Source organism: Leopardus geoffroyi, chromosome C3 (assembly GCF_018350155.1).
Source record: "Leopardus geoffroyi isolate Oge1 chromosome C3, O.geoffroyi_Oge1_pat1.0, whole genome shotgun sequence".
Lineage (NCBI taxonomy): Eukaryota > Metazoa > Chordata > Mammalia > Carnivora > Felidae > Leopardus > Leopardus geoffroyi.
Genome location: NC_059338.1, coordinates 104,985,502 through 105,128,827, shown reverse-complemented (window position 1 = coordinate 105,128,827; position 143,326 = coordinate 104,985,502). Strand labels below are relative to the sequence as shown.

Sequence of the window (143,326 nt, the reverse complement as noted above, 5' to 3'; positions counted from 1 at the left end):
GATGCTGACATTGCAGTTTTTCCAGAATGTTCTCTTATTGTGAGTTCTCCTTAGTGTCATCCTGTCTATCTCATGGATTCTGGTGTCATTTATTTTCTGAAACTCAGTCTCTCATTTCCACATCTCTCTAGTCTGGCAGGGAGATGTCCTTGGGGATTATCTTCAGTGGCATTTGGGTTGTGACAGTTCTGTGCTGAGTGGGGCAGTCCTGTGTCTTGCAGGATATTTGGTCCCACCCAAGCACTGGAACAACCAAGACACCCCCCACTTTCCCATCCCCCCGCTCCCGCACATTTCCAAATGCCCCCGGGGGTGTGGTGCCGTCCCAGCTGAGAAGCACCGGACTCCCCCATCCTGCACCTCCTGTGTCCTAGCACACACCCCATCAATCAAGCAGAGACCTCTCCCTTCTCCCTCAACCTCCCTCCCTTTTAATCAGTCACCAATTCCATCCATTTAGTTCTAAAACAGCTCTTAATCCTTGATTTTAAGTACTTCTGTAGTTAAAAGCGCAGGTTTTAACATCTGGCTCCTTGGCAGGAGTTCAATTAAAATCCTCATTTGGCCATTTAGTAGCTGTGTGACGTTAGGAAAGCTAACTAACCTCTCTGAGTCTCAGCGTCTTCATAAAGAGAAGATAAGAATTCCTTCACAGGGTTATTGCGAGGATTAGCAGTGAGGTCCAAGCACTTTTCTCTGACACAGACGGGCCCTCAGCAAATAACGGCTGTCCCTAGGGGCCTGATGGTTTCTGCCTTAGACCACTGCAGCTGCCCCCTGCCAGCCTCCCCAATCTCTGTGCCCCAATCCTTGCCCCTTGCTTTTTAAAACGCAGCCTGGCCCGGCTACTCTCTGCGTAGGATCTTCATGGATCCCTGTCGCACATACAGTTAAACTCCTTAGTGTGGCCTATAAGGCTCTTTTGATTCCAACCCAGTTTTGCAGCCTTAACTCTTGTCTTCCGGTCAACCTGCTTCCTCTGCTCACCACCAACCGCCAGCTTGCCCTCTCTCTCTCTCTCTCTCTCTCTCAAAGATTCACTGTCCCCACTCCCTCACATCTCCATGTTTCTCCTTTGCCTAGAAAGTGCCTGCTCCTTCCGGGCCAGCTCAAATGCCTTTCTCTTTCTCCTTCTCTTTCTCTTTCTCTTTCTCCTCCTCTTTCTCTTTCTCTTTCTCTTTCTCTTTTCTCTGGAGTCTTTCCCCTGCACCTCCTTCCGTCCTTGTTCCCACTGTGAGATGCGTGTCTCTCTTCTGGTGTGTGTTTTGTCTACCTGATTTCCAGTTTCTCCTTCACTTGCTGAGCGTGATGTGGTGGAAAGGGCACGGGCTTTTTCCCATGACACCTTTTCCCTCAGGCTGCATGGTGACTCAGCCACCCCTGAGGGGGAGCACGTTGGCACACGCCCCGCTGTGGATGAGTAGTGTTTGGGTTCCCCTATGTGCCTCATGGACTCGGATGAGATCATATCATTAAGGCACCTGATAGAGTTCTCAGTGGGGAATAGTTGGGCAGAATACCACTGGGGGCTCTCCACTTCCCTTCCCCTTCCCCTTCCCCTCTGAGCATCACTCACCAGCACCATTCCGATTGTTCCAGTGTTCTGTTGCTGCCTGAACCAGTTACCACAAACGCAGTAGCTTGGATGACACGTTTCCCATCCTACGGTCTGGTAGGTCAGCAGTTTGCCCCCGATCTCACTTGGTAAAATCAACGTGTTGGCAGGTTCCTTCCTAGAGCCTCCAGGGGAAGATCCGTCTGGTCACTCAGTTTGGGTTGTTGGCAGAATTCACTTCATAAGGTTGTAAGACTGAGGTTCCCATTTTCTTGCTGGCTATTGGCTGGAGGCCATGCTTAGTGAGTAGCCGTCTGTCGCTGGTTCTTGCACGGAGCTCCCTAGAGCTTAGAGCCAGCCACAGGGCACCAAATCTTCTCACTCGGCCACCTCTCAACACCCGTTTCTGCTCCTTCCGTGTGATTGTAACGGGCTCACCTGGATAATCCAGGATAATTTCCCCATCTCAAGGTCCATAACCTTAATCACATCCATAAAGTCCCTTTTGCCATGTGAGGTAATACATTCACAGGTTCCAGGGACCACAGCGTAGACATCTTGAGGGGCCCTTATTCTGTCTGCTACACCTATCCTCTCTCTGAACTCTGAAATATCACAAATGTTTTTCCCTTTCTTGATGATCCTGTGGTCATTTTCTTCCAAAGAATCCTTTGTCTCTGCAATAGCAGGCACCTCTTCTTGGGCATGGTGAGCGACGTGGTTATTGGTGGTTTTTGGCAGCCCAGAACTGGTCCTCCTCCCCTGAGTGATGGGACCCCAGTCCTCCAGCCCCTGTTCTCAGGGTAAGTGGGGTGGTGCTGAATCAGTCGGCCAGCTCGTTGGTGGGCCGTGACCACACAGCTTAAGAGTGATTGGGCCAGGAATGGGGACCCGACAGACATCAGGCTACTGAGACATTGACCGGGGACTTTTCCTGGAATTGTTGGACAAGAGGCCTTTCTCCTCTCAGTGGGACAGACTGCTGGATAGAATGGCAGCCCGGAGATGGAGGTGGCTTTCTTGACCTCACCAGGCTAAGAAAGAGCCTGCCAGAGAATGAGGCCAACCTGAAAAATCAAAGCAGACCTAAAAAATGGAGACCAGTAGATTTGTGCTGACCTAGTTTGAGCCCCTGGATTTAGAATTTTCTGAAGCCTGATGTGTACCTGAACTTTTAAGTTATAATGTAGCAATAAATTCCCTTCCTTGCCTTAGCGGGGTCAGGTTGGGTTTGTGATGACCGTGTGTCGTGACTCGGGCAGTGAGTGAAGGTGGAATCACAGGGTTTATGTGTTCCGATAATGTAGCTCTGTCTTCTGGGTCTTCATGGAGATTTTGTTGAAAGACCTTATACTACTTGTGGGACCTGTTATTGTTTCTCTGGAATTTATGTGAAGGTCAACTGCTCCCACAAATTCGTGGAAGAAGCTCTCTTTAGTTACACATCTAGTGTCAGTAGCTGCTTATTCGTTTAAAAAATTATAAGTAGTTCTGTGCCTATATAGCTGCAGTAGGAAGGCATGTCTGCTTCTAGGGAGATGTTGGCAAGACTGTGAATACTTGTACCCATGAGGCCAGCCAGGCTTTGAGGGGCTGTAACACCCAGCCAGGGAAGGAAGGAGCCCTGTCTGCTCTGCTCCCCTCTGGCCTGTCCCTGAGGCAGTCTGCTCAACAGACGCAGTGCTCACAGACAGACCTAGAAGGCCACTCAAGCACTAACAACACACGTACGTCCAGGAATCTCCCAGTATTTGAGGAAAACCCAACATGCTGAACGGGGAGGCACTAAACCCAGCAAATGAAAAAAATAACATGGAAGAAAACATGAATCTGACAAGTAGAGTAAGGCTTTTTGAAAAAAATAATACGAAGATTCATGTTTATAGACAAAAAGCTAGGTATCTTAGGTATGGTTAAACACTAAAAGGTGTTGGTTGGTTTCTAAGAAATGATTTACCTGAATCTAATTTAGCATTTTAATAAATCCTCCAAGGGGAAGGAAAAAAAAAAAAAAATGAGGTTAGAGTGGGAGAGAGCCAAAGCATAAGAGACTCTTAAAAACTGAGAACAAACGGAGGGTTGATGGGGGGTGGGATGGAGTGGGGGGTAGGTGATGGGCATTGAAGAGGGCATCTTTTGGGATGAGCACTGGGTGTTGTATGGAAACCAATTTGACGATAAATTTCATATATTAAAAAAATAAATAAAAATAAAATAAATCCTCCAAAAGCATCTTAATATAATGTGCCTAGCATGGTAGTTTGCACACACATGCAATAGATATTAGCTATTCTAATGAGAAAAAAAGCAAGTTGAAGAACAGTATTATAATATGTGACTATATTATTAAAACAGAAAGCAAAACTCCACCTTTTTATATAGACCTATATAGTAAATGCTTAGGAAAGGCCTGGAAAGAGTTACTGCTGGGGAGGCTCAGGGTGGGGAGTGAGGAATGGTCTGCAAAGATTTTTACTTTATTTTTTATTATTTTTAAAAAATATTTTTGAGAGAGAGAGAGAGAGAGCGTGCGAGCCAGGAAGGGGCGGAGAGAGAAGGAGACACAGAATCTGAAACAGGCTCCAGGCTCCAAGCTGTCAGCAGAGGGCCCGACGCGGGGCTCGAACCCACAAACCACGAGATCATGACCTGAGCCAAAGTTGGGTGCTCAAACCGATTGAGCCACCCAGGGGCCCCACAAAGATTTTTACTTTAGCTATATGTTGTGCAAATTTTACAGTGAGACTGTATTCAAGCCTAGTATTATTTTTTTTTTTTTTATTTTTTTTTTAAATTTTTTTTTTTTTTCAACGTTTATTTATTTTTGGGACAGAGAGAGACAGAGCATGAACGGGGGAGGGGCAGAGAGAGAGGGAGACACAGAATCAGAAACAGGCTCCAGGCTCTGAGCCATCAGCCCAGAGCCTGACGCGGGGCTCGAACTCACGGACCGCGAGATCGTGACCTGGCTGAAGTCGGACGCTTAACCGACTGCGCCACCCAGGCGCCCCAAGCCTAGTATTATTTTAATTAACACAGATTTTTTTCTTTTTTGGGGGGAGGGGGCTTAAGTAGAAGAAGAAGTAATAAAATCCCACAAAAGCCTGCTATTATAGTCTGGTCTGTAACATGGGGATTTGTTTTATTCCCTCAGCACCGGTATTATACGTGACTTTTAAAATATCCTTTGTATTAATCCTTGTTAATTTATAATCACCATTTAATCCAGTGTTTTCAAGATGTGGGCCAGGATTCATCCAAGGGTGGTGAACCCCAGGTAGAGGATTTCCATCAGCACTTTCTTTTAAAAAAAAAAAAAAAAAAGGGGAGAGAAAAAAAAAAATAGACAACAGAGCAGAACAGAATCGAATAAAATAAAACTGTGCTTCACAAGCTTTAAGGTTAAATACTGTTTTGTGAAGCTTTGTCACGTGAAATGTATTTCTCGCTGTGGCCTGTGGCCTCAAAAGTTAGAAAAATCACTAATCTAACCGATTTTCTTCCTGGGAGGCTGCTAAACAAACCTGAATATTTTTGTTCTCCCTTTGGTGTATTTGCAGAGTATGTTGTCTTGAATTATTAAACACTAAAGAGAAAGAGAAGCAGACACGGCAGATTCATTCTTGCCATTTTCTCACTAAGTTCAGTTTTTGGAAGAGCAGAACCAAGAGCAGTTGTAAGTGACAGAGAAACGTAGTCTGCTTCTGCTCCTTCTAAATGCTCATTAGCACCGGCAAAGAGCCTCTCCAAATGAGGTTCAAGAGGCTTCTGGGTTTCCAATCGCAGCATTCCTTTGTAACTTAACGAGGAAACTAACCAGCAGCTACATAACTGCTCTGTCAGCCTGGATTTCCTGTTACCAAACATCAAAAAGAGACATTTAGAATCATGAGTATTTCAGATTTGTGAATAAAGGATCAAAAAGTCCTATCACACACATGGAAGAATTTGGAAGGTGAATTTTCTGAAGTCACGGGTCTAGGATAGATACACGATTTGTCTTTGCTGTGCAACAGTATAGTTGTATTTGTTCTTATAAACCTAACACGTGGTATTAAGCACACACACACAATATGTTTAATAAGAGAAATTTCTGAACTCAACACACATGACCTACATTTATACATGGAGACTTAACTATCCCCTCTCGCTTCTTTCCCTGATCCCAACCAGCTCATTTTACTCATCCTCTTTTGGAGCTAAGGTAGCTCTTTTTTTTTTTTTTTTTTTTTTTAAGTTTTATTTATTTATTTGTTTTTTTGAGAGAGAGAGTGCATGTGGGTGAGGGGCCGGGAGAGAGAGGGAGGGAGAGAGAATCCCAAGCAGGTTCTGTACCATCAGTGCAGAGCCCTGTACGGGGCTCGAACCCATGAACTGTGAGATCATGACCTGAGCCAAAGTCACAGTTAACTGACTGAGCCACCCGGGCACCCCGAGTTAGGCTTTGATGCATCCACTGCACTGTGTGACTTATAACTGGGGTGTGGGAGAGCCTCAGTGTGAGGGAGGGAACAAGATCTTGCTCCATTATGTCGAAAGCCAAATTAATTCAGTTATCTTTCATATCTGTTTTCTAAAAAGAGAAGATCTTAAATAATTCATGATACCACATAACTGTGTTATTTTTGTAACACATTACTCTGCGTGTGTGTGTGTGCACGTGTGTGCATGCGCGTGCACCCGCATGTGGTGTAATACAATAATTTTTAATGTCCTGTTTGGTATTCTGTTTTCACTTACCTATTGCATTCTTACTTAGTGTGCCTAATTATCTACTATTGATTTTGCTGCAAGTGTTTGGGGTATTTCCCTTTAATAGAAAAGGAAATAGAGCTAGATATAGATGATCACGTTATTTGTTTCTATTTTTACTCAACGAAGCAGTGCTTCTGCTGTTTGGCTTTAAGAAGCGGTGACTCCTAAATAGAAAAACAGCAGCCAGTCTTGCCTTATTCACTACTGAAAGAAATCCCACCTGCCAGCATGCTCAGACCCAAGTTCTGTTTCCAATCCATATTATTCCTTGGAATATTCCACTTAGACTGGTGATTGGAAAAACTGTGGGTTTGAATTCACACTTCTCATGGTATCTTGCTAGTGACCATTCTGAGAGCAGGGCCTGGTGTGGCTAAAAGCCTTCGTGTTCTAATATAATGGGGGGGGGGTGGCTAGGGAGTGCCCTTGTGTCTTGGCTTGAAGGGGTAGCAAGGAGTGGAATCCCAAGCAAACCCTCCAGTTAGCCCTGCCTATGTACAATGTCAAATATTTCCTTCCCCCAATGCCATCACCTCGAGGTGTCTAGGGACCTCCTCTCCTTGAAGAGGCTTTATGTATGTTTGGAACATTAAAACGTAAGTCGGAAACAGACTGACTCCCGGGCACAGACAGGTGCCCCCTGTCTCATGGTGGGTGGAAGATGGTTAATGGATGATGGGCATCCTGGTATTAGAGAGACAGGGTTGTGGCATACACTGTTGGTTGTCTCTCAGCGTAGTCCAGATTCCTTTTCCTTTCATACCCTGTTAGAAGGGCTCACCACCCACAGTAGAGACTAAATATGTCAGATATTTCTGGCCTCCACTGTAGCTAGGGGATGGTATATGACCCAGTCTAACCAATGGGAAAATCTGCTGAAGAGCATGTAGGAAAGATTTTCCTCCCTACTAAAAAGAAATATGCACAAGAGCCCTTCTTCCCTGTCTCCTTTCATTGTGTGTTTGGATGCAGTTGCATGAGGATGTGATGCTTGGAGCTGTGGCAGCCATCCTGCATCAATGAGATGAGAAGCCTAGAAAAAACCCAGTCCTCTGAGATAGCAGAAGAGAGAGCCTGGGTTCTTAATGACAAATTTGCATTTTAAAAACTTGGGAAAATAATATTTCATCAAGACCATACATTTATTATTAGGGGTGCCTGGGTGGCTTAGTCGGTGAACGTCTGACTCTTGATTTCAGCTTGGGTCATGATCTCATGGTGTGTGAGATCAGGCCCCGTGTTGGGCTCTGTGCAACAGAGTAGTAGGACCTGCTTGGGATTCTCTCTCTCCCTCTGTCTCTCTGCCCCCTTCCCCATGCACGTGCTCTCTCTCTCTCTCAAAATAAACAACTTTAAAAGTAAAAACTTAAAAAACTACCCATCGATCATCAGTTATTTTAAAAGTGCACCGCATTCGCTTGACGTCTCCAGCAACTTCCACTCTCTGGGCAGTGATATGGCTGCTCTGTTACCCACAAGAATTTCCCTTTGGGTGACTCTCCCCCCTCCCTCTCAGAGGAGCAGATTTAACGGAGCCCTGGTGCTTTTCTCCCTTGGCATTTGTCTCCTTGGGCCTTTCTCTTGGGCATGTGGGCGGCAGCTGCGGGCTCCGACTGAGGAGACGGGCGCTTATTCTGGGGAATCACTTCGGTTTTACAGCACCCAGAGCAGCTCGAGCATTTCTTTACCCATTAGCTGTTACTGACCCATTGTGGAGTCTCTGAAGTTTTGACCTGGTGTGAAATCCTCGAACTGACAGGGCCTCTGAAGCACAGCTCGTTTCTGCCCTTATCACGAAACTCTTCTGCCTTCAAACTGTCTTGGCAGATGGACAAAGGGTTTTATGATTCCGCCACACTCTCTCAGCTTGGTTACTGGTATGGTGCTCTGGTTAGAAGTGCCCACCGGTTGCTCACCAACTACATGCTGAATCTGGATATTCCTGAAGGGAGGTCTGAGTGTGCCGGGCAAGTATATCATTCATTCTTTTCCTAAGTGGACATTTATTGAGTGCCTGCCGTGTGTAGTCACAAGAGCTGCAGGAGATAAAAAGCGAAAGAAAAAATTCCAGCCCTGGAGAAGTTCATGGGTTTGTTTCTTTAGCAGTAGTGGAAGGATTCAAAATGTCATTTGCTCTCCAGCTCAGGGGTCCCTCTTGGACCTTTCCTTGTGGACCGAGGATCTTTATGTCCTGCTGGGGCCAGAGGATGTGAAGGCAGCTGCCTAGGCTAGAGATGCTGGTGATGATCTAGAAACCTGAGTGGGGCCCAGAGAAGGTAAGTGCAGCCCCAGAGCCACCTGGTGGGTGGTCTGCTGATGGTGTTGGGGAAGGAGACCAGCCATTGCAGGGGTGGGGAGCGTTTGGGGATGCCCGAATTCCAAAACAGAAGAAAGGCTGAATTTCTGTGAAACAGGAACATCTCAGAGGAGATGGGGAGGGAGGGGTTCCAAGTTGGCAGACTTTCCAGAAAAGAGAAAGCTCTCTTTTTTCCTACACCTCTCACCTGGCATTCTTCCTCACCCCAGGACCTGGAGGGAGTTCAGACTCTTTCCATTCTGGGGCCTAAGGACAGAACTGAAGAGTTAATATAAGTAGCATGCTGAGAACGATGCCTGGCACAGAGCGAGGGCTATTTAAGTGTCTGTCTTTTGTTGTTATGCTGCTATTTTCGTTCCCAAATGATCAGACAGATGGACCTGGACCTTCCATTGGAAAAGCCACTCACTAGCGGTGGTCTGAATTCTGTGCAGACAACTTGTGGGCAGAGGGCCCATCTCTACACCCCGCCCCCCAGCCCTTACTGATGTCATGTGGCTAAATCCCTCTGCTGCCTGTTTTAGGAGGCTGGGGGAAGCTCCCAGACCCCATCCGTTCCTCAGAGCTGGGCCAAGTGGGGGCAATGAGGTGTCTGCCATGAGTAGTTCTGGTTGGCATCCATGTAGCAAAGAACCCCAAAGACACCTCAAGGTCCAGAGGTGCAGTGAAAGGAGGCTTGACTCTGCGAGGAGGTGAGGAGGATGGAGAGGGGCTCTGGAGTATTCGAGAAGCATCGAGGGGTGCCTGGGTGGCTTGGTCGGTTAAGTGTCTGACTTTGGCTCAGGTTGTGATCTCGCAGTTGGCGAGTTCAAGCCCCACGTCGGGCTCGCTGCTGTCAGCGCAGAGCCCTCTTTGGATCCTCTGTCCCCCTCCCTCTACCTTTGCCCTGCTTGTGCTCTTTCTCTCTCTCTCTCTCAAAAATAAATAAACATTAAAAAAAAAAGAAGCAGCAGCATTGAGAAGTCCCAGCTCGCCTCACTCTTGGAGAGCGTGCCCTGTTACTATGCAGAGGGAAGCTTTCTTTTCTCACCTTCTTAGTGGTGTGGGACCTGTTCTCATGGGTTAACCAATCCTCCTGAGCCTTAACCAGGACTTCTCGAAAAGGCTCCGAAGAGTTTGGAAATTGGATGGAAAATCCTCTAAACCAAGTACTTGAGGGCTCCCCTGACAGTAGGGGGCTCCAGTCACCCACATGACAAATGAAAAGTAAATGTTTCCATTAGAGGAGCTTTGTTTTGGTAGCTTGTGGAACGTAGAGTTTAGGACACATGCTTAAACCTCTTTTACTGAGGAAATCTTAAGGGACTGTCATTATAGAAAGTGCTTAAAAAGTAAAACAAGAGCGATTAGAGTGTCCAGATAGGTAGCATGAGATAATTATTGAACATTTTATAATTTTATCTTCAGCATTTATAGGGGGCTTAATAAGTGTCAGACTCTGTGCTTAGTGTTTTGCATCTGTTATCTCTTTTAACCTTCATAGTAACCCTGTGATGAAAAAATCATGAGTAACTAGATGCAGGGTCACGGTCGCTTGCCCAAAGTCACCAAAGTTTGCCTCGGCTCCAAAGCTGTGTTCTTAGAACCGTTAGAACTCACCGCTTGGGAAATCATTGGTTTCCCTGTGAATAGTCACAAGTGTTCTGGAAACCAGTCAAGGCTTTTATAGGAAGCCTCTTGTTTGGGACTTTGAGGGGCAGGGAGAGAATATTGACCATAGTCTGAAGAATAAGAAAAAAAAAAAAAAAAGGAAATGGTCTCATTTCTTCTGAAATCTAATGTCAGGTGGTCGGGTCATTTCAGCCAAAGTGGATTTTTGTTTCTGTTGACTTGGCCGGCCACATGTGCACTTTTGGGGTCCATGTTTTCGGACGCAAAGCCCCTTTCTCCTCCCTTACTGGTTCGGGACTAGGCCAGGAGGAAGGGAATGCCGATTCTGGGCCAGGCTGCTCTCCGGCTGCCTTGGGGCAGCGCCCCCGCCTCATCCACTCTCAGCCTGTGGGCCAGATGGGGGAACAAGCCCTGCCTCCCTCCGAGCTCCGATCAGAGACAAACGTGCCACATCACTGCTTTCGAGGTGCGCGGGGAACCCCAGGCCCTGAGCAGAGAGGTAGCTGTGTGCAGGACTGCAGACCCACTCAGCCTTCCTTTCAAGGAGGCCTTGTAAGAGGCATATTTTTGAGACTGATGCAAAATCCCAGGCAGCGACGTTCCTTCCAGTGACTCAGCCCAGTAGGTGGAAGTGACTTTAAATAATGACAGTATCGACCATCTTCCCCCTCCCGCAGTGTCACACAGCACCAAACACAAACTCTCAGCCCTGCACCCGCTGTGTCAGCTGCTCTACGCGAGAGCAGAGTGGCTGGGGTAAAGTAACGCATCTGTTGGACAATGTCCTTCTCCTCCCCAGAAACAAGCCCAGATAACAAGAGTGACAAAAGGGTCACTCTGTACACCCCCCTCTCGGAGTGAAGCGAGCCATAATTCTAGCTGCCACCATCAGGGAAGAGGCCGCTTGAGTTCATTGGGAAGGGAAGCCACCCAGTCTCAGTTCAAAACATTTAGAAACTGGTAACGTCTTAGAAAGAGACTGCGGTAATTGGATCGGCAGCGTCACACGTCTCTGTAGACAGAACGAAAGGGACGTTGGCTCAGGAAAGGGGGCGCAGGTCATGCTGGGTTTGGATCCAACAAGCTTCTCTGTGTTCCGCGTAGACGTTGATTCACTGAGCCCAAACAGTGCCCAGCCACGGCCCCTGCCTCGAGGTGTCCTTGACCCTAGGTGCCTCCAGAGGTGAGGGGTCAATCGGGGACTTTACTGGGGCCTCTGGAGGATTGCAAGGACCAAATAAGAGTCAAGGTCCTCAAGCTGGCAGTGGGAGGAGAGGAGGATGGTTTCTTAGCAGCCATAAGAATGAGATGGGAAGGGTCGGAGAGAAGACTCCAGAATAGCGTCCTGTATCAAAGCCCCTTGCTCCATATCCCTCAACCTTACTCACTCCAAAGCCGGAGGCCCCGGATTGGGCGCTGGGCCAAAACGGATTTATTTTGTGTGCATCATTTTAAGGAATATCCAGTGTGTACTGTCAGAACAAATACAAACTAAAAGCAGATTCAATTCCTTCTGCTGAAAATAAAGGAAGAGATTTCCCTTCTCTTTCTCTCTCTCTTTTTTTTTCCAAGCATTGATTTTAGGAAACTTGCCATTATAAGTGCCTTCTCCCATCTTTGAAAGATGCACATATCATTTAAGAAAAAATTTTTTAAAAATATTTATTTATTTTTGATAGAGACAGAGCGCAAGTGGGGGAGGGCCAGAGAGAGAGGGAGACACAGAATCCAAAGCAGGCTCCAGGCTCTGAGCTGTCAGCACAGAGCCCAATGCGAGGCTCAAACTTGTGAGCCACGAGATCATGACCTGAGCCGAAACCAAGAGTCAGATGCTTCACCGACTGAGCCACCCAGGTGCCCCGAAAGATACACAAATCGTTTTGAAGACTAGATTGGCATTTTGCCAACGCTGTGGCCCAGGAATGTCTCTGTCGGGGACCTAGGCCCCATGTTTTTGAAATGTGAACATCAAGGGAGACAGTGCTCTGTCTTAGGCGGGAGGGTAGGAGCCTAACTTCGGTGAGCACCTCCCTCTAAGCCTCAAGATAACCTCCTATCATGAAGTCGGAAGGTCGTTTCTCCTCTGGATAAAGCCTGTTAGCTAGCACACAAGGTCCTCAACTACCAGGTAGAGTTAGAATGCACTATGTGTGACCAATGGTGCCATCACTTCCCCGTACTCGAGGACTAGTGATGGTTTGTCTTCAGAACACGTATGGAACGGGTCGTGTCTGCCTGGCTCTATAAAAGAGTGAGACTTTGTTCTTTCTCTGCAATTCGCAGCACATTGTGCTGCACATCACATTCTGGCTTAATGCTTATTCAGTAATAAAACTGATCTTATTCTGTACTACCTTTTGGAGAGAATTTCTGGGTTAAATACCTTATGCCTGTTCTGTGTCTGGCCTCCCGCACTCAGTCCATATTTATAAGTACAGCATACATCACCTTGGCCTTTTATAGCTAACGTTCTCCGAAAGGACCCAAACATTTGCCAAGAGATGACCTTAGAGCTCTGTGAAGTAAGGATCAGATATATCTACTTTCATTTTGTGGTGGTTCCGGAAGGTGTGGGGCTAGTCTGAGACTGGAGAAAGGTCAGGGAACTGTTTTACGAGGGAACTGTTAAATCCCTCAACTCCAGGACATTCCATATCTGCTGCCGTCTTACCTATCCCACAGGAACCCACACCATTTGATTTTCACTGTATTATAATCTTACTATTTTCTTTCTTTCTTTCTTTCTTTCTTTCTTTCTTTCTTTCTTTTAATTTTTTTTTTCAACGTTTATTTATTTTTGGGACAGAGAGAGACAGAGCAGGAACGGGGGAGGGGCAGGGAGAGAGGGAGACACAGAATCGGAAACAGGCTCCAGGCTCTGAGCCATCAGCCCAGAGCCCGACGCGGGGCTCGAACTCACGGACCGCGAGATCGTAACCTGGCTGAAGTCAGACGCTTCACCGACTGCGCCACCCAGGCGCCCCTCTTTTTTTTCTTTTCTTTTTAGAGGAGGGCTCTTTATATTTCTTTGAAGTTCTTAAATTCTATTTATAATTTTCTTATCTGATCACCTGCAGTATTCACATTTCTCCCCAATTCCTGGTCACGATCTGCACCATCACCTTTGGCGAATTCTTAACAATGCAGCTTGCTCTCCTTCTAGACATATGTGCAAGAGAAAGACTTGTACAGTAATGTTCATAGCAGTTTTGTTCATGGTAGCCAAAACCTGGAAACAACCGAACACGTCTCAACAGGGGAATGGGTAAACTAGCTGTGAAGTATCCATACTGCGGAATACCACTCAGCCACTGAAATAGACTATGGATACATGCAGTCACATCAGCGAATTTCAGAAACATGACACTGGGCTAAAGAAACCAGACGGAACAAGAGAAATCACACATACTGTGTGATTCCACTTACATAATGTTCTATAATAAGCAAAACGAATCCGTTGTGACAGAAAGCAGCTCAGTGCTTGCCTAAGGTGGGAGAGGGGGAGGTTGATGTTAAATGGGCGTGGGGAACTTTTTGGGACGGCGGAAATGTTCTTTATCTTGATTGGGGTGGAGGTTGCACAGATCTATCCATTTGTCAAAACTCTCTCTCTCTCTCTCTCTCTCTATATATATATATGAAATGGGTGCAGTCAGCTGTATGTAAATTTTCAGGAAGGTTTACTGAAATAATAATTGGGGCGCCTGGTGTCTCAGTTGGTTAAGCGGCCGACTCTTCATTTCTGCTCAGGTCATGATCTGATGGTTCGTGGGTTCAAGCCCCGAGTTGAGCTCTGCACTGACAGGGAGGTGCCTGCTTGGGATTCTTTCTCTCTGTCTCTCTCTCTATCTCTCTCTCTCTCTCAATAAATAAATAAATAAATAATGAAAAATGTTTTTAATTAAAAAAATCTAAAACATAATCAATGTTTCTTTATGCACAAAATCTGAAATTAACAGAAGACACACAAACTGCGGCTCACTTTCTCGGCCTTGGCGGCCTGGTTTGCACGACACTGGGAGCACAGCCCGTCCGCACAGCTCGTCCACAGACTCTGGAAACGTGTCACAAGCTCAGAGCTGGTGTCGAGGTTACCCTGGCCCATCTCCGGTCTCTGAAAGGACGCGAACAGAGGCTGGCTGACAATAACACGCAGCTGGGAGTGGCGGGTCCCCAGAGCTCTTCCTCGGGGAAAGTCTGCCCTGTCAGAACAATAACACCCAACCCACAGCTGGCAGGCAGGGTTCGCGATGAATCATGCCGCTTCTGTAAGAACGAAAGGCGTGTGATTCACACGTGTCACGGTTGATGGGAATATTAAGGGCTCCTTTCCCCAAGCGAGGGGGAAGCGGAAAACTCTCTTTAAATATTACACTTCTTTTCTTAAACAACTGCCATTTCAGCTCCTCCCCACTGACTCATTTGGGAGAAGAAATACGTGGCAGGTTTTGTATCGGTGAAATCAAATCCTTCCTCGGAACAGGACAGTGTAGGGTGCAGGGAAATCACCCAGATCTGGTCCCCGTTCACCAAAGGTGGGGGGAGGGGAACCTGCTCTCTCTCTGTGACGTGAGCCATGCCAGGTGAGGGCGGTGACATTGTCCTTCTCTGACTGGTCTTCCCACCCTCAAGGGTCGGGGGGTGGGGGGGAAGATGGGCCTCAGTTGTAACTTGGTGTTTTAACGTAGACATCATGAGCCGGCAGATGCCAGAATGAGATCCTAGGGAGATTGTTAAAAAGGCTTTTGCAAATCCATCAGAGACGTCCATCCATCTTAGGAAAACTTGGGAGAAGAAAGAGATGAAGCAGCGATGGGAGTGATGTGTGTGCAAGCCACGGGACACCCAGACTCCTGGCCTCCGGAACTGTGGGAGAACACGTCCCAGTGGCTGGAGCCCCCAGCGGGTGCTACCTTTTTCTGGAAGCCCCAGCAAGCTGGTGGGAGAAAGAGCCCGTGTGTGTGAAGAAGGGTGGTGAGTCCCACGTAGCTGGAGGTGATGTGTGAGGAGAGGGCCTCCACGATCCCTCCGGCTGGGCTATGGGCGGCTGTGACCAGCAGGCTGTGGGAGGTGGGGGGACTTCCATGGGGGAGCCTCCCAGCCCCGTGCTGGCCTTTTGCCATGGAAAGAGCATTCAAGAGTCAACCAAGAGATGAAGTGAGAGCACCAGGTCCCTCTCCTCTGTCTGCCTGGAGCTCCGGAGCTCCCATTTCCACTCTCCTGGTAACATGGAGGGCGAGCGTGACCGTGCCTGGCCCTGTGCGTCTCTCGGGGTGCTGGCAGGGAACAGAGGAAACTGTGTTTGGAAACTGTATCTTGGGGCACCCGGGTGGTCCAGTGGGTGAGCGTCCGACTTCGGCTGTGGTCATGATCTCACGGTTTGGGAGTTGGAGCCCCGTGTCGGACGGGCTGCTGTCCACGCAGAGCGCACCTCAGATTCTCTGTCTCGCTCTCTCTCACTGCCCTCCCCAGCTCGTGCTCTTTCTCTTTCAAAAATAAACAATTAAAAAAAAAAAAAGCCATCTTGTGGGGGTACCTGGCTGGCACCCAAGCACTTGACTCCTGATCTCGGGCTTGTGAGTTCGAGCCCTACATTGGGTGTAGAGATTACTTAAATGAATAAAACTTAAAAAAAAAAAAAAAAAAAACCAAAACATCTTGTGAATCATGCACCAGGGTGTTAGACGCACCTTCTGTTGTCTCAGAGTTTCGGCAGAGACCCCCCAAAGGGAAAGAGAAATAATGCTTATGTGTGCAGGACTCTCTAAGCCATTATGAAATCAGCTTGTCACAGCCCTGGGGACCCCAGAAGAAGAGGCTCGGGGTGCAGCGTGAGATGGCGGAGAGCAGCTCTCTAGGGCGGGAGCCGTTGCACTGTGAGGTGCCGCTTCTGCCCCTTTGCCTGTGAACGGTCCCCAGCCCCTTCCCCACAGTGAGCCTGGTGAGACTCTGAGGCTTGAGAGCGCCCACAGAAACCAGTCAGGTGCCCTCTGGAGTTGGAGGGACAAAGGGACTGACCCTGAGCCACATTTCAAACCATGAATGCAGAGCCTGGATGGAGTGGCCCATGGTGGCAGGACGAGGAGAGAGCTCGGGGGGGGGGGGGGGGGAATTCTTATAGCTGCATGAGGACCCCATGGAAGGGAGCTGGCGCTAAGGTACCTTTATTAGTTTTTTTAATGTCTATTTATTTTCAAAAGAGTGAGAGAGAGGCAGAGCGCTAGCAGGGAGAGGGGCAGAGAGAGAGAGGGAGACACAGAATCCAAAGCGGGCTCCGGGCTCCAGCACAGAGCCCGGTGCGGGGCTCGAACTCACAAACCGCGAGATCACGACTTGAGCCGAAGGCTGACGCTTAACCGAAAGATCCCCCCAGGAGCTCCTTGAGTTACCTTTAAAGGGACTCTGCCTTGAAGGACCATCTGCAAGGCAAAGTGACCCCAGCAGAGTGACTCAGGATGGGGCAGAAGTCAGGGGCCAGGGGGGTAGTTATGAGTGGTCAGGTCAAGGAGCAAGCCCTGTGTCTAGTATTCCCTCACAGAGAGACCTCCGAGGAATCTGCAAAAGCTCCAGGTGGGAGAGAGTCAGCCTTGGGGCAGGTTGCACCCCTGAGTCCTCGTTCCTGACACGGCCTGTGCTGGTCAAGTACCGTCCTGGGGCTTGCCGCCCTTACTGCTCTCCCCTCCCTGCTCCGAGTCTGGGGGAGGGGCAGGACAGTATTTGATGGAGGTGAGGAGTGGGGGAGAAGCCCACCATGCTCTTCCTCTTCTGTTTTGAGTTTTGTTTTTTTTTTTAATTTTTGTTTTTAATGTTTATTTATTTTTTGAGACAGAGGGAGACAGAGCGTGTTTCGGGGAGGGGCAGAGAGAGAGGGAGACACAGAATCTGAAACAGGCTCCAGACTCTGAGCTGTCAGCACAGAACCCAATGCGGGGCTCGAACCCACGAACCGTGAGATCATGATCTGAGCCGAAGTCAGACGCTCAACCGACTGAGCCACGCACGCGCCCCTGTTTTGAGTCTCTTAGCCTGAGTTGGTCCTGAACTTTAAATTGGTTGTGGGATTATAGCTTTGATAGTAGACTGAACTGGACTTCCAATAGCTGAAGAAGGAGCCTATTCACTAACCAACAGAATGACTGGAAATGCTGTGGGACTTTGCTTAGAATTCATCCAGGGACAGGGAGGAACAACTGGTCAGCAGTTGCTTAAAGAAGCAGTGGTCAGGAAGAATCGAGATCTTTTTCTGTTTGTACCATATTCCCTCTTACTCTTTTAACAGAAGTTGTAGTTAGATCAATGTTAACCTTGGAACCTCCTCTGCTGGAAATAAAACAGAGGCCACTCTCCTTATTGTAGCTAAGGGGCTATCTACATAAAGGGCATGTCATTAACTTTATTTAGGTTGAATCTCAAGTTAGCAATAAAAACATAGATTTCCGTTAAGGATTTCTTTTTGTTTGTTTTTTTTTTTAAATTTTTTTTTAACGTTTTATTTATTTTTGAGACCGGGAGAGACAGAGCATGAACAGGGGAGGGTCAGAGAGAGGGAGACACAGAATCCAAAGCAGGCTCCAGGCTCTGAGCTGTCAGCACAGAGCCCGACGCGGGGCTCGAACCCACGGACCGCAAGATCATGACCTGAGCCGAAGTTGGTCGCTCAATCAACTGAGCCACCCAGGCGCCCCGAGGATTTCTTTTTGCATTGAAAGAAGAAAAGATGACTGTTCCTTCAACTGTACTTTGCATGATGTTTGTGAGATGACTGGATAAGACTACAAATAAATGAGATAAGTTTTTAGGAATCTTGAAATGGGTAGGAATGCATTAAACCACAAAATAGCGTTACAACAGCCATATAGTTTACAAAGAATCTGTTGTATCTTGAGTACCACAAATGCTGGAATCTGATGATGTTTTACTGCTGGTGTTAGTCAAGACTTCTTTGGTGGGGAGTGACAGAAACCCAACTCCGACGAGCTTAGCTGAAGGAGAATGCCTTGGTTCATATAGCTGGGCAGTCCAGGGGTGGATCTGGCGTCACACATAGCTGGTGTAGGGCTGCTTCTCTCTCCCAGCTCTGCTAGTGACGCTTCACTTCATTCAACAAACTCTCCCCCGTATGACGGGCACAATGTCTCCCGGCCCCCTCCATCTCTCATGCTCAGCAACCACAGTAGAAAGTGCACTCGTGTCAGCCGTGTCCGCATAGCCATAAGCCCCAGAGACAACCCAGGTCACATCCTCCCGTGAATCGACCTCTTTGGCTAAGAGACGGGAAGCTCTGATTGGCCGGCTTGGGTCGTGTGGCCATCTCTATAGAGAGAGGCTGCTGTATAGAAAGAGGTGGACAGTCCATTAGGACCTCCCAGAAAGGTCAAGAAAGTACTAGCAGAAGGGGATGGAATAGCATGCTGTCTTGGCATATGGCAAGCTCCATTTTCTTCCTTATCCACAGAGACTATTCAGTTGGCATTTTCTAGGTCTGGAGTTGAAGTGACATGACTTCACCCTGTGCCCCTATTCTCTGACTCCACTCGGAGTCAGCCGACCCATCTGAGCCCAAGTCCTGGAAGTACTGGCCTGGGGAGAGGACCTATTTGGAATACGTATCAGACTTTCTCCTTCAAGTATCAGACTTTATTTTTTAAATCCACCTATCATTTATTTATACATTATTTGTACTCGTTTTGAGTTTTCTGTGAGAGCAACTCATGTAGTTTCTGTTTTCCTCATTGATGCCCAGTTGGTTGATACACGTCCCTTTGGGGCTGATTTCTATGTGTAGGGCTGGCTGTGAATGATGAGGTTTGTTCTTGGATCCGGGACACCTCCTTTCGGGGCTCTGACTCCCAGATGCTCCCTGCGACTATGCAATACCCCAGGCTGCACACCACCCTGCCAGCCTTCCATTCTTTCCTCTCGATCACCCATACCCTTGGGGTTGCATTCCGATAGGTAGCAGGACCTGGTCACGGGTGTTGGGAAGATGACCCAATCCCCTAGTATACTAGCTAGTTGAAGTGTTTCCCTCCCAGATAACCTGCTTCCTTGGTTTATATAAATATGCTTCTTAAGGTCTTTGGTGGGGGTGCCTGGGTGTCTCAGGAGGTTAAATGTCAGACTCATGGCTCGTGGGAGCTGACAGCATGGAGCCTACTTGGGATTCGGTCTCTCGCTTTCTCCTCCCCTCCCCCACTCTCATGCACGCTCTCTCTCTCTCTCTCTCTCTCTCTCTCAAAATAAACAAACTTAAAAAAATAAAAAAAAGAAGCCCTTTAGGGGATGTTAGAAGTGGAGGAAATCATAGTCCCAGGGGCTCACCAGTCATTTCCATGCACACAGGCACAGACATCTCCTCTGCCCATGTGTGAGGCAACATGAGGGTGCTCGTGCGTCCCTTCTTCCTTCGACACCTTCCCATTTAGGCCCGTGGGAAGGCTGGAGCACAATCAGGCTAATGCATTCTAGCATTGGTTACTATGACAAAGCAAGGCTGCCAGAGCCTCAAAGACATTATGTGTTAGAAATAGAACAAATCATTTTTAGCTGGTGCAGATAAATTAGTTTAATTTTCTCCAGCAGTCAGTTTAAACAAAATTTGGTAAGCTTTGTTTTGAGTAATTGAATGCAATTTGAGCTGTGAGTTGTGTGTAACTGTTGTACATTTGATAATGAGCAACTATCCCCATGTCCCCTTTCTGCGGAAAAGGATTTTATGTTCTGTGATTCTTGCAGATCCCCCATATCATGTCTATTTTCAGGCTCAGCTCCTAAATCTACAATTTATTCAACCAATCCAGTGCTTTAAAATATTCCTAGAGGGGCTCCTGACTGGCTCAGTCAGTTAAGCGTCCGACTTTTGATTTCTTAGTCTCATGTCATGATCTCACAGTTCATGAGTTTGCGCTGCACATTGGGCTCTACGTTAGCAGTGTGGAGCCTGCTTCGGATTCCCTCTCTCTCCCTCCCTCTCTGTCCCTCACCTGCTCACACACTCTCTCTCTCTCTCTCAAAATAAATAAATAAACTTAAAAAAAAAATCTTTCAAGAGGGTGCCTGGTGGTTCAGTCAGTTGAGCGTCTGACTTCTGCTTGGGTCATGATCTCATGATTCATGAGTTCAAGCCGCATGCTGGGCTCTGTGCCGACAGCTCCGAGCCTGGAGCCTGCTTTGGAATCTGTGTCTCCCTCTCTCTCTGCCCCTCCACTGCTCACGCTCTGTCTCTCTTTCTTAAAAATAAATAAACGTTAAAAAAAAATTTTTTTTAATCTTTCTAGATAGTATATGGAAGTCACAAAACACACAGCAGGTGCTCAATATACAGTAACTGTGATAATACTGTGTCAGACTGTTTTTTCCAAAAATGGTCATAACAATCTTTCCCACACCACATATTCTTTTAGAACCTTGCCACCCCCCTATCAAAAGGTGAGGACTGTGCTCCCTCCCCTTGAACCTGGATGAGCTTGTGTGACTGCCTTGACCAAAAAAGTATGGAGGAAGTGATGGCTTGAGACTTCTGATGCTAGGTCAGGAAAGGTCAGGTCTCTGTGTCTGTGTCTCTGCCCACTTTCCCTGGAGCCCTGAGCCTCCATGTGAGAAGTCTGGCTACTTGAAGCCACCATGCTGGAGAGTCCATAGAGCAAACATGTATATATCTCCTATAGAGACAGAGTATGACGGTTGGGGAGCCATTCAACCATCAGTTATTTGAGTCTTCTCGGCCCCAGGTGCCAGACATGTGGGAGAACCTTTGGGGCGGTTCTAGCCCCCTCACCATCTGACTGTTAGTACATGAGGGACCCTAAGGGAGAGTCCCCAGATCTGCGAGGAAATAATAAGTTATTGTTGTTTTAAGCCCCTAACTTTTGGGGCGCTTTGTCCTGTCACAATGACAGGATATTTAACATTTGGCAAGTACTGACTGAGTCAAGTACTGTGCTAGGTGCTTTGCAGGGATTACCTCATTTAATCTTGACTGTCCCTATGAGATGAGCATTTTTTACTCACCCTCAGAGAAGTTGAGTGACCAAGGTCACACAACAGTGGATGACAGTCTGTTCTAGGGTCCAAACGCCCAACCGCTAAGAACTGCACATTCCTTTTACTCACGACTTTTCTGCTGGGTAGCAGCATCTCCTCTGACCTCGCACACACGTTGCTCTGTCACCCAGTAGCAGAGCAGATGAGTGTTAGCAGAGGAGGGGCCAGTGGGGCCTCAGAGACCCGAGATGATCCCTTCCAGCCAATGCCTAAACCCCAGTGTCACAGTTTTATTCCTTTAGCTTTAAGACCGTGCGTGGGGTTTTAAAAAATCCCCACTGGTGGTGGCAGTGGTGGGTGGAGATGTAATATGTCCTCTTAGTCATTTATGTTTAGGCTGAGTTTATTGGAAGCTTTCTTGTTGGAAGATTTTAATGGCAGCTGGGGGTAAGGGAGGGAAAGCAAAAGAAGGGAGGAAGGGAGAAAGGGAGAGGGGAGAGAAGAAGGAAGGGAAGAAAGGAAGGAAAGAAATACAACCGTGAAAATGTGGGACAGATACCCAGAAGGGAAAGGGTTCAGGGGCTGGAATGCCAGGGACCAAGATTCATTCCTGTATGAATGTATTCGTTGTCATTAAAAAATTGTGTTGAATATCCACAACATACCAGGCTGTACATTAAATGCGAGGCATCGGTATCTCCTACCCTCATCTCAGAGGAATAGAAATGCTTACAACGTATTACTGGAAGCTTACAATGATTACAACGCGTACAATGCTTACTTCTCGATAGGCAGAAAGATCAGGGAAGTCTTCCTGGAGGAGGTGACAGCCGAGGCTTAAAAGACAGCGGTTAACCGGGCCAACAGGAGGTGGAAGGCATCAGGTAGAGGGAAGAGCGTGAGCAAGGGCATGGAATAGTAGATGTGGGGGCCATGTGCGGTTCTGAGGTGCTGGAAGGTCAAGCACAAGTCAGGTTGTGCTGAGGGATGAGCCTGGTTTGAAGGTCACTTACAGAGTTTGAATTTGGTCCTTGGAAGGTGTGGAGCCAGCGAAGTGTCTTCAGGGGGCTTCACGAAATCACTCTTGGCCAGCTCTCCCTCCTCACTTCTGACAAGCTCTGCCCAGCAGGATTAGTTGTTCAAATCCTACAAATTGAAGACGCCCCCTTAAAACCAAACTTGTTCAAATGCTAGTGGCAAAATCAGTGGGGAAAATGACCTAGCAGGGTGAGGAAAATGTCCCCACAGTGCCTGCAAGTCTTCATACGTGGGATCAGCCCTCCTGGCTGGGTGTTCTCCTGGAACAGACGGTGTTTTTACTACCACCAGCATGCGTCTCAGGGCAGGACTTAATTCACTTTCACAGCATTCAAACACTTAGTTAGAAAACCAGCAGCAACAGTGAGATGAGGAAGGAAAAGTTGGCCCATGTCGCGCTGGGTCCAGAGAATCAGCCACACACTGACCCTGGGAGGGCTGGGTAGAGGGAGGTAAGGCCCCAGCAGCGGGCCCTACGTGGTCGGGGCAGGGCGGGGGGCGGAGGGGGGGGGTACGAGAGCTTTTCTCCTCCCAACTTCCGAGGCGGCCCCCATGGTCTAGGCCACATTCCTGCACTCATTTCCTCGTCTACAGTGATCAGACATGTGACCAATGGGATGGGCCTGCTGAAGAGGCAGGTGCCTGCCCTCCAGTGAACTTGAACCTGGGAGAGAGTAAGGCAGGAGCTGCTCTAGCAGCAAGCTTCCAGTGCCAGAGCCCGTAATTCTATTTCAACTGTAGTCAGTCCGAGCTGGATTTTCCAGAAAAACCAATAGAAGGGGCACCTGGGTGGCTCAGTCGGTTAAACGTCTGACTCTCGGTTTCGGCTCAGGTCTTGATCTCACGGTTTCATGAGTTTGAGCCCCGCATCGGGCTCAGTGCTGACAGTGTGGAGCCTGCTTGGGATTCTGTCTCTCTCTTTCTCTGCCCCTCTCCCACTCGTGCTGTCTCTCTCTCTCTCAAAATAATTTAAAACAATAGAAAATGTGAGAGAGAGGTGTTATGAGATTATGTACAATTTGCATGTCACAAACGTGTGTGTGTGTATATGTGTGAAAACGAGAGAGAGCGATGGCTTCTGGGAAAAAGTGGTACCTGAACTGAATCTCGAAACACCGGTGGGAATCCACCCAAGCTGTTCAAGGCAGAGTGGCAATCTGCAATTACATCCCGCCTTCAGAGTAGGTGAAATTCCAGAAGGCTTTAGAGACTCTGCCCTGGATTACAGTGCTTCCCCAAACATCTGTGGACAGGAAACATCTCTAGAAGATGTTACTAGATAGATGTGCAGAGAGACAACTGTGAACAACATCGCTCTACTTCCCACACTGCTGGATTTCTCTGGGGCTTTAATATGCTAATGAGCATCAAACAGCCAGATCCTTCTTCTGCTGAGCACAAATTATGCTCTCTGCGTTGAATAGTTTTGGAAAATGCATAAAGTGCACTTTTCTATGAGGTGTGGAGCGATAAATCATTCAGTAACACATCCTGCCATCCTGGGTGTAATTGGTGACCCTGTTGTAAGACCAGATTACATTGTGCCGAAGACAATATGAATGTGACCGAGTGGGTAAACGACAGCATGTTAGATTACTGGACACTTGTCAGTAGTTCGTGCACAATTCAGTCTTTCTCTGTGTTGCATCTGAACGCCTCTCACCCAGGCTTTATTCCGTGTCACTGGACTGCAGTATAGACGACCTGGCTTAGCAGCATGTGCCATGGACAGAGCATACATATTGGCTCCATTCGTGGAAACCTCCAAGAGCTGAGCCTATTTTTTATTCATTATGCTACGGGCTGTTGCAGAGACCCAGCAAGAGGTGGCACGGAGGGACAGGCAGTGGCAGTCTCGGGGACTTGAGATTTCATCCTCAAGGTAGTAGGAAGCCTTCGGAGACTCTTAACCAGTGGCATGTGATGATCAGGTATATTTCATTTTTACTTTTATTTCATTTATTTATTTATTTATTTATTTATTTATTTATTTAGAGTGAGAGGGGGAGAGAGAGAGAGAGCGCACGAGGGACGGGCAGAGAGAGGGAGAGAGAGAATCCCAAGCAGGCTCCACACTCGGTGTATAGCCGAACCCGTGAGATCATGACCTGAGCCGGAACCAAGAGTCGGACGCTTACCTGACTGAGCCCCCCAGCCCCCCTCCCCGCTCGGGTATATTTTAGAAGGCTTATTCCCAGAGAGAGAGGATCTGAAGTGGGGGCTGATGCCGGAGACAGAGAAACTAGTTAGGAGGCTTTTTCAGTATTGGGGGAAGCCGTCATTTAGGGGCTGAACTGAGTGAGTGGTGATGGGAATGGAGAGAAGGCACGACCTGACAGACCCTCAGGAGGCAGAATGGACTGACTTGGCTCTGGAGCAGCTGTGGGGCGGGGGCGGGGCGGGGGAGAGGGAAGCACGAGTAAGAGGGCGCCCCACGACTTCTGGCTCGTTCGTTCAACAGGGTGGACAACCGTGGCCTGCAGTTCCCGGACAGCCTAATGTGGGAGCAATGCGCCACAGAGCTCAGTTTGAATCCCGGCTGTCAACGACTTAGAGCTATGGCCCTGTGCCAGTAAGTTAGCATCTCTGTGCCTTGGCTTCTTCATCTGTAAAATGGGATGACGGTACCCCTGTCTTGCCAACATACAATGGCACATGGTGTGCTTGAGCAAGGGAAGCTACTGCTACTGAGAAAGCACAGAGGAAGAGGGGACGCGGTTTAGGGAAAAAGACCTTGAGGTGACTTGGGCGGCTACGTGGGGGCGTCCAGTAGGATAGTAGATAGACGAGCATGGAACTCAGGAGGAAGGCCTGGGCTGGGCAGAGAAACCGGGGGCCATCGACCTTTTGGAATGAGACTAAGGCAAGGCAGTGAATGAGAACAACCTGCCCGAGCACAGAGAGGGAGGGGAGTGGGGGGCCTCCCAGAGAGAGCTGGGAGCACTGCCATTGGGGAATGGCAGAAACTCAAGTACAAGAGCCCCCCTTATCCGTGGTTTCAGTTCCCGCAGCCCACCGTGTCCAGCTGCAGACCACCCTCCTCACGCATCAACACAAGGTCAATGGTAGCCTAAGACGGCGTCCCAAAGCTATGTCATTCCCGTGCCTTCATCTCGTCACGTGCGCGTTTTATCATCTCACGTCACCACAAGAAGCGTACGTACCGTAAGATATTCTGAGAGGGAGACTGTGACTTTTATTACAGCGTATTGTTTTTTTTTTTTTTAATTTTTTTTTTTTAACGTTTATTTATTTTTGAGACAGAGACAGAGCATGAACCGGGGAGGGTCAGAGAGAGGGAGACACAGAATCCGAAACAGGCTCCAGGCTCTGAGCTGTCAGCACAGAGCCTGACGCGGGGCTTGAACTCACGGACCGCGGGATCATTACCTGAGCCGAAGTCGGCCGCTTAACCGACTGAGCCACCCAGGCGCCCCTATTACAGCGTATTGTTATAATTGCTCTATTTTACTATTGTTGTTAATCTCTTACTGTGCTTCATTTACAGGTCACATAGGTATGTCCGTCTAGGAAACAACGCGGTGTATGTAGGGGTCGGCACTATCTGTGGTTTCAGGTGGCATTGGGGGGCTTGCAGCGCGGGCCCCACTCATAAGCGAGGGGCTACTGTATCGACGTGAGGAATCACAAGGAAGCACCAAATCCAGGGCCTGTATTTGAGTCTCAGCTCCATTGCTGACTGGCTGTGTGATCCCAGGTAACTCATACAACCTCTTGAGCCTCAGTTTTCCTCATCCATAAAATGGGAACGCTACTGATAATAGGCGCTTCAGGAGACTGTGGTGAACTAAGGTACGTGAGCTTGTTTTTTAAGCTAGAAAGCCTCACCAGTGGTTCCCTGGGATCATTTTTCCCCCCAGACTGAAACAGCCTGGTTCTAAAAACCAGGTAACATTAAGAGAGCCTCTGACTCCGGCCTCACTTGCTTGGCTGGAGTTCAGCTCACTTAAATTCCTCCCCGGCGGTTCTGAAATCGCTGGGCCAGAGGTACCGGCAGAGAGTCTGTTTTGCTCTGAGCAAGGAACTCCAAGCCTTTTCTGGGGACATGGCCCTTTATGCACAGGCTCTCCCATTTTCACCCACTTGACCCCACTACCTTTTCTACACCTGGTGGGACTAGGGGTGGACTCTGCTCCCAGGGTATCTGACGGGCCAACAGCTCCCCAAGCCTCCCCAGGCATCCACGTGCCGGAGACCCTGCCCCTCTCCTGTGTCGAAGTTTGGACTCCGGGCACAAGATGGGAGAGGGAGGCTTGGGAGCAGAGTGAGGGTAGCTGATGGCACACCTCACCCCTGCCGGGGGCAGAGGTGCCCGGTGCCTGGGAGAAGCTATTCTGCCTCCTGCTGTTCTCCAGCTGTGTTCAGTTCCCCTTCTTTCCGGCCTTCCCTGTAAACCCCCACTGGTTAGGGCAACCCGAAGTGTCGCTGTGTCTCTCAGCTTAGAGGAGCCTGATTGCCATGGGAGGATCTCAAGGTCCCCCCAGAGGGAGTGGAGTTTGCTCAGAGTAAAGTGCATCAGCTACTCTATTCGGAAAATGGAAACACCCGTTAAGTCTACTGACCAGGGACTGGTAAACAGGACCTTGGCATCTCACCACAGTGAGATCCTACAGCTGGAAAATAGCACAAGGAGGCCCGTTAGGTACTGATACGGGGTGCTTGCTCCACAGGACATTTTCCTCTGCAAAAAAGTGTGAGATTCAGAACAGTGTGTGTAATCTGCTGTCACTTGTGCAGCAGATCAAAGACTAAAATATCTCTGGAATATCACACATAATCTAACGGCACTAGCTGTCCGTGAGGAACGGAGCCGGGTGGCGGTGGTGAGGGAAGGAATTTTCACTGAACATCCTGCAGTGACTTTTCTAAATCGAGAACACTGAAATTTAATCACCTGCTTAAACAGTCAAATCAGAAAAAAAAGCTTAGAACTGTGGCTTGTGAGGTTGAGCAGTCCTGAGTTCAACTTTGGCTCCACGATATATTGCCGTGCATTAGCGAGCGAGTGGCTCAACCTCTCTGAACTCGGCTTTCTTATCTGTAAAATAATAACAGTAATGCCTGCCTGATAGGACTGTCATAATGCTCTACCCTTGTTGACCCACAGTAGCCATTCAACTTTGATTGGCTATTGTTGTCATTGCCAATTTCCTCACAAGGCACTTAACATTTCCCCTTAGCTTGTCCCCTGCTCCTTAAGATACACGATTTCAAGGCAGTGGTATGTTTTGTTTGCATTCTTTGTCCTTTTTGTTGGTTCGTTTTTGTCCAATACTTTCCCCAGGATAAGGGCCATGGGGGTGGGGCCAAGTAAATTAGAATCAGCTTCTGTTGTACTCAAAATTAGTCCTCTATTTGAAATGAGCGCATTATTTGGACCCAGCCTATGCCTATCTTCCTTTGGAGTGAGTTCTCCCAGTCCCTCCTGTAGTCTCCTGACAGCCCACCATGGATCTTTTAAGCACTTCTAAATGCCTGGTGAACACAGTCTACGTTTTTGTTTTTTTTTTTGTTTTTTGTTTTTTTTTAACGTTTATTTATTTTTGAGACAGAGAGAGACAGAGCATGAACAGGGGAGGGGCAGAGAGAGAGGGAGACAGAATCAGAAGCAGGCTCCAGGCTCTGAGCCATCAGCCCAGAGCCCGACGCAGGGCTCGAACTCACGGACCGCGAGATGGTGACCCAGGCTGAGGTCGGACGCTTAACCGACTGAGCCACCCAGGCGCCCCAACACAGTCTACGTTAAGCTATGACATTGGTGGTTATTATGGTCCCCAGTTCCCATCGTCTTCAATCACAGTATTGTATGCACTACAGTCACGGACATGTGACCAGGATTCCAGCACAGTGACGGCTCCAAGGGCTCAGGGGCTGGATAGACGAGGTCCCTGCTGCTTCTAACAGGAGAGAAACAGCATCCAGGCCAACTTGGTCCCTGTGCTGGCACTAGGGGGTGCTCTTTTGTTTAGCTATTTTCTTAAGTTTCCCTTTAGCTTTTTGAATGGATGGGCCTGCTGTGATCATTTCTTGATGAATGAGTGAACAATAAAAGCTGTAGGAATGTGATTGTGGAAAGGAAAGCCAGGTCTGCGTGTCTGGTTTTCTTTCTGTGGGGAATGAGGGTTAATGCAGATTCCCAGGCTCAAGTGCCAGAGGCCCGGCTCTGTGAGCCTGGAATGGGGCCCAGGAATGTGCACTGTAGTAAGAACTCAGACGATTGTGGTATGTGTTCCGAAGGCCAATGCGGGTAAGCAAGACAGGGTTTTGTTGTTTTTGTTGTTGTTGTTTGTTTTAATCTCCTTTTCCTGTCTTTTCATGAAGATGTGCCTGCTGACTGTCACTCATGCTCATTGTTGCCCCTCCTTGGCCTGCCTATCTCTGCGCGTGCGTGTGTGTGTGTGTGTGTGTGTGTGCGTGCTCACATTTGTTAGATCTTCATCTGTGGGAATCTTCCAGGTTTAAACAGGGCGGGGGCGGGGGTGCTCTCTTCTGGAAGGATTTGCTTCTGTTTCTGCCGAGCGCTGCTAACTTGGAACCACTCAGACCTCTTCCACAGTTGTGGCCTAATGGAAGAGTCCAAGGTTCGGCTCCCCCTCCTGGCTGCTGGCTCAAGGGTATCTGCATCGTGCCTCGGCTGCCACCATTTGCTCCGAGGACAGTTCTGTTCTTCCCTGCCTGATCCCTGCTTGCAGCTCTAAGTTCCACTTATGGTTTGCTCCTTTTTTTTGCGGGGAGGGGGTCCCTCAGCAATTTCCCCGATTTCCTACAAGCCCAGTGTTGCATCAGTAAGTATGCTTTTACCTGGGATGTAGTCGTTTTGCAGCAGGAGGGTTTCCCCAGCCCCCCCCCCCCACTCCCCGCCCCGGAAAATTGAATCCAGCACCTTACCAGTGGACATCTTTATTTTCAAAGGTAGACGTGCTTATTCCTGTGAGATGAAAGGTTAATACATCCATTGTGGGAGAGTTACTCATCGAGCAGAGGCAGTTTGGCATCCCACACCGTGGGAGGGTTGAAAGAACCAGGAACACGCCTGGAGATGCTGTGTGTGTTACTCCTCGGATAACTGCCAGTGTCTTGCATTGGGTTCCACTCTGGGTATCTTGTTGAGGCCTGACAAGGCAAGAGGCAGGGTCGCGACAAATTCTGCAATGTTATTTGTGTCTGCGTCTATCTTTTTGTTCCCTCTTATTCCAGGGAAGGAGGTGTTCCTCCCATATCAACACCTATCCCCACCCTGTGGGCTTTGGATCCCATCCCTCTGATCTTCCCAGGGACTTCACTCCTTCTGGAATCCTCCCTCTGCTGCACCACCAGTCTCTCTTTTGGTAAACAAGTCTCATGCCAAATGTGCTCCCTGTCCCATCTTTAAAAAACCCACCCTTGAGCCAAGCTACCCTACCTCACTTTTCTGTTCCCCTTTAGAACCAGATATCTCAAAACACTTGTCTACACATGCCACCATCACTTCTGCACTTTCTGTTTACCTTCATTTCTCTTTGGTTTCTGTTTTTGGTGGGATGATCCACACACGTTTTTTTTAAAGAATCAAGTAGTTCCATAAGGCTTGTGATGAAAAATAGTCCCCTGGTCTGCTTCCCGCATCAAAGACAGCTACCTATAACTCCTTTTGCTGACTTTCTTTCTTTCTTTCTTTCTTTCTTTCTTTCTTTCTTTCTTTCTTTCTTTCTTTCTTTCTTTCTTTCTTTCTTTCTTTCTTTCTTTTTCTTTCTTTCTTTCTTTCTTTCTTTCTTTCTTTCTTTCTTCTTTTTTAAGTTTATTTATTTATTTTGAGAATGAGAGATGGAGAGAGAGCAAGCACAACTGAGGGAGGGGCAGAGACGGAGAGAATCCCAAGCAGACGCCATGTTGTTGTTGTGGAGCCCGATGCAGGGCTCAGTCCCATGAACCGTGAGATCATGACGTGAGCTGAAATCGGAGTCAGACACTTAACCAGCGGAGCCACCCAGGGGCCCTGCTGATTTTCTTTTTGGCATTTAACTCTCTGGTTTTTAAATAAAATGCTAGTATCATGCTACTTCTTGATCCCGCAATTTTAGGCACTTTTATCTACTTCCCTTAGAGAGAGTGAAGATTTGACTCTCATTTTTTCCATCATTCCTTCCTCTTCCCTGCAGCACTCACATATACACTTACATCAGGGTGAGGGCATGGTGACGTTATAGTTTTGCTTCGTTAAAAAATCAGTGTTTGTTTTATTATGATATTGAGAGCTGAGGCATGTCTCAAATGTAGATGACTTTTTCTTTTTTATACAACCTTTAATTTTCCTGGGAATGCCTTTTTTCATTTACTTAGTTTTCCATGTACTCACCACCAGTTCCACTAAAGGCTGTCACTATTTAACTCCTCTCAAGATGTTTAGATTCAGCTATCAAATTTGTTTATCCTCTTGAGGAAATCTCTTCCACAGCCTTCTGACCATGTAGATCGTCTCCAGTCTGTCTTCTGACCTTCCCCATGTAGATCGTCTCCAGTCTGTCTTCCTGAGCTGTTGTAGGTGGCACTGTCTCTTAGGAGGTTCCTTCACTATCAGCCCGGGATTCTCTGCATCTTTTTCTTCGATCCCAAGTCCAAACTCTTCTCCTTTCCTATTTTTGTGGGACACATCTTTCAGTCACTTCTTGAGAAAAGTGGATGGGTGCTAAATTGGGGGGAACCTTGCAAGTGAAACTGTCTGTATTCTAAGCTTTTACTTAATAGATGGTTGGGCTAGGTATAAAAAGAATCTAGGTTGAAAATAACTCCTTCAGAATTTTGAAAGCAACATTGCCTTGTGATCTAGCCTCCAGGGTTATGATTGAAAAGTCCAAAGACATTCTTTTTTTTTTTTAATGTATGTATTTATTTTGAGAGAGAGAGAGCAAGCACAAGTGAGGGAGAGGCAGAGAGAGAGGGAGAATCCCAAGCAGGCTCCATATTGTTAGTGTAGAGCCCGATGCAGGGCTTGATCCCATGAGCTGTGAGACCGTGACCTGATTCAAAATCAAGAGCCAGGCGCTCAACTGACTGAGTCACCCAGGTGCCCCAACATATTCTGATTCTTAATCCTCTGAATGTCATCTATTTTCTCTAGGGAAGCCTGCAGTCTCCCCTCTTCGTCCCTAGTGTTCTGAAATTTTACAATGATGTGCTTGGGGATAGGTTTACCTTCATCCATTTTGACAGTTCAACTCTAGAAAATTTTCTTAAATTATTTCATTGACGATTTCCTCCCCTCTGTGTTTTCTTATCTCTTTCTGGCACTCCTATTATTTGGGTACTGGAACTCCTAGACAGATCCTCTAATTTCCATATTTTTTTTCCTATACTCCATTTTATTGTTTTTTTTGTTTTTGTTTTTGTTTTTGTTTTTGTTTTTGTTTTTGTTTTGCCAAAGTTTTATTTTTGTAGCCCTTCTACTGAGGCTTTCATTTCTGCCATCATAAATTTAATTTCCAAGGTCTTTAGGTTGTTGTTTGTTCTCTGAGGGTCCTATTTTTACTTGCAATCTGTTCTTCTTTCCTGGTTGCACTATCTCTTCTAAAAGCTGTGAGGATACTAAATATATCATTTTCTGGAAGTTTTCTTCCTCTTGTATAGTCTTTATTTTCTCCAAGTGGCTTTCTTCAGATATCTTTTAATAGCTGCCTGCTTATGCTTGGTAGTGGGGGCAAAAAAGCTGATTTGAAGCTTTGTTAACATGAATGGAGCTTGTCAACTGTGAGCTTCAGAGGAGGGCAGTCTGCCCTGGCTATTTCCTTGGGTAACCCTGATGCAGGTATCTTGCCTCTGGACTGGGCAGTTTCCCAAGAGAATCTTCCCTGTCTGAGTTCTGGAAGGTGAGGAGGGGAGGAGTCTTGAGGAGTCTCAGCACACAAAAGCATACAGTCTCTTAATCTTCCTGCTTGGTACCCCAGTCTGGAGACTCATGGTCATATCTTTCCAGAGAATGAACCTGTCTTCTGCCAGGTCTGGGGAGAACAGTAAAAAAGACCATTCAGGACATGGTTGGGGGGGGGGGGTGGGGGTGGTTGCAAATATGATTACTTTTCAGACTGCTTTCAACCAGTTTCCATTGCTCAAATGCCAATTCCCAGTCCTCTGACCTTACCTCTACTTTTAAAGTTTCCTGGTGCCACCATTCCCTGAGACTTTGAAAATGTAAATTGTGTTAGTTTGAGGCTTCCTCACTACTGACTCAGGATCTGGCTTCCTTCAGCCTGCTTAATCGGTTACAGCTCATCTGTGTGATTTCTAGCTTGCAAAACATTGTGGTTGTTGTGTGTTCGTCCCTTCTCACCATCCTTTTGGGTTTATGGTAAAGACGATCACATTATTGTTGTTTTTGTGGTGTTTCAAGAGGCAGTAAAGTTGAATGTGCATGTTCACTTGCTCATTAACCCACCCACTCTGGCTCCGCCTCCGCTGACATCTCTCTCACCAAGGTCACCAGTGACTCCATGTTCCGAAACCCAACGCAATGTTCTTCATCCTTGACCTGCACAACTTCTCAGCAGCTTTTGTCAAAACTGACTGCTCTCTTGGCTGGTCCTCTTCTCTTGGCTTCGGGATGCCACCTCCCACTTCTCTGATTTCCCCTTCTCCGTCCTCTTCTCAAGTTCATTTTCCTTTACCTGTCCTCTGAAGAGTGGTTTCTTCAGGGTGGATCCCAGGCCACCCCTTCCCCTCTCCCTCTGCACTCACTTCTCTCTCCTTGCGGAATCTCACACTTTTGTTCGTGGCTGCAGCACTGACCTTCCTTTGATGTTCTGTCTTCTCTTAACTCCCAGACATGCTTAACTTCAAAGTGTCTAAAACAGAACTCCTGATTTTCTTCCTCTAAATTAATTTCTCAGCAAGTCTTCCTTACCCACCCTGCTAAGCAAGCAGAAATCAGAGTCATTCTTGTTTTCTCCCTCTTCCTTACCCTTGACATCCAAAACATCAGCCAGCCTTCCTGACTCTGCCTCCGAAATGTGCCTCCAGTCTATCCGTTTTTCCTCATCCTCCCTGCCACCTTCCTTTGTCTGTAAGCTGCTGTCATCTATCTCTTGCCTTGATCATTGCAACAGGCTCAAAACTGGTCTCCCTACTTTTTCTCTTGGTTCCCTAAAGTCAGTTCTCTACACAAGTGCTCTTTAAAAAAAAAAAAAAAACAACCCAAAAAGCAGATTAGTGTCTCTTCTGAGAAAAATACTTTGTGTTGCTCTTATAACAAAGTCCCACTTGTTACCATGTCTCCACCAGATGTCTGGCTTTTCTACTGGGCGCCCTTGTTATCTCCCTGGGGGTCTCCACGTCTCTTCTGGGTGCTGCAGTCTCCTGATAGACATGCCAGAACACATATCTCTCCTATTTTTCTATATGTTTCATTGCTGAGGGGCGTGCCAAAGGGGTGACATCTATGCCCTAATATCAGACAGCTTTAAAAATTTTTTAATCTTATTTATTGAGGTATAACTGACACGTAATATCACATTAGCTTCCGATGGACAGCACAGTGATTCTGTAATTGTACGCATCGTGAAATGCTCACCACCATAAGTCCACTTCACATCCATCTACTCTCTTAGCAATGTCCAAATATGCAATACAGTGTCCTTACCTGTAGTCACCACGCTGTCCCTGACACCCCCAGGACTTATTTATATTCTAACTGCAAGTTATACCTTTTGACCATCTTCACTCATTTCGCCTACTCTCCACCCCAACCTCTGGCAAGCACCACAAACAGCTCTGAGTGGGAGTATTTTCTAGTTTTGCTTACAGCCTCCTCCTCTCTACAGGCTTTGGGTCCAACGGGTTCATAGAGGAGGAGGGTTTGGAGGACCAGGGGCATCGGCAGGGCAGGCGGTGAACTGAGTAACCGCCATGAGGCTGCACTGAGAACCTTCTTTCTTTCTGACCGCTCAGACCTTGCTTTTTGAGCAAGCTTGATTTCCCCAAATCTTCTTCCCAGGAGGTTTCTCAGTCTCCGGGGCAAGTAGAGCTCCCCGGAGCTTTGACCAGAGAGGTTTAGATATTTAGCTTTAACTTGTTCCTCACCATGACCACTGACTTTTCTTTCGTTCTCTAATCACCCCCCACGCCTTGTCCCCCTAAAATGTCCCCATACATTTTTGAGGACCCAAAAGAGATTCACTGTTCTTTCTGTATAGGGCTTATCCAGTAAGGTGGGGTTTGTCCTCTTTTCTTCCCCCCCACAGTCCTAATGCTATTCTTATTTGAGATGCTTTGATAAGAATGAAACTGCCTGCTCTCTGGCCTGTGGTGGCAGCAATTCCCTGAGATTCCTCAGTGCGTTGCTTGCTGTTAGCTGAGAACTTGAAAGGCGCATCAGTTAATTCAACCTAATGAAAGAATCTGTCAGGAGGTAAAATCAACAATGCGGATAATCAAAACATTCCACCGGCCCACACATAATTTTTACTAGCTCGTTTCCTCCCAGCGCTGCCAGGGTAACACCCTATGCAATGTGGATAATAAACAAAAATCAAATCATTGTTCTTATATTCATGGCTTGTTCCTGGATTTGGTCACATGACTGTTTATGAGGGAGTTCTAAAGTGTGGATGGAGTAATTTTTCACCCTATTTCCAGTAACTGTTCTATTTTTCTCAATTCCGAATAGGACTACTGACAGCATACACACGGCGTGGACCTGGAACATTTCTCCAGGCCCTTAATCTTCCCTTTCCCCTTGTGAATAGTAGGAACACAGTGTAGCTTTTCCACAACGGGGTTGCCCTCGGAGAAGACCCCTCCCTAGATGTTTGCCCGGCCCCATGTGAACAGCTCTCAAACGGAAGACAGGCAACGTGACCAATGCGTGCACTTTGGTGTCACGTGAACCTGCATTGAAATCTTGGCTTTGGTGTCACGGTTGACGTCAGACGAGTCGCTTAACCTCTGTAAGTCTTAGTGTCTCATTATGAAAATGGGGCTTTTAATAGCACCTACCTCCTCATGCTGCTGAGGACTAAATGAGCTAATCCATATGCAAAGTGCTTTTTACACCGAGGCTGGGGCATAAAAGAGCTCCATAAAGTTAGCTACAATTAGTCATAGGAGCTGGGTGGAGGACCGCTGTCTCCCCTGCGCCCCCCCCCCCCCGGCCCCCCGGCCTCCGGCCCCCGAGTGGACCTGTTCCAGTCTGGGAGGCCTGTCTGTGTGCACCGAAGGTCCATCTGTTCCCCTGTTTATCAGAAAGGGCGTCTTGCAGGGATGGCCACCCTCCAGAGTCCCCAGTGGTTTCCATGGTCGCCTCTGGGTACAAAACTCAGCTGCACCTTTGCAGAAAGCTCGTCCTGCCTGTGAGCTCAGTCTCTCTGGCCAGAGGTGGAGACCCAAAGGGAGAGGGGCCTCCACACTTTTGGAGCCCCATTAAGGTTAACATAGCTTGTTCTCACTCTGCCTTGCTCTGAGGATTCCAGGGCTTTAAGGATATGGTAGGAGAACATGTAAAGTCAGCCCAGCAATGTCAAAAGCAGGATAGAAAGATGGGGCGCCTAGGTGGCTCAGTCAGATGAGTGTTCAACTTCGGCTCAGGTCATGATCTCACAGTTTGTGAATTCGAGCCCCGTGTTGGGCTCTGTGCGGACAGCTTGGAGCCTGGAGCCTGCTTCTGATTCTGTGTCTCTTTCTTTCTCTGCTTTTCCCTTGCTTGTGCTCTCTCCCTCTGTCTCTCAAAAATAAGTAAACGTTGAAAAAAAAAAAAAAGGAGGATAGAAAGAAGTCCCGGCTGTCCCAGTCAGTCAAGGAATAACAATAACAAGAATAAATCATTTCTATTTTTTTATTTTATAAATGTTTATTTTTATTTTTGAGAGAGCGTGAGTGGGAGAGGATCGGTTTCGGGGGGGTGTGGTGGGAGACAGAGGATCTGAAGTGGGCTCTGTGTTGACAGAGGCCGGGACTCGAACTCATGAACCCTGAGATCATGAGCTGAGCCGCAGTTGGACGCTCAATCCACTGAGCCACCCAGGTGCCCCAAGAATAAACATTTTTAAAGCTTGAAACAATAGCCTCTGTTGAACACTAGCCTCTGTTGTAAAGACTTGTGTTCAGAACCTTCCATGCACTGTCCCCTCTTCTTGACAACCCTGTGAAGCAGGTACTGTGTTTACTTCCAACAGTGCCTCTGGTCTCACAATGAGTAAGCATTGGAGTCTGAATTTGAACACAGGTTTTTTTGGAGGGGGCGGGGAATGCGACGAACATTCTAAATCCTCGATTTCATGACCCTCAAATTCAGGCAGAGTCAGATCAACCCCCTCGAATGGGTGGTGTATTGGGAGCTTCATGCAAACGGACAACTTCTGTCTTCAAAATGCCCCATGGGCTGCCTCAGCTCCTTTTCCACCATCTTCTGAGCTGCCGGCTCTCTCAGGAGGCAACATTTTCGCCCGGTTCTTACAAATGAAAGGCCTGTGTCTGCCCTGCTCTTTTTTTCCCTTTCCTCTCTTTACTATAATCAGGAAGTCACGTTTTTCAGTTAGGATAAGGCAATTACTTTTCTGCTGACTGAAGACTAAGCAGAAGGTAAACCAAACCTCCTTTTCACGTTAATTTTACGGGGACAGGATTGGGAGATGGCCTGACTACCCTGCGTCTCACCCCTCTCTTATATCTACACCTCATCTGATGAAGGCATCAGTCACAACAGCGACAACCAAAGTGGCATCGACAGTGTAGCTGACTGTGGTCCTTTTCGCTCTCCTCTGGGAAAGGATGAATAAAAGTCACCATCTGTTTCCCAGAGCTTTGCTGTGCTGGGGTCTAACTTTATACATAAGTACAGTTAACAGCCTGCCCCACCCTAAGGAACAATAGAATAAACATGAAAATTAATTTGTAATTTTTCACTTGCCTGGGACTCATTTTTATTGACTCTGACTGGGGCGCCTGGGTGGCTCAGTCGGTTGAGCGTCCGACTTCGGCTCAGGTCACGATCTCGCGGTTTGTGAGTTTGAGCCCCGCGTCAGGCTCTGTGCTGACAGCTCGGAGCCTGGAGCCTGCTTCAGATTCTGTGTCTCCCTCTCTCTCTGACCCTCCTCAACTCACACCCTGTCTCTCTCTCCTTCAAAAATAAATAAACATTAAAAAAAAAATTATTGACTCTGACTAAGTAGGCAATGCACCTTTGGTAAAGGGAATTGAGTAAGATACCCCACGTTTCTTTAATGATTGGAGGTCTAGATTAACTGTTGCCATTAAGCAAACAGCAAACAAAAAATTGTCTGTACGTGCCTTCTTTTCTTTCAGAGAAAGAATCTCAATTATCTGGGCTACTCTGAGCTACGTGAACATTGCTGAGAACAGTCAAGAGCCCCAAGAAACAGTTTGCCCCCCTGCTCCAGCCCACAGTCAGGGGTGAGGAGAACATTCTGTTCTTGTCCGTGAGCTTTGCCCTAAAAACCCGAACCCTGCACTCCTGGACTCCTGGCCTTGTGAACTAGCCATCCTCTGCCAGCAGCATCGGGCACAATCTATTCCATCTAGTTGAGTCCTCTTTTCGTCCGATTATATTCTGACAGGTGCCTGCTGATTCTCAAACTACTTTTCAGATTCCCATGCTGTCAAAATCTTCCTGGGTTCAAGGTGAAGTTTCGATCAGGGAGACCTGATGCTTGGTCAGGTCTTAGTAAACACTGTAGATGGCACCATGCAAACCCATAGAAAATGCTCGTTCTCCAAACTCTGCCCTTCCTTTGCTGTAGAGTGAAGTAAGACTCCGTGTGTAGGGACTAAGATCTAGGCTCCAATCTTCCTCTTCCTGACATTTAGACCAACCTTTGGCAAATGTCTCAACCTTTCTTTGTTTCAGGTGAAGAGGAATTACAGAAACATTATTAATTCATCCAGTGTGACGCTAAAGGACATGGAGGGCTCTAAACAGCCTTAAGAACACGCAGTGCTGGGGCGCCTGGGTGGCTCAGTAGATTAGGCGTCTGACTTCGGCTCAGGTCAGGATCTTACAGTTGGTGGGTTTGAGCCCCGCATCAGGCTCTGTGCTGGCAGCTCAGAGCCTGGAGCCTGCTTCAGATTCTGTGTCTCCCTCACTCTGCTCCTCCCCCTCTCATGCTCTGTTTCTGTCTCTGCCTCTCTCTCTCTCTCAAAGGAAAAAGGAAAAGAATATGTAGTACTATGTGGATGTTTTACCAAAACCTTCTCTGGGTTTTTGGAATTCTCTTTGGAATTAGTCCTGTGGGAATATGCCTCTGTGGATCTCTTCTCGCCTCTAATTCAGTCCCCTTTTCTTCAAGCTGTTACAGTCTACAATCTGAAGTTCTGCCATTTTAAAAAATCACACAGCAGCCACCTCATCATCACCAGACTTTCCTCTCCAGGCCATTTTCTGGAGAATGTGGCTCATATTCCCTGGTGAGAGAACAAATCGGTTATTCATTACATCTTATCAATGAGCTAGGGCTACACAGAAAGGAAGTCTAATGAAATCAGAAACTTGGAAATACCAGCAACTGCTTTGTCCTGGGTTTTCATCTGGGGTGTAACAAAGTCCCACAGGACATTCCTCCAGGCTCGGAGATGAACGCTGAAGGCATTGAAAGCATTTGCTGAATCTCTTTAGAATTAACTCCGAGGAGCTGACCTGTCTTCTCCTGAGAATTATTTGGTTTAAATATTAATGGGGGAGAATTTACAATGTTTAGGTTCACACTTCTATATAAATGTTTTGTGGTAACATACGCAATTAATTATTTTCTTTTTTCCACATGCGCAAAATTTTCTCTTTCACTCTCTCTAACCTCTTAATCCAAGTCAAAAACTCATTTATCTTCTTGCTGTTTTAATATTTCACTTTCTCTTTCTTGTTTTCACTCTGGTTGTCATGTTTACCTGGCGTCTGTGTATCACCTCAACGCCAGGACCACAGATCTCCCCCGGGATGCATTCTTCAAAGGTGAGAGGTGAGTGAATGGGCCCATGTTCAATGACACCTGCTGACTACCCCCCCCCCCCATCTGTGAAGAATGGAATTAGATTTTGTGCTTTGGGGTGCTAACTTTGAGCTCTTTTCCTTTACAACAAAATTACAATTTGTAGGTCAATGAGGATGTGTCAGCTAGTCAAGATTGGGGAACCGGAGGGTTGCTCAGTGGAAACTACTTTAGAATCTTCCAGATGGAGGGCATGGGGGAGCCTATAGCTCTGGTTTGCTCGCTGAATCTGGACTCAGGGGATCCTAGCTGAAGTTTGGCATTCAGGACTAAAGAGATTTACCTGGAATCTGCATCCTGTTGGCCAGAATTATTGCTGCTTTCGTTCCTCATTTGTATGACTTTTTCACTTGGCAAATTCAAAACGTATAAAGCAGTGACTCTGTCTGTATTCTTCTTTCAGATGACTGATCCTGAAGGCTTAGGGTCCTGCACAGCTTCTGTTCTGTCCTAGACTGTGACTGTCTCACTCAAGGTCTCCTTTCTTCAGCTCACTACACTTGGGCAGAGCCCTGTGATGCTTGGCCAGATAAATAAGATCTATAGGTAGAAGGGCTTTGGTCCCTAAAGCCCTCTGCTCCAGTTTCCATAGAAACAAGGCAAGGGTGATACTCACCACAAGGGCTCTTAAAGCCACACATACTTTATTCTGAGAATCCCATCGCATTACAAATACGACTCAGCAATAGTTTTTATTTTTTATTATTTTTTTTTCAGCAATAGTTTTTAAAGGCATAATCTACTTCATTGCTCTGGATGGCTTTGACTAAGGCTTTCAATTCCCTGTTGCAACCCTCCCTCCTTTAAAATAATTATTTTTTGTTGTTGCTTTTAAACTTGATGGGAAAAAAAAATGACCAATTCATGCTAGTTGAGTTATAGATCCTGAACAGATAGTTTAAGATAATTTATTACATGTTACATATTTACATTTAATTAATTAGATTTCTTCCTAAAGTTTGGGGAGAAAATTTAGTACGAACTAAAGAGTTATAATTAAAAGAGCACAGAGACAGGGTGCCTGGGTGGCTTGGTTGGTTAAGCATCCGACTCTCGATCTCAGTTCAGATCTTGATCTTAGGGTCTTGATCTCAGGGTCGTGAGTTCAAGCCCTATGTTAAAAGAGCACAGAGACAGCAGTCAGAGACCCCAAGCACTGATTGAAACTTTAGCTCTCTCAGAGATAACACTTTACTTTGTGACTTTGGGTGATACCACAAACCTCTCTGGCCATGATTTCCAGTTGGTAAAATCAAAGGACTGGAACAGCTGATCTCTAACTTTTTCTGGGTTCAAGAATTCTTTGAATTTGTGGTGTTACATAGTAGCAGAAGAGATTCCATGAAAAAAATAGAATGTTGCTCTGTCGACAATTCTGTCAGAGTGATAAGCACTTTGTAGGAAGGTTGCTACTAACATCATAAAGGAAGGAAAAGGGAAGGAGGGAAAAGAAAAAATACCACTTACCAAACTTCTGTTGTGTGCTAAGAAATTCAGAGACATTATCTCATGTGAAAACACATCATTTCAGAGATTTCCTCCTTAAGGGACAGAGATGCCATTTCTGCTCCTGGCCCCAAATGTGCGGGATAGCTAACACTGAGTGAATGCTTTCCGTGTGCCAGGCACTTTTCCAGGCACTTCATGCATACTTACACAATTTATTATCCCCATTCACAGATGAGGAAATCGAGGCACAGAGACGTTAGGTAACTTGCCCAAGGTAATGGTTGGTAAATGGCAGAGCCAAGCTCCAAAGTCAGAGAGTTGGGCTCTAAATCTGTGCTCGTAACCATATCCCCATATTGTCTCTTTTCATTCATTCATTGAAGAAATATTTGATGAACACTGACTATTGGAAGGTAATGCCCTAGACATGGTCTTATGTACTGGATGCTACATATTATAGACAATGGAGTCTACATTCTATACGTTATGTAGGATATAATGAATAACATGCCTATATTCTATATACTTTATAAGATGCATTAAGCTGTATACACTACTGTCTATATACAATGGGTAATATACACGATTTATTATATGTACCAGCAGTGTTTTGCCATAATAGGTATTTAATAAATATATGTTGAATTAATGAATACAATACTCATTCCACATCATGTTCTATTTTGGCAGAGCTGGGTCACTGAGGGTTTATTCTTCCAGTTCTTCCCCTATCCTAGCCCTCTCCTTTAAGGGCAGTTTCCGTCTTTCACCAGGTGTTCTGGCTTTTTGGGGACAGGTAAATTCATTGGCCCACCCAAGTCTGAGCTCTAGTGTGCAACAAGGAGTCGAGAGTACCATAGGAAATGAAGGAAGGGCTGACGGCTGGGCGATGGACAAAGGAATGGCAGGGCTGCAGGCGGGCTTGGAGGGAAGCCAGGCATGCCTCCCAGCCCCATCCAGAGAGGGTTTCCCTCATGCTCTGAGGTTCCTGGCCCTCTTTTGCTTCCTTGAAAACAAAGTTCAAAGTCGCAGAACTGGGAAGGTGTTAGTGATAAGCCTAGCCCAAGTCTCTCAGAAATCACAGGCCCCATTCGCTACTCCCCAAACAAGGGAACAACCAGGCAAGGCCTCTGACTGTTCCTTAGCCACTAATTTTTAGTGGCACTACTTTCTCCCCATTTTGGGGGTGGGGGGAGCGGGTTGCCCTCAGCTCTGCTGCTTTTGAAACAAGCGGACAGACCGCTTGGGATCCCTTCCAAGTGCTTCAGTTCTCCCCAGGATGGATGGATGGATGGATGGATGGATGGATGGATGGAAGGAAGGGAGGGAGGGAGGAAAAGAGGGAAAGAAAGGAGGGAGGGTGGGAGGGAAAGCAGGGTGAACGGATAAATGCATGAATAGATGAATGGATGAACAGAGGAGTGTGTGCATAGATGGATGCGCAGGACCCTGAGAGCTATAACGCCAGCCGGCCGGGCCGAAGCCCTCCTGAGACCCCCGCCCTCCTCCATTACTCTGGCCGCGGCTCCTGAGACCCCGGCCGGCCCCGGCCCTCCGAGGGAGGGAGTGGAGGACCAGGGCGAGGGGAGGGGAGCGGGGGAGGGGAGGGCCTTGGAGACCGAGAGGAGGGGCGCACGGGGAGAAGGCGCGGCGCGGGGGGCGGCGGGCGCCGCGGGGGCCGGGCGCCTGGCTGCGGCGCGGGCGGGCGCAGGCGAGCCCGGGGACGCGATGTCGCCGCCGCCGCCTCCTCGCCGGCCCGGGCTGCGCCGCCGGGGCTGAGCCACCGCCGGAGCCGCGAGCCGAGCGGCCGCCGGGCGCGCCCGCCCCGCGGGAGGATGGGCTGTGGCGGGAGCCGGGCCGATGCCATCGAGCCGCGCTACTACGAGAGCTGGACCCGGGAGACCGAGTCCACCTGGCTCACCTACACCGACTCGGACGCGCCGCCCAGCGCCGCCGCCACCGACAGCGGCCCCGAGGCGGGCGGCCTGCACGCGGGTGAGCGAGCCGGAGCGCGCCGGCCCCAGGCGCCGGGAGGCCGGGGCCGACAGGGAAGCGGGAGGGATGCGGGGCGCCGGGGGAGGGGGGACGGGCGGGCAGCCAGCCAGAGATTTCTGTGCGGCAGGTGGGGGGCTGGGAGGTGGTGGTGAGGAGGACAGACCGACAGGACCTGCGTGCTGACAGACCCACGGACCCAGGCCCAGGGAGCGGGGGGAGGGGGGCAACGCGAGCCCCTTGGAGAGGCTGAGCCCAGTCCCCGGGGCCACGGGGAACCCCGCGCCCTGCCTCCGCCCGCGCACACTCAGTGCGGGGACCGAAGCGTGGGGCTGGGAGGACACCCACCCGGCACGCACACCTGCACGTCAGCCCACCCGCGCGCGGCGCGCCCCCCAGCCCCGCTCCCCGTGGACCCTCTCGGGCCGCGTCTGCCACCGCGGGCCGCCTGCCCCTCTCTGCCGTAATTTATAGACGAGGCGCTTGACCCAGATTGCCTGGGTGGAGTCTTCCTCGTCGCTTTCCCTTCGCTCCCGCAGGGCTTCGAAAACCAGAATCCCAGAACCCACCCCCCCCCCCCCGCCCCCCTCGCCTCATCACTAGTTATGCACTGAAGCTGACTTCTCAAGCAGCTGTTCCAGAGCGAGGACTTCCCTCCCTACCCCAAGGTGCCTCGGTGCTTTATGTGGATTAGAACTATAAATTAAATACGCTTACCATTTCCCCTCCGGCAGAAATCTAATAGAAGGATCTGCAAAGAAGTTTCTGGTCCAGTCGCAGATCAGATTTTTTTTTTTTTTTTTTTTAAAGCAGACACTAATAATTGTAGAGTAGAGATGAACATTGACTCTTGCCAGAGACTGAACCTTTAGTCATCAATGTGTTGGTGTAAAAGGAAGAAAACCTCACTACTTATTAAATGAATGTTGTCAAAAGCCAGATCGTTAGTGGCATAAAAATGTTTTAACTATTTACTGACTCCTTTAGGTTGTTGGCATTTTTGAATAATGAACTCTAAGATAGGAAATGAGGTTAATTTGAAGCATAATACCTATTGTAAGGAGGAAAAAATGTGAAATGCTCTTAAAAATTCAATAATACTAAACTCCTGCTTCCTACATAAGAGCTGCCCCTTTAATCTTGAGAATCAGTCTCTCCATCTTTTAGGACCAGAACTGTCTCCTTTTTCACATGAACTTCGTGATTCCCCCTTTTTTTTTTTTTTAATTTTACTTTTTAATGTTTATTTATTTTTGAGAGAGGTGGGGGGAAGGGCAGAGGGGAGAGGACAGAGGATCTGAAGCAGGATCCAAGAGCAGAGAGCCCGATGGGGGGTGTGGGGGGCTTGAACTCATGAAGTATGAGGTCATGACCTGAGCTGAAGTCAGACACTTAACCAACTGCGCCACCCAGGCACCCCAGTGATTCCCTTCTTTAAAAGGGAACAAGACTTAAGGGCAGTATTTGTCTCTAATGTTTCTGACTCATTGTAGCAATCATAATGGTTACTTTGTGTTGCTGGTGCTTTCAGCAAGTTTCCAAATGATGTGTTGGCTAAATTCAGGGTCAGAATGAGGATAAGACATAAACTTTCAGAGGGACCTGGTAAATGTTGGATTTAATAGCATTTCCCAAGGAGGAGTGGTACTTCTCAGCAGAGTCAAAGGCCAGAGTTGCACTCCAAGGAAGAATGGTTTTCAAAGATCTAGTGTGAAAAAGAACAAAGTACAGTTTCAGGGAATGGTTGCCTTGGTGACTGGGAGTATGTGGTGCATGTGTGTGCATGCATATGGGTATGAGATGGTTATTATGGGATGGCTAAATATTCATTTCCAGTGCTTATTCCTTTATTAGTCTGCCATCCTGACTCATATCCCATTGTGCCTCATGAGATCAGGTCCCTGCAACAGGTGGGACCTAGGACAAGCAAGTTTATTTATGGTGCCTTGCCAAATGTGGGACAGCCTTGCCCGACGGTGGTCCTGAAGACCTCCATCATTCCAGGACAGGACCCTAAAATTGGCAAGACTCTTAAATGGGAAGGATCACTTCGATTCACTAGAAATTTCCATCAGCCTCAGGGGAAAGGGATGGTTCTGAAGATCAAGATGAAATCAAGGCTTCCTTTGCAGTGCATTGGCATTCCCTAGGGCCTTTAGAAAAGTGGCTTGTTTCCTGTGAATTTTTCAGACTGGAAACTGGGCATCTGTAGTCAGAGTGGGTCATCCAAGGAAGCTACAAATCTCCTAAGCTTCAGCCACCCTGGGAGATTAGCCAGGACCCTTTATTCTTTTCATCATCCCTGCTCCCCCTGCCTCACTCACCCCCTGCCGGTGTTCCACCTGTGAATTCAGTCCTAGGCTTCTGGAGGGCACCTTAATGCCCCACGGCGACTGTATTGTGATAGGAAGCCAGAGGGTACCGTTTCCTGTTTCCATCAATCTTTGTCTGATGAGGGACAAAAGGAAAGACTGGATTTAAGACAGTCCAGATTGTAAAATCAGAAAAATGTCTTCATTACTAGCATTCCGGAGCTGAAAAGGGTCTCTGGAGGCTGGCTACCTATTCATGGCAGATAGGATTCAATTAAATTGCCCCAGTTTGGACATTCTCTCAACCACTTCACAGCAATTATTTACCCCTTAGTCCTCAAGAGTCTTTTCTTTCTGTGCCCCTGGTCACTCTCCTTTAGCGTCAAGTTGAAGCCACCTTTCTTCTGGCCACCCCAACCTCAGGAGCCATGCGGGTGGGGAGTGGACTAATTCATCTTTATACCTTCGTGCTAGCACACTGTGGAGCACATGTGTGACCTCAGGTTGGGATATCACGCAGGTTTTCTGAATGAATAGGCACTTTGTCTAAAGGTACCCTGCATTCCTATCAGCTCTTTCTAGATTCCCTCCCTCCTCCTCCTCTCTTCTTTCAGCCCTTGCTACTGAAGTTTGCCCACTTGGATCCACTTAACCTAGATTCTTCAAAGTGACTTTGTCATCCCACAGCTGCTCTTGAAAACAGCACCCTATTCCATGGAAACACCCAGCCCAGTTCAAAGATTCCATTTCTTCCGTAGCACCCCTCCCCCCCCCCCCAACTCTACACCCATGTCTACTGAAAAGTCCCATTTAAGCATGTCTGCTTGTACATCTCACTTCAGTTTCTCTTAGTCTAATCCAGACTGAGGCCATATCACATGATAGTGTTCAATAAATATTTGTTGGATCGATTCTGCATTTTACTGCAGAAAGGGGGGGGGGGGGTGTTTTTCTGCCAGTCCTACAAAGGAAAGTTTCTTGCCTCCTCATTACTCAAAAAGTGGATCCGGAGCCTCTGGTTCCTATTTTTGGAGATCATCTCCAACAGCCAGCAAATTCAATTAGGTTTTTAGATTCTGCTATTAAATAGCCTGGAATCGAAGACTTAGCCAAAACCACAGTATCTGATACCCATTGCTTCCCTGTGTCGCAGAAGCCTGTCTGTCTGTCACAGGAGGAAATTAAATTTATCTGACATGATTTAGTCTTCATAAAATCAGTTTGCTGGATTGATTTTTACTTCTGTTGTCTGAGAGGGTCTCTCAGAAAGGGAGTCTCTGAGATTGCCTTGTCCCAGCCTGCTCAGCCATTCCATACATAACGTCCTAGATTTACCTCCATCTGATCATAAGTCCCTTAATTGCCCCCCTTTTTGTACGGTTAGGTATTTTCCTGGTTTCTCTAGGGAGTAAAACATTTCAAATGTCTCAAAAGCCCTTCTACTTTCCAGTTTTAAATTACTATAATACTATAATAATTTAAATTACTATAATAATTACTTTAGTAAATGCAAGTAAATGGAGGATTACAAAATTAGAGACTCACAGCAAAACGGTTTACCTAAGTAAATTGATATATGTAAAATAAAGTGAAGAGCACTTAATGCTACCATCAGCTAATGTCTATTGATGACTCACCAAGGGCCAGGTGCTGTACTTAATGTAAATCATCTCACTTAATCCTAACGGCCAAGAAGAGGTAGGAACTGTGACCCTGTTTCTTTTACTAGCAAAGGCATGTGGCATAGAGTGTGTGAATGACCTTTCCCGGTCCAGTACTGGGATCCAGCTCTGCTGAATCCACAGTCCGTGCTCCTAAATACCGCTTTCTTGATTAATGGGAGATTCACTGCAGACTCGTTGCTTTTCCAGTTGATGGGACTCAAAGTCTAGTGTGATCTCTGGATATTCTAGTCTGGTCTCAGCACGGTTTTCTTCTGCAGCGTCCTTCAGGATGGGGTATGTCTTCCCTGGGGAAGGAGCCCTCCCCATGCTTTTGTGGAGCAGTTCCCCTTGCAAGAAACTCTTCCTGCTGCCTTGTAAGTTCTACCTGGTGAGCTCCAGGCCCTTGTAACCAAGTCTTGTACAGGCAACTCGCAACATTTGAAGAAACCTGTTGCATCTCCTGTCGCCACTGATTCTGCGGCCCCCAAACACATGCATATCCGTCAGTCATTTCTCAGACTTGTGGGGACCTGACCACATACCTCCAAAGACGTTGTCTGGCTTGTCAAAGTCCCTCCTGATATAAGAGACCTGTTGTTAGCTCCAAGCTTGTGGTGTTAGCTGAGCAGCGTGGGGCAACATGTGGACACTGAACCTCTCCTGATGCAGGTAAAATCAGGTTAGGATTTGTTTTCCTGCGGCTGTTGTTGCCTATTACCTTGATGACTCACATTAAACGTGTGATGAGTGAAAACCCTTAGGGCTTTCTTTCTAGTTAAATTTAAGTCCTGTGGCATCAGAGATGTCTGTGCCATATATCCAGCACCAACACCTGGAACAACGATTGGAACATAGGTGGCACTCAGTAAATGCTTGCTGAATGAATGGTTTATTTCTTCCATAAATCCTGCATTCATACTATTGATTTCAGGAACCCAAAGTTGGGATTTTTAAATTTATTCCTATTAAAGTATATCTCGTTAGTTTCAGTTTAATGCTTAAATGTGGTGACCTTGATTCATCTTGATAGTGCCATTAAGACAATATTCTAGGGGCACGGGGTGGCTCAGTCAGTTGAGTGACTCTTGATTTCGGCTTAGGTCATGATCTTAGGGTTGTGGGATCGAGGCCCACATGGGGCTCTGTTCTGACAGTGGAGTCTTCTTAAGATTCTGTTTCTTTCTCCCTCTGTCCCCCCCCCCCCCCCCCCGCCGCTTGTGCACGCTCCCCGTTCCCCCCGCCCGCTTTTCTCTCTCTCTCTCAAATAAAATTTTTTTTAATTTTTTAATGTTTTATTATTTATTTTTGAGAGTGAGAGAGACAGAACACAAGTGGGAAAGGGACAGAGAGAGAGAGGGAGACACAGAATCCAAAGCAGGCTCCAGGCTCTTGAGTTGTCAGCACAGAGCCCAACGTGGGGCTCAAACTCACCAACTGTGAGATCATAACCTGAGCCGAAGTCAGACTCCCAACCGACTGAGCCACCCAGACACCCCTCTCTCAAATAAATTTTAAAAAGAAGACAGTATCTTAGGTCTTTGTTTCCCTGTGTTGACAGACGAAAGATAAAAGACATTTATTTGCTCTCTCATTCGTTCAATATACATTAGGCACAAAGTAGATTAAGATTTGTTCCTTGAACCATAAGAAATAATATAGTGGAGACAGACACAGAGGTTACACACTTCAAGGCAGCATGGTCCATACTGGAACAGCATGGGGGAAAGATGCTGGAGGAGTACTGGGGGCTGAGTAGGTCGATCTGGGTGTGTGGTGGGGGGTGTACAGTGTGTGGACAGAGCCCTAAGGGAGTGTGCGTGGCAGACGAGGCAGGACTGTCCCTGCAGGCCCTCACCACCAGGGAGGTGAAGGGAGCTTACCCTGCTTCCTCTGTCCAGAGCAGTACCAGTGGAGAGCCCATCTGGGGCTTTCTGATGGCTACGGCTCCTCCTTGCCCCCCAACTCCCTCTGTCTACCTGTTACGCCTGTGGTTATATTATTAATTAAAAAAATTTTTTTTAATGTTCATTTATTTTTAAGAGAAAGAGACAGAGTGCAAGCAGGGGAGGGACAGAGAGAGAGAGGGAGACACAGAATCCGAAGCACGTTCCAGGGTCTGAGCTGTCAGCACAGAGCCCCAATGCGGGGCTCGAACCCAGGAACCACGAGATCATGACCTGAGCTGAAGTCGGATGCTTATCGACTGAGCCGTCCAGACACCCCACTTGTGGTTATATTTTTGAATAATTTATTGATAAATGTCTGCCCCCTCAAGCATGACGAGCTTTACTAGTTAGGTAAGGGGTCTTTTTGCTGACCCCTGGATTCCTGTGCCTAACACCGTGCCTGGCTATAGTAGGGCCTCAAGTGATCTCTCTTTAATGACTGAATCTCCTAAAATGACTATGCGTTCATTTCTTTCTTCCGGTAGTACCCACAGATGATGTTTTCATTCCTCAGAAGTTCCATCCGCTCATCCTTCTTGGGTTCTCATCTACCTGATGAGTTGTATAGTAGGAAAACACGCCCACCCTTTTCTGCCCCCTTTGCCAAACACCAGCCTCTTTGTTACAAGGGTTGTTTTGCAACAATCGCTACGAAAACAGGTGGGAGCAAACGCAAGCGGTTCATAAAGTTTAGGAAGTCTCACGTGCCCTGTCTCTTGGGCGGAGTTATATACATCCTGCCACAGGCTCTCCAGGGACCTTGTCCAGCCCCGTGATGGCACCAGCCACACTGCATTGCTGGAGCTTACTCATGCCTCTGTCGCTCCAGTCAGCCTGTGAGCTCTGCCAGGTTGGGCACTGCGTGATTGGTGGTTGCATGCCTGGCTCTAACAGTGAATAAAATGAATAGTTGGATGAATGATCCAGCTAAGCAAATGAAGTTTTGTCTTCCATCCTCTTTCCTGAGTCTGATCTTAGATGATTTTGTCTTAGAAATCAGTTACTGAACTGTGTCTGTGTTAGATACTAGACAGTCAATTCTGACTCTAACCCGAGATGAATTTAAGGTTCTAGACGTGGGCCCCACTTGGAGGAAGATAGTCCCCTTTCAGCTGGCAAGGAGTCTTTTCCTGGCTTATCCTGTAACACAGCAGTCGACTCCTCAGGCTTAGACCACTAGTGGTCCTGCCTTTGCCTTGGGATCTATGTACCTGCAACACCTTCCTGCTGATAAGGCCTTTCTGTCCTTTAGTGCTGTTGGATGTCTGAGCCTGTTCGTGGCTGACGGTACCTGGCCTTGCATCCCAGGAGCCTTTCTATATCAGCTTCTACCACTCTCAGAAGACCACTGACTTCTACTGCAAAATCCTATCCCTGCAGGGACTCCTACCGAGATTCTCCGGCTAGTCCGAACACCTCCTTGGCTTCCGCCTGGAGAGGAGACTAGATGGGTGTATCCCCAGCCTACATTATGATCTAGTCCCTTCCAGCTTAGCTGCCGCCAACATTCACCTCCTTACATGCTGTCCTCCCTCTTTGCCCCCCAACCACCTCCATCTCTCTGTTATGGGCTCAACTATCTGTCCCCCAAATTTCTATGCTGAAGTCTGAACCCCCGGTATATCAAATGTGACCTTATATGGAGATAAGGTCTTTACAGAGGTTAAAGTGAGGTCATTAGGGGAGCCTGGGTGGCTCAGTTGGTTAAGCATCGAACTTTGGCTCAGGTCATGATCTCACGGTTTGTGAGTTCGAGCCTCACGTTGGGCTCTGTGCTGGCAGCTCAGAGCCTGGAGCCCACCTTGGATTCTGTGTCTCCCTTTCTTTCTGCTCCTCCCCTGTTCACGCTCTGTCTCCCTCTCCTTCAAAAGTAAATAAACATTAAAAAAAAAATTAAAAATGAGGTCGTTAATATGGGCCCTAATCCAATGTGATTGATGTCCTTATACAAAGGGAAATTTGGACACACTGACACACAGGGAGAATACCATGTGAAGATAAAGGCAGAGGTTAGGGTGATGCTTCTATAAACCAAGGAACACCCAAAATTGCCAGCAAGCCACCAGGAGCTAGGAGAGAGGCACGGAACAGATTCTCCCTCCCAGAAGGAGAAAGAAGCTTCCTGATCTCAGATTTCTAGTCTCAGACTCGTGAGACAATAAATTCCTGCTGCTTAAGCCACCAGTTTGTGGTACTTTCTTACAGCAGCCCTAGAAAACTAACATAAATGTATTGGTGAGCTCTACCATTGTGAACACTTGGAAATAAGGAGAGAGAGGGTTTCTGTTGTCACTACCTCACTCTCCCTTCCGCGATTGGTCGATTGGGTCAATTACCTGGTCATTTAAATTCAAATAATTCCTGAGCATCTAACACACGTGAGAATTTTGCTTTGGGACGTTAGTTTACATAACTCTCTAAAATAACCTCCTAAACCATTGTCATCCCCATTTACCAGATGAGGAACCTGGGGGTTCAGTGAGGTTGAGCAAGGTCACCCACTGGGAAGTAGGAAAGCCCACATCGGAATTCAGGGGTCCTGTTTTTAAATCCAGGGCCGTGTCTGTTATGCCATAGCTGCTCAGCATGGATTTAGTGTCCTCCTCCACCCCCTCTGCCTTGAGCTGTTTCGAAAAACTTCTTGGAGTGCCGGCCTCCTGCCAGCATTTACAAGGCTGAGGACACAAGTCCTTGAGGAGGGCTCCATTGCCCCCTCCCTGGGCTGAGCTCCCTGAGCAGGGCTGCAGAGAGGGCTCAGAAAAGCATCCGTCATCTGATGGGCTCCTTAAAGATGAATGGTCTTTGGGTAGAATAATATACATGTTTTCAGCTTTCAAATGCAACGGATATTCCTTAAGAAACTTTAGGAAGTACAGAGAAGCACACAAGGAAATAGCGCCTCCGTCAGCATCTGGGTTTCACCCTCAGGTCCTGTATCTGGGTTATGCAGGGCATCTTTGATCTTCTGTGCAGACCATGTTTAAAGTTTGGGGGTATAGGAACAATTCCTCAAATTTCTTGAAAGCTCAGAGGCCAAGAAAAAAAAAAGTTGTTTTGTTTTTCTTTGTGTTCAGGAAAATATTTGGAGGTAGTGGCAGCCAAAGTCTAGTTTGAATGGAGGGAGAGGTGAGGGTGGGGAAGGCCATGGGTAAGTGAGGGGATTTTTCTCCCTTTTTTTCTTTTAATACTAAGCAAATACAGTTGAATTCAGGTAAATTACATACGAGGCAAATGCATACTGTGACTCCACTGTTTGCCATTTTCCTATATCCCTCTGCCATCCCCCACAATTGGCTCGGGCAGAGTTTTATTTTTTTTTAATGTTTTATGATTTGCTTTTGAGAGTGAGAGAGACAGAGCACACGTGGGGGAGGAGCAGAGAGAGAGGGAGACACAGAATCGGAAGCAGGCTCCAGGCTCTGAGCTGTCAACACAGACCTCGATGTGGAGCTTGAACTCATGAACCGTGAGATCATGAGTCAGATGCTTAACCAACTGAGCCACCCATGCGCCCCCCTTAGATTTTTTTTTTTTTTAATTTAGCTGCATCTTGTTTACAAATAGTACCAATTTCTCCAAGATTCTGGGATTAGGTTGTCTATTAGTCTTAATTTCGGGTGATTGTAAGTCTTGCTCTTTTGCTGTCTTCATAGGCATTTCAGTGGGCAGTTGGGCAAGATGGAGTGGGTAGCTCGTAGCCAGATGCCCTTCAGCCCCAAAGTCCAACCCAGACCCTGTTGGCCTTCTCCTCTATGCCACTGCTCCAGCCTGTGATCCATTCTCACCCACGGGACTACCCAGCCTGATCTGCTGTCCATTGACCATTGCACATGCTTCCTCCTCTTCAGTGAGCCCACTTCTGACACCCATCATGACCTCCAGTCCCTGGACCTTTCTGGGCTCTCTTCTCTATCATCATCTTCCTTCCTATTTTGCTTGAAGGTTATAGTTCACTGGTTAAGGAATTCGACTTTGACAGCAGATATTTACCAGCTTTGTGACCTTGAGCAAGTTTCTTAGCTTGTCCAGATTGCAGTTTCCACGTTAGGGTAGGGATCATTGTTGAATGAATGTGTTCACAAACGTGAAGTGTGAAGTCTTTCAGTGCTGCCATTCTCGTACCCAGGTTCTCCCACCTCTTCAGTATTGCCCTGGGCTCGCCATGCCAGTTTCAAACCTGGGGTTTGCTCTTCCCCTGTGCTCCTTACATGCCTGTGTCTGAGCTGCCTGGCATCGCTGGAGCAAGTCATGGGTACTGGTGATCGCACCCAAGGGCCATTCATTCTCTAGAGCCTCAGTGTTCTTACCACTTCTTGGCAATTCTGTTAATTCCTTATTAACATGCTGTGACAGTCCCCGTGTGATAGCTCCTGACACAGTCCTATTCTTTCCCTCTGAACACTAAAAGAAAAAAAAAAAAAAATCAAAGACTTGCTGTGAATTCCGTCTTTCCCTCGAATCACCTGCTGTATGTCCTTCCGGGCACCTCAGTATTTTAAAACCATCTTTAGCCCCCTGTCCTCATCTCTGCCTGTTTGGATTCTAAAGTGCACTGACGAGGTTGTTCCTTGTCACTGTAGGTGAGGACATCACAGGCCATCCCGTTCCGCAGGGTGAAGGTCTACTGTGTGGTCCCTCGGCCGTCCCTGAGTCCAGCCACTATCCTGTTTTACTTGTACCTCAGCAATAGCCTGCTTCTGTTCTCACCCTGGGCAAGTCATTATTCATGTTAGAGGGAGAAAAATCTTCCAAAAACATGTATCAGGTCTTGTCACTCACTTGTGAGTGACCGCTCTGGTAGCTTCCCAATCTGTCATATGTAGAATAAAACCCCACCCCTTTCCTCAGCTTCCATGCCCCCGTCCCAAACAGCTTCTCCAGCTTTGCCTACCCTGCTCTCTCTCTCTCTCTCTCTCTCTCTCTCTCTCTCTCTCTGTGTGTGTGTCTCACCGTGTTCCAGCCATGCTGGCTTCCTCTTTGTTCTTTGAACACCCTCACCGCTTTCCTGGGGCGCTTGCTGGAATGTGCCCCCCCCACCCCCTCTTTCCCCGGTTGACTCCACCTCACCCTTCAGCTCTCAGTTCAGATGTCACCTCCTCAGAGACACCAGCCTTCCTCAGTTACATCTGATTATTTGTTTCTTTTGATCACCAAGCCTGCCATTGTCTTGTTCATTTACTGTCTGTTTCTTCTTTACTCCGTCACTCCAGGAGGTAAAGGGACTGCAGATCACATTCACTGCTGTAGCCCAAGTACTTAGCACCCTGCCCAGCACAGAGTGGGGACTTAATGAATATTTGTTGAAGGGAGCCCTCCTCATCTTTTGTGTCAGTAAGGAATTGCATGTGGTGGCGCAAATAGAATCCAGTTTAGCAAGGAGAGGCTTTATTTTTTGCCCTTCACAGAAGTCGTGGGCAGCTGCACTGCTCAGGAATGCTCTCAAGGACCTGGGCTCTGTAAGTTTACTGCTTTGCCATCTGCGGTGTGTGTGGATTTCTTTCTCACAGTTGCCAGGGGTTGTAGCATCTTACTTTAGATAGGAAGAAGGGGGAAAAGCAGAAAGGCATGTTCTACCTGAGTCTGCTTCTTTTTATCTGAAAAATGATAGCTTTCCCAGAACCCAGTAAGTTTTGCTTGAGTCTCATTGGCCAGAACTGGCTGTCCCTGGCTGTAAGACAGTCTAGGAGATCGGGACTTTCAGTTGGGCACGTACACCCTAAAGATATATCATGGTCCTTTTGGCAAAGAGAAAAAGGGGGGGAATGGATGTTGGGTAGGCTGCCTACAGGGCAACTATGCCTTTCATCCTAAGGCTATGTGAGAGAGGAGAGAAGATTAGAAGGAGAAAGGGGAGGAGGAAAGAAAGGAAGGGGAAAGGGGTAAAGGGAAGTGAGGAGGGGGAGGTCTGCTAGAAACCAAAGGAGCATAATACTGGTATTAATATTTTGCCATACTGCTACTACAACTAAATGGTGTTTTTAGCATGTTTTACCATGTGCCAGGTGAGTTCACAAAGGTTGATACTTGCTGAGAAAATCACATGTGCTAATAATGAACTAATTCTAGAGCTAATACAAGAACTTAAACTTAAAGCTTCCAGAATAGTCTTTTAACATCAAACTCTGTGTGGTGTACCTGAGATGTGCATTGGGCTTTCCTTTGTTTTCTGCTTCATTTTCCAGCAAAGTTAATGCCAGCCGGAAACTGATGTGCCAGCTGATGTTCTGTGGCACCAATTTCCAATCAGCGGGACCATTTGTGGAGGCTCGCTGTGCAGGGTCACACTGATGCTCAGGCTGGGGGCTTCTGTTAGAGAAGCAATAGACGGCCGGTTGGCTAATACAAAGACTTGACGGTAAATCCTGCAGAAATCTAGAAAACCCACCCCACTATTGTCTCCAGGGCTTGTGGACTTTAGGGCATGAGGAAACTGAAAGGATTTGAAGAAAACAGCAGGGCTGTTTGGGAAATTGGTCGTCATAACAACAGGGCACAGGCTACAGTGAAAGCGGCAATTGCTCGCACGCCCTTCATAAGGGGGGCGATTCAAGTTGAAGCACGAAACCAACGCCTCATTAAATGACTACATGCAAGGATTGCTTTTCAGGGATAGTCTTCGGAGCAGCCAGGCTCAGATTTGCTTGGCTGTGGTGATAAGTGATGTGTGTGCAAACACAAATGAACACAGCCACTGCCTCATGAGCATGGCTCCCATTAAGTGCGTGCCCAGCATGTGCCAGGCACTGCATATTTATTACCCAATTCTCTTATCCCTATTTTACAGATGGGAGAAGTCAGATTGGCGAGGGGACTTGCCCAAGGGCTTGAAGACTGTAAGTGGCCGAGTGAGGTTTGGAACCCAGCTCTGTCTCATTCTGAGCCCTGCGCTCTTCCTCTGGGCCAACCCCCTTACTGATCACTAGCTCTGGTCCTCCTTGCCTTTCAGCTGGACATTTGCAACAGCCTTCTGACCTGTCCCCCGAGCCCCAGTCATTGCCACTCCAGTATCTTTCACATCATTGACGGGTGAATATTCCCGAAGCATAACTGGGATCATTATGGGGTTATTCTCCTGCTCAGAGCCTTTCATGATTTTTCTTTGCCAAATGAGATTGCACATGTCTTAGCCTGGCATTTAAGGCTTTCTCTCCAGCCTGGTCTTCCACCAGCTGTTTGCAGGTCCTCTACACTTATCACGACTCAGGGCTGCCTTTTGCCTGCAGCACCTTATCCTGTTGCCCCCCCCCCCACCACCCCAGAAAGCCCCACAGCCCCTGTGTGCCTGCCTCAGTCGTGTTCCCTTCTAGTGCACACGCAGTGCACTTACTCTTGTTTTGCATCTTCTTATTTATGGCTATGACCCCTGTCTGATGTCATACCGTGTACTCTTACAGACTGTCGGGAAGTAGACTGAGATGGACTTTTACTGGGGAGAGCTTTAGGGAGGAACACCTGTGAGGGGTGAGGGAGGAGGGACTGGGCTAAGGGCGAACTTGAATTGCTGGGGGCTCTGGAGATACTGTAAGGAGAGGTGCTGTCACCCTATACCAGCCAAGTATCAGCTGCAGTCTGCCCCCAGCAAGGGGAAGTGATCTTGGGTGGGGCCACTTCCTTCCACAGAGGGCAATTCCTCCAGAGGTGCTCAGCTGTGAGCCTTCAGTGGTCGCCTCTCCCCGCCGGCCACTTGAGGATCTGGTGTCAGTCCTGCAGGGAGATCCTGGGAGGGACCACACTCCTTATTTCTCAGTTGGCTTCCCTGGTGGCTACACATCACATTTACTTGGGGAACATAAACAAAAGGCCCCACCATGAGACTTCTGCTGAAAGCCAGCCGGTTTGACAAGTTCTCAGGGCAGAGTGAAATTCCCTTGGTCAACATGGGGCCTAAGACTCTGCATTTCTAACAGGGGCCCAAGTGACGCTGATGCTGCTGGCCCATGGACCTCTCAGAGAAGTGCGTCCTAGATCACAGGTTGGCAAACCTTAGCTGTAAAGGGCCGAGTGGTAAACACGTTAGGCTTTGTGGGCCACGTGATCTTTGTTGCAGCTATTCGGCTTTGCTGGTTTTAGCACCAAAGCGGCCACGGGCAACACAGAAATGAATGACCGTGGCTCTGTGGCAATGCCCATTCCTGTCCTAGGTGATTCCGAGGCTCAGCCAGCTTCAAGAGCCGGTGTCTTTAACCCTCAAGGCAGCGTGGAAGAGAGAAAAGGACTTGGTTTGCAGTAACTAGTTCCAGCCCTCAAATGCACCTCTAACTAGCTTAGCACATACTGAGCCCTTAAACAATGTCGGTGGAATGAGCAGATAAATGGGACTAAGTGCACTTCTTACCTTGAAGGCAACGTCTTAAGTATTTTATTTTTGAGAGAAAGGGCATGAGTGGGGGGAGGGGCAGAGAGAGAGAGGAGAGAGAGAATCCCAAGCAGGCTCTGTGTTGTCTGCCCGCACAGAGCCCGAAGCGGGGCTCGCACTCACAAATCGTGAGATCATGACCTGAGCTGAAACCAAGAGTTGGACACTTTCCTCACTGAGCCACGCAGGCTCCTCTTACCTTGAAGGCAGTTTTTGAAGGTTGTTAAATTGTCTCCGGTAACATTAGATCATTAAGATACTAGATATTTTATTATGCAAATCATGCTCTTGAGTTGAGTGGGGTCTGGGAAGCAGACAGTATCCTGGGGGAGTAAGGTGCCCGTTCTCTGGGGAGTTGCCCCTGCCTGGGGCTTCCAGGAACTGGGACTCTTCCATCCCTTCAGCACAGGTCACTGTTGGTTCAGTGTCGTGAGATGCCACCTCCAGGGATGCCTTTCCCAGCTGGCAATTCTTCTAAGAGAGTAGTGCTGCTTCCAGGAGGTGTGAGGAATATTCATCTCCCTGGGGTCTCTCTGAGCTTTACCTTCCTGTAGCTCTCCTTTTCCCTCACAGGCTGTGACGCAGGAGCTGGGAGTGTTTAAAAAGTCGCCACACGTCTGGTTGGTTGTGAGTCTGGGCAGCTGATGAATGGGTTGTTTTTCTGAATCAGGTGCTCCCTTGTAGAGACACGGGCTTCTAGACATTACATAAGGCTGCAGAAAACATCCAGTGAACTTAGAGAAAAAGGATCATTTAAATAGAAGCTGCCAAAAATGCTAACAAAGAGACCCAGGGAGAGTGTGTCCAACCCAGTTAGTTTTATTTTTTTCTTTTGCACAGGAATTCAAAATTCAAACACCGACTGTTGTTGGAACCCCCAAATCCCACAGCCACAAGCAAAAAATCAGTGGGAAATGTAATAGAAATTTAAATAAGAAGGCGATTTAAAGATACGTGCCGTCTCACGCGCGCACACACACACATACATAACACACAGACACACATAGACACACACACGCCTGCAATTATATCTTCAACTGAGCATTGTTCTCCCCAGTCATTGGTGTCCCCAGTGACACCAGAGGCTTGCAATTGCTCAGAACAATTCTGGAATCCCTTCGTTGTAGCCTCAGGCATTTTTTAAACACAATATTCAAACATATACAAAAGTTTAAGACCTTAACATGGCACGCACATATTTCAAACGTATATATACTTGAGAGAATGGTATAACGAGCTCCCATGTACCCATTACCCAGCTTCAACAATTCTTTTTTTTTTTGTTTTTTGTTTTTTTTTTTTCAACGTTTATTTATTTTTGGGACAGAGAGAGACAGAGCATGAACGGGGGAGGGGCAGAGAGAGAGGGAGACACAGAATCGGAAACAGGCTCCAGGCTCCGAGCCATCAGCCCAGAGCCTGACGCGGGGCTCGAACTCCCGGACCGCGAGATCGTGACCTGGCTGAAGTCGGATGCTCAACCGACTGCGCCACCCAGGCGCCCCCCAGCTTCAACAATTCTTGGTGCATGGCAGATCTTGTTTCCTCTGTACTTCCATGCCCCTTCACCAGCTGGATTAGTGTGAAGCAGATTCCAGAAGTCATGTCACTTCGTTCATAAATACTTTCATATGGATCTCCAAAATATAAGGACTCTTTTAAAAAAGATATGTAAGTTTGGGCCGTAGGAAATGGTCATTTCTTTAAGTCGAAATGGTGGAATATCGGCAATTTTATAGGCTTCGACCTTATAACCACGATACCATTATTACACCTAAAAATTAATGAAAATTCCTTAATTCTCTAATTTAACCAAAATTCATTCATATTCAAATTTTGCCAATGGTCTCGTAAATGTTTTTTTTTTTTCTACAACTGGTTTGTTTGAATCAGGGTACAAAAAATGCCCACCCATTCTATTTCACTCATCTTTTTCTTAAATTTCCGTCAGTTTATAGGTTTCCCATTTCCTCCTTCCCCCTTTCAGTTTTTATTTGTTGAGGAAACCTATTTTTTTGTTCTGTAGAGTTCCCCCCCCCCCCTTTTTCTTTTGGATTTTGCTGATTGCACGCCTATGGTGTTAAAATGTATCCCCATATTCCCTGTAAACTAGTAATTAGAACTGCAGGCTTGGGGTGCCTGGGTGGCTCAGTCGGTTGGGCGTCCGACTTCGGCTCAGGTCATGATGTCACGGTCCGTGAGTTTGAGCCCCGCGTCCAGCTGTCAGTTCGGAGCCTGGAGCCTGCTTGGGATTCTGTGTCTCCCTCTCTCTCTGCCCCTCCCCTGCTCATGCTCTGTCTCTATCAAAAAATGAATAAACGTTAAAAAAAAAAATTAAAAAAAAAAGAACTGCAGGCTTGATGGGGTTCAGGGCCAATTTTGGGGGGACAAGAATGCCTCCTAAGTGATGGTGTACTCTTCCCGCTGTAACGCATCAGGAACAGCACAGCATCTGGTAAAAACTCTCATTGCTGTGAAGTCAAGACTAGCTGTGCCAACCTGATCCATCTATTATAAAGTATCTCGTCAGCTTCCTGTTGCTGATAATCATTCCCTACATCTGTTATTTTACTAGGAATCACAAAAACGGTAATATTCAAACATTTCTTCAACATTTATTAGCTGGAATCCTTGGAATAAAGGAGAACTTTTCCTTATTGCCCATTCGGTTTCCCTGAAAATGTGGCGTAAGTGCCTGTTTCTTTCCCTTCAATGATTGGTTTTCAGGGTGTTCCCTAGTTTCTTCAAAGGTAATCAACGAGTATTTTTAAAAATATCATTATGGATTTATGGGTTTTAGCATACATGATGAGTTTTACTTCATAATATATGTCATTATTTTGTGTGTGTGCTCAAATTGTCCTATCTTTGACTAGTGGGAGCCCCTCAGTTTGGTTCCTGACTTCTGCACTAGTCTTTAATGGTCCTTGCTCTGTAGCATGACTCCTTTTCCTAGGCTTAGCTTGTAGTTTGCCTATGCTAGCCTTACGATTAGCCATTTTTCTGAAGCCCTGGTTTCTTTCATTAAAATAAGATATTTAGAGACTCCAGCCTGGGTACCTGGGATGCTCATTGCTACCGGGTTGGTTGTTTATAAACTTTTTTTGTAGCCATAATTAGGAGGTGGTGTTTGTTTGTTTGTTTGTTTTAGTAGTTTCACGCCCAGCACAGAGCCCAGTGTGGGTCTTGAACTCATGACCTTGAGATCAAGGAGTTGGATGCTTAACCTGAGCCACCCAGGCACCCCGGAGCTAGGAGTTGCTTTCTTTTTTAAAGAGACAGTACAGAGGCACGTGGGTAGCTCAGTTGGCTAGGTGTCCAATTGTTGATTTAGGCTCAGGTCTTCATCTCAGGGTCATGAGATTAAGCCCCATGCTGGCCACTGACTGTGCTGGGCGTGGAGCCTGCTTGGGATTCTCTCCCTCTCCCTCTGCCCCTCAGCCACCCACCTCTGTGCCCACATGCTCTCTCTCTCTCTCTCTCTAAAAAAAAAAAAAAAAAAAAAGAGAGAGAGAGAGAGACAGACAGTATATTTATATTTATATTATTAATTCAAAATTTTTAATTGTAGTATTGTCCCTTAATTTTTATTTAGATGCTGAAAATTTTGGTTTCTAACAACATTATAAATCCTTATTTACTTTGTCTTATAATGCATCTAACAATGTGGTTACTGAAAATATTGTAATATTTTTGTGGGAGTTTTTTTGTCCTTAAAATATATCCCAGTGGGATGTACAGTTAGATTGCTATATTTTAAAGTCACTTGAAATAATTTCTTCTGTGTGGTTAAGCCATCACCTCGCTGTATAGGGTATGTTTATTTGTTTTATTTTGCTTATGCAGTAGAGTTGCTTTTTTTTCATTTCAGTTAAATTTTATGTTATATTTAGGTAGAGAATTTACATGGTTCCAATAACAAATCTACAAGATAAGTTACAATTAAGAAGCCTAAGCTAACTTTCATCTCTGCCTCCTTTACTCTGTTCCCTTTGTCTTCCTGTAGATACTCATTTTATTAGTTTTTTGGTTTATCTTCTCATTTAAAAAAAAAGTATATACACACATATATTCACATACTCTCCCTTTTAAGGGTGGGGGGTAGCATACGGTACCCTTTGTTCTGTACCTTGGCCTTTTAACATATTCCAGAGATCACTTCAAAGCAGTATATAGATAAATTCCTCATTCTTTTTTATAACTACAATTGGGTGGTGTTCAATTGTGTGGACATGCCACAGTTTATTAAACCAGTCTCCTATTCATGGCCATTGGGATTGTTTCTAGGCTTTTGCTATACAAATAGTCCTATCCATGTGTGTTTTCATTTTTGCCAGTGTCCTCTTTGGGTGGATTCTTAAAAGTGGGATGGCTAGGGCAAAGACTGAATGCAAGTGGAATTTTGCTTGATATTGCCAAATTTCCCTCCTCAGGCCTTGTACATTTTGCATTTTCACCATCAATGTATGAGAGTCCCAGCTTTTCCCCACCCTTGCCAACACAGTATATTGTCAAGCTTAGGGGGCTCTGTCGCTTTAATAGGTAAGATATTGTAGCTCAGTTTTGCTGTGTATCTGTATGAATGAGGTTGCTTTTTACCTGATTGTGGCCATGTTGCCTTTTTCCTCCTGTATACAATCTGTCCGTATCTCTAGGCCTGTTCTTTTGATCATATTTAGTAGTTGCAAATCTTCATTCTTTGAAGATGACTGAGGGGTGCCTGGTGGCTCAGTCAGTTGAGCATCCAACTTCGGTTCAGGTCATGATTTCGCAGTTCGTGAGTTCAAGCCCCACATTGGGCTCTGTGCTGACAGCACAGCGCCTGGAGCCTGCTTCAGATTGTGTCTCCCTGTCTCTCTGCCCCTCCCTGCTCACTCTCTCCCTCTCTCAAAAATAAATAAACTTAAAAAAATTTTAAATGAAGATGACCGAGATATTTTGAAAAGCAAAAAAGTCCCTAATGTTTTTTGGTAAATAAAACTGTTGGGTTTTTGCCATCAGATGGAGCAACTGGGGACTGACTGGGCATCTCTCTCTCCTAGTACAGTCCCAGAGCTTCTCCATATGGTCTTTCTGCATGGGCTGGTTTGGGCTTCCTCACAGCATGGTGGCCTCAGGGCAGCTGGACTGTTTACATAACTGCTCTGAGCTCCAGCACAGTCCCAGCTAAACAGCAGAAGCTGCATTGCCTCTTATGACCTAGCCTTGGAATTGCACAGTATCACTTCTTCATTCTTTTGATTATGAGTGATTCACAAGCCTGCCTAGATTAAAAAGGAGGGAAGTAGATGAAAGGATGGCAAGGTTCTCGAAAAAGCATGGCAGTTTTAAGAACTGTAAAGGGTCTGAGATTTTACATGACCGGTTAGCCTGTGACAGTTTCTTGGAAGCAAGTGAGACACGAGATTCCTGGGTCAGAAACAAAGGCACAGCACGGCTCACAAGTGTCAGCATGTTTGCATCAGATCCCCTTTCCCCAAGTCTCCCAGGGGCCATGCAGATGGGTCCAGGTGGATGCCTGCACACACAGGAGACTGCATTACAGATTTCTGTGCCTGCAAATCTGCTGAAGTTCTTACCGCAAGGAACTGTCTTACAAATGCAGTCGGTTCTCCCTGCGAGCTCTCGGCAGCTTTCAGCACCGTTGATCTGGCTCATCTCCTCTGCCCACACCCTCCCCCTCAGCTTGGAAATTGGCTTTTCCCCTCGGTTTTACCACCCGCCACCACTGGTGACTTTCTCTTCTGCCTCTGATTATGTCTTCTCTGCCTCCTCCTCCTTTCTTGGCCCCCTCCTTTCTGGTTCCCCCTCACCTCACATGGGGTCATGACTCTTCACACCTTCAGTCAGCATGGTCTCATCCACTCCTCTGACTTCAGTTTTCCCCTGGTGGTGGCTCCATGATTCTCTCTCCTGACTTCAGATCCTCATTTCCAGCTGCTCATAAGACATCTGACTACAGTCAGCCAGGGACATCAACTTCAACTTGCCCCAGGCCTGATTGACCTCTTCTGCCACACATCTGCCCCTGCTACTGTGTATTCTCCTCTCAGTTCACCATGGGCCTCCTCCACCTGGCCAGGCGCAAGACTTCAGAGTTATTTCACGTTCACCCCCAACTCTCTCTCCCCCTCTCTCTTTCTCTCACATCTGACGTGGCATCAAATCCCATAGACTGTCTCTGAAATGTGTCTTCTTGTGGTGAATCATTTCCATCTTTCTGGCCTCAGGAATACTACCCTAGTTCAAGCCCTTAGTAATATTCACCTTCTGTTGTCTCCTGTTGACATTTCTGGGTGTGGAACATCTTGATGGCTAGGCAGGCATCCCCTCCTCTCTCATCACTCCTGCTTCCTCTCCCCAAACCCTAAGCTCAGTTTAATTTTATGCATTCCTCAGATGGAGAATCTCCTTCCCTTCCTTTCTTTCTTCAAATATTCTTCAGCATTGCAGTGTAGGCTGGACACTATTTTAAATATTGTCGCAGTACGGGGTGCCTGGGTGGCTCATTTGGTTAAGCATCTGACTTCGGCTCAGGTCACTATCTCATGGTTCATGAGTTTGAACCCCACGTCAGGCTCCATGCTGACAGCTCAGTGCCTGGAGCCTGCTTTGGATTCTGTGTCTCCCTCTCTCTGCCTCTCTGCTTCTCTTACTCTGTCTCTCTCTCAAAAATAAATAAACATAAAAAAAAAATTAAATACTGTAGCAGTAAAGAAGACAGCCAAGACTCTGCTCTTGGAGCTTACGTTCAGGTTGGGGGTAATGGTGATGGGCAGAGAAGTAAATAAGCTAGGTAATTTTAGATTTTGGTAAGTCCTATGGACACAAACCAAGATAATTAAATAGAGAGTAAAAAAGGTGGAGGAATTAGCAGATTGAGTGGTTAAGGAAGGCCTCTATGAGAAGTGGTATCTGGGCTAAACTGTGAGTGAAAAGCAGGGGTGGCCTTGTGACCATTAGGAGCCACAGTGCTTCAGGAAGAGCCACCAACAGTGCAAAGGCCCTGAGGCTGCAATGAGTTTGATGTGATTGAGGCACAGAATGAAGCCAAAGTGATTGGAGGGAACTGAGAGGGAGTGTGTGGTAGGAGAGGATCTATGTAAGGGATGGAATATGTGGGGCCCGTGGATGATGGGCAGGAGTTTGGGCTTCATTCCAGTGGTGGCGGAAAGCAGAGCTAGGATCAGGTGCCCTTGCTGGAACTCGAAACCTCTTATTTAGTTCTGACCTTTCCTCTCGCTGGTTATTCCTCACACTCCTGCCTGACCACAGATGTGATCCTGCCACTGTCCTGCCCAAAAATGTTTTATGACCCCTGTTTCTTCCTGAACACGTGATGAAGTTTTCAGCATGGCATTCTAGGCCCTTGGCCATCTGGCCTGAGCCTTCTGTCCCTACCAGTTCCATGCTCTTGAGTCCTTAACGTTTCCTAGGCCTGCCCTTTCCTTTCTGTTCTGTTGTTAGTCTTAGAGGTTCTCCAGAGGGAACATTTTGCCTCACACTTGCTCGTTGTACAAGTCCAACCCAAAGACCACCCCTTCTGTAAAACCTCCATAGGTTCTCCCCAGGTAGAATTAATCTGTTTCCCCATATCCCCATTCTATCTTTTTTGTCCTTTTTATCGTTATTTCCACTGCCTTGTGTGCATGCGCACAGGCCCACCCTTCCATAGGAATGAGGGCTTCCTGGGAGCAAAAAATCTTGCCCATCATCTGTCCCCTATGAAGCCTTGCATGAAATAAGAGCTCCATTAATGTTTTCTGAGATGGACAAGATAGGCACACACCTACTTTGTTCTTCTGTCTTGCATTTGAAGATGATGATGGGCTGTTGCTTGGCTGTAAAACCGTGAGATCTCAGGCCTGGCTCCGTGGACGTAAAGCCGGGTGGTTGCACAGCTACGCAACTACACGCTCCGATGGCCACACCGTTGCTTTGCTGCACGGCTGCATAGTTGTGTGGCTGTTCACCTGCACGAATGGATAGAAACACAGCTGTCTGGCCATAGCTCACGTGGCCGCGTGGCGGGGCGGCCACGTTATCGTGTGGCTGTGTGGCTGCGTAGCCATGTGGCTCCGTTGCTTTGACAGAAAACCTTCCTTTTGCTTTTCTGTGAGTTATGTCATGATTTCCACCAACATTCTGTGGCTGGTTGTGTTTTTCCCGTTGGCATTTGGGGTGGGACTGCTGCATGCATTGCTGGACATTTAGGATCCCTTGACCCTGCCACCAAATGGCAGCATGGCTCCCTTGTCACCAGGACAACCAAAATGCCCTTGTACTTTTTAAAAATAAATTTTGTAATATTTATTTATTTTTGAGAGAGAGAGAGAGACAGACAGACAGACAGACAGAGTACAAGCAGGGGAGGAGCAGAGAGAGAGGGAGACACAGAATCCGAAGCAGGCTCCAGGCTCTGAGCTGTCAGCACAGAGCCAGATGCAGGGCTCGAACCCACACTGGTGAGATCATGACCTGAGCCGAAGTCGGCTGTTCAACTGACTGAGCCACCCAGGCGCCCCTCCTTGGACCTTTCTAAACTACCCTCTCTCCACCTAAGACCCGAAATCATGAGCACAAGGGGAATAAAGTGAAGGAAAAGTTACAAAGAAATTGTGTTTAGCAGCAAAAGTTTATAGCTGAAATGGGTCCAAACAGATGCTCAAATTTTTATGAGAGAGTCAAGACCTGGGAGCCTAGGGCCTTCCTGACAACCCCAGCATGTCAGCGGGATGTGGACTAGAATGTATTTTCTTACCTGTGATCTGCAAATTGGGGATCTACTTGTTTTTTATACAATAAGTAGTTGCATATTTTACTTACTTTGGGCCAGACACTGTTATAACACATAACAAAACTCATTGAATACTTACAGCAACCCTGTGAGGTCGTACCACCCACCCCTTGCAGATGAGGCCACACAGCACTTTATTTACTTTTTTTAATAAAATTTTTAACGCTTATTTATTTTTGAGAGACAGAGACAGAGCAGGAGAGGGAAGGAGCAAAGAGAGAGAGGCAGACACCGAATCCGAAACAGGCTCCAGGCTCCAAGCTGTCAGCACAGAGCCCAGCGTGGGGCTTGAACCCACGAACCGCAGAGATCGTGACCTGAGCCAAAGTCAGATGCTTAACTGACTGGGCCACCCAGGCGCCCCCACACAGCACTGTCTTTATGACATGGTTGTCTCACAATAGAACACACCCCTAGAATGTTGTGGGCAGATTGAATGGTGTAATGTACATCGAGGACTCAGCTCCCAGTACGTGCTCCATGCATGCTTGCCATCATTTGTTATGGCTGTGACTCTGTCTCCCTGTGCTCTTTCCAGTGTACTTCTCCCCTCTAGGCTATACAAGTGCAGCTCCTTCTAGATGTTTTAGGCCCAGCTGTCGTCCAAGTAGGGCCTCTGTTGTTTGATTTCCCTGAAACGACCACACATTATGGGTACAGGACACAGATCTGTCTTGGGGAAAGGTCATCTGCACGCAAGGTTTTTTAGGGACCCTGAATTTAAACTTCTGCCTTTGTGTCATGCTTGATTCTTAGAATCCACTTGCTTCTGTAAGCACAGAAGCACTTGTTCCTGCCACTCTCTGCTCCTGAAATGCTGCAGGGCTACCCTTTGGTTGTTTTTGTTCCAGAGAGTGTGAGAACAAGAGGGAAGGGAGGCACATAAAAAAGGAGTCACAGAAGCAAAATATTCATCATTGAAAAGCGCGCAGGAGAGAGCCCTGCTTTCCCAGACTTCTTTTTGCAGGCCTCAGGAATACTTTCTATGTTGCCGGGGACCTTCTTGGATCAGGGCTTGAAATGGAGATGTGTGCATGGGAAGGGGTGGATACATTTTTTGGAATGGGCAGGAATGCTGGTAAGGAGACTCTCCTACAGCCGGCATGTTGGGGAGAAGCAGAGAGTGATTTACTGCTATCTAGAAATACCTGGTTTTATTTAAAAAAAAAAAAAAAAAATCTCCAGAGTGCTTAAATAAATATATTTGAATATCCCTGAGCTGTTGAATTTGTTCGAACCAATGAACACATTAACCATTAATGAGATGCTTGTGCCTTTTTGAAAGCCTGGTAATAATCCTCTTAAAGGGAAATCATACCCACTTAATCTCTCTCTTTGTGTGTAATGCTAAATACAGCATCTAAACTGGATTTATACTCCATGATGCCCCAAGTGACTTAGCTTGCCACAGTCACAAGGCACATTAGGATGCCTTAAATCTAAATGAACTCTGAAAATACATGTCTTAACAGTTAATTCTAATGAGTGGTTCATAAAACTCACCGAGAACATAATTCTAGGAGTGGTAATCCTTTTGAAGTGTAATCTTTTTGCCTTCATGAGTCACTTACCTCCACTATTCTGCCTCAAATGGTGCCCAGAGTACTTATTTAGTTACCTAGGTTTTAATTTTCTTTGGTACAGGTTTTGCTGTTGGGATGGTACAGAAATAGATGTTATTGAAGAGTTGGAGACTAAGATAGATCAAATATCTGTATCTTTCCAGTTAGAGAAATGACTACTTTTTATTCTATATTAATGAATGACTTTATTTATTCGACAGTTACTTAGGGAGCACTTTCAAAGTCCTAGGCACTCAGGATAGATCCATGAAGAGCCCTGGGTGGCGTTTACAGTCTAGAGCAGTACTGTCCAATAGAACTTTCTGTGATAATGGAATGTTCTGTATCTGCACTATCCAATACCCTAGCTGCAGCTACGGATCACTTGAAATGAGGCTAGTGCAGCTGAATTTCTCATAGTCTTTCATGCCAATTTATTTATTTATTTATTTTTCATGCTAATTTATTATTTTTTTAAATATATGAAATTTATTGTCAAATTGGTTTCCATACAACACCCAGTGCTCATCCCAAAAGATGCCCTCTTCAATGCCCATCACCTACCCTCCCCCCCTCCCACCCCCCATCAACCCTCAGTTTGTTCTCAGTTTTTTTTTTTTTATTTAAATTTTTTTTTTCAACGTTTATTTATTTTGGGGACAGAGAGAGACACAGCATGAACGGGGGAGGGGCAGAGAGAGAGGGAGACACAGAATCGGAAACAGGCTCCAGGCTCTGAGCCATCAGCCCAGAGCCCGACGCGGGCCTCGAACTCACGGACCGCGAGATCGTGACCTGGCTGAAGTCGGACGCTTAACCGACTGCGCCACCCAGGTGCCCCTGTTCTCAGTTTTTAAGAGTCTCTTATGCTTTGGCTCTCTCCCACTCTAACCTCTTTTTTTTTTTTTTTTTTTTTTCCTTCCCCTCCCCCATGGGTTTCTGTTAAGTTTCTCAGGATCCACATAAGAGTGAAAATATATGGTATCTGGCTTTCTCTGTATGGCTTATTTCACTTAGCATAACACTCTCCAGTTCCATCCACATTGCTACAAAGGGCCATATTTCATTCTTTCTCATTGCCACGTAGTACTCCATTGTGTATATAAACCACAATTTCCTTATCCATTCATCAGTTGATGGACATTTAGGCTCTTTCCATAATTTGGCTATTGTTGAGAGTGCTTTTCATGCTAATTTAAATCTGCGTAGCTCAGGCGTGCCTGGGTGGCTCAGTTGGTTACGTGTCTGACTTCAGCTCAGGTGATAATCTCACGGTTTGCGAGCTCGAGCCCTGCATCAGGATCCACACTGCCAGTGCGGAGCCTACTTGAGAGTCTCGCTCTCTCCTCTCTCTCTCTCATTCTCCCTCCTCCTCATTCTCCCTTCTCCCTCTCAAAAATAAATAAATAAATTTTTAAAAAGGTAAAGAAAATGCTCTTCCCTTAAAAATAAATAAATAAATGTACATAGCTCAAATGTAGCTAGTGGCTACCATATTGGACAAGGCAGGTAGAAGAGATAGACGACCCGATTCACACGATTAATTACAACTGTTGTAAGCACTACCGAAGAGAAGACAGGTATTATGACAAGATGAAACTGGGAAATGTAACCTAATCTAAGGATCACCCGAGACTGCTCTGAGTTATTGACGTTTGCATTAAACACTGAAGGTTGGAGTTGGTGTGGGCGACATTTTTAGCAAGAGGAAGCGTATGTGTAAAACTTTGGGGCTGGAAAAGCTTGGCACTCTGCAGCCAGTGTGATTGAGCCACTGGTACACGAGAGGAGGCAGGAAGAGGGCTGGGGAGTGGAGAACAGGTGGGGCTGGATCACATTAGGACCCCACAGGTCCTAGGAAGGATCTTGGACGTTATCCTAACGATAGCAGCGAGAAACCTTGGAAGGGTTTTGAGCAGCAAAGTAACTTGATCCAATCATATATTTGTTAATGGTAAATATTTTCCAGTTGTACACGCACAGACTTTAGAGTCAAATAGTTTCTACAAGGCTTGCTACGAAAATCAACAAGTCCCCTCCTGTGCTTCCCAGTTTTCAGTTCCCTCAAGGTAACCACTTCCAGTTCTTTGGGCCCATTCTCTTGGTTTTTACTTCTATGTCTCTAAATAATAGGCAAGTGTTTTTCTTTGTCGATGTTGCAGGTTAAGACCTGGTCTACTGATTACCCACAAGGGAAGGTGAAGATGTCACTCTTTCACCCCCATCCCCCCACCACTCCCAATAGAGTTGTAACATCATTTTGGTTAGACGGATGGCCAATGTTCGTATTATTATGACTTTGTGAACACGGTTCACGGCTGACCCATATGATATACTGTGATTACTCCTCCTTTCACACAATACTTTATTTCTGCACTGAAAAATTTTTTTTAATTTGAACTCATCACAAATTCACATTAAACTATCCTCTGGTTGTGCTGATTTACTTTCAACATGTTAAGCACATTAGGAATTCTATCAGATTTTTTTGTTTTTGAAGAAATTGCCCTTGGAACTAACTTTCTGACCTGCTTTAGGCTGGGCTGCTTGCTTTCCAGGCTCGCTGCACAGACCTTGGCTGGGAATCTATCTTCACCATTAACCTGAGGATCCTCTTGACCTCTCTCTTATGTTGGGTTGATACTGTATTTCCTGGATCCTGTGTCTTCCTCTTTCTTGGTTGGTTCTTTTACTTGGCCAAGAACACGCTCAAGTAGCTTTCTGTGTAGGAGGTAACATTTTTGAGACCGTGCATTTAAAAAATTTCTTTATGCTTTCTTTCTTTTCTTTAAAATTAAAAAAAAAAATTTTATGTTTATTTTTGAGAGAGGGTGGCGGGGGGGATGGGCAGAGAGAGGAGACCCAAAATCTGAAGCAGGCTCCAGGCTCTGAGCTGTTAGCACAGAGCCTGACGTGGGGCTCAAACTTGGGAACCACAAGATCATGACCTGAGCCGAAGTTGGACGCTTAACCTATTGAGTCACCCAGGCACCCCTGCTTTCTCTCCTTAGTTGACAACTTGGCTAGATGTAAAAGTCTAGTATGGAAAATCACATTCCTTAGAGGTCTGAAGGCATTACTCCATCCGTCTTCTAAGTTCCAGTGTTGCTGTTGAGAAAATGTTGTAGTATATCTTCTTCCCCTTCTCTTTGTCCTTGTGGGTTTTTACCTTTAAAAGATCCCTTACATTTGTTTTCTTGGGATTTGGGAGTGGGACAGCTTTAAATGCAGTTGCAATGATAAAATTCTTCATTTAAAAATTGGAATTCAATGAACCTGTTTTGGTGGCATTTTGTTTTAAAAAAAACCAAAAACCTCAGTAATAGTACAGAAAATGGATTTGGTGGTTCCTTGTGGTTTTGTATCACATGTAGTACTGGGGAGAATTTGTCCCCCAGAAAGATACATTCAAGTCCTAATTTCCAGTGCCTGTGAATGCCGCCTTATTTGGATATAGGTTCTTTGCAGGTGTTATCAAGTTCAGATAAGGTTATACTGGATTAATCCAGTGACTGATGTCCTTATAAGAGAAGGAGCTTTGGACACAGACACAGAGAGGAGAACATTATGTGAAGACAGAGGCAGAGAATGGAGTGATGCATCTGTGAGCCAAGAAACGCCAAGGACTGCCAGCCACCCAAGCTAGGAGAGAGGCATGGAACAGATTTTCTCTCAGGGTCCCCAGAAGGAAGCAATGCTGCCAGCATTTTGATTTCAGACTTCCAGCCCCCAGAACTGTGAGGGAATAAATTCCTGTTGTGTTAAGCCACCCAGTTTGTGGTATTTTGTTATGGCAGCCCTATGAAACTAATACAGTTGGGTATTAAATAATGCAATTTGGTGTTCTTAGAAATGGAAGGTGCTTGGAGGAACGTTCCATTTTCCTAGAAATTGAATGTGCCTTTGGAAATGGAAAGTGATTTTCCCTGAAATAGGAGTTTGTTCTCTGTGTCATTTATCTGGTAGTTTCATTAAGTAGATGTCTCAGGGCTCCCGAGTGGCTCAGTTGGTCGAGCATCCATCCGACTTTGGGTCAGGTCATGATCTCAAGGTTCATGAGTTCGAGCCCCACGTTGGGCTTGTTGCTGCGTGCTGCTGTCTGCACAGAGCCCACTTCGGATCCTCTGTCCCCCTCTTTCTCTGCCCTTTCCCTGCTCGTGCTCGGTCTCTCAAAAATACGTGAACATTTTTTACGAGTATATGTCTTAACTTTTCTTCAACACTATAAAAATTGTCACAGTGTAGCACATATCTGTATGTATGTTATTTTTCTGGCTAGTTTTATAAATGCCTACCTGATTTCTTTGGAAAACCATCAAGCCAAACAGAGCCAGCTAAAGTTTAGGAAAGCCAGTCAGAAAAAAGAAAAAGAGTCCGACTATATCTCCATTCATCTTGATCCAAGCACTGGATCTTCCTGCAACAAGGAACCCAGTAGAACTTTCTCCTTTACCTCCTGCTGCCTCTTCCCCCCTAAGGTTACTGGGGACCCCGGAATCTTAAGTTAGGACCCCAACTCTTTCATGTAATCTAGATTCTAGATCCCCCCACATGGATTTTTTTTTAAGGACCTGCTATTACTGACATCAGCTAACAATGCCACCATGACAAAGTCCTTTACGTGGGCTGGGGGCCATCACCGACCGGGATTTTTCAGTTGTATTGGGAGCACTCATTTTATTTTTGTAAATTTTAATTCCAATACAGTTAATGTATAGTATTATGTTAGTTTCAGGGGTACAATATGGTGATTCAGCACTTCCAGACAACACTGGGTGCTCCTCAGAAGTGCATTCCTTAATCCCCACCACTGTTTAACCCATCCCCCCCCCCCCCCCCCCCCCCCCAGTAACCATCAGTTTGTTCTCTCCAGTTGAGAGTCTGGTTTTTGGTTTGTCTCTTTTTTTCTTTGTCTGTTTGTTTTGTTTCTTGAATTCCACATATGAGTGAAATCATATGGTATTTGCCTTTCTCTTATGGACTTACTCACTTAAGCATCATACTCTCTAGGTCCATCCACATATTCATTACAAATGGCAACGTTTCATTTTTTTTATGGCTGAATTATATTCTAATGTATATGTATGCCATATCTTCTTTATCTACTCATCAATAGATGGACACTTGGGCTGCTTCCATGATTTGGCTGTTGCAAATAATAGGGGTGCATGTATTCCTTTGAACTAGTGTTTTTGTATTTCGTGGGTAAATACCCAGTAGTGTGCCAAGTGGATCATAGGGGAGTTCAATTTTTAAGGAACTTCCACACTGTTTTCCACAGTGCTCGTATAGCTTTCATTCCCACCAACAGTGGGAGCTCTCATTTTGAAGGACGCCTTAGTGAATGCTGGGCAACCACAGGGACCCGTGGAGAGCAGAGAGCAGCACCAAGGAGAGAGGAGGAAAGATCTCACCAGAAATTTTGAGTGTCCCCCACCTCTGTTTACCTCCCAGGTCCAAGTGAGGATCTGGCTGAACTCAGGAGATCTGGGCAAGAGAGGCTTCCCATCCCAAATCGAGAGTTCACACAAGAGAGGAATTGACTACCAGTCCAAAGGCCAATTCTCCACAAATCAATTTGCCAGTTAGGAAATCCACTGAATACCTGAGGGCTTTCACCCCATTGTGGTCCCACCTCAACTTTGCTGCAGCTGCTTTGTCTTGGACTGGTTAGTGCAGGATTATTTTAAGTACCAATAACTAGGCTTTTCCTTAAATCATTTTTGCTGTCTGCACTCCCTCTTTGAATTTCTGCTCTGATCCTGTATCCAGTCCAACTCCTGCCCTTGCCCTAGTCTGCTCTCCTTCTGTGTAGGACCATATATAGTTCCAGAAGACTTTACTAGACTGCATTTAAAATTGTTGCCCGACAGGGGCATCTGGGTGGCTCAGTTGTTAAGCATCCGACTCTTGGTTTCGGCTCAGGTCATGATCTCACAGGAGTTCATGGCTTTGAGCCCCATGTTGAGCTCCACACTAAGCATGGAGCCTACTTGGGATTCTCTCTCTCCTTGTCTCTCTCTGCCTCTCTCCTCAGCTCTCTCTCTCTCTCTCTCTCTCAAAATAAATAAATAAGCTTAACATGATAAAATTGTTGTCTGATGGTGCTTGGGGTATTGATCATTTGGCTTTTCTTTTTCCCAGTGAAAAGAGTATCTGATCAGTTAGCTTTTGGCAAATTGGTCTTTCAGTGAATTGGCTTTGGGTGAATTATTTTTTGACAAAATGACCCAGGGTCTGTCTTTTGCTTTAGGAAGTCAGTAGAAGGTGTTGAAGATGAGGTATCCGGATTCTGTTCTGGCTTGCTGCTGCTGCTTGTTCTTCTTCTTTAATACTTTGAAAATAATGACTTTTTAAATTTTAAATTAGTTAATTAATTTTAGAGAGAGCATGTGTGTGAGCTGGGGAGAGGGGCAGAGGGAGAGAGAGAATCTTAGGCAGGCTCCACGCTTCGTGTGGAGCCCAACTCGGGGCTCTGTCTCACGACCCTGGGATCATGACCTGAGCTGAAATCAGGAGTAGGACGCTCAACTGACTGCACCATCCAGGCGCCCCCCCCCCCCCCGCCTTCCTTCTTGTTCCTGAGGCAAATTTCTACATTACCTAAGCTCCAGTTTCCCTATAAAATGGGGATAATAATGCCAACTCCCCAGGTGTAAAGATTAATTGTCCCCAGAGATAATCTAAACAGATTTTTAAAAATTATAATCTACTTAAAAATGTACGTATTGAATTAGGTAAAGCTACTCCTTACCACTCATAATGGTAAAACAAAAAACAATTTACAAAAGCAAGACCTACAAACTAGAAAGACAGTAACATTCTAATTTTTTTTTTTTATGTTTATTCATTTTTGAAAGAGAGAGATAGCACAAGCAGGGGTGGGGCAGAGAGAGAGGGAGACACAGAATCCGAAGCAGGCTCCAGGCTCTGAGCTGTCAGCACAGAGCCCGATGTGGGGCTCGAACTCACGAACGGTGAGATCATGACCTGAGCTGAAGTCGGATGCTCAACCGACTGAGCCACCCAGGCACTCCTACAGTAACATTCTAAATAACAGCATTAATTTAGCAGATATTTTTGTAGAAAATGAATTATGCTGTTGATTTTAGTGGTAAAAAGATATATTTTGCTTATTTTCTATTTCACTTCTGTCCATGTGATGCTTTTCATTTGGGAGCACAGCAGACCATCAGTTGAGTCATTATCATTATTGCAATTATTTTCCTTTTTAAAAGTGATGCCAGTTTCCATCAGCTGCTACCCTCACTGCAAGTTGGCACCTCTAGGGTGGGGAACTGTGGCCCACGTCTGCTTACAATGGATGCCATCATGTCCAGCCCAGCACCCTGTGTTTCCTCCTGCTGCATGATTATTCAACTCTCCCACTCTCTTCTCTATTTAAGTGACTCAGAAGTCTTCATCTATGATGTCATTTCCCTTTTACGTATGTAGTACAGAGGTCTCATTTATATATTTTCTTCACACCCCAAGACTGTTATAGGAGTGGGTGCCAAGACAGCCTTAAAAACAATACCAATGGGCACACCAGAATCATGGAATTCTACCACATCCATCTGGATGATGTTAAATATCGGTATTCTAATTTTTTCCACAATTAGCACTCAAATGGAAGCACAAGAATATATCCTCAGCTCCTCTCAGAAGTTTGCTGATCCCCACATCTTTAGGCACACTGGCCAAAATGTAGGAAAGCATCCGGCATGTAGAAGGCACTTGGTAAAGGAAAATTTTTATGCAATTTACATCAGAACCACCTACCAGAGATTTCCGACCTGTATATTTCCAACCAGCATAAATCAAGTGGGATTTCAACGAGTCCATGTCCCCAAACATTAACAAGATATCAGGAAGAATATTATTCAACTTAAACCTTGACAAAGTTGAATCTGAATCTAAAGTAACTGGTAATAGTTGTGCCAGAAGAGAGTAAAGTGACCTGAGGAACGCAAACTTATGGCCCTTGCCCCCGCGGTCCCGCAGTTCTCAAAGGGACCAGGAGACCCTTGAGAAATTTCTTTTAAAAACCTAACACAGAAAGAAGGAACAGGCTGTGAAGAGGAGCATGGACTGTCCTTGTACAGAATGCTTGATCCACAAGCAATCCAGAGAATGAAGAATACTCTGTGAGGACACAGCACGGCTTTCACAGGATTGAAAGTCCAGAAGCTGCTGGCTAATTAGACTCTGAAAAGGGGGCTGGATCCTAATCTAGTCCTCCAGCCTTATCCCCCGGCTGGACTTTTCTGTTAGAAAGACTCGGTTCAGTCGACCTTTTGTGTCTCCTTTACTACTCACACAGAACACTTCAATCCTGACACTTCTGGTTACCAAATGTATGGGCATTGATAACAGTGTTGGAGATGAAGGCCTAGCTCTTCTGTGAGTTAAAAAGACAGCTCACTCTTTTTATTTCTCTCTCTCTCTCTCTCTCTCTCTCTTTTTAATTTAAATTTTAGCTAGTTGACATACAGTGCAATATTGGTTTCAGGGGCAGAATCAGTGATTCATCCCTTACGTACAACACCCAGTGCTCATCACAAGTGCCCTTCTTAATGCCCATCACCCACCTAGCCCATCCCCCCTCCCCCACCTCCCTCTGTCAACCCATAGTTTGTTCTCTGTCATTAAGAATCTCTTGTAGGGGTGCCTGGGTGGTTCAGTGGGTTAAGTGTCCGACTTCGGCTCGGGTCATGATCTCGCAGTTTGTGAGTTCGAGTCCTGCATCAGGCTCTGTGCTGACAGCTCAGAGCCTGGAGCCTGCTTCAGATTCTGTGTCTCCCTCTTTCTCTGCCCTTCCCCCACTGGTGCTCTGTCTCTCTCTAAAATAAATAAACATTACTTTCTTAAATTTTAAAATTCTTTTTAAAGTCCCTTGTGGTGTGTTTCCCTCTCTGCTCTACCCCCCCCTTCCCATATGTTCATCTGTTTTGTTTTGTAAATTCCACATATGAGTGAAATCATACGGTATTGGTCTTTCTCTGATTGACTTATTTTGCTTAGCACAGTACATTCTAGCTCCATCTATGTCATTGCAAATGGCAAGACTTCTTTTTTTTTTTGATGGCTGAGTAATATTCCATTGTATATATACACCACAGCTCCTTTGTCCATTTATCAGTCGATGGACATTTGGGCTCCTTCCATAGTTTGGCTATTGTTGATAGTGCTGCTCTAAACATTGGGGTACACGTACCCCTTCAAATCTGTATTTTTGTATCCTTTGGGTAAATACCTAATAGTGCAATTGCTGGGTCGTAGGGTAGTTCTATTTTTAGGTTCTTGAGGAAAGACGGCCCATTCTTGGTGGCTTGGTCTTTCTACCATGGCTAGACCCCTTGAGGCTTCAGAAAAGCCCCACCCAGGAAAAGAACATTGTTGGATTAGGTTCCTGGCATCCTATCTCCATGAAATCATGGCCAACTGGTTGAGAGAGACTGAGACGCTTCTAATCGGAAAAATATTACGTCACTTTTATCATGAACTGTGTTCGTCCCAGCACACTTTTCACCATTTGGAGTGCGAGGATTATTTTGTAATCTCAAAAATGTCAGTATTCAGTAGAATGTCCCAAACTTTCAGTATCTGACGTTTGAGGAAAACGGACCCAAAAATTTGGCAAAAAGCTGTTCTGGGTTCAGTAGTGTTTTTAAGCAAATTTTCTTCTTTGAGTCTGTATGTATTTGGAAAGTAGCAGTTAACATGTGAGACATAGCATTTATTCAACCTGGAGACAATGCTTCATGTATTTGAGTTTGCAGACCGTGTCCCTAACTCTACCTAAGCATTGGTCCCCAAACATGGCATGTGGGCCAGCACTCCAACCAAATGATCACTGGCTTGCCATAAAATGAGAAACAGAGCCAAGGTATGGAGATCTTCACAGAGTCACTGCAGTGTTAGTCCCACAAGGGCAGGGCCCATGGCTTCTGTATGTGTTTACTGCTATCTCCTCGGCCCTGGTACCGTACCTGCCACGTTGGAAGTGCTCACTGCCCCCCGTGAGCTTACTGGTCTCCTCTGCTCCGGGGTGGGGGTGGGGGGTGGGGCTTTGAACTTACGGTCAGGTGTGAGATTACATTCCAGGATAGAGGAAGAGAAGCAGGGAGAATGACCTGCCTCCTGCCTTTAAGGAAACTTCCTGGTGTTGAATCACTATATTGTATTCCTGAAATGAATATAACACTGTATCCCAACTCACTGGAATTAAACACTTACAAAAAACCACCAAACTTTCTGGTAGCATCCAATATCACTTGCATCTCACTGGCCAGAATGTAGTCACATGACCACCCCTAGCTGCAAGGGAAGATGGGAGATGACTTTTAGCTAATGGACAACACGCAAGCTAAAACCAAGATTCTATGGCTAAGGCAAAGGCTTAACATCAGATGGCCGCTAGCAGCGTGAACACAGTCCCCCACACTTTTTTGAATCATTTAGAAAGTATGGGAACCACAGCTGAAGGAGGCTTTCGCCCCCATCCCTATTGCCTGGAATTCTGCTGGTTGATACCTACTCAGCATAACGCCGGGACAGAGGCCATCAGTGTGGCAGAACTGCTTCACCCCCTTCAGTCATTCACCGTGCCCTCCCTCCCCTGAACACTGGAAAACCCAGAGACTTCTCTCTCTCTCTCTCTCTCTCTCTCTCTCTCTCTGCTTTGACTCAGTTCTTTTTCAAGCCTAAGTGGTTCTTTCTCACCTCTGCCTCCACCTTCCCTCTGTTCCCACAACCCATGGTTTACTCATTTTCTTTTATTAACCTAATTCTCCAATAACATGAACTCCAACAAAAGGCAAGGTTATGCTTGAATGGAAGCAAAACATAAAAAATGAAAAATGTGTGCAAATCAAATTGCTGTGAAATAATTCCTGTTTTCTTGCTTACTTCTGGTCTAATTTCAGGATTGTTTTGTCATCGTTTCTGAAAAATATCCTTGTGGCAGTGGTTCCTGACCCGATGCCTCTGTTTCCTTGTGATACCGAGGAAAAGAATTCATGTATTAATCTATTAATTTATAAAGGTCGCAGAAGTCCCCACCCCATGCAAATAGATTCCAGCAATTTGGAAATGGTACCTTAAAGCCTTTTGATTTTTTCATTCATATTTATAGCAAAGAGACTGATTACTAAGTTAAGATTCGCTCCTTTAAATGCCAAGAAACTGCCTTTGGGTGGCCTTTGTCTGGCGTCGTCCAGGGGCCAGTCTGCGTACCTGGAGCACAGAGTGCAAACCCCCGGAGGGCTTCTGAGAAGGCCTGCTTCAGCTGACCACAGTGCTGAGCGTCATTTCTTCATTGAACTAAACTTACCATTACTAGTCTCTGCTTTATGTATATCATCCTCTCCACTACTAGTCCCGTTTTGTAGGCGATGAAATGGAGGCTTAAAGATAGAAAGGAATTTGCCCAAGATCATGCAGCTGGTGGAGCCAATTCAAACCAAGCCTTGCTTCCTCCAGAACCCTGCCCTGAGGCCATGCGAGTCTCAGACTTTTAGGGGCACCTGAGTGGCTCAGTCGGTTAGGCATCCAACTCTTGATTTCTGCTCAGGTCATGATCTCACGGTTCTTGAGATCGAGCCCCATGTTGGGCTCTACCCTGGCAGCATGGAGCCTGCTTGGGATTCTCTCTCTCCCTCCCTCTCTGCCCCTCCCCGACTCACACACTCTCTCTCTCAAAATAAGTAAAAACAAAAAAGTAAAGTCTCAGACTTTTAGAATTCATGGGCCAGTAAAGTAAAAAAAAAAAAAAAAAAAATTAACTTAAAAAAAAGAGGTGTGTGTATACATGCTAAGATAGAGTAGCTAATTTTTTATTTTGCCATCAGGGCATGGAAAGTGCCTGTCATTTATTATTATTATTACCATTTTATTGGAAAGAATCTCTCTGTCTGTCTCTCTCTCTCACACACCCACCCCCACACACACGCACACGAGAAAACATTACTAAATTAATTCAACGACTACTTATTGGGCATCTGTTATATGCCAGGCACTGTTCTAGGCACTGAAGAATATGGTGGTGACAAAAATAAACATTTCTCCCTCATGCTTAAGTTCTAAGTAAGGCATGATGCAATTTTTAAAAAAGGCAGAAAGCACATAGTCTGTCAGAAATGAGTGCCATAGGGGAAAAATAAGGCAGAGAAGCAGGTTATGAGTGTGTCCGGGAGGAAGGCCTTGCTTGCTGAAGGTGAGGGAGCATCCCACTCTTGCTGAGAGAGGACGTGCACAGTCCTGGCTCACACACATACCCACTACGTTATGTCATCTCACTACCACACGCTGGAGAACGTCCCTCCGGTACCTGATATTTGGAACCCCCTACCCTGTCCCATCCTAGCTCCGCAGAACTGGAGGGAGATGGGAGGCACTGCTGAGGGTGGTTCAGGCTCGGCTTCCGGTTCATGCGTCCCCAGACTTCTCTAACTGTGGGCTTTCGACTCCTAGGCTGTTGATTGGCTGGGGTTTTGTCTTGCCTCAGACACGATCCAGGAAGTTTTTCATTATGCCTCAGAGCAAATCAATATTACCAAGAAAGAACTAGGAGTCAAAGACTTTTGCTTCTGGAGGACAGAAATTCTGGGGCCCCCTCCTGCCCTTCCACTGTGCTACCTACCTTCCCTTTGCTAGACTTGCTATGTGAGTTTGGGCTGTTGAGTGCTGGTGTTTTCTCCCCATGTGTTTCCAGCTTCCTGTGGGAAGAAAGTTTAGGAAGATATCCTTTCACTCATGTTAGGAAGGCTTTCCTTTGGGTTTTGCCGTTGGAGTTTTTGTTCACAGGGATATTTCCCAAACTCTAGAAATGAAATGGTAGAGGCATTTGGATCTGAGAAGTTCAGTTTCTCTTTGTAGCCACCCATCCCATGCAATGTTTCCCACCTTCTCAGTGGCCTGTGTTCCTCTAGAACATGAGTTTCTATTTTTTTGCTCTGAGTAGAGTTGCACCAGATTCTCATGAAGTGCGTAGGGCAACATGGCACTTAGAATCCTAGAGCCCAGTGTTCTAATCCTAGCTCTGCCTCTGACTAGGTTGAGACCTTGGGGAAGTGACTTGAACTTTCTGAACCCTGGTTTTCTTATCTGTTGTACTGAGATATAAGAGCATCTACCTCATAGGGTTGTTGTGGGCATTCGGTGAGAGCACATACAGTAACTAAGTTTATCGAGAATATGCTATGTGCTGCACACTGTTCTAAGCGCTTTGTATGTGTTAACTGGTTGAATTCTCCATGAACTCCTTCAAATAGGAGCCATTATTGTCCCCATTTTACAGAAGATGGAGCTGAATCACAGAGAAGTTAAGTAGCTCTCTCAAGGTCACTCTGTGTTCCTCACACAAAGAGTGATGGTTTTCATTAATATCGTCTCTGGTGAAGAAATTAGGAACCATCTGGTCTGTGCTTGTCTTCAGAGCTCAGCCTGGAGCTGCTACTTAATAGGGTAATTTCATTAATGGTGAAGAAATATATCAAGGCCTGTTTCTCAAAATGTTAAAAACTTAATTCTGATACAGCTAGTGAGCAGGTATCACTATCTATTTAACTCATTAATGAGGGTCACAGCAGGATGATAAAGCCAGGTCCAAAGGGAGGGTGAGGGTGTGGTTGTTAAAAAGGCAAGATGGGAGCTTCTTGTAGTGCTTGTAGCGATGGAACCGTTCTTTTTAAATTTATTTTATTGTTTTTTTAAGTTTATTTATTTATTTTGAGAGGGAGAGAGAGAGCACGAGCAAACAAGGGAGGGGCAGAGAGAGAGGTAGAATCCCAAGCGAGCCCCATGCTGTCAGCGCTGAGCCAGACACGGGGCTCGAACTCACGAACCGTGCGATCAAGACCTGAGACAAAATCGACAAGTCGATTGCTTAACCGACAGAGTCACCCGGGCGCCCTGATGGAACTGTTCTGTATCTTGAAGTGATGAAATAGTATAGGACTAAACACAAATACACAAAGGAGTCCAAGTAAAGTTTGGGAAATCTGAGAAGATGGGTGGATTGTATAATGTCAACGTCCTGGACGTCGTCTTGTACAGTAGTTCTGGGGGAAACTGGTAGAGGGCATACAGATCTCTGTGAGTTATTTCTTACAACTAATCTCAAACAAAAGGTTAATTTAAAAACAAAACAAATAAATAGCTCAGACAAAAGAGAATATGAGAAACTGTGTTTTGGTTTGTTTTTAAAAAAAATTTTTTTTTAATGTTTATTTTATTTTTGAGACAGGGAGAGACAGAGCATGAACAGGGGAGGGTCAGAGAGAGAGGGAGACACAGAATCCGAAGCAGGCTCCAGGCTCTGAGCTGTCAGCACAGAGCCCGATGCGGGGCTCGAACTCACGGACCGCGAGATCGTGACCTGAGCTGAAGTTGGATGCTTAACCGACCGAGCCACCCAGGCGCCCCATTGGTTTGTTTTTTAAACAGACTACGGAAAGAAGGAAAGCTGAGATAAGATGGCTGAATTAAATGCAAAACTTGTAATATTTTATGGGGCAAAAAAGACAGGCCAGGGTCTTTGGGTTTATCATCTCTAGCAGGTAGAAAAGAAACTCATCACACACTATCAGTTCATAGAATTGTAGCACACTTGGGTCACGATCAAATGTGCAAACAAAGTTGCACACTCTAGAGCAGGGTTTGTCCACCTCAGCACTGTTACATTTTGGGTCTGGAAAATTCTGTGTTGTGGGAGGCTGTCCCACGCATTGTAGGATGTTTAGTGGCATCCACTAGATGCCAGTAGCTGCTTCCCAGTCAGTGACCAAAATGTGTCCAGATGTCTCCTGGGGGTGATGCCATCCTGGTTGTGAACCACCATGCCAGGCTCTTAGGGCCCACAGAGCCAGAAGACCTTGGGTGAGCTCGTTAGGAAGTGCTCCTGGCATGCCATGAGTCATCTTTTGGCATCATTCCCAAGTTTTGGATAAATGTTAGCAAATAAAACCACCAGTTATGGGGTCGCTGTGCTGGACAGAAACACAACGCGCTGTGTCGGGAGTCACAGACATTTAGCACAACAGGAGCCTTAGAGATTCCCTAGGCTTGGTCCAACCTCCTCATTTTACAGCTAAGGAATGTGAGTGGAGATGGCTTCCCGAAAGGCAAATAACTCTTCCCTCGTGGCAGAGCGTGTTCAGTTAAACCCTCTCTTGTTCCAAAATGGATTTGAGGCAGTTACAGAGTCACTAAAGCTTTGTGAGCGGTAATGTGCCAGCTGCTGTACTAGGCTCGGTGCTTGGAGGATGACTAACACTGGGTCTTGGGCGCAAGGTGCTGGTGGTCTTACTGGGGACGGGGGTGGGGGGGGTGGGGGCTGTGGGCAAATCATTACTGTGAGAGTTGGAAATGGTATTGAGAGCCCCAACGGGGACTGGTAGAGCGTCATGATGGCCTTAGGGCGTCAGGGCTTAGGGAAGTCTAATGAGGCCTAGGGTCTGAATTCCCAGATCCTGATCAAGGAGGGATGGTTGTATCCACCGCAGGAGCCCAAAGCTGTCACTCCTGGCCCCGGGGAGGGGGGGGGGGCCTGAGAGTGTCCTGTCCACAGGGCAGTCCTGGGCTGGGTTCTGGGGTGACTGGGAGCCTGGGGAAGAATGCTAAGAGAGGGGGTGCAGAAGTAGGAGCTGTGAAGAACAAGGGGGCGAAAGGAGCAGGTTTACAGCCAGGACATAAGGTCAAAGATGGGACAGGGCGGGCTGGTGGGAGGGGTGCAATCTCCAGACAGAGACGGAAGGCAGATGGAGTCAAGGAAGAAGGAAAACGGCGTCAAACCACACGGCATTTAGAGTATGGTGGTGCCCGTGGCGGGCAGTTACTGGCCATGACGGATTCGCCTCTGCCCACCCTGCGTCTGGGGCTTCCATGCCGGCTGCACCCCGAGGGGCTCACGCGGTGACCACAGGTGGAAGCAGCCTCTGGAACTGGGACTCGGATGCTAACCTCGGAACAAAGACCTGGCGAAGCGGGAGTCCAGGCCTCAAGCTCTCACACTGTAGCGGTTGAAGGAAGGAGGCTACCACCTTCGAACCTTTGCCTCCTTCCTCGTGATTCGCTGCAGGGTCAGGGAGAGGTGAACTGGAAAATAGGTACCTGTGGGATTTCGGGAGGGGGGCCAGACACAATCAGGGGGCGGGAGAGGCGCCGGGTGGGGTGCTGCCCGGGAGTTCTCTGGAGTGCGGCGAGCCTTCCCGGGGGAAAACCCTTTCCGGAAAGGAGGCAAATATGCTGCCGGTAACTGCAGTGATTATAGGAAGATAAAGGTAGCCCTGAAAACCAACTGAGACCGAGATTCTTCCGGTCCCCAGATTTTATCAATCCAACTTCTTTAAGGCTCTGGCTGACCAAACATCTACGTGATGACCTTTCTACTTTCTTTTCCTTTCTGGATAATTAGATTAGAAAACCCTGCTAAACGTCAGTCACAGCAAACCCCCCAAACAAAGCATGATAGGGGAAAAGGGAAGAAAAGGGTTGATTTTCCTCTCCTTGGGCCAGAAGGCGTGGCGTTTAGGCTCTCCTGTCAGGGTCCCTCCCTGCCACTCCCCTTGTCTTACGGAGGTGGGATGGTGATGCTGTGGGGGTGGAAGAGGCAGGAAATGGCTGGGGGGAGGTTGTAATTTTAGAGCATTAATCCTTGCAAAATTTCCCTGGGCAGGTCAAGAAGCCGTGACTGGGGAGTCGTGTGAGTGGTTTGTGATACCTCTGTGCTGCTAACTAATAAAATTCCCCATACGCCGTAGCTAAATGGTATCTGTCTTCGTGTGTATCGATTTCCCAGGACCTAGGAGTCACAGTTACAGTGGACTTGGACCTCATAGCCTTAACAGAGTACATGAGGATTTGGTTGCTGGTTGCTGGTACAAATACTAACATTTCTGGCACTTTCTGTGGGCCAGGCATGCTGCACGCATTATTTCGTTGGATTCTCACAGCCATACGATGAGGGAGGTGCTATCATATACTCATTTTATAGATGAGAAAACTAAGGGTTAGCAAGAATAAGCAAGTTGCCAAATGGTCCCACAGAGTAGCTGAAGGAGCCCAAATTCAGACCCTTTAGGAATGGTGCTTTTAGGAATGGGAGAGGTCACGTTTATCTCTTGCTTTGTCCCACTGCCGTGTGGCTTGGCCCGCCAGGCCAGGAGGAACCTGTTCAGACATGGCTCTGTGCTGCTGCCCACTGTCACAGGTCCCCGCTGTGGTGTCAGGTTGGAAGTTGCATTCCTCTGACCTGGGACTTTGCAACCAAGGAAGCTGAGAACCTCCAAACCTGCTTATAAAATAAATGTTGTTTGCTAGATGTGAATACATGTAACTGTACTTTATACACTGGCCGGATTTTGCAGTGTCATTCTGGGGCCGACTCCTGATCCCCCCGCACAAAGATTTGGGGTGAAGCACTCAGCTGGAAGTGAAACATGAAGTTTTCTTTTTGCTTTGCCCAGAGCCTTTTGTCCCTTCATCTTCTTCTGCATCCTTTGCAATCTCATATCCTATCCCTGGCTTGCCACAGAATTAGTTAACATTCAAACTCCCCATTCCTTCATCTGTAATCGTGCAACATCCACACTCCAAGCACATTTTCCGAGGGTATCTTGTGAGGCTCCAGTCGGCTCCCTCCCCGATATGCTATTGTTTAGATCCACGAAATGCTAGAACGTCTGACGGTTTATACTCCCCTTTGAGGCGAACTAGGCAAAGTGCCTGTGCCTGCTTCAGCCACTGTTTTGCGCGTGTGGCTTTTCTTGTCCTCTACCTCATTCTGTGGTGTAAAGAGGAATACAGAGGCTCAGCTGGTGATCATGATATGGGCCTCCTGGGCTTCTAAGAGCACACACTTGCCATCAGAAAATCAGTGTTCTCTAGTTGGACTGAAATGTGAATCTGGGGAGGAGGCACTGGACAGTGATACAAGGACCAGGTGATCCGTACCTTGGGAGAGCCGCCCTGGCCCACGGGTCACCAGGCATGTGGTGGACATGTAGGCTTCAGTATGGCTGCCCCAGAATTGCTAGCTGTTCTTTTCCAACACAGAGGTTGGGATGAGCAACCATACAGCCTCACTACCCCGACTCCATATTGCCCTACTATGGAGGCCTCTAATCACCCAGAATGGTCCCAGGCACAGAAGTCATGGTTGTCATTGGAATACCTATGTTTGCAAAGCAGGTCGGGAAAACTCCCATGATGCCGGGTGTATTAGTTTCCTGTTACTGTTGTAACAACTCACCACAAATGTAGCGGACTAAACAACACCCTTTATTCTCTTCCAGTTGCATAGTTGAGAAGCCTGACTCCTCCCTGGGCTAAGGTGTGGGCAGGGCTGTGCTCCTCCCTGGATGCTCTGGGGAGAATTAATTTCTTGTCCTGCCCAACTTCTAGAGGCTGCCCACATTTCTTGGTTTATGGCCTTTTCCTCCATCCTCAAAGCCTGTGACATTGCACCTCTCTGTGTCTCTCTTTCATAGCCACATTGCCCTTTAATTCTCACTCTTCTGCCTTCCTCTTCCACTCTTAGGGACTCTTGGGATTACCCTGGACCCACCTGGATAATTGAGGATAGTCTATTTAATTTTTTAAATTTTATTTATTAAAATTTTTTAAACATTTATTTATTTATTTACTTATTTATTTATTTTTGAGAGAGAGACAGAGAACGAGTAGGGGAGGGGCAGAGAGAGAGAGGGAGACACAGAATCCGAAGCAGACTCCAGGATCTGAGCTGTCAGCACAGACCCGATGCAGGGCTCGAACTCATGAGCTATGAGATCACGACCTGAGCTGAAGGTGGACGCTTACCTGACTGAGCCACCCAGGGGTCAGTTTAAAATAACTCCCTTAATTGGATTATCAACCTTAATTCCACATGCAATCTTAATTCCCCTTTGCCAAGTAACCTAATATATTCACGGGTTCTGGGGATTAAGAGTAGACTTTGGTTCAGGGTGGGAAGAGGGGATTGCAGCAGTAGGGGCATTATTCTGCATATCACGCCACGTCCCTAGTCAGAGCTGTGGTCAAACAGACCTGTGGAGGAAGAGGTCGCCATTTATGAAGTGCCTACTACGTGTCAGACAGTAACCTGGGTGCTTTATAGATTCTCATTTAATCTCCCAACATTCAGTCCCTCATTTACAAGTGAGAAAATGCTGGCTCAGAGAGGTTTAGTGACTTATCCAAAGTCCATGGCTGGCTACTGTGGAATTCTGTCTGTATGTACTCCAATCCATACTGCCTTCTGTTACCCTCGGCTCCCCCCCCCCCCCCCAGTAGGCCCAGAGGCTTCCAAATGTATGTGAACACATGCGTGTGTGTGTGTGTGTGTGTGTGAGGCAGATGGGCAAAAACAGTAAGAAGTCACCTTCTGCACTTGAAGCCAAGGAGAATCAACTTAAAATAGGTGAGGACAGCAACCAGATGCAGTGACTCATCCAACAGAAACTGTTGGCTCTTCAGCTGCCGACAACAGAGGGCCATCAGGGTGCAGGCTCAGGAGACCCATCTGGACTAAAGCCCAGAGAGCGGTCGTTTACTCAGTGGGTTTATAACTTGCCTGATGCAGGGGTATCTGTGGAGTACGATCAGGGCAAGATCTGAGTTACAAGAATGTCTCATCCAGTCCTCTGTAAAGGGAGGTCACAGGTGTCAGGGAGTAGAACTGTTTTTCTGTCCTTGGCTTCACCATGCCCAAGCCCGGGTGGAACAGTCTCAAAACCTCTGTATCTGTTCTCGGATTCTGTACTCACCGCCCAGCCATGGGCCTGATTTACTGTTCTAGCTGATCAGCTCTCCCACAAAACCAGGATTCTAAACCTCGCCGGCCCTGGTGACTGCAAGTCAATCATGTAACTCTGTCTCTGCTGGCCTCTTCTCTCGTTCCTTCCCCTTAACCACTGTGAGGCCTCAGTGCCTGTGTCTGCGGGCCTCCGCTCCCTGCACTCAGGGGGCCCTGCATCTCTGCGCTTCTGCTGAGAGATGCAAGGATGGAATTCTCCGAGGTTTCTCCTCCCAGCTTTTCTATTGCTTTCCCTGTTTTCTGGTTTTTTTCCTCCTTTCTGATGTTTTCTCCCAGATCTAGTTTGGAAATTTCACATTCTCTTTCTCTTCTTGTGGTTACCCTAAAGTTTTCACACATATACCTCATTTATCACAGTCTAACGTTTATCCATACTTTCCTACTCTGATGTTGGCTTCCTCCCTCCCTAGAATAAAAGACACTGATGCTTGGGGCGCCTGGGTGGCTCAGTCCATTAAGCTTCTGACTTCGGCTCAGGTCATGATCTCACACTTTGTGAGTTCGAGCCCCGCATCGGGCTCTGTGCTGACAGCTCAGAGCCTGGAGCCTGCTTCCGATTCTGGGTCACGCTCTCTCTGTCCCCCCCCCCCCCCATGCTCTGTCTGTCTGTCTCTCTTAAAAATAAACATTTAAAAAAATAATAAAAAGACACTGGTGTTGGAGAGCAACACATGGGGCTGTGCTCCAGGCCTCAGAGGGATATGATGCCAATAGACCGTGGCCAGAGACGCCTCACTGTGTGATGTGGGGGGATCGGAGGGATGGACCAAGAAAGGATTCAGTCACCGCCACCACTGCTGATTCCTGCTAGTCTGTTGCCTTTGGCTACTAAGTGCAATAGTTTCTGGGGCTGCTCTAACGAAGTGCCACGGAGTGGGGAGCTTAAAGCAACAGGAATTTGTTCCCTCCCAGTTCTGGAGGCTGGATGTCCAAGATCATGGTATCGACAGGGTTGATTCTTCCATGGGCTGTGAGGGAGAGCCTGTTCCGTGCCTCTCTCCTAGCTCTGGTGGTTTGCTGACAATCTTTAGGGTTTTTTAGTTGGTAGCGGCATCACCCCAATCTCTGCCTTCATATCGTTTCTCCCTATGTGCGTGCACCTGGGTCCAGACCCTTTTTTAATAAAGGACACCAGTTGTCCTGAAATAGGGCTCACCCTAATGATCTCGTCTTAACCGAGTTAACTGCTTTCGTCTGCAACGGTCTCCACATCAGGTCACATTCTGAGATCCTGGGGATTAGTACTAAAACGTTCGGATTTTGAGGAGACATAATCCATTATACTAGTATATTAAGTACAATAAGTATATTGATATGTTCTAATGCATTTATGAAAAACATTAACAGTGTGTCTGAAAGACACTTTTGAACCTAAGGGTTTGACCTCAGTGTTACTAATAAAACATTATAATTTATTTTTTCCCCAGCTTTATTGAGATAGAATTCATACACCACTGTGTAAGTTTAAGGTGTAAAACATTATGTTTAACATACATATCTATTGCAGAACGATTACCACAGTAAGATTAGTTCACACCTCCAGCACCTCATATAGTTATCCTCTTTGTGTTGAGAACGTTTATGATTTACTCTTTTAGTAAATTTCAAGTATGCAAGATAGTATCTATCGTGATGTGTAGTCACCAAGCTGTACCTTAGGTCCTCAGAACTTACTCATCTTATACTGGAAGTTTGACCACAGTCACCCCCACCCCCCCTTGTTCTGTGAGTTCTTTTTTTTTTTTTTTTAGATTCCACATATAGGTGAGATCATACAGTATTTGTCTTTATGTAACTTATTTAACATAATGCTCTCAGGATTCATCCATGTTATTGAAAATGGTAAGATTTCTTTCTTTTCGTGGCTACTATTCCATTGTGTGTATATGTACCATATCTTCTTTATCCATTCATCCATCGATGGACACTTAGGTTGTTTCTGTGTCTGGCTATTGTAAATAATGCTATAATGAACAAGGGGTGCAGATTACTCTTCAAGATCGTGATTTCCATTCCTTCAAATACCCACCCAGAAGTGGAATTGCTGGATCATATGGTAGCTCTGGTTTTAATTAAAAAAATTTTTTTTTTAATGTGTATCTTTGGGAGAGAGAGCGAGTGAGCAGGGGAGAGGCAGAGAGAGACAGACACCGGGAATTTGAAGCAGACCTCAGGCTCCATGCTATCAACACAGAGCCCGACTCTGGCTCAAACTCAAGAGATCATGACCTGAGCCAAAATCGGTTGCTTAATGACTGAGCCACGCAGGCGCCCCTGATTGTTTGAGGAACCTCCATACCATTCTCTATAGTGGCTGCACCAATTTACATTCCCACCAAGAGGGCCCCAGGGTTCCCTTTTTTCCACATCATTGCCAATACTTGTTATCTCTTACCTTTCTGATGATAGCCATTCCAAAAGGTGTGAAGTGATATCTCTTTGTGGTTTTGATTTGCATTTCCCTGATAATGAGTGATGTTGAGCATCCTTTCCTGTACCTGTCAGCCATCTGTGTGTCTTCTTTGGGAAAATGTCTATTTAGGTCCTTTGCCTATTAAAAAAAATTTTTTTTTGCTGCTATTGAATTGTAGGAGTTCCCTATATATTTCGGATATTAGCCCCTTATCAGATACATGATTAGCAAGTATTTTTTCTCACTTTCCATAGTATGCCTTTTCATTGTGTTGATGTCTTCCTTTGCTGTGCAGAAGCCTTTTAGCATGATGTAGTCTCAGTTACTTGTTTTTGCTTTTATTGCTTGTGCTTTGGGTGACAAGTCTAAAAATCCATTGCCAAGATTCACGGCAAGGAGCTTCTCCCTTATGTTTTCTCGCAGGAGTTCATGGTTTCAGGTCTTACACTGAAGTCCTCGATCCATTTCGAGTTAATGTGTGTGAGTGGTGGTAGACAGGGGTCCAGTGTCATTCTTTAGCATGTGAATTTCCAGCCTTACCAAAACCATTTATCGAAGACTGTCTTTTCCCCTAAAGCATTACACTTTATGCCAACCTCTTCCCACCCAGCTGGCCTGCATTGTGGTCTCCTAGGTGGCTTGGGAGGACAGACCAGCACACCCTCCATCAAGGGCCAGGTGTACACCCTACCCCTGCTGGGGTTCTGTTCTGGAAGGGTCAGCTGCATTTATTTGGAAGATGTCTTACCTCCAGGGAGTGCTTAGGTGCTGCAATTCCATAGGTTTCATATGTGCTCACTGAGAGGTCTCTTTTAGGTGCACCTGCCTTGAATTTGTGTTCGTTTCTTTTGCCTTCCCAAATACATCTATGGCAGTATCTTTCTTTTTTTTTTTCTTTTTTTTTTTTTTTAATTTTTTTTTTCAACGTTTATTTATTTTTGGGACAGAGAGAGACAGAGCATGAACGGGGGAGGGGCAGAGAGAGAGGGAGACACAGAATCGGAAACAGGCTCCAGGCTCTGAGACCGCGAGATCGTGACCTGGCTGAAGTCGGACGCTTAACCGACTGCGCCACCCAGGCGCCCCTATGGCAGTATCTTTCTTAGAAATGGCTGAATGACGGGGCATTTCAATCCACGAGTTTTCTTGTTCACTACAACTAGAATGGAAACCCATCCCTCATCTCTAAGGGGAGGAGAGGAGACCAGGGGTAGTTTAAACATCACTCCATGCCTGCATTCTTTAGTTAGCTAGAAAACACCCTTCCGCAATTCTAAGAACCCCGTTGGTTGTGAGATCATTTCAATAACGGCTTTTAAAGAGGGAAAAACACGGGGCGCCTGGGTGGCACAGTCGGTTAAGCGTCCGACTTCAGCCAGGTCACGATCTCGCGGTCCGTGAGTTCGAGCCCCGCGTCGGGCTCTGGGCTGATGGCTCAGAGTCTGGAGCCTGTTTCCGATTCTGTGTCTCCCTCTCTCTCTGCCCCTCCCCCGTTCATGCTCTGTCTCTCTCTGTCCCAAAAATAAATAAACGTTGAAAAAAAAAATTTTTTTTTAAAAAAAGAGGGAAAAACACTAAGACTAAATATGCACATCAATTTTAAAATATACCGTAATTTCAGAAACAAAAATGTGTTATTTGGAATTTAAGATACACGCTATTTCAGAGTATCTTCCAAGTGCTAGTGCTAAGAGCAACGCAATGGAAAAGAAAGTCAGACACAGTCCTTACCGTCACAGGGCTTTTCCTGTTACACTGGAGACAAACATTAACCAAAGTCATTAATAAGATAGTCACAAATGTGCTAAGGGCTTTGGACTTGAAATACAAAGCACTGGGGCAGTGGATGCCATGGGAACCTTGGATTCACTAATTCACCTCCTTACCCATTTAGTACATGCCTGCAGAATGGGGCCCATTTTCCATTTCTTTTTTTTTTTTCCTGCCTTTTTTTTTTCTTTTTTTTTGTATGAGACCTCTTTTCTTTACTGCATGTGTCTTCACTGTAGCCCACACGCCCAGTTCTATATTTGCACACAATTTAAATGTTTGTTCAATGAGATTGGAGAAGAAGTCAAGCTCCCTCAGCCCAGGGGCGGAGACTCATTCATCTGTGATTCGCCACCCCCACCCCAGGGCCCACCAAATAACAGCACCCGTGATCTCTGTGCACTGAGCGAATGTCCCAGCGTCACTTCCTGCTTCCCTTTATGGAAGGGCACCTACTAGATGTCACAAATAAGACCAGCCAGCTGCTGTTCTGCTACCAGGGGGTTCTCTCTTTGCTTTTTGTTTTTTGACTTTCTGCTTTAGAGACCGCCTCCTTCCTCACTGTCCCTCCTCCCTCCCCTGCCCCACACCCAGGGCACTGGCCTATCTTTGAGGCACATTTATCTTTGTGGCTGGACATCACTGCCACTTCCGGTGGGCACTGAAGTCCCCTCTTAGTGCCACAACCACTAATATGCTAAAGCAGTCCCTCTCAACGGGGCAACTTTGCTCCCTACGGGACATTTGACAAGGTGGGGAGACATTTTGGGTTATCACAACTGGGGGGCAGGTGCTATTGGCATCTAGTGGGTGGAGATCACGGGCTCTGCCAAACACCCCGCAATGCTCAGGACAGTCCCCTACGGCAAAGAATCATCTGTCCCTCCCAAATGCGTAGTGCTGAGGTTGAGAAACCCTGTTCTAGGGCCGGGGTATTCAGAATAAGTAGTTATAAAGAAGAAAAGACAACTTTGCTTCCCATTTTGTGTTATGCTGTAATTCCAGAAGGTGCCCCAAGTAGCGTTGCTTGTACCCTGTGTCTTAGATAATTTTTTTGAAAAGCAGCTTTCTGAATTTTTGCTCATGGCCCACATTCTCTCCCTGGGGTGGGTTGTGGCCAGCAGACTGTCCCAGAGACAAGCATCGATTCTCTTTCACATTGTTCCTCCCTTCCAACCTTGAAGCTTGGCCCTTTTTACAGGGGAAGGCCTGCTGGGCCTGGCTCCTCTTGCCTTAGGGCAAGTTATTTTCCGGAGGCTCCTTGGGCCCTAATGCAGATATGCTGCAAGTTCCCACCAGTTGGGCCTGCTGTGACAGAACTCCAGTGCGGATTCCAGCTTAAGCTCAAAGGAGAGGATTTTTTGCGAGTTGATGCCCAGGGGCTGCAGAACTTGCATGAGCATGGCTGAGGGATAGCTTGTGGTTTACTCTCTGTGTCAGTTAGGACTCTTGCTGGCAAGTACTAAATCAACATCCACCAAAACAAAACCCTAAACAAAAACAAGGGACCGTATTGGTTTGGGGTGAGGCTGGGTTCAAGGCTCACCCGGTGCCTGGAACCCCATGTCTCCCTCTCCTTCTCTCAAACCCCTTCTTCTGTGTGGGCTCCATTCTTGGAAAGGGCCTCTCCTTGCAGCGGTCAGACCACTGCCACAGACCCACCACACAGCGTCTAGACCCAAGTCCACTGGGAAAGAGACAGACTGTCTACAAGAACGCCTGCAAAGGTCTTGAGAGTTAGTGACTGGGGTCATGCGATGTCCCCGAACAATCACAAGGCCCCTGAGAATACAGTGTGGTGATTGGTTTTGCTGTTGGTCACGTGCTTCAACCCAGACCACCAGGCCTGAAAGTGGGAAGATGGAGTTACTGAAAAAAAGATACCCAATGGTGTGGAGCAAGCCCACTACATGGGGTTTAGCATCTTAGGGTCTATCAAACGAGCTGTGGGATTGATTATTAGAGAGATCAGGAAAAGACTCTCTCTCTCTTTTTTTTTTTTTTTAATATTTTATTTATTTTTGAGACAGAAAGAGAGAGCACAAGCAAGGGAGGGGCAGAGAGAGAGGGAGACACAGAATCCAAGGGAGGCTCCAGGCTCAGAGCTGTCCGGGCACAGAGCCTGACTTGGGGCTTGAACTCACAAACTGCGAGATCACGACCTGAGCCGAAGTTTAATGCTTAACCGCTTCACTGACTAAGCCACCCAGGTGCCCCAGGAAAAGACTCTTTAAGAAAGAACAGAGCCTCTTAAAATGAGAAAGGATTGATAATGTTATGTTTAAGCAAATTGGAATGCATGGCAGAGGGAGCTGGGGCTAGCAAGGTGTAGGGAGCTCTAAAGGAACCTTATGTTACCTGTATGTTCCTCCAGTTATGGTTTTTAAAGCCCCATAATTTGGTGTATTTTTCCCTTCTTCAACCTTCAGTATATGAAATTTATAAACACTTCGATTTTTTCTTGATACTATGCCAAGATATATTCAACTGTGATGAGTATTTATATTTCTCTATTTCTTGATTTATTCATGTTTTAGATTTTTCCTAAAACTGCTTGTGAAATCTCACAGCTTTATTTCAATAGGCAACTTTCTAAAACAATGTTTCATTATTTTCTTTGTAAAGTCAAAAGTGTGGCAATTAAGTACTTTTAATTTCCATTAGACTTCAAAGTGCATTTCTTCAACTTCAAATCCAAGTACTATTTTTAAGCATAATTTTTATTTATTTTTATTTATTTATTTATTTTTTTAAACTTTAAAAAAAAAAATTTTTTTTTTCAACGTTTATTTATTTTTGGGACAGAGAGAGACAGAGCATGAACGGGGGAGGGGCAGAGAGAGAGGGAGACACAGAATCGGAAACAGGCTCCAGGCTCTGAGCCATCAGCCCAGAGCCCGACGCGAGGCTTGAACTCACGGACCGTGAGATCGTGACCTGGCTGAAGTCGGACGCTTAACCGACTGTGCCACCCAGGCGCCCCTAAGCATAATTTTTAAATAAAAACCAACTTTTAAGAAAAAAAAGTCTTTGTACCCAACTCAGGAGAGTAGAGTGAGGCACCTAATTCAGTGCCTGACATATGGTGGGGTCTCCATAAATAGAAACTCCCCTTTGTCCGTTTTTAGTAACATTAAAATCTCTGATGAAAAAGAAAAGGAATATATTCACTACAGTTTGTAGAGATAGTGATGTTTATGTTTACCAAGAGGTTGTAAGACTTGAACGTGCATTATAATTTCACTTTAAATATACCATTTAATCTGGGCACCTGGATGGCTCAGTCGGTTAATAAGCGTTTGACTTCGGCTCAGGTCAGGATCTCACGGTTGGTGGGTTGGAGCCCTTTGTCAGGCTCTGTGCTGACAGCTCAGAGCCTGGAGCCTGCTTCAGATTCTGTGTCTTCCTCTTTCTCTCTGCCCCTCCCCCACACACGCTGTCTCTCTTTCTCTCTCTCTCAAAAATGAATAAATGTTTAAAAGTAAGTATATCATGTAATAATTAAAAATGAATTAGAGAGCAAATTATAAGAATTGATCAAAAATTACTGTTATATTTCTCACACTCCATTTGAGAATAATATAATGTAAATGAGAGCAGAAACCAAAATGCCAAACTCCCTGGAGATCTTTCTCCTTCCCAGGTTAGTAGAAGTAGCTAGGCAGAGTAATAGATTTTGTTTCTGAATAAATGAATAGACTTGCTGGGGAGAGAAAACCAGGGCACTTGGAACAAGCAAGGAATCATTTAGTGCTACATTGTGTGATGTTGACTGCAGATGACTAGGTCGTAGAGCCAACGCTGATCAGTGTTGCCCCTCACCAGGTTGGAAAGGTAAAGGAAGGAGGAAGAACATTGTGGGTAGGAGGTCATCCTGAGCAATAACACAAGGTGGGTTTGAGCCTGGCACTTATGGGGCACAAAGGACACCATCTGCCTGGAGGATAAGGTATGTGATTAGAACGAAGCCCAGATCATTACAGTGAGCCCATTCGGTGAATCTCTTGAGCGCTGGGCAGAGGTTGTCTGGATCTGATACAGTGAGGAAGAAGGCCATGCTTTGGGAAGATTCATCTTCCTGCCATGACATGGATGTGCCAGACAGTGGAGAGACACTGGCATCAAGGAGGCCATCCATATGTTACTGTAATAAGCTAGCGGTGCGCTGGACCTCTCCAGTGGGAACGTAAGTGGAGAGCAAGGAGCTATGGGAAGGTGTGTCAAAGGAAGAGATGACAGGGCTTAGTGCTAGACTTGACTGTAGGGATGGAGAAGAGAAAGGAAATAACTTACGTGTTTTTAAAGCCAGAGGCTAGAAAATTGGTGGCATGACCGACCTAGATGAGAGAGTCACGAAGGGGCGCGAGATCGAAGGTGATATGTTCAGTTTGGACACATTGAGTCTAAAGTGACTGGAGGGACTTCCAAGTGGAAAAATGAGACCACAGCTGGGTCTGCAGGACTGTCCGCATCTCTGCCTGAATCGATTCCTCTCTTCTCCCTGTCTCTTGAACACGCCCTGTTCTCCCTACCCCTACCCCATCGTTCAAGTTGAGGCCCTCATCACCTCTTGCCTCCAGATAGTGTGGTAGTCCTCACCAATTTTCTTCTTCCAGTCTCATCCTCTTTAATCCATCATCTTCCACGTCTTTTAAGTTTTTATCTTATTTCCATTATGCCCATAACTTCGTTTTCCAGATTGCGCATTTGGTATTTATCTAGGGATATTAGAAATTGTTGTAGTGAATTGTGAGTGGAACTCCCTTAGCTCATCTCTAAGAAGAGCAAGTAGTAAGTAAAACAGATTACTTTCCAATAACTTATCGGTGTTGCACATTGTTTTCTTCCGAATAATGCCATTCTGAGACTGGACCACAAGGATAAATCGGTTTGTAAGGACTGCGTTGATCTCTGTTTCTGACTCTTACCGGATGTGAGTGCCTGCAGGGTGAAGACCGTAACTTAGGCCTCTGTCACCAGAGCCTAGTGAAATGTCTGGCGTGTGTCGGGGTTCAGCAAATACTGGTTGAGATGAACTGAAGGGAGCAGAGAGCTGGGTATCCAATGTGGGCCACACTAGTGAGGGTGGATCTGGTCTCTGAGAGACGAATGCATTAGAACAGAGAGTAGGGAACAGGATCCGTGGGTAAGTGGCCATCTTCTCAGTGATGCATGAACCACCATGTACTGGTTTCTCTGAACAGAAGCTACAAAGCCATGAGCCAGTGGTCTGGAGCCTGAGTAAGCCAGTCCCAGTACTGCACCCGTGGTGTCCCTATGTGAACCTTGGATTCGTGAACTTTTTTTTTTTAATTAATTAATTTATTTTGAGAGAGGGAGAGAAAGTGAGAGCACAAGCCAGGGAGGGTCAGAGAGAGAGAGAGAGAGAGAGAGAGAGAGAGAGAGAGAGAATCCCAAGCAGGCTCCGTACTGACAGCGTGGAGCCCAGTGCCAGGCTCGAACTCACAGACTGTGAGATCATGACCTGAGCTGAAACCAAGAGTGGACACTTAACCGACTGAGCCACCCAGGCGCCCTGGATTCATGAACTTTGCCACAGGGCCAGCTACCTTCTTGTACACCCCTGAAGTCTGAGTCAGATGTTTTGACTGGGAAAGCTGAAGAAAAATCAGTTTTGCTATTGTTTTACACTGAAAGAAAACTGCCTTAGAAGAAAATCCTGGAAGGCCTTTTGATTTGTCTCAGGTTTCACATCCTCTGGCTCTAGGATGCTAAACTAAGCAAAACTGTTTCAGAATGGAATGTGTGCATTTAGGGTGGCGTCAGCTCACACAAACAGGTGACTGACTCTGTACATGATGTGGTCCAAACATTTTCGTTGGAAAAACCACCTCCTTCTGTAAATACCAAGAATGGTAATAGGATTTAAAGCAAAGCCAACTGCACCTACTCCTAGAACCTTGCAGGAACTTGTCAAAGGTGGGGAGCTTGAACTTGACTTCTTAGGAGAAACAAGTAATCTCAAACCTGCTTTTATCCCGGGAGAATTGCAGAGACAGGAACCAGGGATTTAAGAGCCAGTAATTGCATTTCAGAAATGCAAGATCAAATTGGCCCATTTAGGGTTTTTATTTAAAAAAAATTTTTTTTAATGTTTTTATTTATTTTTGAGACAGAGAGAGACAGAGCATGAGCAGGGGAGGGGCAGAGAGAGAGGGAGACACAGAATCCGAAGCAGGCTCCAGGCCCTGAGCCGTCAGCACAGAGCCTGACGTGGGGCTCGAACTCACAGACTGTGAGATCATGACCTGAGCCGAGGCCGGACGCTCAACCAACTGAGCCACCCAGGCGCCCCCCCCATTTGGGGTTTTTAAATGTATGCTTCCTATAGAAAACCCGCAACATCTCTGTCTTATGTGGCTGCTACAGAAGAGATTTTGGATATTACTGACATCTTAAACATTAATACAGTGAGCTACATAGTAAATAAGTTGTCGCACTTAATCCTGTTCCTTCTGGCTGTGTCCTTTAGAAATTGTTACAGAAAACCTTTTATCAAGATTGTGGTTACAGATGATTATCCTAATTAATTTACTATTGTTTTTCTCTTTTTTCTCTCTTTCTTTCCAAATACTCCATTGCACTTGTCAGATGTGTATTTTGGCAAAAGCCATCTTTCTGAACTGGCATTATTACCAGTCACAGCCTTCTGAGAGTGGTTTCCAGTTTGGTGGGTCCAGCTGGGAAGATAATCATCCCCCCAAAATGCATTCAGATGGCCAAGGGAAGCTCTAGAAAGAGGCAGGCCCCCAAAGGCAAGGCTCTTCTCACAGTACTCCCTGCCTCTAGGCTTGAGCCCTTCACACAGACCACCCACACTGTTCCTAGGTTGCCATTGCCCACACATTGTTCAAAGCCATTGCCACTGGACACCATCCGAACTCCTTAACGAGGTGCACAGAGCCGCTCGTAATTTGGCCTCTGCCTCTCTTTGGCCTGTTTTATACTTTGCCACTAGCAGTACCCCTTGGACATCTCTCTTCCCCACATCCCAAATATCACTCGAAGGACACAGACAAAAGTCTCTCTCCTTCACTGCTGCATTCCCAGCCCTAGAACAGGGCCTGGCATGTGGAAAAGGTACAGAAAATATGTATGGCTGCCCAGACCGCTCCCCTATGGTCTGTTTTCCACCTGGCTCTGTCCGTTTCTGTTCAGCCCAAAAGATCTATCCTTCTGTGAAGGTGAGGCACAGTGAGGGCTTGCGAATAGTATGCTTTATCTTTTATCTCTGTCACACGTGTCACATAGGAGCCCTCCGACAGTATGCAGTGAACAGAGCCCGAGGTGACAGCAGTCTGCTCTGCAACACAAGACTTCCACTTTAGTGCCACTTCTGTCCTCTTGACTGGCTTCGGAGGGGGACCCCTGAGCTCCGGGTCTTGGACTCATTAGGGGTTGCTACGCTTCGACGAGATCTGGGACAATATTGTTAATGTGACAAGTTGATCTTCGATGATGTTCTCTTGTCCCTATGCCTTTCCTCCATTTTCTTTCACCCACCCCGTGCCCGGCCTCACCCTCCGGGAAGGATCTGAAATCAGCCTCTGCACTTCACTGTGCCTGGGGGTGGTAAGTTGTAAAATCAACCTGACCCAATGCCAGGCTCACCTACTCCGTTCTTTGCTCACCGCTCTTTGATGCAGGTATCAGAATTCTCATTCTATACCCAAGGAAAGTGAGGCTTAGTGATGCTAAGTGGTGGGACAATGACAGAGGCAGCAGATGGGAACATGGTGTCTTTAGCGTCCTGTAGATCTGAGTATTTGAGTCCCGGCTCCACCAGTGGCTACTGGTTCCTCTTTGAGCAAGTTAGTTGGCCTCTCTCTAAGGCAATATCCCAGTCTGCGAAATGGGAGTGACCAGAGTAGAGAGTTTGCTGCTTGGTAGCCACAAACAAATGGTAAATGTTATGATTTTGTCACTTCAACCAAGGTCCCACGTCTTGCAAGGGGCACAGCTGAGATTTGAACCCAGGCCTGCCTGGCTCCAAAGGCAGTGCCTGCCCTCACTGTAGCACACTCCTGGACATCCAGCCAGCAGCCACCAGGGATACGTGTTAAATGAACACAAATAAGTCATTCAACTCACAGATTCTCAGGGCCCCAAGAGGTTCAGTGTCAAAAGGGAGTCAGGTTCAGAGATGTAGAGATGTAGATGAAGAAAGAAAAGTTCAAATCTTGTGTCTCACAAAAAAAAGTATCACAAGGGAAAGGGTTTATTTTTTCAGCTTTATTGAATTGTTAAGATATTCAGTTGACAGAATTGTAGGATATTTAAACTGTTCAATGTGATCTGACATACCCTGTGAAAGGATTCCTGCCGTTGAATTAATGAACATCCATGAGCTCAAAGATTTACCTTTTGTCTGTGTGTGAGAGACAGGACTCTTAGATTCTGCTGTCTTAGCTGATTGCAATTAATTATACAACACAGTGTTATTAACTACAGTCACCACATTATACATTAGATCCTCAGACCTTACCTTACAGCTGAAAGTCTGTGCCCTTTACCAACCTCATCCTATTTCTCCCACTCCACAGGCCCTGGCAACCTCTTTTCTCTCCTTCTTTTCTTTCTTTCTTTTCTTCCTTCCTTCCTTCCTTCCTTTCTTTCTTCCTTCCTTCCTTCCTTCCTTCCTTCCTTCCTTCCTTCCTTCCTTCCTTTCGGCAGCCACTTTTCTAGTCTCTATGGATCCAACTTTTTCTTTTCTTTCCTTTTCTTTCTCTGTCTGGTGTATTTCATTTAGCATAATGCCCTCCAATTTCATCCATGTTGTCACAAATGGCACGATTTTGGAAAGGGTTTATTTATTTTTTAATGTTTATTTATTTTTGAGAGAGAGAGAGAGCACACACAGGAGAGGGGCAGAAGGAGAGGGGGGCAGAGGATCTGAAGGGGGCTCTGTGCTGACAGCAGAGAGCCCGATGCGGGGCTTGACCTCACAGACCGTGAGACCATGACCTGAGCCGATGTCAGATGCTTCACCCACTGAGACACCCAGGCGCCCAGAGAAGAGTTTACTTTTGATGTACAGCAAAACCTCTTTGAAATCTTCTAACTCTCAGACATTTTTGTTTTTTACAAACCAGGCACCAGCTCCTCTCACTCCAAATCTCTCTCCTTTCCCCTTCTGTTCCTGATACCACTCTTCTGCTTCCTGTTCCTTCTCCATCTAAACCCTGTGGAATCCACAGGCCACTATCCCATCTCTGTTTCACAGCCTCTCTCATCCCCTTAATTGGATCATTGAATGTCTGCAGCGCTCTGGTTTTTTGGGCAGGTAGTCGTGACCCTGCCTGGAGTAGAGGTTGCCCAAGGCCAACAGGCAACGCCCTTGAAATGGGAGGTGTTGAATGCAGAGAACGAGCCCGGCAGTGGCTTCTGAGTATTGGAGGAGGAGGTGACGAATCTTCAGTGGGTGACCCAGAGGGCTGAGCACCTGGCAGAACAACAATTTCAGGGTTCCGAGGGGTAGAAAATGCACCCAGGTAGTTTCATTAAATACGCTCACCTTCCCACTATTTGTACTTCCGTGGGACCCACTCGATTCTCCCAGCAAGTTCGTTGGATTCTCAGTATTCTCAAGCCCGGCTCCTCCTTGAGGAGTAAGACCTCTGAGCTGTGGATTATCTTTAAAACAACAAACAGAAAGTCTTTCATTTGTTTTGATGATATCATACTTCTCCTCCTTAACCTCCTTAATGCCCAGCCCCGAAGAGGGAGAACATGATTCATTGTAGTTCTCTTTTCATTTTTTTTTTTTTTTTTTAATTACGTGAGTAAACCCAAATGCATTGAAAGTAAAGGTTTTAGAGTCTGACAGACCTGGGGTGACAGCCTGGCTCAGACCCCCGCTGCAGGACCTCAGGCAGATTACTTCACCTCCATGAGCCTCAGTGCCCTCTTCTGAAAAAATAAGGGATCATGACCCTGACTTACACAGTTGGCGTAACAATGAAGTAGAGTTGGGAGCCAAATTCCAGTGCCTCGCTCTTAGCAACCAGTCATTTCAGGAGTCTTCCTGTCTATTTCCTCAGCTCTGAGCACGGGCTGGTGCTCAATGGGAGCCTAGAAATGTGAGTCTCATTTCATTTCTTCTATTATCTTTGTGTCAACAACACCCTGTCTTTCCTTTTAAACACTGCCCAAGAATCCTCTCCTCCGTGAGGACTAACTGTGCCTGATTTCAGTCATGTGAGTAATCCCCAGGTTCTAGCCAACCAGTATAATTAGTTCCATCCACACTCACTGTTAGGATGCCCCAGTGAGTTGTCGGACTGCCCTACAGAGAGTCAGACATCTCATCCTTTGATTTCAAAATGGCTGAGCTTTCTTTGTAGAATGGGCCCATAGCGATGGGTTCATGCTTGTGTGCCATTCTTGTTCTTGAGTGCCGATATATTTGATGACTATTTTTGATAGCATATTTGATGATGAAATGTAATCTAATAACTAAGAAATAAATAGCTAAATAAATATTCTAGGTGGGTCCAATGCCATTATGAATGAGAAAAGGCAGAATATGACGTAGTTCTGTATTTGAATAAATATATCACTTATTTCAAAAGTGATACTGAAATATCATTTGGGAATTACTCACATGACTGAAATCAGGCATGGTTAGTCCTCACGGAGGAGAGGATTCTTGGGCAGTGTTTAAAAGGAAAGACTGGGTGTTGTTGACACGAAGATAATAGAAGAAATGAAATGAGACTCACATTTCTAGGCTCCTGTTGAGCACCAGCCCATGCTCATTCCTGTGCAAAAAATATAACTTATATAACATAGTTTTTTCCTATATAAAAGCTGTCATTTTTACGTATTTACCCTCTGTTTGGTTTCTTCCACTTGTTATATATTGGATTTTTATCTGTGTAAGTCTTCATACTTTTAAACTGTATGGAATTGTGTCGTATAGGTAAAACACAGTTTATTTAGTAATTACCCATCTGATGAATGGCTACGTCGGCTACAGTTTTCACTGTTCCAGTGGTATGAAGAATGTCTTCAACAGGCCTCTTCATGCAGTGGTAAGAGGTTTCCTACAGTAGACACTGAGGAGTAAAATTGTGGAGTCATAATGGTGTGCACATTTTAGACTTGAATAGACTCTGCTCATTGTCCTCCAAAATAGGTTTATTTGCACTCCTGCCAGCAACATATGAGAGAACCCATTAAACCACACCCTTTAAACATCGAATATTATCAGACTTTTGATATTCCGATAGGTAAGAAATATTTTGTTTTTTAAATTTTGCATGGCTCTACTTCTTAGTAATTTAAAAAAACAATTTTTTTAAAGGTTTATTCATTTTTCAGAGACAGAGAGAGACAGAGCGTGAGGGGGGAAGGGGCAGCGAGAGAGGGAGACACAGACTCTGAAGCAGGCTCCAGGCTCTCAGCTGTCAGCACAGAGGCCGACACAGGGCTCGAACTCACAGACTGTGAGATCATGGCCTTGGGTGAAGTTGGATGCTTAACCAACTGAGCCCCCCAGGCGCCCCTCTCAGTAATTTTTAAATAAACTGCTAAGTTTCCAATTAAATTATAGAAGCATAAAGAATTCAGATAGGGCAAGTGTTTTATATCTGCTAATAACAGCCCTGTACTACACAGTGTAGGCACTCATAGATGCTAGAGGATTGATTGATTGCTTTGGAAGACTTTAAAATTTCAAGAATTAAAATAATACAATTGACTTAAATCCCCTAAGTCTGATTGACCCAGATATACTTCTTATATCTGTTAAGGATATATCACCTCATTTCTAATGTCTACCTAACGGGACAGTTTAGTGCCAGCTACCGCCAGCCTGGAAGAGACCCTGCTAAAGAAGCTGGTTGTACTAAACCAGAAAGTGTTAAGGAGTTAAAAAAACAACAACAACCAGGAAGTAAGCTGACACTTCCTTAAAGGGCTAACCATCCCAAAGGTGAATGAACCAAGGAGTAAAAGAAAACAGGGAGGAAAATTTCACTGGAAGACTGTTTCTCTAATGAAACATTTCACTACGTAAAAGGGTCTAAAGGGCAGGCCATGAATTCTAGCGTGGGGCCAGGCACCTTGGGAGCGATGTGAGGGTGCAACCCTGGGGTGTTTTCAAGTCCCTGACTGATTAGATCTGCTGACTGTGGAAAGCAGTCAGGCCACAAGCAAGGTGCTTTGCCTGCACACATAAGGAAGTGGGGTAGAAATAAAAGATCAAAGTAAGCCTCCCCATTCAAACAGAAACGGGGCCACGATGGGCAGGGCCTTGGCCAAGGATGGCACCAGACACCGAAGGGGCCTCCTGGGACTCCACCCTACTCCTAGGACTTTCTTTCCCGCCATCAGTTGGTCACCCTAGGAGAGTGTTCCATGGCAAGGGCACCACTTTTCAGGTTGGCTGGGGTTGCTCAGGTTCACAGTTCCCTGGACAGGCAGTTTCAGCCTGACTAAGAAGGTGGGATCCGGACTGGGCCGCGTGGGAGAGGAAGAGGAAGTTAGACACGTGGATGGATATGATGCATCGTCTTCTAAATGTTTGCTTGTCTTGCCCTCCATCTGCCACGGATAATTTTGTCAACACCAGTTCAGATTCTCGTCTTCCCTTCTCCCCCTTCCAATGAAAATTCAGCCTTTACCATCCATCTCCCGTTATCCTCTCTGGCGAGGAACTGGAGGACTTGGTACAGACTGACAGAGGCAGGAAGAGAGGGAAGGTGGGTGGAGGGAAGATGGAGCTGAGAGACGGCAGTCCTACTACGCTGTTAACCTCCGGTGTAACCCGGCCTCCGGCAGAGTGCCTGGCACTTAGTAGGCACGGAACAAATGTTTTTCAAATGACTGGCTTATTCAAAGTCACAGGATAAAGGAACAAACAAGTGATCTATGATGAGGAAGAAGCGGATGGAGGAGGGGATCAAAGGGAGAGAAGAGAAGGTTAGACTGACAGATTCTGACAGTACCAGCAGAGAAGGAAAGTGAGATTTTGAGCTTTCCTTTTGGCTGCCTCCTAGTGCATTAGCTTGTTTGTCGTCCTTGGGCGTCTCTTTGGGGAGAGAATTCAGGCCTGAATTCACCAAGGACAGACGGGCTCCCCTTGCTTCTTCTCAGGATCCTTTCGGTTCCAGCTGATGCTCTCAGCAGGCGTCCTTCTTGCATGCTGCTGGGACTGGGGAAAGCCGTTTCCACCATCAATCCCCATGGCCAAGGGCAGATGTGACAGGCTGGCAGCCCATCTCAGGGAACAGGAGCCGTCCGACACCCTCCTAGTCAGGACCCGTGGCCTTTGGCAACTGTCAGGCTAGTACTGCCGTTATCCCTGTAGACTGCAAGTTTACCGTCAGGCTCTCCCTGGCCACTGCTGCTCACATCCAAATGTGCTTCTTTATTTTCTTTAGTCAATATACCGTCCCCAAATGTGCTGCTCACAGTTTCTCAAGTTACAGCTTTATCGAGCTAAAATGCGCATATTATACAACTGACCTATTTAAAACGTACAGTTAAATGGGTTTGAGTCTATTCTCAGAGTTGTGCACAATTTTAGAACATTTTCATCACCCGAAAAAGAAATCCTTTGTCTGTTAATAGTCACTCCTCATTTCCCCCCAACAACCCCAGCCCCAGGCAAGCACGCATCTATTTTTCCCTAGAGATTTACCTATTTGTGGACATTCATATAAATGGAGTAGGACACTGTGTGACCTATGACTGGCTTCTTTCACTTAGCGTAATGTTTTCAAGGTTTATCGGTGTTGTAGCATTTACTAGTATTTCCTTTTGTTTATTGCCAAATAATATTCCATTGTGTGTCTATACCATATTTTATTCTTCCATCTGTCGTTGTTGGATATTTGAGGTGTTTCTACCTTGGGGCTACTATGAATAATGCTGCTTTGAATACTCTTCTACAAGTCTTTGTGTAAATGTGGGTTCTCATTTCTCTTGGGTAAATACCTAGGAGTGGAATTTCTGGATCGTATGTCTGGCCTTCGGAGGAGCTGCCAGACTGATTTCTAAAGTGGCTGCACTCTTTTACCAGCAGTGTTTAAAGGTTCCAAATTCGCCACATCTTCGCCAACACTTGTTATTATCTGCCTTTTTCTTTTTCTTTTCTTCTTTTTATCTGCCTTTTTCTGTGATAGCCATTCCAGTGGGTATGAGGGGGTAGCTCATGGTTTTGATTTGTATTTCCCTGATAGCTGGCGATGTTGAACATCTTTTCACGTACTTATTGGCCATTTGCGTATCTTTTTTGGAGAAATATCTATTCACATCCTTTACATGTGTTTTTATTTGGTTATTTGTCCCTTATCAGATATAAATTCGCAAAACTTTCCTCCGGTTTTGTGAACTGTCTTTTCGCTTTCTTTATGATGCCCTTTGAAGCACAGATGTTTTAAATTTTATGACGTCCAATTTATCTATTTTTTTTTTTTTTGTTATTGTTGCTTGTGCTTCTGGGATCATTTTTAAGAGACCGTTGCTTAATCCAAAGTCATGAAGATTTATGCCTATGTTTTCTTTTAAGAGTTTTATAGTTTTAGCAATTACATTTAGATTTTTTATTCATTTTGGGATAACTTTTGTACATGCTATGAGGTAGGTGTCCAATTTCATTCTTTCTATTGTAGATATCCAGATGTCACCACACACTAGTTGATAAAACTGTTTCCCCATTGAATAGTCTTGACAGCCTTGTTCAAAATCAGTTGACAATAAATGTAACAGTCGCTCATCATTTTAAAGGATTTCCTTATATTAGCCTTACAAAAAGCCACGTGTCAATGTCTTACACACAGCATGTACCCAAAAATTACTCATCAGATTGAAGAAATGACCAACACCTCTCCATTTTGGTTCATTTCAAAGAATAAGGAGACAAATTCTGAGTGGCTGGATAGTTGCGGTTTATTTAATACATACCTCAGTTCAGACAAAATTATCATCAGCCATGCATTCACAGCCTGAGCCCAGGCGGTGTTTGATGAGCCAGAATTTCATCTGATGTGACTTTAGGAGATTCTTCCCAAATAGACTAGGAGTGTCTTGCTTTGGTTTTTAGTCATCGAGGAGATGACTCGCAGGTGATTCCAATGACTTTGGACCCTGTGATCACCTTCACCAAAGAAAGCCAGGTGCTTGGGTTAAAGAGGAGTTGCCCCTTGTCCTGTTCTCCGCATGGCTTCCAGCTGTCATTTTAATTTCTATGTGCCACCTCCCTCCCAGATTCACTTCGCAAATAGCATGAAACTGGCAGGAAGTCATTGGTTGGAATTTGTCAGCAAGCTTTGGACACAGCTGTTTCCCATCTTTTGGCAAAATTGGTGATTTGGCTTGTCTTCTGGATGGAATGAAAATTTTGTGAAGGATGTAAAAAAAAAGACATACCCTAGGGACACACAGATGTCCCTCATTTTACTACTGTAGAGCTTACAGGGGAAATATAGATGGGCATTTTGCTTGTAACCCTCAAGACTGGCATGAGCATCAATCTCCACGTCAGGAGGCTAAAAGTGCAGTCTTAGAACTCCAGGTCTCAGCATCACTGGCAATGGGCAGAGTGGAGGGAACTTGTTAAAATGCATATGCCTGGGTCCCTGCTGAATCAGAACTTCTGGAGGTTAGACGTAGGGATCTGCATTTTAACAGACGCCTCGGGTGGGTCTCATGTCCACTAAAATTTGAGAACTGCTTACTTGGGGGGTTTTCTTTGAAGGATATGTGAATACTTGCTCAGATCACAAGCTTTGGAAATATACAGAACCTGTGTTAAGCTTCAGTTTCCTTTGCCGTAAAATAAGAGTCACTCTCCCATCTTTCAGGCTTGAGAGGGCTGGCATGGAGTAGGGCAGCTCAGGGTCTACTACAGTAGCAGCTTTCACAACAATGTCCCCCTGCTTGGGACACTTGGCACCCAGTAGGGTTGCCAGATAAAATTCAGGACACCCAATTAAACTTGAATTTCAGAAAAACAACAGTAATTTTTTTTAGTATAAGTGCGGCAGCAATGCTGAGGCCAGTTTCCAGGGTATAGGGCTCGGTAGGACAAGCTCCATGGAGAGATGTGGGACATTGTGCCTGGATAGATAGCCTCTGGGCCTCAACCTCCAACCCTCCCAGAAAGTCTGAGAGCCTCTCAGATCATTTACATGAATCACTTTCCTACTTTAATTCACTGGAGTCCATTTCTGTTGCTTGTAGCTGAGAACCCCGACTGAGGCAGCATCTGTAACTTCCTACTCAACAACTTGCCATCTGTCCTCTGTTCCCACCACTCTTAGCCTTCCCTGAAGTCATCAAGAACCTCCTGCTGGCACAGTCTCTCTGGCTTTTTTTGGTTCTGTACCTTTTCCTGGTGGAGGAGTGTAATAAAGGACACAGTGCACCCATGGCTACCCTACGTAGGGGATCTAGGGGAACAAACACCCGACCTCAGTGTGTTGCTGCAGACCCCCTCCACTCAGTAGCTAGCGGTGCCCATTGGCAAACCCCACTAGAAGCCAGTAGACAAGGGAGCCTGTTGACGTGGTTCATTCAGGACCGTGTCCTGGGACATGGAACAGGGAGGGGAGGAGGGGAGAGTGAGGGTGGAAGGGCAGAAGGAATGTATCCAGCATGCAGGGCATGTCCACTGTCCTAGGTTCTCTAGAAGCAGAGCCTGAGATGGGAATTTTATGCAAGTGACTCCTGGAGACACTGCTCGAAGGAGAACCGTGTGAGGGAGAGAACAAGAGAAGAAGGATGGGCCAGGGGAAGGAGCTGGGCAGAGATGTGGTTTCAGGATTAGTCTAGTCTCAACCTGATCCAATGGGTTGCTTTGGAGCAAAGGGACAGAAATTGTCCAGCTCAGAGGCAAGGGGGCTGGACTGTTGTACCCATACACACACTGACGAACACTTTTAGTTGATTATTGGCCGTGGAATTTACCTGATATAACTGGCCAGGCCTCTCCTGGTAAGGGGGCTTGGTCAAGGGGGCTTGGTCCTTCGGTCAAAGACAAGCCTTAGGAGAAGAGGGCAGCCATGATCCACCACAGCTAGGGATGGATGCAGGGACCGGGTGGGTGGACCTGGGTGGGCACCAATAGCATCTGCCAGAAGGATATGTATCACCTTGTTAACAGGGGATATAGCTCTGGGTGATGGGGTAAAAATCATTCTTCCTTTGTGCTTTTCTGTAGTTTACAAATTTTCCAACACTGATTCTGTTATTTTTGGAACCAGAAGATACACGTTATATGAAGTTCATGCAGCAAAATCACCTGGTTTATTGCAGGCCAAAGTAACAGTAAATGGCCCCATATTCCTGCGGTGACATCTTGACCACACCAGGCAGATGATCCCCGCTCACTATTAGCAATGCAGTCCTAAAGCCTCGCCCTGTTTTTCTACTTGTCATCAGAGCTTCTCTGCTTAGTTACCAGGCTCAGTGGGCCAGTCCTTTAGCACTTAACAGGTACCAATTGTATGGCTCATAATCAAGTATGTAATTAATGTGGCTAACGGAGAGGGGCACCAGGAGGAGACAAGACAGCTGGGGTTGGACCATGAATAATAATAAGTACAATGTATGTGCCAAACATGTGGGAACCTTTGTATATGTTATCTTATTTCATCCTTACAACAGCCTATGAAGTAGGAGTTGTTATTCCTATTTAATCAATGAGGAAGTCCTTGGATTGGGGATTAAGAAACCAGAGTTCTAATTTTTGATCAGCCATCAATAAAAACTGCAAACACTGGACCAAATGAATGGTTTTCGAGCCTCTGCTGAGATGCCCAGGGAGTGGGGGAGCTGCTGAGAGGGAAGGAGTGGCCGTTTGTATCTCAGCCACAGCAGCTCTGCCTTGATCTTTAAGTGTTGGCAGGACCGGCTTCAGGGTCTGCTGAGCTCAGAAGGGATCCTGTGCTTAGGATTTAATGCTCTTCAGCGTTCTGGAAATTTGTAATAATTTTATCTTTTATTCTGTGGTTTGTACGTGAAATCCTATAGAACAGTGGAGCTCGTGCCAGGGGCTTGGAGCTCTGACTCATGCTTGGGTCCACTTCCTGTTGCCTATCTGCCTCCCTGGGATGTGTTCTCCACCACCTGCTCTTGGCCCCTGGTGCCCTCAGCCTCCTTTTTCTGCCTTAACCTCCTCCTCCTGGGTTAGCAACTGGGTTGCATTGTCGGGGGGAGAAGGAAGGGAGCCATGTTCCAGGGCCTCTAAGTCCCACAGGGGCCTGACCAGGAGTATGGGGTCAGAAACATGTCCTGAAGGTGTTAGATAAGAGGGTGGCCATCCCCACACAGGCTGGAAGCACCATACTGCATTCAATGGATGCTCTTATGTACCCTCAACCCAGATACCAGGTCATGAACAACATAGAAAATGGTAACATTTTTAAAAATTTTTTTAAGTTTACTTATTTTTGAGAGAGAGAAACAGAGAGAGAGAGAGAGACAGAGACAGAACATGAGCAGGGGTATGGCAGAAAGAGGGAGACACAGAATCCGAAGCAGGCTTCAGGCTCTGAGCTATCAGCACAGAGCCCGATGCTGGGCTCGAGCCCACAGACCATGAGATCATGACCTGAGTCGAAGTCGGATGCTTGACTGAGCCACCCAGGCCCCCGGAAAATGGTAACATTTGTATATCCCACTGTCGTAAACAGTCAAGGTAGTACTGGCTAGCCTTGAGTCCCACTCAGGAGCCTCAAGAGCTGAAGGCAGTTCCACCCTAGACTTAGGTAGATGGGTCTCTGCCTTTTCTGCCCCACCCCACTTGGCCCCACTCTTTCCTAGATAACAGGGTAAGTTATCCGGGGGCCAAGGGGACATACCTGCCAAAGCCCGCAGCCCTTCTTCAGCATCCGTTGCTCTCCCCCGCCCCCCCGCGTCAATACAAACAAATGTGTGGTCTCACTGTGCATGACTAATACATAGCTCACACCACTTGGGACTCACCGTCTGAATCTGACAGCCCTAGAACTGGTCCATCCGCCACTAAGTCAGAGAAGTTCAGTCACACGAGTTCACCGTCAGATGTTCCCAGCAACAGAAATTTCTAAATGCTTGCATTCAGTTTATATACTTAAGGCACAGCAGACCAGTAACAACAGTTTGGTCCCTGGATCACACGGAGAAGCTCTGTTCTAGATTATTCTATGGGTGCTGAGACTCTGGGATTACCAGCCCAAGTCACACCAAGCCTGCTTCCAGGTTTTCATGGGCCTCTTCTCCTGATTCATTCACTCCCCTGGGCCACGGGGCAGCTGTTCACAGAGAGCAGTAGAGATGGAGATTGAATACGTGTGCTGGGGTGTCCATACGCATGCGTCTGAGGCCCTTTTGGTATAGGATGGAAGGGAGCATGAAAAGAGAAGGGGAATAGGCTGCCAGCTGATGGAGGAAGGGGCCACAAGGATTTGGGGCAAGAATCCATTTCTCTGCACGTCTGGAACACATCCACAGGGCCCCCTCGTTCTACAGCCTGCCAGTCAGGAAACTCTAGCAACCATTTTCTATTGTGACTTTCAGTGTTTCGAATTCTGATTTCTATCCCATGGCCACAGCTGAGGGCCTCTTAGGTTTTTGTAGAGCAAGTGGGTGACATGTGGATGTACGTATGTGTTCTTTGGATCACTGCTTCCTCAGGTTTGATGGGACTGTGGCCTCATCAGCTCTGCCTAGTCAACCAGCCCTGCCTCTCATTGTGTAATAAATAAACTGTGCTTCTGATGTGTGCTTCTTGGCAAATAATTTCTCAACAATCTAGGAAAGGATTTTTTTGTTTTTCTTAAGTGTGATTAAAAGCGAACCCAGGCTAACACCCCAAAAGAAAGATAGGCAAATGACTTGACAATTAAAACACACACACACACACACACACACACACACACACACACACACACACAATTAGCCAATAGGCACACAAATAAATATGGTATCTCTACTAAATCAAGAAGTGTGAATCCAAGAAATGAGATACTTTATTTTGCCTCTTAAGTTGGCAAAGATGAGAAAAAAAAAAAATAATGAAAATATTCAGTGTTTTGTGAGGGTTTGAGTAATATTGCCATTTCATATACTGTTGGCAGAGGGCAGTAGGGTAATTAGAGAAAAATTCATACAGGTAAATCTGGCAATGCATCACAAAAGACTTTAAAATGTGCAAATCCTTTGAAATCTTGAAGACACCGGTTATATTTTCTTACATCCACTGGTAGTTGATAGTAAGTCTAATGTTGGGGCGCCTGGGTGGCTCAGTTGGTTAAGCATCCAACTTTTGATTTCTACTTGGGTCATAATCTCACGGTTTGTGGGTTCGAGCCCCACACCAGGCCCCATACTAACAGGCTTTCTCTCCCTCTTTCTCTGCCCCTCCCCTCCCAAAATAAATAAATAAACTTCCAAAAAAAAAAAAAAAGCGTAATGTTAATCTCATTCTTGTTTCGTTTTTTTTTCATTTTTTTCCCCCTCTTCTGAAGCTTTTCTCGTTAATAATGGTGTTTGAAGTTTCACTCAGCTCTGTCTGGGTTGGGTTTTTCTTTGTATTTGTCTTGCCAAATGTTTGGTAGGCTGTTTCAATTTGGAGTTCCGAGCGCCTAGTCAAGATTAGATCTTTCTGGCAAGCAGCCCCTATCCTGAAGCTGTCAAGGGGACCTCCAAGAGTTGCTTCATTAGAACAGATGGTGCTCCTATCTCCTGTCACTCACAGAATTCCAAGGGATCTGGGAGCTCTGGGTCATGAACTGGGGCAAAGACCCAAAGTTGTGACAAAAGATCCTCCTATCACCCCTGGCACGCAGGAGATTACCAGGGTTTTAGGAGCTCGATGCCAGGAACTGGGGAAAAAGACCACATATGTATTTCTTATTATATCCCAATATCCCACCTCACAGCCTGCTCTGTCATCGCTGACTGGCCTCGGCTGGTTGCCGCTGGCCTTTCTGTGGCTGTTACAGAGCCTCTCCTGGCCTCTTGTCTCCCACCTGGTATCTCTCCCTCGTGCTTCCTGGACCACCTTTTCTCTTTTCAATCAGATACTCTCCATCCATGAATTCCTCGATGTAGCCCTCTTGCTTCTCAGTGAGGCTATTTATTTAAACCTCACTCTATCATTTCTTGGCATTTGTCACGGAAGGAACACATGCTCAGTCCAACGTCTTGAGATGGAATTAAGTTAAAAAAAAAAAAAAAAAACTCTGTATAACCAGTAATTCCACTTGTAGGATTTATACTAAGGAAATAATTAAGAATAAAGCTTTAACCCCAAGGAATTTCAACCACAGTAACGTTTATTGTGAAAACAAATAACCAAACTAGAGGGGATTGAATAAATGGTGATCCAGGGGCACCTGGCTGGCTCAGTTGGTTGATCGTCCGGACTCTTGATCTTGGGGTCATGAGTTCAAGCCCCATGTTGGGCATAGAGCTTCCTTAAAATAAATAAGTGCATACATACATACATACATGAAAACACATCCACACGATGGCAGACTATGTGTGAAAACTACGATGGCGGAATACTTAATTGCATGGAAGAATGTGATTGATGGATTGTTAAGTAAATGTTTCAGGTTACAAAATTATTTTAAAGTCTCGTTTTTGCTAAAACACACACACATATTCTTTCAGAAAAGGGTAGCTCTGCATGGTGGGATTCTGAGGACTTATTTTCTTCTTTGCGGCTTTTTTCCCCCCACACTCTTGGGGCCTGTTTACAGCAGCTGTCACGGGTCATCCTCTGCTTCTCTCCCCAAGGTGTGCTGGAAGATGGACTGTCCTCCAATGGCGTGCCCCGATCGACAGCCCCAGGTGGAATATCCAACCCAGAGAAGAGGATGAGCTGTGGGACCCAGTGCCCGAATCCCCAGAGCCTCACCTCAGGCCCTCTGACCCAGAAACAGAATGGCCTGCGGACCATGGAGGTAGGTGACAGCCACAGAATGAACCCACTTGGGACCGGAGAAAGGGGAGAAGCTTGCTTCAGGCCTGGGCCACACTGAGATGGTACCCAGGGAAGGAGCAGTGACGGCTCGCCTTGCTAGTGGAAATTCTCCATGCCCCCCCGTGTGAATATTGTTGCAAAGAAAATAGCAGGACCCCACTCCACCCTACTCCCTGCCTTGAGGGTTGCTGTGTTTTTTTTTGAATCAGGGGAAATGGGCCCTTGCTAGCTGCACTCTCAAGAAAAAAACGTGTGTTTAAATACAGCTTTGCTCGGGATCTCCTCTTCACCACAGCTCTCACCGTGTTGACACTGGGGGCTGTACTGGTTCCCGTAACCAGTCTTAGGCCAGGCAGTTGGCAGGGCTCAGGGTAGACAGGGAAGGAGAGAGAAAACCGGTGTGGTAGGAGGCGAGCCAGACATTTTACCGCACACCCTTTCACCAGGCAGGCAGTGGGAGCGTCCCCAAGGGGGTCTGTCACTGCAGAATGTGGTCACGGCATTACCCGCAGACTATTAGTGTCTGACTATGGCATCCCTGAGCCAGCTGGCATCCTTTGGATTCTTCCCTTGCTCCCAGAGCTCTTGTTGGGACGTGCTCCCCCTGCTGGCACTAGCTCCTCCCAGGGGAAAGAATGCCCTTAAAAGGCCCAGGGCAGCCTCCGGGGTGGGGGAGCGGGGTGGAGGGAGTGGGGGGGGGAGGCCTTCTCCTCTTACTCCCTTCCTCCCTCACCCCCTCCTCTTCCCCATGCCCCACCGTCCTCAGAGCCCACTGCTCACCGGATGCTGATTTTCCAAACCCAATCCCACCTCCCCCCTCCACCTCCCCTGTCAAAACGTACTGGTCCTAGCCCTCAGACTGGTGCCACCTGTTTTCTGAGGCTGCAGCCGGTCCTCTGATGATAGAATTCTTGGGGCGCCTGGGTGGCGCAGTCGGTTAAGCATCCGACTTCAGCCAGGTCACGATCTCGCGGTCCGGGAGTTCGAGCCCCGCGTCGGGCTCTGGGCTGATGGCTCAGAGCCTGGAGCCTGTTTCCGATTCTGTGTCTCCCTCTCTCTCTGCCCCTCCCCCGTTCATGCTCTGTCTCTCTCTGTCCCAAAAATAAATTAAGGTTGAAGAATTCTTGCTCACACGAGTGAGTTACCTCTTTAACCCTTGGTTAGAAAACCTGTGGCAAATTCAGCTCTGATGCTCATTAACTAAGTGGCCTGGCAGGAACCACTTAATCTCTCAGAGTCTCGGGTTCCTTATCCACACAACAGAAATAATTCCAAAACGAGAGAACAGCGGGGCCCGCTCTTTGTAAACTGAGAAGTGCCATAAGGAAGGCAGCAAGGCTTAGCAGGGGATGGCTAGGCACACAGCACTGCAACCTGGTGGAATGAGACACCAATGGTGGCTCTTCAGACACTGTAGAAAGACACGGGTGGGGGAGGTAGACTTGAGGTTGGCCTTCCTGTGTTCCTGTTTTGCCTACTTGGCCTGTGCATGAGCTGGCCTTCTAATAGCAATTTTTTTTAAGTTTATTTATTTTGAGAGAGAGCAAGAGAATGCACTCAAGTGTGGGAGGGGCAGAGACAGAGAGAGAGAGAGAGAGAGAGAGAGAGACAGGATCCCAAGCAGGCTCCACACTGTCAGCACAGAGTCCCATGTGGGGCTTGGATCTCACGAACAGTGAGATCATGACCTGAGCTGAAATCAAGAGTCAGATGCTTAACCAACTGAGCAACCCAGGCGCCCTGTGAGCTGGTCTGCCAGAGACCTAATAACCAGTGCCTCCCCCAAGGGAAGGCCCCACAGAAGCTCGGTGACTGCTCTGGTGCCGGCCCTGACTTTGGTTCCCTAGCTTCCTCCCAGTGCATGTGCCCTCGCCCTTTGAGTCCAGACGGTCGCGGCAGGCGGGAAGCAGCTTTGCCTGGTGTGTGGCGTGATCCACACGCTTGGTTCCTGGCCCCAGAATTCGTCACTTTAAAATTGTGCTCTGCAGTTTGCAAAGTGCTTTTAGGTGTGCTGGTGCATTAAATCCTCCCAAGAGCACCGGAAAGTAAGCATCATCCCCAGTTTACAGAAAAGGAAACAGCTCATTTGACTTAGGACATAAATAGGGTGCCAGGGACTTTAAATTAAAACAGGTGACTATTATAAAGATGGAGCACAGAGATGGCAAAGGACTTTTTTATTGAAGAATAAGGTGTCAGTCAGCTATTGCCACAGTAATGCTGCACACCACGGCATATCAGTGTCCAGGAGCTTCAGACGATAATTTTTTTCCTCTTGCATGCAACTTGAATGGCTAGGCCTCACTTCAGGCTCCAGACTCCGGGTATAGCTTAATCTGTTCCATGTATATATAATTTTGGGAATCAGGCCACAAATGCAGCAGCTCTCTGAGCTATATCTTCTCATGACTATGGGAGGAAACCGAGAGGGCAAAACCAAACTTCCGGAACACTTTTCCTGTCTCTGCTCATATCATGCCACCTAATCTCCTATTGGCCCAAACAGGTCACATGGACAAGCCCAACATCAAAAGGGCAAGGAAGTATACACTGTCCCTAGGGGAGAGACAGCAAAGGATTAAGGAAAATCATGCTATCTACCACGTGTCACATACATCAGAAAAACGCCCAAGTCAGTCATAAGTGCAATGAACTTTTATAAGATGCCACACCCGTGTACCATCATCCATATGAAAACACAGAACGTTATCGCTACCCCAGAAATCTCCCTTGCACTCCTCACCATGGTGACTGGGATGTGCCAATCACTCTTCACCCCTGCAACCTAACCACTCTTCTGACATCTAGCATTATAGACCAGTTTTGTTTATTTTTTAGACTTTTATAAATGGAATCATACGCTATCTGCTCTTTTGGGTCTGGCTTCTTTTGTTCAACACTATGCTAGTGAGTGTCATCAATGGTATTGTGAGTTGCAAAGATTTCCTCATTTTCATTGTTATGTCTATTCCATTCTATGAATGTAACCACTGTGCTTGAAGGACATCAGAGTTGTTTCCGGTTTGGCCCTATTGTGAACAATACAGCTACTAACATTCTCGTGCATGCCTTTGGGTGGACATTCCTTTCTTTTCAGTATATACCTAGGAATAGAATTGCTGGCTCATAGGATGGGGATATATTCGACTTTTATCGATACTGACAAATAGTTTTCCAAAGTGGTCATACCATTTTGCATGCTAACCAGCAGCGGTGAATTCCGGTTACGGAACGTAAGAAATTAAAGCTGTTACGTTGTGCTTAGTCTTCCTTAGGCCTGTGATAGCAACCTTGCAGGCAGGCATAGGATACTAAGCACTTTGTGATACTATTTCACTTAATCCTCACAATGACTCTAAAATCTTGACACTGTCTCCAGTTTACAGATGAGAACGGAGACTCTGAGATAGCCAAGGGAAACAGTTCCCACACCACACACACACACACACACACACACACACACACACACACACACCGTGGAGCCCACCCTGGGTGTGGAGGGAACGAGGACCTATACACACACCTGACCAGCACAGCTCTGGGGACAGGTGGCACCCATGGCTAAGCCATCCGCGGGGCATTGTTGTCACAATTCAATGAGCAATGGCTATGTTGTAACTACTTCCCAAGTGAGATCAGGGAGCAGACAGCTTCAGTTCTCTGAGTGTTCGGACAGTTGCTGAAGTGCATCAGTGGTCTCTGTGTCCCGAGACCTCACCAGCCACCGGACATCTTGAGTTCCTCAAAAGCCGGGGCAAAGGTTTTCTACCTGCAATGTGAGTTTACAAGTTTACCTCTGGTTGAAGTTTCTGTCCGCAGAGCTATCTCATACCAACACAGCTTTCAGCTGTGAATCTGCTCAATGATCATCGTTTCTTCCTAAACCCTCCACGGCCTTCGACATACTACCCCTTCTAGCTGGTCTTACTCCGGGCTGAACTTCCTGCATTTTCAGTATCTTGCTCAGGCAGTATCCACTCGCCTCTTCCCTCTTCCTCTACGCTCCCGGCTGCCACAGGGATGACCTATTATCATTTCACAGCATTCCCCTGTATATCATCAGGCCACCTGGCTAATGGTTTTTTGGCGCTTTTTAAAAGCTTTCTTTCTCCAGAAGAACCTGTTCATGAAGCGTGCATCTCTATGCACCTGCTTACCGCAGTATCCCCATTCAGATTTACAAAACAAGTTTGAGTATTAAAAGCAATCCTTGCTAGGTCTGGAAAATGTCCTCCTCAGTTCCTAAAAGCATTCTTTGGATTCATTCATGTAGTGTTCTTCCATTGAGTGCCATCTGTGTGCCAGGTGCTGTTCTGATGCCAAGGGTCTGAGAGTGGAAAGGGCACACGTGCCCTTTGCTCTGAAGCAGTTGCTAGTTCTAATGGGCTGAGGCTGGGGAGTCAGACAATACAGAATAAACGAACAAAGGCTTTATCGATTTGAAATAGTGCTGTTTATTTCAAGCAAATAGAAGGCCACTAGGAGGGGATAGCAACCCCTCTGTTTAACACAGATGCCACCCCATGGTTCAGATTGCTTTCCGAAGGGTGATGGGGACAGCTAGTGGTGCTAATGGCTGTGAGCAACGGCATCTCATGTTCCGGGCCGCTCTCCACTTCTGTCCCAGAAACAAAGCCATAGCTTTCATATTTCCATTCCTTCCGATCCCTGTCTTGTGCCTGGTGTTAACGGGTGCTAACTTGCAAAAAAGAATGTGACAAAAATGGTCTTTTGCAAATGAGAACAGTCTCCATAGAGAGCTCTTTCTCTTTCTCTATTGCACCTTGACTTCCTCCAATCCCTTGGGACCTTTTTGACATCTCAGCATCTTAGTAATCATCGCCTGGGTCTCCTTCCCCCAGCTCCTTCCCTGAGCTCAGTAAGAACATCAGAGGAAGTTCTTAGCTGCTGTTCTCTCCTGCTAATTAATTGTTCGGGAACTCTGGGCTGCCTCCAAACCTTTGCTCTCGAATGTGCCATTTCCTCAGGCTTAGGATTCTTCTTTTGCTCCCCCAGAACTATCTCCTCAAGTCTTTAGCTAAGGTAGAAATGTGTATGTGGGTACAGCTCTGAGCAGATGAAGCTTGGGTGTGTGGCTGGCCTCCCAATAAGCCTTCGAGTCTTCAGAAGCTGCGTCATTTTGAGTTGCTTTATTGTTCTTGGCAAAGTGGCCAGACTGTGCTGAAGAACTTTGCCGGCGTCCGGACTGATTCTCAGCTGAGGAGCTCCCTCCTTGAGAACCTCTCCTTCTGCTCCCCCCGCCCCTACACCCAGTGACTGACTGTTGGCAAGGCTCGGTCCAGTCCAGGGACGATGGGTGAAGCCTTGCAGAAATGACTGTGGCCAGAGAGGGAAGCCTGACCCAGAAAGGAGGGTGGGACAAGCCCAGAATTCCTCCTGCATGGCAGTAATATGAGATACAGGAGAAGAGTTTGGAAAGCAAACAGGAGTTTCTCTTAGGAAAACAAAAACGTGTCATCAAGAGGAAGGATGGGACAAGAGAAACATTGAGGGAAACCAGGGAGAGAGAGCTGTGAGACGGGCACTTTGATGCACATTCTAGTTGAAGCCTGGGTAAAGGAGATAATTTAGCAGTATAGGGATATTGAGGGTGTGTGTGTGTATGTGTAGGTGTGCATGCCTCTGCTTGTGTGTGTCTGTGTCCGTGTGTGTGTGTGTGTGTGTGTGTGTGTGTGTAGTGACTTCCACTACCTCTATATATGCATCCATATACTGGCTACTACCTTACATAGATGAAGAATTTCAAGACTAACTGTTCACCTAAGGGTCTGCAGAAGAACCAATTCGATTAGAAGACTCTCAGGGCAGAGACCACCTTATTCTTTGCCCCCCTGAGCCTACTTCAGGGTTATGCACCTAGTATGTGCTTCCTAAGTACCTGTTGATGGAATGAGATGGGCCTAGTACTTCACGAGAATCAGAAAGGTTTCCCACAGCCCCACTCCCACCCAGCCGCCCTCCGGCGCCACCGTCCTGTGATTGATGGCTGTTCTGTGGGATCCTGTGCTTTTTCTCAAGCAGGTTCTGCTGCTTTCCTAGCGTTTGATCTACCTGAGGATCAAGTTGAAGAGCGACACCCCTTTTGGCACTCGCTACCTGTTAGATATAATCCCCTACGATGAGTAGCCTAAGTGAGTACCTTGTGTGGGGCTGTGGTCTGCACAGGATTTGCTGCAGGTCTGGAGAGTTCTGAAGAGTTTTGCCTGAGGGGTGATCTGACCCCTGCCTTTGGAGGCTAGCGTCCTGGCCCTCGGTGGAGTTGCTGAGATCAAATGTTTCCTGATGGGGGCGCCTGGGTGGCTCAGGTGGTTAAGTGTCTGACTTTCGATTTCAGCTCAGGTCATGATCTCACAGTTTGTGAGTTTGAGCCCCACATTGGGCTCTGTGCTGACAGTGTGGAGCCTGCTTGGGATCCTCTCTCTCACTCTCTCTCTGCCCCTCCCCTACTTGCATGCATGCTCTCTCTCTCAAAAAATAAATAAACTGTTAAAAAAAAGTGTACTGATGACCTCAAATTAATGCCATGAAGCAGCAAATAAAATCCCAGAATTTGGGAACAGCTAGATGTTATTGTCTGTCTCCCTTTAATGGAGCTTCACTGAAAAGAAGAAAAATGTGTTGAGTTGTAGCTGACAAGCCTTGGTCTTGTATCTTTGGGGAAGGAGAAGAGGGAGCTGATATTTTCAGAGCGTCTGCAATGGTCCACACACACCGCATATGGCATCATCTTATCCCTCACCCAGGGGGAAGTGGCAGCATTTCCCTCTAGGGAAAACAGGCTCAGAAAGGTTAGGTCCTTGGCCAGCATGGCACGGGGAAGAGTGATTTGTCTGTGTTGGACTTCACACCCAGGTCTGTCTGCCTCCAAATCCCATGTTCTTCATTCTCATTACCAAAAACAAAATGGTGGGGAATCCAGAGTAATTTTTAGCAGAGTTGTAGGAGGCTGGATGCGGGACCCAGGACTGTCATCTTCAGTTCAACCCACCCCCTATATTGACATTGGCCTTGGGCAGATCACGTTGGCTTAAGTGACTTCCGCTGCCTCATCAGGAAAGGAAGCACAGTACCATTTCTGGCTGTCTCTCAGGGATGGTGCAAGACGTAATCAATTGTAAGCATAATGCAAACACTGTAGGAAAGTTCTAGGGCAGGGCAGTACAAACAAGTGCTGTTCCCAGGACATTTTTTCTCTTTCTTTCGGAAGATTTCTTTTCATACGTGTGTTCATCAAGTTATTTGTTGGGTGTCTATTACGTGACAGGCACTAAATTTTATTCTGGGGATACCACGGTGAACACAACAGACTGGGTCCCTACCTTCTTGAAGTTTATAATCTGATGAAGATATAGAAAATCCATAAGTAAACAAGCAAATATGTAATCCAAGCCGCGGTTAAAGGCCAGGAGGGAAGTAAAGAACCCTGGGAGAGAGGATAGGAAGGCCCTCAGCTCGTATATGCTTCGAAAAGCCCTGAAAGTTTCCACAAGAAATCCTTAGCTGTGGTTACCCCTGGTGAAAACACAAACATGGCCGGAGTGTGGGAGCGATGTTACTTTTCATTGTACCCTTCTCTACTCTTTGAATTTCTTTTACCATAATTATGGATGGCTTTTATAAATAAAAAATACAGTTATACTGAAAAATTGGTGTCTGAAAAATCATAATCTTGGTAAGCCTTGCTTTTCTTCATTGTGTGTGAGGAAATGCGGAAAGGTTTGCGCAGTATCCTGTGGGGTATAGATGTATTTGTGGAGTCAAAGGAAAGTTGAGAACACCTGTATTCCCATTTGGGGGGAAAGTGAGAAGAAAGGGCTGAGCAGTCTCAGCCGCACCCCTGAGTCCAGGCCTCCCGGAACAACCACGCAGCCCCCGCTTTCGCGGGGAATGTCGTTGTCTTCTAAACCCCTAGAGAAACAGTCCATCTGGGTTTGAGGCTGCCAGGAAGTTATCACAGTCAATCTGGTTACCCTTGAGAAATGGCAGCCAATAAATTACTTTTAATTAAAGAGGCAGTACCAAGAGGACTAAAATCCATGATTCACAGAGTTCTACACCTGCAGAAATTAAAATGAGGCAGAGGGAGGAACAGAAAAGCTGTAAAACTGAGTGAGAATCAAGAGGTGGCCCATTAACAAGAGTCAGTGGTGATAAAACTCACAAGACAAGAATTTTAGAAGTGGAGGAAGGATTGCATTAGCAGACAGCCACAAAAGAAAAAGGTGCCAAATAGGTTTCTCTCATCACTGAGTTGGGAACCAGAAGATTTTTTTTTTTAAGTCAGTAATTGCAATTGGGACATGTTTTCTTTTCCTTTAGTTAAATAAAGGGAGTGGGATGTTAAATAAAAGGGTTTGGCTGGCTGAGAACCACATCAGAGAGAAAAATATCTATAATACGAAATGTCAGAGGTTCTTTTTTTTTTTTTTTTTTAATTTTTTTTTTTTTCAACGTTTATTTATTTTTGGGACAGAGAGAGACAGAGCATGAATGGGGGAGGGGCAGAGAGAGAGGGAGACACAGAATCGGAAACAGGCTCCAGGCTCTGAGCCATCAGCCCAGAGCCCGACGCAGGGCTCGAACCCACGGACCGCGAGATCGTGACCTGGCTGAAGTCGGACGCTTAACCGACTGCGCCACCCAGGCGCCCCTCAGAGGTTCTTTTTTAAATGTTTGTTTATTTTTGAGAGAGACAGAGGCAGAGTGCGAGTAGGTAGGGACAGAGAGAAAGGGAGACACAGAATCCGAAGCAGGCTCCAGGCTCCGAGCTGTCAGCACAGAGGCTGACACAGGGCTCGAACCAACGAACCACGAGGTCATGACCTGAGCCGAAGTCTGATGCCTAACCGACTGAGCCACCCAGTGCCCCTAAAATGTCAAGAGGTTCTGAGGACCAAAATGGGACAATTGTCCCACGTATCCACATAGCTCTTCTCTTGTAGAAGGGCAAAGTAACTTCTCAGGGCTTCTAGAGAAGATAATCTGGCATTGTAGCCCTCTTTCTCATCTTCTTCCTCCCTCTCCTTCAGGCTTGAAATCTGAGATTTCCAACTTGTAACTAGATTACAGCAACGACCGACCTCCTGAATGTCTGTGCTGCTGTAAAAGGGTGGACGCCTTTCTGCTGATGCCCCAGACTTGAAAGCTTCTCTTTTATTAAAACGCTTCCAAGAGAATGCACTGTTGTTCTAATGTTTAATTACCAATACAGCGTAATTGTTTGAAAGGGACTTGTTTGTGGCTTCGAACCTGTATCCGTCATTGGAGTAAAGAACTCCAGTGCCTTTTATCCAAATGTATAACCTTGCAGAGGTATTGTCCTTGTTGTTTGGACACAGGAATAGCAAGAGCCATAGTTTAGGTAGAATAAGAAGGCTTTCCATTTAAATTTAGTATGTTCGACATCACCGTTTTGCAAATAGAATTAATGTTAGCTATAACTGGGGTGACTGTTCTGGTTTGCAGCGGCCTGAGCAGGCTCCCAGAATGTAGGACTTTCAGTCAATTTGGGGCAAACCAGGGGAAGTTGGTCACCCTATTAATGCTAAGTGACATGCTTAATTCTCTCAAAAAGCCTCACAGAGTATCAGGCATTATCTCCCCATTTTTCAGGTAAGGGAACTGAGGCTCAGAGGTTAAAGCAACATGTCTTGTGACAACTAACTGGTGACAAAGCCTTGCCCTAAGTCCAGGTCTGTCTGGCCCCAAAGCTTGTGCTCTGAACACCACCGCTAGGGCAGGCTTCTCTAGATATACAGATTTAAGAAGTTGCAAAAAGCAGGGGCACCTGGATGGCTCAGTCGGTTGAGCAGCCAACTTGGGCTCGGGACATGATCTCACAGTTTGTGGGTTCGAGCCCTGTGTCGGGGCTTGCTGCTATCAGCACAGAGCCCGTTATCGCAGATCCCACTTTGGATCCTCTGTCCCTTTCTCTCTCTCTGCCCCTCCCCTGCTCTCTCTCAAAAATAAATAAACATTTAAAGAAGAAGAAGAAGAAGAAGAAGAAGAAGAAGAAGAAGAAGAAGAAATTGCAAAAAGAAAAAAAAGAAATTGCCCCATTGTGCTTGAGATTAAAATCATACAGGGGCACCTGGGTGGCTCAGTCCGTTAAGCATCTGACTTCGGCTTAGGTCATGATCTCGTGGTTTGTGGGTTCGAGCCCTGCAATGGGCTCTGTGCTGACAGTTCAGAGGCTGGAGCCTGCTTCAGATTCTGTGTCTCCCCTTCTCTCTGCCTCTCCCCTGCTCGTGCTTTGTCTCTGTTTCTCAATAATAAGTAAACATTAAAAAAATTTAAAAAGTCATACATAGTCTGTGGCTGTTCTGGGAATGACTATTTTGTAGCCTTGGACTCTCTACTTAACCAGGCTAGGAAATTAAGAATCATCCAACTATTAAATTTTTGCTTATATTTTTAAGCTTAGAGAAGCAGACTGAAATACAGAGCAGAGCATTTTCTGGGTATAATCTTTAATAACCTTTTGTGAAATCTTGCCAGTAACTCTAGAGGAAAGCAGTTGTACCGTTTGGAAAGTTTACATTTCCGTTCTGGAAAGCTCTCTGACTGCCCACCAGTGTGAGAGGAATGCTGCCGTGAGCTTGGCTCCTTTCAAATACAGCCTCTGTGTCTCTATTCCATGCCCCAGTCCTCAAAGCTTGTGTGCAATTACACCCCAAATGGAAATCAGATGGAATCAGCCTCAGGATTGCCACACTTTTCTTTAGGAGAAACCAAATTGGGGGTGGGACTTTATGGGTTCTCTGCTTTTAGCGAGAAATAAACCCATCAAAGTCAGTGCTAGCCCTGGTGCCAGTTCAGGCTTTGGAAGAGCTGAGTTGTAAGACTTAATCCTTAAACAGCATTGACTTCGGGTCGTTAAAGCAAGGGGACACTGACAAATGCAGTGTGTTCATTCATTCATTCACCCGCTAATTCAGCCAAACCTAAATTGAGAACCTGTTCTGTCTCAGATGGTAATAGGCACTGGGAACATGAAGAGGAAAACAGTAAAATCCTAGCTCGTGAAATCAATGGGTAAGACTCAATTTGCATATGGTCAATATTATCCCTTAAATACCTCTCAAATCACCCATAAAGTATTCTTAGGTCAAGTTCCCTAGAAGCAGAACCTACGATGAGGATTCTTGTGCAAACAATTGATTGAAAGAGTACTCTCAGGGTGCCTGAGTGGCTCGGTCGGTTAAGCGTCCCAATTCTTGATTTCAGCTCAGGTCATGATCTCACGTTTCACGAGATTGAGCCCATGTCAGGCTCTGCACTGACAGCACAGAGCCTACTTGGGATTCTCTCTCCCTCTCTGTCTACCCCCCCCCCACCACCTCTCTCAAAATAAATAAACATCAAGAAAAAAAAAAAGAGTACTGTCAGGTGAAGCCCATATGGTAATAAGGGAAGCGGGATGGGGCAGAGGACCCAGTTCAGCAAATATGTGAGCTCTGCTGACTCCCTCAGGGAGCCTGGTCCCACAGGGGACTCTGGAGCATGAAGACATCATAGAGTTATATCCCCTTGAGGCAACATGGCCAGCCTTTTATATCCCCAACCATCAGACATGGGCTTTGGGCTGTCTCCAGGAATTAGTGTGTGACCTCTGTGGCATTTCTGAGCAAGGTAGCTCTGATCAGATGAGATGTCATCTGATCAGACAATTCTTAAAAACTGGGTGCTGCTGTGGGCAGTTAGCAGACAAAACTCACAGCATCTGGGGGTATGGATGCACCAGGCACGTAAAGAGAATCTGGAGGGGGCGTCTCCAGCAGCTACCACACAGGATGTATGTGACATGGTACAAACTACCTATCATTTGTTAGTAAATTAACCAGGCCAATTTATTTTTCTCCAGTGGTGCACTAGTCCACCATTTCTTTGGACGCCCTACAGCTGAAGTAGTTGGCTTGTATTTGGGGGCCATATTGTATTAAAAACACGCATCCGTCTGCATCCACGCCCTGCGGGGAGACTCTCACGCCCTGGGAGATGCTTCCTCAGATCTGAGGCTGACTGTGTTTTCCAGGAAGCAGATGCTGCGATGTCATTATACAGGATGCTCATTGGGAAGTGCCCTGTCAACCCCTGCAGAGGGGAGGGCCGGAAGCAGGAGTGGGCAGAGGAGAAGGTGAGCCAGAGGCAGGCCTAGCAGTAGCCACAGCCGAGCTCACCCCACAGGGAGCTCTGGAGCTAAGTGGCTGCTCAGAGCCGGCCTGCTTTGTACCAAAATGGCTAGGCCTTTATACCCCGCATTGGGCCACCCTGGCAAAGGCATGACCCGGGGTGAGGGGGCTTTCTGCAGCTGAGACACCCCAAGGGGACGGCTGGAAGTGATTCACTGACTGCACTCCCAGCTGCTAGGCAGCAGGGCTCCCTGGACTGGGATTGGGCAGCACATATCTCTGTCTACTACGGAGACGACTCAATAGGACCCCTCTCGCGCTCGCTGCAAGCATACAGTTGAGCGGAATGGACACAAAATCACTCCCCACTGAGTTAAAGTTTACTCTTGAGGTGGGGCACATAGTTTAGTCAATGTTTTAGTATTTAATATGAATTCTGGACTTTGATCATTTTATCTTCACTTAGAAGCAAATAATTTATCTTCCTTTTTACTTATTATACTTACTGAATCTTTTTTGTGTGTGTGTCAGTTTTATTTAGCAACAGGCATTATGTTGAGAACCTTAATTCATGGCCTTATTTAATCCTTACAATAATCTTGTGAGGTAGGTCCTGTTGTTATCCCCCATTTTACAGGTGAGAAAACTGAGGGTTAGGTTAGAAAAAACTTGCTCAGGGGCGCCAGGGTGGCTCAGTTGGTTAAGCATCTGACTCTTGGTTTCAGCTCAGGTCATGATCTCACGGCTCTGTGGGTTTGAGCCCCACATCAGGCTCTACGCCGACAGTGCAGAACCTGCTTGGGATTCTCTCTCCCTCCCTCTCTCTCTGCCCCTTCCCCACTTGTGCTATCTCTCTCAAACGTAAATTAATAAACTTAAAAAAAAAAGAGAGAGAGAGAGAAAAGAAAGATTCTATGATGAAAAGGAAATATTTAAAAAAGAAAAAACTCGCACATAGTGAAATTATCTAGTCGGTCTTTTTTTTTTAAATTTTTTTTTTTTTTTTCAACGTTTATTCATTTTTGGGACAGAGAGAGACAGAGCATGAACGGGGGAGGGGCAGAGAGAGAGGGAGACACAGAATCGGAAACAGGCTCCAGGCTCTGAGCCATCAGCCCAGAGCCCGACGCGGGGCTCGAACTCACGGACCGCGAGATCGTGACCTGGCTGAAGTCGGACGCCTAACCGACTGCGCCACCCAGGCGCCCCTAGTCGGTCTTTAACTACAAGCCCGTCTGGCTCCAAAGCTCAACTCCTTAACTGCTTTACTAAAGCCAGCTGTGAAACCTTTCACACTACACCTTGATGGACCTTCGCTAATTAATGCATTCATTCAACAGTGTTTTACTGAGCATGCCTGTTGCCAGGCTCTGTGCTAGGTCAACATGAGAGTTTCAACAGAGAAAGTTTTGAAAAGGAGGACATGTGCATGTGTTCCCGTGGGTCGTTCTTCTTGCCTGTGTGTGCGCGCGTGTGTGTAGCAATCTCAGGAGATTAATGCAAACCGGGATGTGTTCTACTAACTCAGTTCTTGATGTTAACCTTTCTGACAGGCTAAAAGAGACGCTAAGCGAATGTCTGCAAAAGAAGTCACCATTAATGTTACAGACAGTATCCGACAGGCGGACAAAAGTCGAAGAATCTCGAAGAACTGTGTTAACTAGCAGGAGCGTTCGGTGGGCAGCGCCGATGGACACCTCTGGTGCCCTCCACCTACTGGAGCCCATCAAGGAGCCTTGAAGAAGCTGGTGGCCCCTGCTGAACGTGAGCGCTGCTGATGCCCTGAGGGAGCGTCTTAGCAGGCAGCGAGCGGCTGCCTGGGCTGCCTGGGCTGCGGGGACGTTCTCGGCGCCCTCCTCACCACAGAGCTGTACTGGCACAGTGCTTGCATATGGTGATACGCTGCAGTGACCGTGCCTGTCTGCAGCCCCTGCGATGCCGTCTGACGTGGCCGTGGTGAGCGAGAGCCACGGGCGGGTTTGTGACACGGAGAAAAGTGGACGGAGTGCGTTTCCTGGGAGAACGACGCGCACGTGGGCTCTCAGCCCCGCTGGCCGTGGCGGTGTGCGCTCTTGCGGGTCGGCCTGTTGCTTCGTTCTGTCTTTCGGAAGGAAGCCCACCGTCGGAAAGCTTACCGTGTTCACTTAACAGTCGTCTTCCGCCCACCTGTAAACCCAGATGTAGGAGAGACTGAGAAACAGGGAAAACCCCTGTGACACCCGTCTCCTGAGCTCAGTCCGAGACAGATTCAGAGATCCAGTGTCACACAAACTAACCCCGCCCGCGCTCACAGCATGTTTGGGGAGGTCTCTGTGATGCAGTCACACCTGTCTCTCATCTGCCTTCAGTGTCCCCCCCCCCCCCATACAGGTGTCCGTGTCTGCCCACGTACCGCAATATCGTGGTCACTGTGGTCAACACATCCGACCGGGACGGCCCTCAGGGCTCAGCCAGACATTGCATTTCAGAGCCTCCCAGTTCTCTTCACTTGTGCTCTTGAGTGTCTGTTCTCTCCAGTTGGGTCATTTGCAATTGTTAAAGTGTAGACACTGCTGGCAAGAGGCAGATAATCCAGAACATACTGGCAGCACATAGCCTCTCGTACACAGCGCCAGGCCTACGGCTACGTCGTGTGCTGTCTGTGAAGGAATCGCTTTATTTTATTTTTTTTTTTTTTTAACGTTTATTTATTTTTGAGACAGAGAGCATGAACGGGGGAGGGGCAGAGAGAGAGGGAGACACAGAACCGGAAGCAGGCTCAGGTTCTGAGCTGTCAGCCCAGAGCCCGACGGGGGGCTCAAACCCACGGACCTTGAGATCGTGACCTGAGTTGAAGTCGGATGCTTAACCGACTGAGCCACCCAGGCGCCGGAAGGAATCGCTTTCGAAAGGCAGTGCCGAGTTGATGTGCCAGCACATTGACCGACGTGCACTGTGTTAGAAATCAGAGGCAGTAAAAAAAATATTTTGATAGATTAAAATTATCTAACCTTTCTTTACACGTGTTAAGGTGGAAGCATCTTCCTCCAAAGTAATGTAGCATAATTTTAAAGGATTGTTAACATGCCTGGACTGGGAAAGGTAGGACTAAAGTTGTACCAAATGATACCAATAAACTCCATGTTTAGCAGAAATGGGCAGCCTGATGGTGTGTGTTTATGTAATACGGTCCAGAGAAGTGACATGTAGGTTAACATTTAGAAACTTGGCCTCATTACTTGTCAATTTTGTTATTCCTCAAACACAAGCACGGCCTCCCTCCCTTCCTCCCTCCCTCCCTCCCTTCCTCCCTTCCTTCCTTCCTTTTCTCCTTCTCTCCTTCCTCCCTTCCTTCCTTCCTTCCTTCCTTCCTTCCTCCCTCCCTTTGGTAGACTGTATATTTATTCATTAAACATTGAATACCAGCCCTGCACCAGGCACCTTGCAGATGCTAAGAGATTTTGAGTCTGGCCAGTCACCCTTGTATATTCTGAATCTGACAGTGGACTTCATAACTAGGGGACTAACTTAGACCCTAAAGTGTAGGGTATGTTGTGAATTCTCACTTTTACATTCAGGGTAGCTTTCTCTCCTAGACCGGATCTGGGTGTTCTAATCACTGCACAAGCCTTTTTACCATACACAAAGCTACAGTTTTCCCAAACCTCTATCATTTTGATTCTTTGAGAAAGGGCTTTTAAAGAACTTCATGTTCTGAAAATTTAATAATAATAATACAATACAAGCAACATCTGTGGCTCCGATGTCCCCACTGGCGTTACTCAGCAGGAGCCCCCAACTGCCAAAGGTTGGCAACAATCCTTCAAGCTCAAGGGCTCGTTCTCCTAGGCACATGTGTCGTGTTTCTGTGTAGGGTGTTCCTTCCCCAGCATGCCCCTGTCCGTGGGTCGTGGACTACACCAGTTTCTCTCTACAGCCTTGTTTGTGCGTCATGTAACTGTTGCACCTTGCGGTGGAATGCATTAACTGGAGAGGGTATCTCTGTTTTATATAGAAACAATGTCTCACTTCTGGGGGAGAAAGGAATGAGGGGCGTATATGATCTGCGCCTCCCTGGCACAATCTGGATTTCACGAAAAGGTAGTGATCAGAAGTTAAACCGTGTTACTGGAAATTCACCTGCAGTTTTTTCCTGTGTGTATGATACAAGAACTGATTCTCACTATTCTCTTAACATAACACTTTCTATTGCAAAGTTTGTGTCAATAAAGTCATCAATTTCAAACATATAGACGATACAGAGAGTCTTTACTGGAACCTTCAATTTATATTTAGAGCTATTTAGATTTTTTCTTCTTTGATACAAAGGTCATATATATATATATATATATATATATATATGATCTCTGTGAACCCTTCATAAAGCTTTATGAAGTAGGTAAGGAGAACTCTATTCTCTAGTTTACAGTTCTTAAAGTATTTATAGTCACTTAACTAGTAAGCCATGCAGAAAGGATTCAAGGGAGGGAAGTCTGCCTGCAAACCCAGTGGTTCTTCCAACACGTGGGGTGGTGTCTTTCCTGCCAACAAGGTCTGACGTGCCTGGGAGACCGAGCTATTCTGAAGGGAATCATCACTGAGCCTGAGAGGAAGTGAAGCCCCAGTCTGAGAGGGTAGCAGCAGTGACCGAAGAGGGCTGGAGAGGGCTTGGGGAATTCGGATCTAACTCGGGCTTCCTTATCCCTCCAGAGAGGGTGACCCTGACCTAGTGTGAGAGAGCACTTTCAGTGAAGGTCAGAAAGAAGAGAGACCTCACGATCGAGAGGAGATTGGAATTGCAGCCATCAGAAGAGCTAAGACCTCAAGGTGAGAGAAGCCATGGCAGCCAAGGACCTCCCTGATCTGCCCAGGCCCCACGCACTCCTTGGGAGCACAGGCCAAGGACTGTATCTCCTCACCCTTTCCCGCTGCCAACTCCACAGTGCCCCCCCTCCCCCCAGGCCACCTGAACACACTCCTGTCTGGATTCCCTGTCCAAGCCCTGTTTATGACCCTCACCACCCCCACTCGCCGACTAGCCCAGCCTGCCACAGAAATGTATCACATCCGTATTTGTTCCCCTAAGCAGGGTTCACAAAACCACCAGGGTTCACAAAACCTCTCCGCTGAACCAAACGGCAGACATGCTTCATTTGTCTGTCATGGTGTTAAAACCCGAGGATTTCAAAGAAAAGGCCAGCTCTGGCGGAGACTCGTTGAGAACTCCAATATCCATTCTCCCCTTCTTTCTTAGCTGGCCACATGTCTACTCAGAAGAAAGATGATACTTTCCGGCCTCCTTTGCAGCGAGGAGTAGCTGTATGATTTAGTTCTGGCCAATGAAATGAAATAATAGGCCACGAAGCTTCCGGGGAATCTTATAAAAGAATGGTCAGGTTCTTTCTTTTCTCCTTTTCCTTCCTGCTCCCTGGAATGAGGAGTAATGGCTGGAGCCACAGCAGGGCACTGGGTCATGAGGGAACCTTGGAAATGGAAACCATGCTGAGCGGGGCAGTGAATTAGAAGTTTAGGTCCCTCGTTCCACTGACCCTCCGTGAATCCAGGACTACACATCCCAGACCTCTTTTTTGTGAGAGAGAAATACACGTCTACCTCACTTAGGCTATTCTTTCAGGTCAGTACTCCCAGCCGAACCCAATTCTAGCTGATACAGAAACTTTCCATCTTCTTTTGAAAGCTCGGGAGATGTGACGCCCCTGGGCTCTTGTTGCCACTCAGACACAGTTGGCTGGAGCTGATAAGGCCGCATTAGTCGAAGTTATGGGGGTCTCTAGATGGTCATGGCCCCCGCCACTCATTGTGGCTTACACACAGTTTACAGCCTCCAGATTGGCGGTACCTGCCTGAGCCCTTTGGCATTTGCAACCCCTGCGCCAGATTGTGTTCTCGTGTTCTTTTCAGGAGTCGTCAAAATACAGAAGGTCCTTTTCCCTATCCCACCAGTCTGGGAAGCCAGTCTCATGAGAAATTTCTGAGGAGGCAAGTTACAAATGTGACTTCATATTTAAAGTTGTGTATTCACTCACCCTTTGGTTTCCTCCCTGTGTATTTATCAAGAAGCTTCGAGATGTCAGAAGTTGTGGTACAGTGAGGAATAAGACAGACCTGGCCCCTGCCCGATGGAGCTGACATTCTAGTAAAGGAAGCAGACAGTAAAAACAAACTAAGAGAAATAAATTATCGCAATAATTGAAGATGGTGATGACTGCTCCGAGAACATTAACAGGAGAATGGACTGGAAGAAGGCCAGAATGCAAGCAGGAGACCACTTAAGAGATTCCTGCAGTGGCCCTGGTGGGGAGACGTTAGTGGCAAGGAAAGGGGAGTGATTGTGAAGATGGACAGAAGTTCTATTTTGGAAATGGAAACATAAAGATTTACTGATGGAATGGGTGCAGGAAATGAAGAGAAGAGAGAAATCAGGATGATTCTTTTTTTTTTTTAATTTTTTTTTTTTCAACGTTTTTTTTATTTATTTTTGGGACAGAGAGAGAGACAGAGCATGAACGGGGGAAGGGCAGAGAGAGAGGGAGACACAGAATCGGAAACAGGCTCCAGGCTCTGAGCGTCAGCCCAGAGCCCGATGCGGGGCTCGAACTCACGGACCGCGAGATCGTGACCTGGCTGAAGTCGGACGCTCAACCGACTGCGCCACCCAGGCGCCCCGAAATCAGGATGATTCTTAAGTTTCTGGTTTGTTCAACATGGTTCTTGGTAAGACAGGGTACGACAGGGTGAGAGAAATGTTGTTACTGTTTGCCCCACCCGGGCTCTCTTTCCCAGTTTCTCATGCAGTGAACTCCTAAACTATTTCAGCAGTATTTATGTCTCCTTAAATCACTTCAGATTGTGAGGCGCCTGAGTGGCTCAGTCAGTTCAGCATCCAACTCTTGGTTTTGGCTCAGGTCATGATCTCATACTTTTGTGAGTTTGAGCCCCACATCGGACTCCATGCTGACAGGGCAGAGCCTGCTTGGGATTCTCTGTCTCTCTCTCTCTCTCTGTCTCTCTCTCTGTCTCTCTCTCTGCCCCTCCTCTACTCACACTGTCTCTGTCTCTCTCAAAATAAATAAGCAAATAAACTAAAAAACAATTTCTTTAGATTGTTCTCCCAAACCATCCCCCATGGAAGACCATAAAAACCAATATCAGAAGGAATGTATCCTTAATTCTCTAGGAAAAGGGAACTGTCAGAAGACCCAGACATGATCAGGCAATGGATCACCCAGATTTTTTTTTTTAACGTTTATTTATTTTTGAGAGATGAGAGAAACCAAACACAAGCAGGGAAGGGGCAGAGAGAGAGGGAGACACAGAATCTGAAACAGGCTCCAGGCTCTGAGCTGTCAGCACAGAGACCGACATGGGGCTCGAACCCACGAACCGCAAGATCATGACCTGAGCCGAAGTCAGTTGCTCAACCGACAGAGCCACCCAGGCGCCCATCACCCAGATTTTTTAACCCAGCAGAGAGCTATGTCTGGGCACTTCCTGCCAGGCTGAGCTTGGCAGTTTTAGTTTCTTAGCCAGGACTTTTCCAGGTAGAACTCCATTTTATTTAAAAAAAAAAATTTTTTTTTTTTGTAACATTTATTAATTTTTGAGAGACAGAGAGAGACAGAGCACAAGCAGGGGTGGGGCAGAGAGAGAGGGAGACACAGAATCCAAAGCAGGCTCCAGGCTCTGTGAGCTGTCAGCACAGATCCCAACGCAGGGCTGGAACTCACAGACTGTGAGATCGTGACCTGGGCCAAAGTCAGAGGCTTGACCGACTGAGCCACGGAGGTGCCCCAAGAACTCCACTTTAAAAGAAAAAAAAAAAAAAATGGATGCATAACATTGCCCCTTCTGCTCCGAATAACCTTTTTCGTCACTTTGCTGTGTGCCGGGGAGATAGCCCCAAATTTTTGTTTGCCTTTTTATTTTACTCCATTATCCACAGACGCTGTCCTTCTGTTCTAATAGATAAACCAGCCATGGGATGGCCTCTGAATCAAGGGGTGGCAGCCAGACAGCCAGGCAAAACAGAGAACCCGGGCCTCCGGTGCAGGAGGCAGCCCTTACCCTGGCATTTTACAACTGCGTACCCAGGAGTCACTTCCCTTCAGTGGGAATAACAGCATCTTTGGGAGGGTCCGTTGTGAGGATTAAGTGAGACCGCAAATGTAGATAATGTGGCGGCGTCTGTCACATAATGATAATTACAGCCCCGGGCCAGGTACGGCGCTGGGTGCCTCGCACTCTCTCTGATCAGTGAAGCAATCCTGCCGGTGAGCCTTGCAGCCCCGCTTGAAGAGGCAGAGACGTGAAGGCGGGTTGCCACAGCTAGCGGACAGCGGAGCTGGGACGTGAACCCATGTCTGCCTGTCTGTGGAAACCGCGCCCCGTCCACCGCACCATGAATGTGAGTGTGAATTTCCTCCCTGTCACAATGGATGGCAAGTGACTTCACAGCCCTTTTCATAGCATCGGTGTCTCAGCGCTTCCAAGCTGTTGGCGCTAACGCCAGGATCGATGATAGCACCCTAGCTGCAAATCTGTGAAATTTCACCTTTGTTTCTTTTAGCTTTCTCTCCCTTTTTTTTTTTCAACAGCAACAAAGGCAATGGCCATCTTCTGAATTCTGCTATAATGTTAAAATTCCTTTCAAGGTAATATTAATACATTTGGGGGATCTTTCTAAAATGTATTGCAAACCTAAGTGTTATAGATCTACCATAGTAAGCACTCCTGCTTTGTGCCAGAATAGGAAAATTATGGCCTCAGATAGCGGGGTCCTCCAGGAGAAAGGACATGCCATGCAGACAGTAGCACCGGGCCACAGTGGCTGCTCAACCGCTGCTTATGGAAAGCAACGAAATGGAATCGAATTTTTTTCTAGTTAAAAAAAAATTAGCAGGTGGAACGAATTATTAGGGTTGCTTAGCACGGGTGGCTTGCAGTAAGGCTGCACATTGGAGTCACCTGGAGAGCTTCAAAAACTATGTATGCCCAGGTCCGGGCCCTGGAGATTCTGGTTTAATTGGTCTAGGGTGCAACCTGGATGGGAAGAGTTTCCAGGGGTGCCTGGATGGCGCGGTCGATTAAGTGTCTGACTCGTGATCTCAGCTCAGGTCATGATCTCATAGTTTGTGAGTTCAAGCCCCGTATCAGGCTCTGCACTGATGGTGTGGAGGTTGCTTGGGATTCTCTGTCTCCCTCTCTCTCTCTGTCCCTCCCCTGCTTGTGTGGGCACGCTCTCTCTCTCTCTCAAAATAAATAAGTAAACTTAAAAAACATGGCGCTAATAGTATCCCATGGGAGCAGGGGGATTTAGTAAGAATGTATCTGTAAAGCACTTAGCACTGGTGTCCAGCATATGAAGATAAACACAAGGTTGTTAATTACTGTTGCACCGTGATACAACCTTGAAATTCCCAGGACATGGGCAAGGTCTGGCATATAACACTCCGCTCAAGGAGGCACCTGGGCAGCTTCCGACCTAGGCCCAGGTCATGATCTCACGGCTCATGAATTGGAGCCCCACATGGGGCTTTCTGCTGACAGCTTGGAGCCTGGAGCCTGCTTCGGATTCATTCTCTCTCTCTCTCTCTCTCTCTCTCTCTCTCTCTCTCTCTCTCTCTCTCTTCCCGACCCTCCCCTGCTCACACACTCTCTCTCCCTTTCAAAAATAAACACTAAAAAAATGTTTTTAATAACAAAAAATTAAAAATAAAACTCAGATCAAGGGTAAATATGCTAGAGAGCCGGGTCCTTATTTTTTAAGGAGGTTGTATCTTCTAATTCACCACAAAAGCACCTTCTTTCAAGATAAGCACTTCTTACTGTAAAGGAGATTTCAAAATGGAGCCTAGCTGTGGGAGTCCCTTTCAAGTAGGGCCACGAGGCCACAAGGGGCAGGAGGAATGTATGGACCTCCTCAGCAGAGAAACTGTGAACTTTTTGCCAGCTGCCAGCCCTCGGCCAGGACCTAACTCCCTCCTCACCATGACACCTGAGTCATTCACATTCCTCGCTCTGCAAAGAACCAACATGCTCTGACAAGTTTCATTTCCTCATTTGCGTATTAGCCCAACCGATCCCACTTTCCTTCGTTTCAATCCTTGTTTCCGTAGGGGACCAAAAAGAGATCTGCCCTCATGACCTCTGTCTTTCTAACTCTGCCCCCTCTTTGTCTTCCTCAGAACTGAAGTCCTATTTCTCCCCGAAGCTGGGTCTCCTGAATTGCAATTCTAACTACCCAGATAAGTGCCCATTTACTTAAATTTTCAGGGAATTCCTTGTTGGTCATTGTTATTCAATACAAAAATATGCCTTGGGCACCCTGGGAAGACGAGAGCCGCCACCCTCAGGAAATCTTCAAGGGAGCACATGCTCCGTTCTGGGCAGAAGCACTGACTCACAATAATGCAGAAGAAGAAAACTTGCTTCCTTGGTTTTTAGGCTATGGAGCCTTGGTGTTTCCCTTTAAAGCTCTATTTGCATGGTTAAATTGGCAAGTTCTAGTTAAATTGGTAACTAGCAAGGGAGACATGATTTTAGGCGTAAAGGAGTCCCTCGTGAGGAGCTGTCTGGCAGCGGGCTGGGATTTTCACAGATTTCTTTTGCACCGATAGATTGTCCGGAACCAGGAGCCAAACGTGCAATGCCCTTCTTCTGGGAAGGGAGAACGCTCAGCTCCAGCGTGTATGACCAAGTGACTGAGAGTAGGCTCATTTGGTTCTCCTCGTCTGTTTCTTGCTGGCTGTCAAAACCAGGGAAAAACCAAGTAACTATGTATATTCCAAAATATCATCTATGTGGACACAGGAAAATAATTTTTTTTAAAGATCCTTCTAAAATAGCTTTATTTGAAATCCCTGAAAGACAAAGAATAGTGACAATTCACCTACTAATTCTTGAGTAAAATCGAGGCTAATTTTTTTTAACTTTATTTATTTATTATTATTTTTTTTCAACGTTTATTTATTTTTGGGACAGAGAGAGACAGACCATGAACGGGGGAAGGGCAGAGAGAGAGGGAGACACAGAATCGGAAACAGGCTCCAGGCTCTGAGCCATCAGCCCAGAGCCTGACGCGGGGCTCGAACTCACGGACCGCGAGATCGTGACCTGAGCTGAAGTCGGACGCTTAACCGACTGCACCACCCAGGCGCCCCATTAACTTTATTTATTTTTTAAAATATAATTTATCGTCAAATTGGTTTCCATACAACACCCAGTGCTCATCCCAATAAGTGCCCTCCTCTCTGCCCATCACCCACTTTGAGGCTAATTTTTGAGACACAGAAAAGCCTCTGGACAAAGAAGACAGAGTGGAGGAGATTCGGGTAACCCTACACTTGCTGCTGTAGCCTTGATCACATTTTACAGACTCCAAAGGCCTGGAATTCAGACAGACCCTGGCTTAGCTCCAAGCTGGGCTGCTTGTCAGTGGAAGGTAGGACTGCTCGCGGGATGTGATCACAATATGGCTTTATTTTTGCCTCTGTCTCTTAAACATGTATCCTAAAAGGGAAGGTTTTCCCCTGCCGCCTACAGCAGCCCTGAGGTTTTTCTGGGCATTCTTAGGTAACAGAAAGCCCTACACTTGCGGAAAGTCCAAACATGGTCTCAATTCAGAAATCAGAGTGGCAAGTCCCAGGAAAGATCATCCCTCCCTCGTGCCTGCAGAGAGGAGCGGCAGACCTGCCTCAGGGCAGAAGTCCAGGTTAGCTTCTGTCCCTTATTTGCTCATCTCCTCTCCCCTCCATTCTGGAGTTTGCCAAAGGATGAGGGGAAGGGAATCGAGAGTTCTTATTTCCCGGTTAGAGGCTTGCTTCCGGCCCTCAAGTTCTTCTAATACTTAAAGCTCTTATTATTTGCTTCTTTGGTGTTTTTGTTTTGTTTTACTTTGTTTCTCTGGGGATTTTCTGTGTTCTCATAGACTCCCTTGCTGGGTCTCTCCAGCTGTACCTCCTGGGCTTGGGGGCCATGCTATCGTTCCCGCCCTGTCCTGATTGGGGGGGGTCCACTCCATACAGTCTCACTGTATGGAAGCCCTTCTCCCTGCCAAGCTGTCCTCCCGGGCAGGGGTCCACATGGCTCGGGCCCAGCTCTTGCTGTCCTGGGCAGCATCGGCCTGGGCACAGGGTGGGTGGTCAGAGCAGGCCTGTGTAGGGGGGACATTTCAGCCAAGACCGGAGTGACTAGAAGGAGCCAGCTGCACAAAACTGCCATCCGGGCAGACAGGAGTCCGGGCCTAGTGACAAAGGAGTGCGAAGTCTCTGCAGCTGGGGATCGGGAAAGGCCAGTGTGGCTGGACCCGAGGGAGAGAGGGGTGAGGGGCGGGGTGAGATGGGACAGCAAAGCAGAGGCTGGATCCAGAGGGCCTCCTGGGCCGTAGCAAGGAGCTGGGGTTTTATTCTTATAAGGTCCTCTGGCTACTGTTTGGAGAAGTAGATGTATTGGGGATACATTTTAGAGGTTGAGCTCACAGAACTTGCTTTTTGGCCTAGAATCGAGACAGAGGACACGTAAGGAAATCAAAGATGATTCCTAGGTTTTTGGCTCAAGCAATTGGCTGACTGGTGGTGTCATTTACTAAGAGAAGCTATGGAAGAAACCTGGGGAGAACAGGTTTGGGGAGAAACTCAAGAGTCCTGTTTGAGCCTCGAGGGTGTCTTCGGGCTACTGGACGGTGAAGGTGCTGAGTAGGCGGTTGGAAATTCAAGTGTGTAGCTTGAGGGTGAGAGGGGATGGTCAGACCTGGAGATACAAAATTTGGAGTCATTGGATCCAATATGTGGGGGGTTTTTTCATACCACCACGCACGTCTTCGACACCAGTTGGGCATCCCACAAACCAATTCTGACGCTATCCACCTGAAGAATTCAGGTAAAGTCAGTCCCACAAGACTGCCCCCCCCCCACTTCAGATGCTAATCAAGAGTCCAGGTTGTCACCTGTGCTATGTAGACCAGAGGTTCCCTTGACCCAGTCCTTGGGTTCCATTCACTTGCTAGAACAGCTCACAGAACTCAGGGAAACATCTTACTATATTACTGGCTTATTACAAAAGAACAGCAACCAGGAAGATCCAGGTGGAAGAAATCCATAGGTCAAGGTATGGGGAAAAGGCAGAGAGCCCCCATGCCTCTTCAAGTGTGCCACTCTCCCCAAATCTCCACATTTTTACCAACCTGGAAGCTCCCTAAACCTGTCCTTTGGGTTCTTATGGAGGGTTCATTACGTAGGCATGATCCGTTAAAGGATTGGCCATTGGTGATTGAACTCAATCTCCAGCTCCTCACCCTTCCCAGAGGTAGGGGTGAGGGGTATGGAGGTGAGACTCCAACCCTCTGATCACGTGGTTGGTTTCTCTGGCAACCAGCCCCCATTTTTTTTTTTTAATTTTTTTTTTAATGGTTTTTTTTTTTTATTTATTTTTGAGACAGAGAGAGACAGAGCATGAACGGGGGAGGGGCAGAGAGAGAGGGAGACACAGAATCGGAAGCAGGCTCCAGGCTCTGAGCCATCAGCCCAGAGCCCGACGCGGGGCTCGAACTCACGGACCGCGAGATCGTGACCTGGCTGAAGTCGGACGCTTAACCGACTGCCAGGCGCCCCAACCAGCCCCCATTTTTAAGCTACCTAAGGACTTTCCAAAAGTCACCTCATGAACATAACCAAAGACACCTTTAGGACTTGCAGCACTTAAATTCCAAGGGTTTTAGGAGCTTTGTACAGAAACCAAATGTACAGTTCATATTATAAATCACAATATCACCTGATATTTAAATTCATGGGACTGAATGAACTCCCCTCAGGGAAAATGTAAAAAGAGAAGCCCTTCCTCTCGTTTTACGGATGAGAAAACTCTGCTCAGAAAAGCTGTGTTCCAGGTTTTCACAACCAATCAGTAATAGAATCGGGATTAGGATCTAAGTCTAATTTCCGGATAGGGTGATACTGAAGGATTCTGGGATGTGAGACTCTCCCTGATAAAACCATGGAAGTCCCAGGCAACCCAGGAGAGCTTGATCACCCTATTGCTAGACCAATGATCTTCTGGCCATTTTCTCCTTTGGCAACAGCAGTTGAGACAGAAGTGGTTGTGGTCAGTGACTTTGTTTATGCTTGTCTTCGAAGGAAGATTGTTTCCAGTCTGTTCCATTTTTGTTCTATGTCAACGAAATACTACGCTCATTTTGCAGGAGTTTTAGCTTTTCCTGAGAGGAAATTACGAGTGGTAATTACCATGTTTTCCTGTTCCTCCTGGAATAATCAGAGCAGGAAAGAGACTCTTTCTGAATGGTACCGTGCGATTAAGCCTCCGGACAATTTGGAAATGTAAGCTGGTGGGAAAGGCATGGGACAAATAAAGTTTCCCAGAGCTCAGCCTCTTCCCCAACTCAGCCACTCCTGACTCTTCTGCTTATGTTTTGGTCACGTCCTTTCTCTCCTATCCTTTGCCTTTATCTTTCCCTTCCTAATGCCACTTGCGAGCTTTGTAAATGTGTCCTCATCAATGTGCCTTGCAGCTCACAGTCAGTGGCCCTCCTATCCACCAAACTGCTCAAAACAGAAACTCTGGAGTCACCTTTGACTCTCCCCTCCCCCTCTGTAAAGGAACCGTGTCTCAAACACTTGGCAACTGTCTCTCCCGCCTGTCTTTTCCACCCGTTCCTGCCAGCCACCAACCTCGCCCGAGCCACCACGCCTCTTGGATTTCTGCAGACCTCTCCTTACCTCTCTGCCTCCCAGTTTACCCCTTGAATCCAGACTCCACAACTGCTGACAAAATTCCCTTTCTAAAATGCAAATCTGATCATAGCACTCACTCCCCTCAAGGTCCAGACTCAGTAAGACTGGCTTACTGAATATTTGCTTCAAAATCTGGCTCCGTCTACCATCTTTGGTCAGTTTCTATGTTCAGATTAGCAAAACCTTTTTGCATCTTCTCTGGGAAAATAGGAGACCATCTTATGTTTGAGATCACACTGTGTGGGGCAGGGATTCACTGCAGGAATGTAAAGGAAACGGCAGTCATTTCCTCTCGGCTGGCTTCCCTGGCTTCGGTCCCCCTCCCTCCAGCCCAGCCTACCCTGCTGAACAGCAGATCTTCCGAAGCAATGGCTCCGGTGTGGTGGGAATGTCAAGGGACCTCTGTAGATTTCCTTGCCTGCCACTCGGCAATCTGGGCAAGTCATTTAATCTGTCTGAAACTCACCTGCCTAATCTGTAAAATGAAGACACTCAACCAACCTTAATTACAGTAGTCTTCCCTTATCTGTGGTTTCACTTTCCACCAGTTCAGTTATCCACAGTCAGCTGCGGTCTGGAAGCAGATAATCCTTTAGACAAACCCTCAGAACGTTAGTAGGAGCCTAACGCTAAGTCACAGTGCCTGAGCCATTTGTCATTCCGCCCGTTCCTGCCAGCCACCAACCTCGCCCGAGCCATGAATTCACATGAATTCATCTCATCATGGGGGCATTTTACCATCTCACATCATCACAAGGAGGACGGTGAGTTGTACAGTAGGTATTCTGAGAGGGAGACCACGTTCATATAACTTTTATTACAGGATATTATTATAGTTATTCTATTTTCTCCTTATTGTTAATTTCTTACCGTACCTAATTTATAAATTAAACACCTCATAGGTACATATGTATAGGAAAAACCCTAGTGTATATAGGGTTCGTACTTTCCACGGTGTCAGGCATCCATTGGGGGTTTGGGAACATATCCCCCAGGGATAAGGGGAAACTACTATAAATCTAAAACTTCTCTGCTCTAAATTTTTAGGACCTCTCATTGCCTGACTCAAGAACCAATTTTCAGAGGCGCCTGGGTGGCTCAGTCGGTTGGGGATCCGACTTTGGCTCAGGTCATGATCTGACAGTTTGTGAGTTTGGGCCCACGTTGGACTCTGTGCTGACAGCTCAGAGCCTGGAGCCTGGTTTGCGTTCTGTGTCTCCCTCTCTATCTCTGCCCTTCCCCTGCTCTCTCTCTCTCTCTCAAAAATAGATAAACATTAAAAAAAAAAAAAAAAAGGAAACAATTTTTCAGTCTGGCTAGCTTTCAAAGCCTTCCTTGTCTTTGCAGCTCTAACCGACTTGCACATATTTTGTGCTTCAAACCAGGCTACTTGCAGCCCTCTGAACGCCCGTCTCACATTCTGCCTTTGGCTCAAACTTCCCCTGGAGCATCTTCTCTCCACTGCTGTTGGAATCTTACTCATCTTCCGAGGTTCACTTCCAGTGATAACTCATTCTTCAATGAAGATTTCTTAATCCTCTTAACCAAATGTAATCACTCTTTCCCCTGAATGCCCCAGCATGCTCTCTCTAGCTTCTGGCACGCTTTATCCTTGTTATAGATGTTCTTATGCTTGACTATAAAGTGATTAGGATACTTCACTTTCTTGTAAGGGCCTCGGCTCCTTAGGAGATACTGTGTCGAGCATTCCATATGCTCAGCAAATGTTTATTCGCTTGAAAGCACTCATGGGACGTAGGCATTAGCAAAGTCCATGGCCTAAATGCTTACTGAGGAACTCATGAATTCATTTGTCATCTATCAAGCATTTACTGAGTGCTTTTAAGTCCTGTGGGTATAGAGAGAATTTTAAACAGAGATCCAACTCTGCATGATCTCATAGCCTAATCAGACAGCTAAAATATAATATGATAGACACATAATAAGAAATCAGATGATAAATAAACACAAGTATAAAGACTTTGTTATTGCTGACTATAATGTTATTGCTGACTATAATGAAACTCCTTAAAAGATTCTATTTTAGTCTTTGTAAAATCCTAACATTTAGATATATAAACCCAGCCATAGTAGCTGAGAAAAAGGAGCAAAGAATTAGTACTTCCGAATGCCTACTAAGTGCTATGCAGTGTATAGACATTCTCTCATTGTCAGAGATATTGCAGGATATTATTAGCATCTCCGTTTTATAGACGAGGAAACTTATTTTAAGATTTGTTGTGCAACTTGGGGAAGGTTGTACAATTAGAAGTTCTTAAGCCGGTTTTTAAACCCAGGACTCTCTGATATCAGCTGGCCTGTGCTATTACTTTCTAGGCAAAGATCAGACAGCTACCCGAAGGCCTGCAAATGGCCAACCGTGGTGCAGGTGTCTGTCCTAGGTACTGGAACTAGCGACACGGAGCTGTGGGAGTTTGCCCCTTGGCCGGACGACCTAGACGTCAGAGGAACGAGGGTTATTTGGCCCGGAGACAATTAGACCTAGAGGAATTACTGTACCAAGAAAGGTAAGCTATTTCAGGTGACAGCTCAAGAAAGAATGGTCCTTTTGAGGTCTGAACACAAAGTGCCTCTCTGAAGTCCTGCCTTTGAAAAGGGGCCTCAGAAAGAAGTCAAGGCCTGTTCCTGGTCTACTTTTTTTATCCACTAACCTCAGCTTGCCCCGGACTATTTGAACAAGATAATGCAGGGAAACTCAAAGCACAGGATGAGGCTGTATGGAGTCCCCTTGAGAGGAGCACCATGCTGTGATTGTACAGAATTGAGGAAGAGAAAGAGAAGCTAAACATTCTTGAGATTTAGTGGACAGATTATGAAGTTACCTTTCTGGAAATATAACGTAATAACCCCCTAAAACAGATGTTTTTACCATAAGATAGAAATAAATGATAGGATGTGAAAATGTTTTCACATTTGTGTCCAAAAAGCGAGGAGGTAAAGAGCAGACTTTGCATTTTCCTGTCTTTGCGGAAAAGGCCTTCAAATTCCATTAAAGGTATGCTTGCCATTGCGAGGAGGGCAAAATTGAGGCAGGACGGGCTCGTCTGAGTTCACGTGGAATTACTCCTTTGGTTTAGAAGGCCTAAGTTGCAAGCCCTGCAGACAAGGGAACCAGGGTGCTTCTAGACTGTTCTCTATTCTTTCA

General features: G+C 46.6%; 1 protein-coding gene and 2 long non-coding RNA genes across 5 annotated transcripts in view; all 3 read left to right on the top strand.

The window, feature by feature from the left end:
• The first annotated feature begins 23,539 nt into the window (after window positions 1-23,539).
• Window positions 23,540-27,770, top strand: LOC123585631. The gene is made up of 4 exons (XR_006706321.1): window positions 23,540-24,190; window positions 24,721-24,831; window positions 25,262-25,424; window positions 25,768-27,770. It is a non-coding gene; the product is annotated as an uncharacterized LOC123585631 (long non-coding RNA).
• An 11,309-nt stretch (window positions 27,771-39,079) lies between these two features.
• On the top strand, window positions 39,080-128,170 carry BAALC (BAALC binder of MAP3K1 and KLF4). 3 transcript variants are annotated; one of them, XM_045453997.1, is made up of 3 exons: window positions 39,080-39,214; window positions 113,078-113,244; window positions 126,970-128,170. In XM_045453997.1, the coding sequence occupies exons 1-3, from the start codon at window positions 39,136-39,138 to the stop codon at window positions 127,078-127,080; spliced, it is 357 nt and encodes a 118-aa protein (XP_045309953.1). In that variant the 5' UTR covers window positions 39,080-39,135; the 3' UTR covers window positions 127,081-128,170. The 3 variants fall into 3 exon arrangements, with proteins under 3 accessions (XP_045309953.1, XP_045309954.1, XP_045309952.1); XM_045453998.1 differs by lacking the exons at window positions 39,080-39,214; window positions 126,970-128,170 and adding exons at window positions 42,372-42,688; window positions 122,315-123,086; XM_045453996.1 differs by lacking the exon at window positions 39,080-39,214 and adding an exon at window positions 42,376-42,688.
• A 14,331-nt stretch (window positions 128,171-142,501) lies between these two features.
• Window positions 142,502-143,326, top strand: part of LOC123586964 — a 1,467-nt gene continuing 642 nt past the window's right edge. Inside the window, exon 1 of the long non-coding RNA XR_006707041.1 lies at window positions 142,502-142,688. This is a non-coding gene — a long non-coding RNA (uncharacterized LOC123586964). The remainder of the gene's footprint in view (window positions 142,689-143,326) is intronic.

Excerpts from the sequence above, each read along its gene's own strand:
- BAALC (XM_045453996.1), top strand. The coding sequence starts at position 42,529 with ATGGGCTGTGGCGGGAGCCGGGCCGATGCCATCGAGCCGCGCTACTAC. Across the intron at positions 42,689-113,077 it reads GGCGGGCGGCCTGCACGCGG|GTGTGCTGGAAGATGGACTG; the intron begins GTGAGCGAGCCG and ends TCTCTCCCCAAG. Across the intron at positions 113,245-126,969 it reads ATGGCCTGCGGACCATGGAG|GCTAAAAGAGACGCTAAGCG; the intron begins GTAGGTGACAGC and ends CCTTTCTGACAG.